The 144,179-nt window shown below is 39.0% G+C and overlaps 2 protein-coding genes and 1 pseudogene across 6 annotated transcripts; 2 read left to right on the top strand and 1 right to left on the bottom strand.

Moving 5' to 3' along the window:
- The first annotated feature begins 17,726 nt into the window (after positions 1-17,726).
- Positions 17,727-21,292, top strand: LOC132141673 (RNA exonuclease 1 homolog; annotated as a pseudogene).
- A 10,738-nt stretch (positions 21,293-32,030) lies between these two features.
- On the bottom strand, positions 32,031-106,294 carry LOC132142542 (zinc finger protein 827-like). Of its 5 annotated transcripts, none has more exons than XM_059552498.1 (14): positions 106,017-106,294; positions 83,577-84,791; positions 79,178-79,350; positions 78,277-78,772; positions 64,816-65,040; positions 50,456-50,692; positions 48,732-48,786; positions 48,545-48,645; positions 42,444-42,581; positions 39,766-40,104; positions 37,638-37,835; positions 36,499-36,676; positions 33,330-33,380; positions 32,866-32,994 (listed from the first exon to the last, which is right to left on the bottom strand). In XM_059552498.1, exons 1-13 carry the CDS (start codon positions 106,057-106,059, stop codon positions 33,332-33,334), a joined length of 3,447 nt encoding a protein of 1,148 aa, XP_059408481.1. In that variant the 5' UTR covers positions 106,060-106,294; the 3' UTR covers positions 32,866-32,994; positions 33,330-33,331. The 5 variants fall into 5 exon arrangements, with proteins under 5 accessions (XP_059408478.1, XP_059408477.1, XP_059408476.1 ...); XM_059552497.1 differs by having other exon boundaries at positions 32,887-33,024; XM_059552495.1 differs by lacking the exon at positions 33,330-33,380 and having other exon boundaries at positions 32,031-33,024; positions 79,265-79,350; positions 106,017-106,292.
- A 17,619-nt stretch (positions 106,295-123,913) lies between these two features.
- LOC132141946 (U6 snRNA-associated Sm-like protein LSm6) lies at positions 123,914-125,974 on the top strand. The gene is made up of 4 exons (XM_059551590.1): positions 123,914-124,041; positions 124,485-124,583; positions 125,574-125,687; positions 125,768-125,974. The coding sequence occupies exons 2-4, from the start codon at positions 124,490-124,492 to the stop codon at positions 125,800-125,802; spliced, it is 243 nt and encodes an 80-aa protein (XP_059407573.1). The 5' UTR covers positions 123,914-124,041; positions 124,485-124,489; the 3' UTR covers positions 125,803-125,974.
- The last annotated feature ends 18,205 nt before the right edge of the window (positions 125,975-144,179 follow it).

Below are 144,179 nucleotides of genomic sequence, written 5' to 3' on the forward strand. Positions count from 1 at the left end.
TCTCCAATATGCATTAATCCACAAATGACTTAAGCTGTTAACTTTTTATCCAATATCCCGGAGTAATTAATTTACTCAAACAGTACACTGACTGAACTGCTGTGAAGAGAGAACTGAAGATGAACATCGAGCCGAGCCAGATAACGAACAAAAGATTGACTCGTTCTTGAGTAAAGAACCGTTTCTGTCAGACGCGTCCGATTCGAGAACCGATGAACTGATGATACTGCGCATGTGTGATTTAAGGTGAAGCAGACCGACACACAGAGCGTCTGAACCGAACTGATTCTTTTGGTGATTGATTCTGAACTGATTCTGTGCTAATGTTTCGAGCCCAGGTAAACCGAAGGCTTGAATGAAGGTCAATCATCGCCAATGACGCCATTACATCGAGCGCAAATAACCGGATAACCGTTTTCTTCAACCGGTTTAATGAATCGAACTGTCCCTTGTCACTTGTGGATTAATGTGTATTGGAGACGCGAACCGTTTAAAACGATTCAGATTTGGTGAACTGGTTCAAGAAGATCCGGTTACATCGAGTGATTCGTTCGCGAACCGGATATCACTAAACTGCAGTGTTTTGAAATCTCACAAAAGACCCAGAAGAGAAGACAATGCTGAATAAAGTCGTAGTTTTTGCTATTTTTGGACCAAAATGTTTTTTCGATGCTACAAAAAATTCTAACTGACCCTCTGATGTCACATGGACTGAGAGCTCTCAGACTAAATCTAAAATATCTTAAACTGTTTTCCGAAGATAAACAGAGGTCTTACAGGTTTGGAACGACATGAGGTTGAGTTATTAATGGCAGAATTTTGATTATAGTAACCCTAACTAACCCTTTAAGATTGTATTTCGATTTCAGTTTTTATTCTTTTTAGGCAAATATTTTTCTGAAGTTGTACATTTTTTTTTTTTGTGAAAGATTTGCTGAGAGTGGATTAAACTGTATTTTGAGAAAGGGAATCTAAAGAGGAATTATTAAGATCGCTGACTTGCTGCTGGTTACAAAATCAGATGGTGAATTGGTTGTTCCAGTAGGGAGGATACAGGCAGAATACACAAGTGCCCTGAAGTTACTCCAAAAGAAGTCCAAAATCTGGAAACCAAAGCTGTGCGGCTTTATAATCAAGCTTTACATTCACCATTGCTCATAGTCTACAACAAAATAATTTTAATTATTATTATTATTATTATTTTATTTAGTGAAATATAATATGACCATAAGATCTGCAAAGGCCCATCTTGTTTAAAGGAAATGGCTATTAAATAATCTAAAACAACTGGTTTTAGCTCATTTTAGAAAATAAAGATTCAAGTAGATGTTAGAGGGGAACATTTTGGAAAGATTCACACTAGCATTCAAATGTTTGGGGTCAGTCAGACTTATATTTTTTTAAAGAAACTAATATTTTTATTCAGCATTGATCAAAAGTGACCGTGAAGTATTTTACATGGTCACAAGGGTTTTTCTTTTTCAAATAAATGCCATTCTTTTGTACTTTCTGTTCATTAAAGAATAAAAAATAAAAAAATAAATGTTTTTCCACAACAAAATTAGGCAGCACAACTATTTTCAACATATAATAAGAAATGTTTCTTGAGCAGCAAATCAGTTTATTAGAATAATCTCTGAAGGATCTGGAGTAATGATGCTGAAAATACAGCTTCACAGAAATAAATTACATTTTTAAATATATTCAAATTTAATATTTCACAATATTGGTATTTTTACTGTATTTTTATTCAAATAAATGCAGCCTTGGTGACTGCAAGGGACATCTCTCAAACACTTTTGACAAATCTTACTGTCCCCAACCTTTCAGTTGTGTATTTATAGCCTCTTCCTTATTTTAGAATGTCTCCTACCTTCCCCTTCCTCCAATGTAAGAATTGCTTCCATGTTTTATTTATGTATGTATATGTAAATGTATGTGTATATCTTCATTCTCTGTTCAAAAAAATCGTCCTGGCCAGTGGAATAGTTTGTTGTCTTTTTCCATCATGCTCTGCTCTTCATTGTCAAGTCTGTCCCCTCACCCCCAGTATTAATTTTACCCGCAGGGCACAGAGCCAGAATAGGCAGCCCTTTGAATGGCCAAATGCTGCCTCATGCATTTCACTGATTAGAGGCCACCCACATGGATGAAAATCGCTAAAGCCTTTGTCTCCTCTGAACAGCATGATTTCTGAGCTCCATCCCTGTACTGGAGAATGCGACGGTCTGATTTATTTTTTTACACCCTCCCTAAAGACTATAGTATATAGGTCTTTCATTGAAAACGAGGATGGAGTGACGTGTGTGGGCGAACATATTTCCACATTCTGGCTGCTTCCATTTCTCTCTGTTCATTTCTTGTTTTTATCTTTCTTTAGCTCTCCACATCTACACCAACACATTTTATTTGCTTTCCCTGCTTTCCACTCTTTCTCATGTGTGGACAGGTGGAATGCATATCTTCTCAGACGGGGCAGGGTGTGCCTGAGCTGTGGGATACCATGCTACAGTTTCGGGATGCAATGCTGAGCAGCGGGGAGCTCCGAGTCTGGCGACAAACTCAGCAGAAGGTGTGGTTGTGGAATCTGATCCAGGAGAACGCTCTGCACCACTTCCAGCAGCATCCAGCGTTGCGTGCCGAGCTCCCGGAGCTGGAACGAAGGGTCACGTGTGGAGATACCTCACCCGGCCCTGCTGCTGACCTTCTTCTGAAAGTTTTCTCCACCATACAGTGAAGGAATGCCGTTCCATGGGAAACTATAAGCCCAGGCTTATTGCAAAGATATAACAGAAAGATTGAGTCTTACAACATTTTATTTCTTTTTATTGTGTTTCATCTGGTTTTAAAGGATTTTAATAACTGATGACATTTGACGATTATTTTAATTGAGATAACCATTTCTGTATTATCTTGCACAGTTGGTAAAATTGTATTTAAAGAAAAGGTAATGAAATGATTAATAACTTTTACACCCTATAACCTGAAATCTGTTACTTGTACAGGACTCAAAGTATTATGTTCTGTTGGTCCACTCGGGCCACTGATTAATAAATGTGTTTATTTGTTTAGTTTTTTCTTCTTGCCTGAACGCATTTACTCTCAAAAAAAAAAAAAAATTAATTGAGAAGATTTTTTTTTACATTTAAAAAAAATAAAAATTATATATATATATATATATATATATATAATAGCTGTTGGTTACTGTTTGATTTTTACCTTCCTGTAAGCATTTTGCACTGATCCCATAAAATAAATTCAATAAAATACAATGCAATATGTTTTTTTCTTTATAAAGTAATATATATATATATATATGTATATATATATATATATATACATATATTACATTACCATATTTTTTCATTTTCTTAAAAAAATAATCATTATATTTGAAAAGCTATATGTAAACAATTTTGTGATATACACACACACACACGCACACAGATACTTTTTTTTAGTCATCTTTAGAATGTTATCCAACTAATACCTGTTCTTGGGGGAAATCTTCCATTTGAAAAATGGAAGATTTTGTTTCATGTAAATGACCTGTGACCTTTCAAACAGTAAGTTGTTTTATATTGATGTATTTTTAAATAGAAATCCTATAAACTGTACACAGATGCTTTGTAAACTACTAACTGCTATTTTAACCAGTTACTGTATACTGTTGTGATAAATGTTTCCATGTGAAAAAAAGCAATGCGCTGATGTTCACTTGTGTTTAGTCTTGGGGTGTTAGTACCAATACACCCATGACCAGAGTGATTTTTTTTTACAATTATATTCTCTGCAAGTCTGCAAATGATATTGCTGATCTTACATCAGAGCTCCATTACATGAATTTAAATGAGCTCATACAGTAGAGTGTTTCAGTAGCTGATGTTCTCTGAGGCTGACACTAGATGGACCTGTAGACCTGAAGAGATCTTTGTCCATTATGTAAATAAGCTCCTCTGCATGCCATGGCTGTTTGCCTCAGCCTACAATAGTGTGCTGTCGGGCTGCCCCTTACAGACTCAGAATCTGCTGACTGCAATTCCAGTCCTGCTCATTCCTGTCTTGATGGTGTATCACAACTGAGATTTACAAACTCTTAAGAGAACATTCCATGTTAAACATTGGCATGTTTAAACCCAGCATCGTTCTGTTTCAATAAATCCCAAGTCCACGTGACCTCGTCTCATCGCTTTTGTTCTGCAAGCTGTGTGCGTTTGCGTATGGACACGTTCTTCCTCCTGTGCACATGCTTTCTAGTCATTATGCCTTGTGCTTCTGTCTTATGACTCAGACTGGAATGCTTTGTGAATACTGATGAACTCCAAAGACCTGAGGGCCGCCCTCTCCATCAATCACGAATAAAAGCTCTTGGCCTTTCTCTGTAAACAGATACATTAGATCTGACTGAGCATCTGGACTTTTTACCATCCAGCCCAGAAGTGTTGTTTGTCTGGAGGAAACCTTCTTTAGTCTATGATATCATATTGCAGCCTAAACAGTGCTGAAACACACATTTAACTTTTTGAAAGATTAGATTTGTGTAAGAACATGCAGGACCCAAGGTCTCTTATTTTTGGGGAAGTCGTGGCCTAGTGTTTAAGATTATGGGTTCAAATCTCGGGCCGGCAGTACCATGACTGAGGTGCTCTTAAGGCACCGAACCCCCAACTGCTCCCCGGGCACTGCAGGATAAATTGCTGCCCACTGCTCCAGGTGTGTGTTCACAGTGTGTGTGTGTTCACTGCTGTGTGTGTGCACTTTGGATGGGTTAAATGCGGAGCACAAAATCTGAGTATGGGTCAACATACTTGGCTGTATGTCACTTTCAGTTTTTTTTTCACTTATTGGAGACTGGAGTGTCTTAATGTTTGGAAATCTTAATCTTCTGCACATCTCAACAAGTAAATTACGGCTGCACATCTTCATTAAAAAAAAATAGATCCAAAATAAAGTTTTAAATATGCAGTACTATGCAAAAGTTTGTGGTTTGTAAGATTTAAAGTTTTTGAATGAAGTCTCTTAAGCTCAACAATGCTTGGTTAATTTGATCAAATTTAAATTACTGTTTCTATTTGAATATATTTTAAACTGTGCTTAACTCCTGTGATGGCAAAGCAAAATTTTCAGCTGCCATTACTCATTTCATAAAGCCGCATTTTATTTCTGGGATCAGGCATTCACAGCCGTGCATGCTGAAATAATGTTAGCGTTCAAATAAAAAAGAAAGACAAACTAAACAATGACATGCTACTCTATTTAGACCCTATTTAGAAGAAATGTAGCCTTAGCCCACCTATAAAGCAATAGTTCTTTGTAGTTTCCCTGGTTAGAGGCACCCTGCTGCATTTGTGCTATTTGCCTCCCTTACATCTACACTCACATGCGCTTGTGCTCGGCTGGCTGCCACATCGTCTCTCTAGTGACTGATGAGTGTGTAAGGCATTTCCTTAAGGGTGTGAGCTCAGCTCGGCTGCTGCAAAATGATCCTATGAGTGACAAACTAATGGGACAAGCCTGGAAGTGTGTAAGGGAGTCATACGAACTCTGTTTGGCACACTTAGACCAGACCGGCAGTCCTTTCAACTGTAACTAAAGTGATTTCAGCCCTGTTATGATAAGCCTTTTGTAATCCCTGTGGCCACATCTGCAAATTACAGTATCAATAGAGTGTTATACTGTTGCAGAAAAAGCATAATATTTACAGTACCTTAAAGTGATAGTTCACCCAAAAATGTAATTAAATTAAAAAAATCCAAGGCCCGACTTTCCATTGGTCCTCATGAAACGGACAAAAAACACAGATATTTTTGTGTTCTACATACAAGGAAATGTCATATAGGTTTGGAATGACGTGCATTTTTTTTTAAATTATTATTGTTATCTCTTTATAGCTTTATTTTTTAAATGTTAAGGTATGGCACATGAAAAATATAATATTGCAGATATTATTTTGTGTGTGCAAACAGACAGCTCCCTACAAGCTACAACTCAGAACTGTTTTTGAAAAGAAAATGCTTTAGAAAATAAGAGAAGAAGAATTCAATTGACCTGTCAATTGTCCTTTGAATAACTCGGTGAAAAGCAGGCTGCTACTAGTCTTCACTTAACGAATTCCATCTGGTCTCTGTCTTAAAATCAGGGTTTGTTCGGGTCATGGTCCCATGGTTATACTATTGCCTCCACAATGGTGATGTCAAAACCAACCTCTTCTGAAACAAATGTATTTCCTGGCAGCACCAAGTGGCTTTTTTCTGCCTCCACCCTTAAGCGGTAACTCAGCATGGCTTGTGTTCTTCATGGTAATGGAGTCTCTCGTGATGGCAGGCAAACTCTCCTCAGGCCTCAGGCCTCAAAACTCAATCCTTTTTAATCCTGGGTCTAATTGCTCGCTTTGTCAGCTGAAGTGAATTCAGCTGCTGGCTGTCTGTGAGACCAGCAGTACCTTTAGAGCACAATGTAATAACATCATAGATTTACAGAAATTAAAAATGTAAACAAAAGACAGCAATGTGGATAAACGAAAAAGAGACATTAAGAGCAGCATGCCACCCATCTCCCTCACTCCTTCATTCCTCCCATCCAAGTGTGGCAAGCTGATGTCGAGAATTTAACTCAGCGCCAACTATGGCAAGAAATATAGACTACACCAGCCGGTTTATGCGGTGCAACAACAACATTCACTGTCCGGTAAATGGCAGAAGAGTAGTCGAAAGAATTAGCAGGCACAATGAAAGACAATCCGCCCCGCCCAGAAGCTCTCCGGTGCCGAGACTCAAACGCATGCAGATACTCGTATTTTCAAATAGATCACCAAAAGCCTGCTGCAACACCTCCTGGCCCCCCGTGTCACTGCAGATAATGACTCGCACTGACCCGCGCACTCACTGGCGTACGAGTTGGAGGTTTGCAGAGATAAACATTTATCCGCATATAAAATCTCTCCTCAGTCACACTGCTGGACATAAACAGGGCACCAAAAATGACGTCACATCCGAGACCCCAAATGACACGCTACCTGGATGTCAATCACATCCCCTTTTATACAGGTGGAATGTACCACTTTCCCAAAAAAATGGTTGATCACATCACTGCAATCCACCCCCCCCCCCCCATTAGTCATCGTAGTTCCAACGATGAACAACTCTGCTAATCCCAAGGTCTAAACCAGGCCACCATGGAGTTAGCCCCCAAAGTAGACGTGACAGAGATTTGATTAGCCTCACTCCCTACAGCTCGTGGTAAGCGGTAAAGGCTTGAATGCTGGCGTGCCCCTACACGTCCAGTTCGTCTTGGGGCCCGTCCAGATATATTGGGCGTCCCCAAAACAGCGGATGCGGGCTCTAGATGTAAAATTACACCACTCTCACCTATCCCTACTGCAGGCCTGCTAGCCAAACTCTCGACTCCAGAGGCAGGAGTTAATCCCACTTCGGAAGGAGCTCTACTCACTTCTGCACCCCCTTCACTGACTGGTGGCGCTTCCACCACATAGGCTACATCCCCATCCTCCAATTCATCCTCCATTATCAGGGGTGCTGATCGTTCAAACTGATTCCCAAGGGATTCCATCAGAGCCGGACTGCCACGAACACAGGGTTTTAAAGAGGTACGATGAACATGGCGGAGTTTACCCAGGTCATGTACAGGTGCTACCGTATACACGGACCCACCCTCTCGGGGTGCCCGAACTACCTGATATTTTATTGAGCTCCATAAATCCTGGATCTTATGCTGTCCAGAGAATCCATGCTCACGCAGATAGACCAATTGGCCCTCCGTCCAATTGGGCGCCTGCCCAAACATCAAATAGTAAGGGGTTTCACCCGTGGCTTGGTGGGGAGTGGTATTATAGCAGAATATCACCTGGGACAAACAAGAAGCCCAGTCCCTCTTTCTCCCAGTGGGCAACGTCCGCAATAAATTGTGCAAAGTCCGGTTAAACCGTTCGCACTGGCCATTACCGTCTGGATGGTATGCCGTGGTGCGAGACTTACCCACCTGTTAGAGGATACATAACTGCTGAATAAGATGGGATTCGAAGTTCCGGCCCTGATCAGAATGGATCCACCCCGGAACCCCAAACTTATAAAACCCCTCTTCCACCAAGACACGGGCCACGGTTTCTGCTCGTTGATCTCGAGTAGGTATTGACAATGTGAATTTACTAAAAACATCCATCATTACCAGCACATTTTCGTGCCCAGAATGGGAAGGCTCCAGGACTGTGAAGTCAAGGGCCACTATCTCGTTTGGACGGGAGGACAGTAGATGTGCCATGTAACTCAGAGCAAATGGCGCAGCCTCCTTGGCTTGCTGACACCGCTCACATCGCTGTACCCAATGTGCTACATCAGCCGACATCCCTGGCCAATAGCACCGTTGTCGCACCAACTCCAGGGTTCGTTCAGTGCCTTGATGCCCATGACACTGATGTAATTGGGTCAGTACCTCAGGCTGTAACACAGCAGGCAGCACCAGCTGTAGCACACCTCTTCACCACCATCGGGACGGCAAACCCGTCGATATAACAGGCCGTCCTGTTCCTCCAGACGGTCCCACTGCTGAAGCAGCACCAACACCATCTTGGACAATTGTCATCGCTCTTGAGACCCTGCTCTTAGGCGTTCCAGCACCATCCTTAGCCGTTGCAGATGGTGTTGCACGGATGAGGAATAGACAATGATGTCGTCAAGATACAACAAGACAGACTGGTGTCGCTGATTGCCAAAGAGGCGCGCCATCAAGCATTGGAAAGTGCCTGGTGCGTTGCACAGTCCGAAGGGCATACGGTTCCATTCGTATAGCCCAAAAGGTGTACAAAAAGCGGTTTTATAACGATCAGATTCCGCAACAGGGACTTGATTATATCCGCTGGCCAGATCTAACGTGGTAAACCAGCGAGACCCTGTTAAAGAATCTAGTGTCTCCTCAATTTGCGGCAATGGGAAGGAGTCTTTTCGAGTCTTAGCATTTAGCTGACGGTAGTCAACGCACATGCGTAGGCTACCGTCCTTCTTCTTAACCAAGACGATGGGAGAGGCATATGGACTGCACCTTTCTCGAATCACTTGCGAATCTAAAAGCTGGCTAATATGGGTCTTAACCAACTCATATTCAGATGGAGGAATTCGTCTATAGCGTTGTCGGACTGGAGTCTCGTCAATTAATGGAATTTCATGAGAGAGGAGGTCATTACCCCCGACATCTGTGGAAAACACACTCTGGAATTCCAAAAGGAGCGCCCTTACCTGTTCCTGCTCCTCGTCCGACAACCCTTGCACTTCTCCATTTTTAACATGCCCTGCTTCTGACGCAACGATCGTGTCACAGGTCGCTATCTGAGCATTAGCCAGCGATACCTCGGTCAGCCCGACAGGTGAGTAAACTAGACACACTTCCCACAACCTCCCAAGAATGGTTGTGGGATATAAAACAGCATCAAGAACACCTACATTAACAATGGGCACCAAAACTGTACCACCCTTAACATGCACTAAAGACGGGGAGGATAATAAGCCAGCTGGCAACCCAGTCTCAAGGGGCTCAAATAACACGATATTATCACGAAATACGGATGAGCACATTGCAGTTACGAACTTTAGGGTGCCACCTGGAAGACGACACACTCTACGACCCCGAACTTTTACATTACCCCCGCATGTGAGGACACCATCTACTCTTTGGCAAGTTTGGAAGGCCTGAGACAATTCCACCTCACGCGTCATTAATGGTAACTCAAACAGGGTGGATCCATACTGTCCGAGAAGCTCCCTGTAGCAGCGCCCAAGAACATTCATCCCCAGAATACCAGGGATGCTAGAGCTGCCACCTGGAGGATCACGAACCACAAGTATTCCACACTCTAATACCACGTGACCACACAGTTCAATGTCCAGTTCCATGTACCCAATGTAAGGAATTTCGAGTCCATTGGCGGCTCTGAGCTGCAACCAATGGCATGACTGTAATCGATCCTGGCACCACAGTTCAAACCAGAGCCTAAAACAGCTCTCTGTAATGGTTGATACCATGGAACCAGTATCTATCAAACAGGGTACTGAGACACCCCCCAAGATGTGGGCATGAGGAGACTAAACGAGACAAGGATACGTCATCATGTAAAACACGGGAGCCACGCATACCCCCAACTGAACTGTGACTCTGCAGCACGGTTCTAACCTAACTGGCCTTGCGTCGCTGGACGAATCAGCCTGGGAACGAGTAGGCGGGCCGGGAGAATGATGTCACCAATTACACTCACGAGCAAAATGACCGGGCTGCTCACACCATCGACAAATCACAGAAGTGGAATGTGGCGAATGACCGCGTAACTGGGGACTTTGGCAATGGGTTAGAATTTGAGTAAGCTGGTCAAGCTGCTTTTGCTGCCGATTAAGCATTTCCCGTAATTCAACCAATTCTGATGAACGATCCCCATGCTCTGAACGAACCCCAGTATCGCCTTGAACCCCACATTGAATCCCCCGCACCAGAGGAACAGATTGACTTCGCCCTCTGGCACCACCCCACATCCCCTATCGTTCCCAGCGAATGGCTTCCCCTCGCACGTCCAACAGTGTTGCAGCAGGCTGATGTCTAACTAGTTGTTTTAATTCTTGACATAACGCATTATCTAACACAACTTCAATAAATTGGTCTCTTACTACACCATCTGCGTTTGGAATGGTATGTGGGGCTTGTCGTTTAAGTCTATCAAATAGACCCAAAAACACCAGGGAGAACTCTTGCAGTGTTTCCCCCTCCAATTGTCAGCGCAAATAAAAAACCTCCTGAAGAGCAATATAGGATTCTGCGCAACCATATAACTCACGCAGTGCTGAAATAATTCTTTCTGGATCATCTTTATCAATGCTCGGTCGATATTTGATTTCATCCCGAGCCTCTCCTTCAAGATAATCAAACAAAAAGAAAGCTTGTTCAGCAATAGTCATGGTTCGCATACGCATACACGCCTGAGCTTCTTCGACCCACTCTTCAATGCCTACACCAGACCTACCATTAAATTTTGGACAGCGCCGTTCTCGGGGAATAAACACAAAACGCTCGATGGTACCGACATTTGGGTCGATGGAACTAGGAGTTACCGGCCGTGACACACTACTAGAGGCTGCGCCAGGATCAAGCAACTCAACCGGTGCCCGCTCCTGTCGCAGTCTCTCATTATCAGCCTTCAACTGGGCCACTAGTTCTCTCATTTCCTGTAATTCAGCTTCCATAGCTAAATTTTATTAGGGGTACTTACCAGACGAATCTCCACTGTATTGTCACAACTAGAAAACAAAAATATACAAATGGAACAAAAAAAAAACAACAACAAAACTATCACTGTGTCTGAATCTGTACAACAGCCACAATACCATGCCGACTATACGCCAAATGTGGCAAGCTGATGTCGAGAATTTAACTCAGCGCCAACTATGGCAAGAAATATAGACTACGCCACCCCGGAAATTGGCCGGGGACCTACAGGTACAGATACGTGGTGGCTGAGACAGATATCAGACAACAGTATAAAGGATTCAACAATTTATTCAAAATCACTATTTAATACATACAAAATTGGATATTTTCATAAGCAGTAAAAAAAAAGATAGGCATTGATCATAAAAACATGAAATGCAAACACATTTTTCCAACTTCAGAACTGGGGGATTCAAGTTACTTATCCAATGAACACAGCAACCACTCGTGCTCTCACAACACAGCACCAACACCCACATTGTGAACACTGCAAATCTACAGCCACACCACCACCACACACAGGACAGTGGCTAGGACTGGTACCCCAATTCTGAAGGGAAAGGAAACAGAACAAGATAAGAAATAAATACACGCATTCACACACACACAGTCACATATGCACGTCAAGGTATAGTTTGTCAGAAACACTTATCACTTGTTGCCTGACGGAACCAAGGACACCAGGTTACTGGCAATCCTCACTCACTGGTACTCACAGACTGCAGGCAGCATAACATCTTGTGAAGTGTTACAGTATGCATATACAAACAAAATATAATAAAATACAAACTTCAATGAAGCAGTTCAAAAGGAAATCCTTTGACAAAGAAACAACAGTCAAGCACAATGGTCGTGTCAAACACTTAGTGATTCTTCACTGTGATTACCCCACCACAAGTTTTTGGCCAATAAATATTTGAGGGCAATGCGTCGCTTCAGGCCGGGAACGCGATCGTTCCGGTCGTCAAGGTATTCCCCGTGCACTACAAGGAAGTCGGTCAATTAAATCAGAGTATGCGGTGCAACAAAAACATTCACCGTCCGGTAAATGGCAGAAGAGTAGTCAAAAGAATTAGCAGGCACAATGAAAGAAAATCCCCGCCCGGAAGCTCTCTGGTGCCGAGACTCAAACGCTTGCAGATACTCAGATATGGATGTCAATCACATCCCCTTTTATACAGGTGGGATGTACCACTTTCCCCCAAAAAATGGTTGATCACATCACTACACAAGTTATGTTTAAATAAATAGTTGGTATGAAAAGAATTAACCCATTGTACTCTCCTTCCACTTTTCCTCTTATTTATTAAACATATTATTCTAATATAACACTATATTGTCATGAGCAGATGAGGACAGTATTTGAGTCACAACACTCTTCCATTATAGTGCTTAGTTTTATTTTCCACAGAAGGATCAAAATCTAGTTTTATTTTGCTATGGTTTGTTATATGCACTTTTCATTTTATGTGCAATTTATTTTAAAGACGAAAAGTAATATGCCTAGCCTATGATTACATTTGCAAAATCCCATTTTTGATTTGATTGTTTATTAGTGCATGCAGGGATAAGTGTTTCTTTTTTATTATTATTATTTCTTCTGTGATGCTTTGCATGCCATAGTTTGCAGAGAAAACAAACTGGATTATAATTTTTTATTAGGAAATTAGAAAAAGCAGCAACTGCAGTAACTAATCAGTTCATACAGTCTAAACCTTGTCCGAGCAACTGAGGGGGGCGGGGCCGGCCAGGGCTTATTATTAGCTAATAAGTCAATTAACATTGTCCTGCTATGGATTCTCTAGAGCAGGGTTCCTCATATCTTGTTCTGGAGGGCCAATGCACTGCTGAGTTTAGCTCCAACCCTGATCAAACTCACCTACCTGTGATTTTCTAATGATCCTGAAGACACTGATTAGCATGCTCGGGTGTGTTTGATTAGGGTTAGAGCTAAACTCTGCAGGAAAGTGGATCACATGGGCTAGATTTGAGGATCCCTGCCCTAGAGTTTTGAATTTTGTTTCAAACTAAAATGGCATACAATCACAACTCAAACGTGAATTATGAGTCTTTTTAAGTTGGTTTTGACAATTCATTGAAAAGATTCTGCTCAAAAGAAGGATTCATTCACATGCTTTTTCCGTGTTCTAAATAGACTTTTGAAAAATGTTGTCAAGGCTTTTGGTTTCACAGGTGCTGAACCCTACAGGGATAGAGAAATTGCGTTATACTGGCAATCAACAGAATAACTCGGTATTTCATGTGCGGGCAGCTTATGTTTCCTTCCACAGCTCTCTTCTATGAAACTGATTGTCCCTTACTTCGATGGGGATGATGAAAGTGACCGTACTTGTTCGTACAATCACGGCAAAGACGACATGTCTGGCGAGATGACTACGACAGGTAAATAAAGTCATGATTCATTGTTGTTTTAAATTAAGGTTTGAAATCTGTGCATTTTGCAATTGCTTAATTAGTGCATTGTTGTCTCGACTCTTAGGCTATATAACTTTTAACTAATAGGCAAAAAATTAATGCCATGAAATGTGCGCGAATCAAAGTTGGGCTTCAATAATAATTATTGTTATTATTATTATTATTATTATTATTAATAATAATAATAATAATAATATGTAATTTTATATAGTGCCTTTCCCAAGCTCAAGGATGCTGAACAAGGTAGGCTACACCAAAAGCAACAAATATTGATTACAAAGAAACAATTTTATTGCCCAATTCAGTTACAAATAATGACATTGCATATAACACAGATTATGTAGTAAAGACATAGAAATAGAAAACAAAATGGACAAATACACAAGGTAAATTAGTGATAGTGTTGGTTAAACAAATAAGTTTTAAGCTGTGATTTGAATTCACTGAAAGAAGTGATCATTCTGTGTGCCAGGGGAAGTGAATTAAAAAGTTTGGGTTCAGTAACAGAAAAGGACCTGCTGCTCATTGAAGATTGGTGGAACCTAGGTACATAAAGAAGTTCAGAATTAGAAGACCGAAGTGCGCGAGAAGGTATATAAGAAGAGAGTAGGTCAGACCTTTGAGTGCCTTAAAGGTGAGCAGAAGAATTTTGTATTGCACACGAATAGATACAGGCAACAAGTGAAGATTAAATAGAATGGGGTGATGTTAGCAGAAAAAAAAAGCAGCTTTAAAGAGTTTGCTAATGTGGTCATCCAAGGTCAGTGATTGGTCTAGAATGATACCTAAGTTTCTAACAGCAGAAAAAACAAAAATGGCGTCAAGGTCAAAGCTAGAAACATAAATTTTATTTTTTATTAGAGATTGGGGACCAATTATTAAAATTTCTGTTTTACTCAAGTTCAGACCGTGAAAATTAGAATGTAGCCAAACCTTTAACTCATTGACACATGAAGATAAGGATGCCATCGACTGGTACACAATTTGGAATTGTGCAGTGAGATGGAATTAAAAAAAGAAAAAAAGTGATGTGGCATACAGCCAAGTACACTCACCTAAAGGATTATTAGGAACACCATACTAAGTGTTTGACCTGTGTTTGACCCCCTTTCGCCTTCAGAACTGCCTTAATTTTACATGGCATTGATTCAACAAGGTGCTGAAAGAAATTCTTTAGAAATGTTGGCCCATATTGATAGGATAGCATCTTGCAGTTGATGGAGATTTGTGGGATGCACATCCAGGGCACGAAGCTCCCGTTCCACCACATCCCAAAGATGCTATATTGGGTTGAGATCTGGTGACTGTGGGGGCCATTTTAGTACAGTGAACTCATTGTCATGTTCAAGAAACCAATTTGAAATGATTCGAGCTTTGTGACATGGTGCATTATCCTGCTGGAAGTAGCCATCAGAGAATGGGTACATGGTAGTCATAAAGGGATGGACATGGTCAGAAACATTGCTCAGGTAGGCCGTGGCATTTAAACGATGCCCAATTGGCACTAAGGGGTGCCAAGAAAAAATCCCCCAAACCATTACACCACCACCACCAGCCTGCACAGTGGTATCAAGGCATGATGGATCCATGTTCTCATTCTGTTTACACCAAATTCTGACTCTACCATCTGAATGTCTCCACAGAACTCATCAGACTAGGCAACATTTTTCCAGTCTTCAACTGTCCAATTTTGTTGAGCTTGTGCAAATTGTAGCCTCTTTTTCCTCTTTGTAGTGGAGACGAGTGGTACCCAGTGGGGTCTTCTGCTGTTGTAGCCCATCCGCCTCAAGGTTGTGCGTGTTGTGGCTTCACAAATGCTTTGCTGCATACCTCGGTTGTAACGAGTGGTTATTTCAGTCAAAGTTACTCTTCTATCAGCTTGAATCAGTCGGCCCATTCTCCTCTGACCTCTAGCATCAACAAGGCATTTTCGCCCACAGGACTGCCACATACTGGATGTTTTTCCAATTTCACACCATTCTTTGTAAACCCTAGAAATGGTTGTGCGTGAAAATCCCAGTAACTGAGCAGATTGTGAAATACTCAAACCGGCCCGTCTGGCACCAACAACCATTCCACGCTCAAAATTGCTTAAATCACCTTTCTTTCCCATTCTGACATTCAGTTTGGAGTTCAGGAGATTGTCTTGACCAGGACCCCACCCCTAAATGCATTGAAGCAACTGCCATGTGATTGGTTGATTAGATAATTGCAGTAATAACAAATTAACAGGTGTTCCTAATAATCCTTTAGGTGAGTGTATGGTGACTCATATTCAGAATTCGTGCTCTGCATTTAACCCATTCAAAGTGCACTCACCTGAAGTAGTGGGTTTATGCCGCAGAGCAGTTGGGGGTTCAGTGCCTTGCTCAAGGGCACCTCAGTCATGGTAATGCCAGCCCGAGACTCAAACCCACAACCTTAGGGTTAGGAGCCAAACTCTCTAACCACTAGGCCATGACTTCCCCAAGTATTGTCCATCTGTGAGATATGAGGAGAACTGATGCCAACGTCTGCAAGGCGAGAGAGCAGTATCTTATGACAAACCATATCAAAAGCTGAGCTAAGGTCACGTAATAAAAGAATTGATAAACTGCCTGAATCACCAGAAAGTACTAGATCATTGACAACCTTTACTAGGGCAGTTTCCGTACTGTGCCATGTGCGAAAACCAGACTGAAAAATATCAAAGAGATTGTTGCAAGCTAGAAATGACTGCAGCTGAGAGGTTACAGTCTTTTCCATAATTTTTGATGCATATGACAGGTTAGAGATTAGATGGTAGTTGGATAGATTTAAAGGGATCCAGATTAATTTTTTGAGAATAGGAGTAACAACAGCAGTCTTGAGTGAGATAGGAACAGTGGAAAAAATGAAAGACATGTTGATGAAGTGTGAGATTGGGGCAGAAATAACAGTGATACAGTGTTTCAGGAGAAAAGTAGGTGCAGGGTCTACTTGGCTTGAAGAGTGCAAATAGTGCTTTAGGCCTTTTTTTGCTTTAATAAAGCTGGGGATATAAGAAGAGTGGGCTGCATTCAAGGCAGTTTTGTAGATCTTGATGTAATCAGAATAAACAAGATAATGGACAGTTAAACCTGTTTTCCTAAAAAGACGTTCAAGTTGTCTGCTTCTTGCTTTAATAGTACGAATCTCTGCATTAAACCAAGTAGAAAGTGAGACATGGGAACAGACCTGGTCCTAATTGGAGCATACTCATCCAGGATGTTAGAAATAAGAGAATGGTACATATCATAAATCATTGATGGACAGGTAAAATTTAAAATTTAAAATTTGCCTTTGCAGAGACAGCAACAGAAGCAGATAATGTACTGGTATCAGCAGCATGTACATGATGATATAAAATAGTTATGTTATTAGTGCATTTGGCTGGACAGATTAATGTAAAATTATTATTAGTTTTAATAGTTGTAAATCATGTAATATGATACTTTAACACAATTGCTTCATCACGTAAAATAATTGATGAATAACTAGCCTAAAGAACCGAATCCCTGAAATCAATGAATAATAAAAGTAACTTTCTTTTTTTTTCTCTGTTCATGTTTTCCCGCTCATTAAAATGTTCTTACCTAAATATTCTACATCTCCCAATACATGCATGAAGTTGTTAGAATTATGCCATTACATAGACAAATATCTGAAAAACACATCAATTGTGCACTTCAAAGCATTTATTTGATTATTAACTTCCACCATTATTTTTTGTGGGTTTTACTTGTAAAACTTTTCCTCTGCTTCATACTTAGATCTTGGAGATCTTGAAGCCACTTCTTCCAATGGAGCCTCTCGCACCACTGAGGACAATTACACTTGCCTTGAGGAAGTGGAGAGGATCAACAAAGAAATAGAGGCAACAAAGAGTGAGGTGGAGAAGGAACAAAAAAAGACTGTCTTGGTATCAGACATCACAGTCCTTCAGGCGGATAGCGCAGGTCTTTGATCTGAGAAATATTTGAGAACCACCAAAGCTAAAGACCTGAATGGAAACCATTTGAGATACAAAAATGTATGTGGTTTATCGTGCCGTCGTTCAGCAGATTTACTATCTAGCAGCTTGGTAGACACTAAGCTAATGTCAACCGATAACGTGGATACTGAACATAGCCTGAACAATAACCAAACAGGAAAAAATGTTCAGCCTTTGTCCTCTAATTTTGATGACTCTAACGATGAAGGTACTTCGGTCATTGACATTCCACCTTCAGCAAAAGATCAGGGAAAATGTAGGACCAAACAGAAAGGCAAGAGTATACATTTACCCGAGGGGAATTGTGCAAGTAATGATCATCTTGCAACTGACCAAACAAAACCCAGACAGCACAAGGAAAATGTGGACTGATGGACTTCTGAGTTATGAAATTAAAAATGGTGTGTGTGACCAAGAGAAAGAAAGGACCTCAGTGAAAACTGTGATGATACCAAAGATCTACCAAGGATCTGTCCCCGCTGAGGATGGTAAATAGCTTAATAAAGGGCCCTTAAATAAACAGGTAATGATGGCAAAGCACTCTGTAAAAAAAAAAGAAAAAAAACAGCCTTTTCTGGAGGATCTTACAGAAGAACCTGTGGCTGAACCAGTTAACGCTACACATCTCAATATGGAAGCGAAAAAGAGGAAAGTTCACAACATGGAGAATGTCTTGGATGACATTTCTACCTGACTAGACAATCTGAAAAGTGAGAGGATCAAATACAGTCAAGATGTATATTTTTAAGATATTTTTCCTCACAATCTACTGCCATTGTTGTACAAGATGCAACTTTTGAGGCAGAGCCACAAATTAACATCTCAAGTTATACTCTGAAGTCAGAAGCTATTTCTTTTAACAAGATTTCCTGATGATTATGCTTTACCTCTGACACTGATTCCAACCACAATGTCCTGCATCCAACGGCCTCCTCAGCCTGTTCCATCTGTTCAACTTTCACAAACTTTACATCCTCCACAACCAGCCAACTTCACACCAGCTAAGGTTTAATTCGCTCTACTAGTCTGTCTGTGTTTGTTTTCTCTTGAGATCCTTTTCTACAAGCCAGGTTTCGTTTGTCACGTGAATTTTGTGATGTTCAGATAAAGATACGTATATTTTTGTGAGTTGTATAGACTATGGGTGTCAAACAAAAAGCAAAAGTATGTCATGAGGTTGGGACAAAGGTGCCATATGATGTTCGTCAACACTACATGAACCTTTGTGGAGGAGTTCCTGAAATCATCTGTGACTGTGTTTAAAAAAAAATAATGCACTTTTTAATGCCCTGATTACGTTTTTGTAACGTGTGTTTTTCCAGCGCATTTTGGCAGAAGACAAAAATGTTTATGACCGTAGTATCAATAAGCTGAAGTATCTGAGCATTGCTGTCAATGTGCTTAGGAGACTTAGAAGCCAAAAAAACTTTCCTTGCCGAAGGTTCATCTGTTATGTTCTTTTGTTCAAATTACAGACACTTTTGTTTACTGCGCTGTATACTCCTATCAGGTCACCCTCCTTATATGTACTTACAGCTCCCAGTGAGCGAGATCAGCATGTGTCTAGAGGCAATGTACCACTAAACACTCAAGCACTTCAGGGACCCGGTAAGAGCTGGCTCTCATTTCAGGGTCAAACTAGAGTGCTCACCTCTGTTGCTATAATTCTCTTTTTGGTTTAGTTTTTTAAGATGGAGTTTATTTTCATATGGTGCCGTTTATATGTAGTGCTAATTAAAAATATATATTTTTACATTGTCTTAACCCCTGCTAGGATGCCTTAGGGAGTTGCTTGCTTTATGTATGGGACTATACATGCAACACTACCAATCCAAAGTTTGTAATATTGTGAAATATAGCATTTCTTCTTATTATGAATGTAAAATGTATATATATATATATATATATATATATATATATATATATATATATATATATATATATATATATATTTGAATAACAAAACTCAAATTAAATGCAGTAAAGTGTGTTCATTACAGATTAATAATAATAATAATAATAATAATAATAATAATAATAACTTTTACTTTGTGCATGAATATAAGGGTCTTGTTTTACTGCTGCAGGTGATTTGAAGGATCATATTCTATCTAAGGACATGTTGCGAGTAAACAACTTCCCTCATAAACATAAAGATAAAGTTGATTTTGCTTTCCAGTATGGAGATACCAAGAAGGGCATTAAGTGACCGTAAGTGAAGTGGTTCATACTCAAACATTTTTGAGCTGTGGCTTTCCAGTTCAGGTCACCATAGGATATTGTTACGGTTACAATAAGTTTTATTGTAAAGCAATATCTACTTTTTAATATAGATGAAGCTTTTAGGCTTTGAAGCCTTTTAAATATTTAGGAATTCATTGGTAACAGCTTTGTAGAAAATCTGCTGTCGATGTGGAGCAATTTTTTTCTTTTGACAAAAGTGGAAAGCACACCCGCAGAGAGAAGTGTAACTACCGTTATGGAAAAGTCATAGAGAATCGAGGTAAGAAAGGATTAGAGAGTCTCTAAAAATTACATTTTTATTTCTGGTATTACCTTCTCTGTGTGTGAGGTGTTGTAAAGTTGTTGTGAGAATGCAGTTGGGTCTCCTGGATGCCAAGTGTTCAATGTATTATGATTTGTGTTGGAACTATACTCATACACTCATGCTTTGTTAGAGGGGCTGAAAACATATCACCTGGTTTGTCTGCACTCCTTTATGTCAAGATATTTCCTTGAACTGGGTTTTCAGTGGTATTGTAGCATTTTACCAAGCCATTAACCCAGTAATCCATTTTTAGTGACTTGAGTTGAAACGTTCACCGTTTACAGCTTCATATCCATAGCCTTCAGGGCTTAGTGAACAGTCTTCCTCAATCTTCAGTTGCCAAAACATGTCCAGGAGTTTTTGCCCTTGACACACAAACAGTAAGGCTTATGTTATTCATAATAAAAAAAGAACATAGAGGGACATTCATGTGATATTATATTAACTTAAATGTGTTTTGCCAGTTTTACGTGACTCAAGGTCTGGAACTATCAAGAGTGACTCTTTTGTCAAGCCTGATAATGTAGTTGACTATAATACCAGGAGGGATGTTTTAATTTAATATTTTAAATTGGCAAACCAAAGAGCGAACTGTGCTTTAAATGATGTAAATCACACCTTTTTATCCTGCTCAGGTTCTCCGGCATCAGCGAGGATGACGTGAAGGGTACCAAGTCATCATTGTGTGATGTACAAGCAGTACTTTTGAGCTTTATTAATGCAGGCACAATTCTGATTGGCCATGGCTTAAAGAGAATGACTTTACTGCTCTAAAAGTGAGTTATAGTGGAATCCTGTCTAGGTTTTCGAGCAATTTGTAGCTGGAATTCAGATGTAAACCTTTTCAACTTGGCATTGAAGTTTGTGGTTCTGATTAGCTCTTAAGGATTGCATTTTGGTCGTTCCACCATCTTCAGATTATTCACAGCACTGTGATTGACACCTCTGTGGTGTTTCCTCATCGACTGGGTCTGCCACACAAAAAAGAACTTAACAGTCTGACTGCAGAGTGTCTCTGGAGAATTATACAAGAGAGCGGCATGTTGTCATGTTAAACGAATTTGTAAGAAATTACCAAATCAGAAGCTGTAGCTTTTAGCTGGACTCTATATATATAATATTGAACTTAATAACAGAATTGTCCAGTATTGTACTGTCAGCAAATAATTATAAAAATGTTATCATAATTGTAACATACATAATAATACCACCTTTTTCCTCAACGCGAAAGTAAGCCTATGGGCGAGACTTCCATTTCATTAGCCGCTATAGATAAATAACGAGGAGAATAACAATATGCAGTAAACGGTAAAACTGTTTGCAATACCAACCAGTGTATTCTTAATTAAGATAACAGATTAAAATAATATGATAGGACACATCAATTGTCAATATCAAGCAGCAAAACAAACTGTTTTGTACAGCTAAAAATAGCTGGATGCAAATGAGACTGGAAGCTAGACCCATAGAATTTACAAATGGCGGCACCCATTTTTACGTCAGGAAAAAGGTGGATACATTACACACTGACTAAAATTCCAAAAGTGAAAAATCATAATAGGACCTTTTTAAGTCTTTGCTCCAAAGCACTCAAGATTTATGCTCAAAAACATTTAGATAATGAATGTTTTTATAACGTTTCAGATCATTTGCCATCTGTCAAAACTTTGTAGTTAACCTAATTCCTATAACCAGTGATGGTAATATTAAACCAGAAGGGCTTCTAGGTCTGGTCTTAGTCTCTATATGTTGATCACTCAGAGTCTGACCCAAAATCTGAATCCATTCTAATGGAACTGAATCCTGAAAAGAACTGAATCCGGGACAAGGCTATTGCTCTGAATTGACTTTTAAATGGCTCCTGGTGGAGTTTTACCTGCTGCTTGACTCTTTTGACAGGTGTTTGAGGACCGTGGCTGCAGTGAAAAGCCAGTGTGAGGGCTGGTGAAACAGTGGGCTGACATGCCCGGGAGCAGTGCCAGGGCGCTGTTGGTGCTGCCCGGCTGGGCTCATGCTATACAAGTTGTGTGAGCGTGGCCAAACTGGCTGCTGGGAATGCCTCAGTGACAGCCCTGGACTACTGTACTATCATCCAGACGAACACTGCTCTTGGCAAAGAGATACACAAACCAGATGCTCCCCCTTCTAGTCGGGAATGTAGGAAAGTCTGTTTACATGGGGATTGATTCGTTTTCAGAAATGTTTTAAAGGCGTACAATCAATATAATATTAGTGTGATTGTATTTTTTTATTCCATATCTGCCATACACACATGCATTATATGTACATGAAGTACAACATGAAACCTAATAGGAATTGGAACAAATATATTAACATGTATGCAATTAAATCTATATCAATACGGGGTAAAAATCAAAATGGAAGATTTTCCCCATTTTTTATTTTTTTCCATCTTAGGCCAGTATGTGTCATATATTATAATTCCTCATGGAGCTTCTAACCAAAACTACTATTTGTGTTACTTAAAAAACATACTTAAGAGCAGTTTACAGTGCACAGCAGATGATAAGACTGTAAATATGTATTTTCCCTCAATATATTTAACCAGGTCTTCCCTAAAAACAGAATAACTTGTTACCAAGTGTCTTAATTGTAAGACAAATGTCCATGTGATACTATGTCAATTAACTGAAGACATGAATTCATTTGGGCTAATTGAATGGCACAGGAAAAATCAGTCAATCTAAAGTGTGTTGTGTTCCTTAAAACTCACCAAAGGTTAATTAGTTTAACCTTAGAATCAATCAAATGAAGAAGAAAGAAAGACCAACCTTAAAACCTTTTGATTATGTTCCTATTCACAAGATGCTACTCAAAAAAGCATTTTGTATTTTTTTTGGGGTGATGTGATCCTGTGTTCGCGTTCTGCATGAGAGAACATTTCAAACCAGATATGTGCAGAATCCTTGACTGTTAACTTTCAGCACAAAGCAACAAAAAACTATTTTTTTTTTTTTTTTTATATCCAGGCCATTCGCCCCCACACCAGACACTGAAACATCAGAAAACTGGTAGCAACTTCAAAAATTACTTTTTTGCTCTGAACCCAATTGCTAGCATGCAGCCTGCTGAGTGCATAGGAGATAAACCAGCTAGTGTCTCAAAAGTTTACTATAAACTATTGGCCTGGCGTTTTCAGCTGGATGAGCACATTTATGATGGATGTCGTCTTTGGACATAATTTTGACATGGTGTGATAGTAATATAATAATATTTCTTTGATTCTCACTAGTGTAAATATGCAGATTTTTCCCCGTATTCAAATAAAGATATGTCATTTTGCATTGCATATCATTATAATGTTGAATAATTATACTCAATAATCCAAAATAAATTCAAATCATTAGTGTACATTGTCAGGATCATCAATGTTATTTTAGAAAAAAAGGTGCTGCTGCCACCTATTGTTCCATTGTTGCACCCAGTTCCATGATAATTATATTTCCTGCAAAAGAGTGCAATAATGCGTTGTAACGCCAATCACCCTACACTCCTAAATTTTAGCTCTGGATATATGGTATTGTATTGAATAGTATTGTGCTGTTTAGAGCTAGAGTAGTCAAAATAGCACTGTAAGAAATTAGGAACAAAGGGGGTAAACAACATGATCCGAAAAGGCATCTCCAAGAGGACAACTGCTCAGCATGTGCACTATCCACTTTGTCATAATGTTGTGACACTTACACATTCAAACCCTTAGGAGGCCAGTATTTATTCCAGAGATTTTGTTATGATTATTATTTTTTTATTATTATTACTTATTTAGAAGGAGTAAACTATCGGAGTTTTTGTCTGTTTCATGTCAGTTTCACTTTTCTTTTTCTTTTTATATAATAAGCATTAATGATTCATTAGTGACTCTATTTAGGTTACAAGATCACATGCCTTATAAACCAATCCAGTTATAGCCTTGATGTCATCAGATTACTTTTTGAGTTGTATATCAGTCATTCACAGTTTGCGGTTATCATAAGATGTGAATGAGCAGTAGTGCAAATAAATAAATAAATAAATAAATCCTTCCTACGGGCAAAATTGGCTGTGACCTCTCTAATAAAACAGTATTTTTATTTCATCGTAAACCCTGAAATTAATTTTTAATGGAAAACACAATAGATTAGACAGTTCATTAAGCAATAAGCTGTTTCCTCAACATACTGAAGCTATTTTCTGTACTGACATCAATTATCAAAAAAAAAATAATAATAATTTTCCAGTGTACTACTGCATTGTTGTAGTTTTTTAACCTTGAAGGGCTAAGGGCTAACCTTGGAAACTCAACCAAGGCAAATGGCTCTGTGTATACTTGGTTTCCTGACCACATGAATGACAGCATCAGTCAAAACACTGCAATCAACACACTCACATAGTTGTATATATACAGTCACATAGTTGAAGTGTAGTGCCTACTCAAACACTCCCCTGACTAAAAAAAGTGAGCGTTCCCTCTCGCGCCTCCATATTGTCAGGATTCCCACTGAGCTACACCCCTGGTCTTATCTGACACGTGGGATCATGCTAGGTGGGTGTGGCCCGTGTGGTCATCGATAGATGTAAGATTCCTGAATCCAACAAATGTAAGAAGTGTGACTTTGTGACTGAGAGCTTTTTTTTTGCAAACAATGGCTCATTCAAAAAAAATTTGCACCAGTGGTGGAATTTCTGCAAAATATAATTTTGACTCTTGCATGGTTCACGAAACTTATGAAAGTCATGTTACCAACTTCCCTAAACATAACTGATAACGTTAACATAAGCAAATGTGAGATAAATATGCAAAGCATGACATTTTAATTAGCTTCTACACATCTTTGCTCTTTTATCATGACTTGTGTTTGACTGTACTTGTACCCAAGCAATGCTGGACCAGGTGAGTTACATCAAGTTTACTAGAAAAGCCATGCATATGGAGCTGGTTATGTGATGCAAATGTGAAAATGTATTCTTTTAGAAATTATGCACTATGGTGATAGAATTTTGAGGTCATAACAGTATTGTAGAAGTAATTGTGTAAAAGTAAATCTTTATTCATTGATAATCTGTAATCATAATTTGTGTGAAAATGAACAAATGTTTAGTGTTTTACTGCTGTTTTCCAAAAATGAAAACAACAACAGCAACTTTGTTGCTTTTTTGATAGCTGATATCAATTTGATGATAATTTCTGTATCCACATTGATCTTACTGTACATGAAGATTTGCAAAGTCAACCAGTAAGTTAAGCACCCGGTGAGCAGCCCTGCCTCCATACAGTGATTCTGTGTCTTTCTGTGCCCCCCGCTCTGTTTGTTTTCTCATTCCAGACCGGAACAGGGATCTCTCTGCTTGGCTTGCTGCAGTTCCCTAATGCCCTCAGATCCAGCCATCTGACAAGGTTGAAGTGATGAAGTCTGGGAAATACTGATGTTGAGACAATTTGAAAGGAGTATGTGAAGGTAGAAGAGAGCGAGGCGATGGAATGGAGGAAAAAGGGAGGTGGAAGGGGGGTCTTCCTGTAAACAGACACTCCTAAGCAGCTTTTCCTCTGGAGGCAGGGTTGCATGAGGTCACAGAGGGATTACACTTTTGGCAAACAGGAGGGAGCTCCTCTCACTCAGGCTTTTGCAGCAGCCAAAGACTGCAACTCCCCCATGACTCGAACCCGGCTGTAATAAAGCCAAGGCCGTCTTGAACCTACAAACAAAAAAGCCAACAGCATATCGATTGCCTGCCGCCAACTTTCACTCGCCTGTGTCGAAAGGTCACCTTGGCATAGACAAGCTCCAAGCAAGGCTGAGTAAAAAAAAAAAAACTTTACTCTTTCAAACTAGACACATTTTGGGTTTAAACACTAAATTTTTAATCCCTGAACTTATTAAACACATATTCGAGAGGATTACAGTTACTCTCTTCTTTAAAAAAATGTATCAGATGCTTTTCTGTTTTCTCTCTGTAAACTCAATAGTAGAAACGGATACAGCCTTAAAATAGAATATGATTGCTGTAGTCAAGTGTCTGTATGACTAAATTAGCCGGTATCTGGCAGAGATACAGTGTGACCTCATCACCCTGGAGACCCACTTAATCAACTTTCCCTTTCCAGCAGAGGTCAAGCTAAGCAGAGGCACTTGCTGGCCTCCAGCCCTGCTTTGATGTTAATTAAGATGCGATAGAACATGGAGAGGATTCATTAAAGCCAGAGCCAATCTAGTGGCACAAAGCTCCAACATGGTGGACTTAAACCACCTCGAAGGTGACATCCTCCAGACTCGGACACACATCAAACCCCAGCTTGTTGTTCGTCTCGGTACAGTGACCCATAGTTCATTTTCGTCTAAACATGTGATTGGATGTTTGCTGTTACCTTGCAGGGGTGTTGAAAGCATAGCAGCACATGCCTCACCTCGGTCACAGTAGGTAGTAAGCGATAAGTTGGCCATTACTGTAAAACCAATTTATATATATATTTTTTTGAGTACATCAATTGGGTTCTGAAAGTAAAAATCCCAGTCATTATCTCCACAGGTAAACTGATTTTGTAACTTAACTTATAAACCTTTGAAGACAGATCTACTGTGAGCTCCAAAGTTGTTAATCAATGGTACAAGCTTTTGTTGAAGCCATCTGCATTATTTCAACCTATTTTTTTATAAAAGTGTAAACAAGCAAATTGCATCAAAAGTACGTATCTCTATATATACTGCAATATTTCTTTTATCTATTTAAAGAGGGTCTTGTCCCTTCTCATTTTTGTCCAATTTTCAAATACCCCCCCCCCCCCCCCCCCCTATATCAAGACCCTATATGTAAGACCCTATATCAACATTTTACAATTCATTATGCAGACTTCTAATCTTTGCATTTAAGATACAAATTTTTCAAATGGAATTTAGACCCTAACTGAACCTCATAACAGAATGACTCGTAATAAGTTAATCAAACCTCTGGCTGTATACATGGATGTATGGGAGGAAATCCATAGATTGCCTGCCTCCGCCGGCATTATGGAGCAAGCCTGAGAGGGAGAGATGTCGTCCAAGGTGCTTCATAGCTCTGGGGCTAACAGTGATGAATGGAGCTCTTAATGTCAGCAAACACTTTACCTCTGCTTCATCTGTTTTCATTAGGCAGGACCAACCTTTGGCTTGGACGGAAGGTGGAGAGCGCTTCACTTTTTTTAAGCACAGGCAACCTCCAAGGGTTAGAGTCATGGTCCTGTTTTAATCAGGAATTCAGGAAGGTTTTGGGATCTAAGACAAAGTCTGAGAGGTATCTGGAGATACGTACACTGATCAGCCACAACATTAAAACCACGGACAGAGGAAGTGAACAACATTGATTATATTGCTACAGTGGCACGGGCTGGGACACTGTATATTAGGCAGCAAGTGAACAGTCAGTTCTTGAATTTCATGTGTTGGACAAATGAAAAATGAGTGTGACTTATTTGTGACTTTGACAAGGGCCAAATGGTGATGCATATATGACTTGGTTAGAGCATCTGCAAAACAGTAAGTTTTGTAGGGTGTTTCCATTATGCATTGGTTAATACCTACCAACAATGGTACAGGGAAGTACAACCAGTGAACTGGTGTCAGGGTCATGGGCCCAAGGCTCATTGATGCACATGAGTAATGAAGGCAGATCACCCAGAAGATCTACTGTAGCTCAGTTGCTTTAAAACATAATTATGCTGGCCATGATAGAAAGGTGTCAGAACACAGTGTTTAGCAGTTTGCTGTGTATGGGGTTGCATAGCCACAGAAAGCCATTAAAGACCCATGTCCACCAACGTAAGTGACTACAATGGGCATGCGAGCATCAGAATTGGACCATGGAGCAATGCAAGAAGGTTGCCTGTTCTGATTAATTATTTATTTTAGATCAGGTGGATATCTGGGTTCGTGGGCATTGTTAACTGAGGAAGAGATTGCAGCAGGATGCACTATGCAGGGTTTCTGCAGGTTTTATGAAGGTACATTTAAGACTTTTTAAAAGACTCAGTAAATAAAAAAAGAAAATTCAGTATTTTTGTCAACAAGCATTTACTGGAGACTTATGAAGGGAAATGTATCAAATATCATGAACCCAGGAAGCATCACCATGAATCAATCAAGAAATGACATGCTTAAAACAAGAACACATAAATAATCCTGTTTCCTTAAAACTCATAAAATCATAATTATGAGGTATTGAAATAGTGAAATAAAAATAAAATAAACTTTAGATTTTCATGTCAAAACTATTTATCTATAATTTTGACCTTTTTGTAAAAGTTTTTTTTTTTTTTACGTGGTAGAAATTGGCTTCGATACAAATCCCAGCTTACCTGGTAGACACACCTTGGACTGATGTCACTTCCTGTGTTCTGTATTTTGTGCCATTTTAACTACTTTTATTTTGTACCTGAATAATACAAATTCAGGTTATGCAAGCTGAGGACATCAAAACACACACTGATAAAACAGACAACAAGACCTTTATGGTAATATGAGATGTAAGCTTTACTTTCAAATCCTGTTACATTTAGAACTGGCAATTTGAACATAAAGAATGCAAAACCAAGAAAATCAAAATACAAAACAAAATAAAAAGTACAAATGATCTAATTACCAGTTATTGTCACAAACAACCCTGTACAGCCTTAAGAATGAAGTAATAAAAAAGCTTTATACAGCACATAAGTTTACTGGGTGCCAAATAAGAAAGAAACAAAATGATACTTGAGCCTTATTGAGTTGTAGAGTACAGCAAGAGATAAAGCAAACAGATTGTGCAGAATAACCCGCAAAGCTAAACGCAAAACGAGTTGGTCTTTTTTTTCAGACCAAAAAAAAAAAGTAAGTGCTACAAACTAGAGATCAAGAGCAATTACATGCATCTTTTGAAGTGCTAAAAAGGTAGTCAGTCTTGTTTGATGCGCAATGATGCTAAAACAAAAAATGCTGCTCCTTGCAATTAGGCAAACAAAACGCCAAGTATTAAGTATTTATAAAAACTGGTATTGGAACAGAGAGCGATCCCTGTTGCACTCCTCTTGCCCACACAACTGAGCAAGAGAGCAGCAGCCACGTTCTTCTACATGATGAATACTTGGTGTTCCAAGGCAGATGGACAAAAGGATGTTGCCCAATGGACATTCCATTTGAATTCACTCTATCAAAATGGGTCCTGAGGATCAGTTTCACTTCCTCTCAGGCTCTCGGGCCACTCCTTGCCACCAAGTGGCACTAGAGCAAAATAGATAATGGGTTAAGCAGGAGCTTTATTAACAAGCAAAGAAGCTCCACTTAAAATACAACATACCATTAGACTGCATGCTGGGCATCTACATGAAATAAAAAATAAATGATACCATGAGAGCAAAGAATACAAGTATAAAATAAGGATACTGTGCAGGGCCAAGAAACTGTCTACCATCTTTAAATGGCTGCATTTCATTTATAAATTGGCCTTAAATACAGAATTTGTACTGGGCAATGGTTAAGTTAAAGGAGAATAAACTTAAGAAGAATTATCTCTTTGCGCTTCAAGGTTGAACTATCAAAGTAATGCTGCTACTCATTTCCTTTTAAAATGTCAGCTGCATTTGAAAACTTTTGTGTACCTGCCTCGACTGACCTTAACAGGCTACGTTTTTATCCTTGTCCCTTATCTGCTATGATGGATAACATTGAAATTATTGATCAGATCCCACTGGCTGGATAAAAACGGACTGCAGTTTTGTTCAAATGCATCTTTCGTCGAAGAATAAAGTATTTTAGGACCTCAAGTTTGAACTTTGCACATGTTTTTCATGACATGCAAAGGAGAATCTGTTTATTTAGACCAATATATTATCCAAGCTAATTAATCAACCAGTTCTTGGTCATATTGAGCTTATTGGTATCGGTTTATTGGTGTTTGGTTACTAAACCAAACACATGCTAAATTACTCTTTAAGCACCAATTAAAGTTTTCTACATTCTAAATTCGTAAAATAAATCCATCTATCCAATAACTAAGCAAAGTGCTCATCAAAAATCAATCTGTTACCGCCAATGTTACAGTTTATCTGTTTTGAACATGAATTCAACTGTATTTGGATCAAAAATAATTTTTTCAGGGCTCGCCAACATAATGGGCAGTAAAACCTATGGATGTCTTCCATTTTAGAGCATTGAATAGAATTGCGTTCTGATACTTTGTTTAGAAAAGTGCAATTTTTTACAGCACTTGTGCAAAACCGCTGTTAAAAATTTAGCCTTTATGTGTCCAGGGTGGATTTTGAACTCAGCTGTCCGTATTACACATGCCATATGATCCATCAGAACAGAGCAGTCTGCTGTTTGGCAAATACCAACAGAAAAAAGGCTTAGAATTTGTAGTGTCAACCACTGTAGCAGACAAAAAAAAAAAAAGTGACTTAAGTAGCATTGAGGTTGTTTGAGGCAGTCGAAATAATTGGCATCAAGAAAGTTTTCTATTGGGTGTAAGTGCTTTTTTTAAAACATTTCAAAATTTTAAGTGCAATTAAAATTCAAAACACTGAGAGGGGAACATAGAATTATGCTACCATGTTTGCCCACATATGGAAAGCCATGCTTCCAAAGATCAAAATAATGGCTGCCTCCACATTGCACTTGAGAGCCATTTTCTAATGGGGTTCTCATAATAGCTTGTTAGTACAGGATATATATTTTGATATATATATATATTTGTATTTTACATTTCAAAGGCTCTTTCAAATTAAAAGTAATAATAATAATAAAAAAAACAAGTAGAAGAACAAAAAATGTAAGACACAGAAGGCCGCTGAGATACCATTGTTTTTCCATGATCTCACTTACCACAATCCAGCTAGCTCTGTATCATTCTAACATTGGCCAACAAAAAGTACATTCATTCAAGTCATTTTGGAACAGGTTTTTTCTTTTCTTTTTTTTTTACACACAAAATTACAAAAGAGCTCCAAAAAGCACCATTGAATCGGCCTTTGTGACAGAATAATTGGGTCTTTTCCCAAAAACCTGTCACCTCATACATCTCGTTAAACGTACAGGTGCGTATTATATATGTTAGCTATGCACAGGGCGCTTGACTGGTCACTTATATCTCATGCCCACCTCGGTAAGCTATGGCACAATTTGTAGCGACCAAAAGTATGGTGAAGATATTGAAGGGCGGCATCATGGGTTGGCGACCACTGCAGGAGTGGTAATGATTGCTTTTGACATTAGCGTGGCTTGTATTAAGAAATGCCATCAGCTGCACCTCGCAGGTGTCGTAAAAGGCCTTATGCTTGTTGCTGAGGCAAGATTAAAATTTGCAGATAGTCTGGCCATTCAGCAAAACCAGTCAATGCTTACAGGTGTGGGGGATAAGAGAAAAGAAATACTACAAAACTATGTACAGTTTGATAAATTAACAAGTGCATGGTCTGAGGCTTTGCTTTGGAAACAAGACTCAAATGATAATAATCCGTTTCATTGGTTTTTGCCGTGCCATATACTGTATACCCCAAGATATTTCACACTGAGCCCCTAAATGACTTCAAAAAACAATTGCAACACATAGCGAACATGCTTTCGTATTCCTGACAAAATGCACAAAAAAAGCTTAGCGCTTGCAAACTTGTATGTTCCGTTTCCTTTTGCCCATCAAAATGAATACAAAACTTGTAATAGATAAAGCACTGTTATCGGATTCCGGGTCATTCACGATTTGTAGAGGAAAACGACCTCTTAAAAAAGAGCAACGATTGGATTGCGATAGAACAGAAATCAAAATTCTTTGAGTGTGAACAGCTTTTCCTCTGATAAATGGATGTTTTACTATCATTACTACACTTTAGGGCAGTATTTTAGCCTGCATGTGGAACAGTCAGTGGCTTCGGTGACTGATGATACAGGGCAACGGCCGGTGAAGGAGAAGAAGAAAGGACAAGGATGGTCAAATTGTCTTAGCTCTCTCTGTCAATCCCAGGTATGCCAGGAAGGAGTGTTTGAGTGATGACTGCGAGGACGAGTTGGACCAGAATGCCGAGAAGGGCGGTGAGGAGTTTGAGGGCGAAGAGCTGTGGAATTTGAAGCGGCGGGCCGTAAAGAGCGTGGTGAGGGGGATGAGGTGAGCCAGGTCAAAGTTCCTGTACTGTTCCAAGTAGCGGGTCGCCAGTGTGGAGAACGTGCCATTGGCCGAGAGGTAGCGTGTGGTAGGGGCGACGCCTTGCTGCTTGCTGGTGATTGACAGGGCGACGGACTGCAAGGCTTGAGAGGCGGACAGGTTCATAAACGGACTGGTGCTCCCGCTGTCCCCGCTCCCACTGCTGCTCCCTCCTCGATCCAAAAGGCCCTGGTGTGGCGTACCTGGCCGAGCCTCACCTTCCTCGGCGCTCCCCTCCCCGCCTTGGTGTTTTTTAATGTGGCGGCTGTAGACGAACGGGTGAGTGGTGGTGAATGGGCACTGGGCGCAAGCGAAGGTCTGTCTCGGTGCGTGCTTGAGCCGCTTGTGGAGATTGAGATTGTCCTTGCGTTTGCAGCTGTAGCTGCAACGGTCGCAGTGGAAAGGCCGCTCGCCGGTGTGCACACGCACATGCTCGATGAGCTTGTTGGCTGTTTTGGAGAGGTAGCCGCATTGCTCGCACTTGTAGTGGTTGCCCAGGCGGTGAGCACGCGTGTGCCTTTCCAGCTCTGCCTGATTGGCCCATACGGCTTGGCAGATGCGGCAGCGATACTCCATCTTGTAGTGCGTCTTCAGGTGGCCCTCCATGGCGGCTGGCCTGTTGGTGGAGTAGATGCATAGAGGGCACCTGGTCAAAGAGACAGGAGGAGTAGGGTGTAGGACACAGAGGTGGAAGACATTTAATGATGCACCTCCTGAGTGAGAAAACACTCTGTTCTCTTAAATGAAATGAAGAACACACAGAATGGACAAAGGGAAGGGATGAAGGAGGCATTTAGTGTGTCTTACCCTCTGTCGTGTATATAAGCTACAGTCTGTGTGTATACACTGCTACATGTGAGAGAGGGTGTGTGTATGTGTATGGCTGTGTGGTTGCGGACAGGTTGGAATGGGAATCAGATGAAGGTAAATGAATAAATGAGTGGCACTTACATTTAAATAGCACCTTTCATCTGCTCAGGGCCCCAAAGCGCTTCACAAACCCTGCAGAACAGAATGACCTCAGAAAGCACACTGTGAAGGGCTCCTCTCTACCTCAACACTGAACTAGAGCGCTGTGAATCTCTCTCTCGCCCTGACTACAAAAAAAAAAAAAAAGAAAAAAAGCTCTAAAAGTTTTTGGTCACTTCTGGGTTTTGTGCTCTACGTTTTGAATCTGTATTGTGCAATGACTCTGAAGTTTGATCCAGAAATCATTTCACAGTTTGGGAACACCTTGTTTCACCAAGCTCAACTGCATATTGAATAAATTAATAACAAACAGTATATCAGAATAGTAAAGATAAACATTAAAGCTGTATTTTTAGAAAGAGCAGACACTGCACCCAGTCTTCTTTTACAGTAAAAATATCTAAACATACCTAAAACAAAATAAGTTTCACTGAGAAGCTGTATGGCACTAAATTGTAAGATTTGTTTTCAGATATAAATACGGTTTTCAATATTCCACTGAGTTATGAAAAAGCAACCTCTGAGGAGTAACTTCAGTAAATTTATTGCTGCTTTTCTTGGTAACATCTTATATGGGATTATGTAAATAGTATAGAATTAGCAGAGCATCCCCAGAGAATATATGTCTAAAATAAGGACACTTAAGTACAGGTATTTATATACAAAAATATCGTCCAGTTCTAAACTATGACACCTTGTATGGAATATTCATAAGCAGACATTAATCCAGCTGGAGCCCTGCTGTGGGAGAAAGATCACGTGAAAAAAAAAAAAACATGCAGTGATTTGTAAGCAGTCAGCTGTTATACATTTACAGTAACATTAAAGCCGACCACACACACTTACGCCTCAGAGTCACTGAACCATTACAGATTCAAAATGTAAGAATTGTTTAAGATACTGACCAAGAAACACTCTGTGGGAATTCACATTATTGTTTGCTCTAATACTGGAAATACAAAATATTGAATGGAGGATTTTTTATTTAATTGTTTTTCCCAGTGTTTTTATATAAGAGCTAACAAATAAAAAGAGAATAATAAACCATCCCTTTCGAATAAGTTCCCATCTGATACATTTGAAAATAATAAGGCACAAAATAGAAGGCCCGCCTTTATTCACAGTCATCTTAAAATCATAATATTTAAAGGGGTGTCATCTTTTTAAACATTTAATGGCAAATTGGGAATAGAAAATTGTCAAATGACACTTCTTGTTCTGGTTTCTATCATAACTGCTAATCAGGACTCCAAGTAAAGTACTGTCTGTACTTCCAACTTAGTTAAATATTGCTACTGATCTAAGTTTATTTTCCACCTTTACCTGTGGTAATGGCTAAGCGCTCTAATGAGTGATAACTACAAACTATCAAATGTGTCTAGCATGGAAAAGCATAGCCATAAATGACAAGATGAGGCAATGAAATCTGAAATACATGACCTTAAGACATGAATTATGTATGTCAAACAACTAGACAAGTACAACAGAAAATATCAAAGACTGGACTTTGTGTTAAAAAAAAAAAAAAAAAAAAAAAAAAGCCAAACCAAAAGATCTCAACTTGGGGGTCAGTATGTCTTGTAAGTGTTTAGAAATTGGGTGTCTATTTGCCTTCAGATGAGTATTCATTGTGTTTAAATGTGTTGTTGTAACTGTGGTGGCGGTTATGACAGGCTGAGAAAGAACAGTGTGAACTGTAGCCTAATGGTCTTGGCAGTGGAGCTGCTTAACAGATGGACAAGTGCTGACTGGCTTGTTGTGATTTCTTCAGATATATTTTCACATGCGGGCCCAGACCTTTTCCAGTGATGTCTACCACAGGCTTTCTAAAGGAAGGGTCTCGTTCCTGAAAGTGCCTGTGATTTGTGTGCTCACCTGCATAGAATTAGTATCCCTGACTGACAATAACTCTTGCAAAGTAGAATTACAAATGAGACCTATGGGGAGTTCTATACTTCCACCAACACTGATGAGGAATATAGGAAAAGGATTTTATTATTCCTCTTGTAAATTAAAGTGTGATTCAGCTTATTTAAGGTTTAAACTTTTTAGCAATAGAATGTCCCAATTGTTTGCACAAAAATGCAAAAAATCATTATTTACTTACCATGCTGTTCAAAACGTGTATAACGTAACTCTTTTCCATGGAACATGAAATATCACAAAATTCTAATCATTGTAATTCCAAAGAAAAAGACTGTAAATTCTTAAAAAAAGCTTCAAAAGTATGAAAAAGAATAATAAAAGTGATCCAAGTGATTATATCAATTTATAGTCTTCTAAGGCTAAGTAAGGGACAGACCACATTTGTTATTCACACAAAATATTTTCTTCAAAAACTGCTACAACTAGATTATGAATTATTCTGATCAGCTCTGTGAAGCAGATGATTCTTTGACAATAATTAGACTTTCACTACTTCTCTTACGAACTCTCATAACAGGAAAGCTAGGACATATATCAAGGTCTCCAATTAATAATCACTTAAATTATGGTCTGTTCCTCATAAAAAGATAACGAATGTCTTCAGAAAACTAGGAATATAGTGCACACTGTATGGACAGCTTATGATACTGCATTCTTTTTAAAGTGTCCAAAAAAGGTGTCCATTCATGAGTTTCTTTGTTCTATTGAACACAAAAGAAGATATTTTGTAGAATGTTGGAAACCAATCCATCAACTGTTTACTTACTAACATTCTTCAAAACATATTATTTTGTGCTCAACAAAAGAAAGAAACTCGTACAGGTTGATGCTGAGTTAATCATGATATAATTTTTTTTTTCAGGTGAACTATCCCTTTAATTGGTGAACTGGTCCTTTAAAAATATTAGCTGTAAAGTGCAGTTATAAGTAGGAAATTCAAATCTCTGACTCTAGAGTGGTGTGCTCACATGTTCCAGGCACATTCAGGAACTCTGTCTATAACATGCTACCACTGTATGCAGCTCCACAGAGAGGTTACCCTGAAGCACTGCTCGATGAACTCATTTCTGGAACATCCTCTGTTGTGAATCCTCGACCAGTGCTCCTGGATAGACTCTGTTTAAAACCTGGGCTGTGTGCTGTCTGAGGGGGTAGGGGCTGAGGTAGGGTGGGGGCGGGTTTTGTGAGGTTGTGGGGAGGCACGTGCTTTACTTGCTTTCCTTACTTGAGCCCTCCGGCGGGGATGGTGTGGCACTTCTTGTGCTCCAGGAGCTGGTCGGGGGTCTTCATGAACTTGTGGCAGACGTCGCACTCGAACATGCGCGTGATCAGGTGGATCTGTAGGTGCCGCTCGTACATAGGGCGAGTTTTACACACAAAGTTGCAGAAGACGCATTCAAAGCCTAAGGGATGGGTCAGGAAGAGAGAGAAAAATGTTGTTATGTTGGTTATAAGGAACTGGATTGTCAACAAATTAGACGTTTAATCAATTTTACAACTAAAAAGATTTTCTTCAGGGCCAGTAATCTAGATGTTGAACCTCTGTAGACCAAGGGACCCCCAAACCCAGACAGCAAGCAGTTTCGGCCCAGAACCGGCACACATATGGCCAGCGTAAAATCCATGCCAAATGTGGGCCAGATTTGGGCCGAAACTGCTTGCTGTCTGGGAACTAGGATGTGGACAGCCATCTCAGGGAGCCTATCATTTTTTTTTTTTCAAGGCAATAACTTCTGTTAACTTTCCTGAAATACCATTATTACATTATATAATGGTTATGAGAACATTAATGTTTAATTAATATCATAATAATTCAGTTTATATTTATTAATTTTTCTAAATAGCATTTTAAAATTTGTTTTTTTTTATGTTTTTAAAATATGTATCTTATTTATTTGATCAAAAATAGTAATATCGTGAAAGTATTTACAAAACATAACAATAATATTGTGAAATATTATAAAAAATATATATATATATTATATGTGACAACATTTCGAAATGTAATTTATTCCTGTAACATAAAACTTTTCGAATTTTCGGCAGCCATTATTACTCCAGTTTTCAGTGTCAGATGATCCTTCAGAAATCCTTCAAATTTGCTGACTCACTGCTTAAGAAACATTTATTATTATTATCAATGTTGAAAACAGTTAAGCAGCTTAATATTTTTGTGTAAACTGTGATATTTTTTTCAGGATCCTTTAATGAATAAGTATAAATAATAATAATAATAATAATAATAAATATTAATTTGAAATATATATTTTAAGAATGGAAAACTTTTTGTCACCTTTGATCGATAAAAAAAAATAAAATCTTACTGACACCAAACTTTTAAAGAGTAGTATATAAAAGTCCTACCTTTCTCTGCTTTTTCCTCTGTTCCTGGGCCTGAGCTTGACTGACTGCCCACGTAAGAAGGCGGGGCCAAAAGGCTTTTTAGTTCTTCATTACCTTGGGCAACATCTCCACCTTCAGAGCTGTTGAGGGAGTCGCTGAGGGCTGAGAGAGAGGAGGAAGTGCTCTTGGTCTCACTGAGAGGGCTTCTGGAATTGAAACCTGTGTGGGATAAAATGAAAGAAAGAAAGAAAGAAAGAAAGAAAGAAAGAAAGAGATATTTGGGTCACTTCCTGAATATAAGACAAACTCCGTATTTGAATGACATGATGGTATCAAAGACTCGGCTTAGCTTAAGCCATCAGAGAATTAGGTGGGAGCATCTTTCAGAGCTCAAGGTTTGATAATGAATTCTGTAATGAGTAAAGCAAAAGGCAGAAAAATCCTCCAATTGATCGAAATCCACCCAGTGAGCCGGGTTGGAATATGTATGCCTAGAGCAATGCAGTATTAAGCCTTAAAAGTCGGGAGGCGTGCTCTCTTCCCTAAGAGGCACTCTTGCGGGTTTAGCCTGACTTCTGTATCCAAGCAGCCAGAACACTCAAGCCTGTGCTCTTATTGATCTACGCTGTGCCTGAGAGCGGCAGGGGAGGGGGGCTGCCTAGGTCAGGGCTAAGATGGCGGGAGCATCTCAGGCCACGGCTCTACCCTAGGGCTCTCAGAGCTCACGAAATGGCCGATACCAGCTCTCACGCGCACATGCTCACATGTTGAGACTGAGGTTCTTTTGAAAGTACGCATGTAGAATGCAGAGTAGGTGGTCATGTTTAATCTTTTGTCAGCTGGAATGACATCTTTGAATACAGATGCGCTGTGTGACTCGTAAGGCGTTATGAAGAGAAGGACTTCATCTCTGTGAGTGAACTTGACGGCCTCTATGAGGCTACTGTACGAGGTGGATGTTGGTCGAAATATCAGGATGAATTAACGTCCAGGTTTATCCGTACACCTGCAGTGTAAAGCAAAGCACCTCTGTGATAGCCGCTACTCTCACTAAGCAGGAGACAAAGAAGTGCAGGCTGGTAGGAGCTGACCTAAGGCCAGCAAATCTCAGGCAGGGCGCTAAATCGCAGTTGACGAACCAACTTGTTCTTTTGCTGTCACTCTTTGAGCTCAAGTAGAAGTAGACTCGAGCTCCGCAGCGTGAGGGTGAGTGTGGGAGACATGGCGGTGTCGGGCTACTTGGATGGGTAGTTGTGAGTGACTAGGGATATCGATTTTTCAGCTTTCTTGGGTCTAATAACACCAGGCCTTGCAGTTATATATAAACTCACACACCCACTCAAATGGTGAACCCTCAGCCAGTTCTACGAACAACTCAAAATGAACTCCACGCCAACCTGAAGATTGAGGTGTTTGTCTATAATAACCCTGGTGAGTTTCTGTGTCAACAACATCCACCCAGTGATTCAGACCTTAGCGGTGTAATTTCTGCATCACTAGTGCCACCAAATGGAACTTAAAAACTTTTCGAACCAGTTGACTTAGTCACCAGGTTTTATGCCTTTTCTTACCCCTTTAGTGAAAATTGTCTAGCGAAAAATCAAGCAAATCTAAATCTTTCTTGGACAGACATTATTTCGTTTCTGAGACTCAATGGTATGATGTCATATAACAACATTTAGCAAGCAGACTTTAGCTGCTTTCCATTGAAATGTTGTTGGCAACAGTAAAACAGGTTTCCCAATCACTCCTACCACTCATTTCCTTCACACCATGTTCAGTGTTCGGTTATATAGGAAGTCCTGCCTCAGCCCAACTTCTTGCAAACTGACAAACAGATTTTGAGATTATTTACGCTAAAAGGCCACAATCTTGTTAAACAGAGTAAATAGAAATACAATAAAATATCTCAAAATATAAAATGCTCCAGACACTCCAGGTCTACAGAGTAAAATCTAGTTGTGTTAGTCTAGCTGGGGAACCAGCACTGGCACAATATACCCACAAAATTTAACCAGCATAGTCTTTCTGGAAAAGCTGGTTGACCAAGATAGTCATGCTACCTCAACTAGTTAAGTGCACAAACCAGCATTTGAAACTCAAGATTTCATCGGGTAATGTGTAAATTGTAAGAACGGTGAGATCTTACCTGCGTGCCCTGCACCGATGTGAGCTTTCATCTCTGCCTCGTCCACACCCACATACTCACAGGTGCTACAGCAGAGAGAGAACATCCACTGCTCTTTGTCTACATGAAGAGACATATGACTGACAAACTGAGCATTAAACTCTGTCTGGAAGCCGCAGACGTGGCAGCTGTAGTAGTAGGGGCAGTTTTTGAGCTCTTGGCCTTCATTGGTAACAGCGGTAACAATCTGCTCGGCATCTGTGTTCACCAGTTTGACTGAGTGGATGGTGAGGTGCTGGTTGAGGTTGGCTCGGCACTTAGCCGCGTAAGGACACAAATGACACTTATACTTCCTCTCTTCTGCAGAGACAAACAAAAGAGAGCAATTAGAAAGCAAACAAACAATATACTCTTCTGTTGATAGAAGATGTTTCTAAGGTGTCCCGTCTCCTCCTGGCTATTCTGAGATCAGAAGATCTCTACTCTTGAGGCTCACAGTTTCCACAGGACTTTATATTTATTTACAACCCGAATTCCGGAAAAGTTGGGACGTTTTTTAAATTTTAATAAAATGAAAACTAAAAGACTTTCAAATCACATGAGCCAATATTTTATTCACAATAGAACATAGATAACATAGCAAATGTTTAAACTGAGAAAGTTTACAATTTTATGCACAAAATGAGCTCATTTCCATTTTGATTTCTGCTACAGGTCTCAAAATAGTTGGGACGGGGCATGTTTACCATGGTGTAGAATCTCCTTTTCTTTTCAAAACAGTTTGAAGACGTCTGGGCATTGAGGCTATGAGTTGCTGGAGTTTTGCTGTTGGAATTTGGTCCCATTCTTGCCTTATATAGATTTCCTGCTGCTGAAGAGTTCGTGGTCATCTTTGACGTATTTTTCGTTTAATGATGTGCCAAATGTTCTCTATAGGTGAAAGATCTGGACTGCAGGCAGGCCAGGTTAGCACCCGGACTCTTCTACGACGAAGCCATGCTGTTGTTATAGCTGCAGTATGTGGTTTTGCATTGTCCTGCTGAAATAAACAAGGCCTTCCCTGAAATAGACGTTGTTTGGAGGGAAGCATATGTTGCTCTAAAACCTTTATATACCTTTCAGCATTCACAGAGCCTTCCAAAACATGCAAGCTGCCCATAGCGTATGCACTTATGCACCCCCATACCATCAGAGATGCTGGCATTTGAACTGAACGCTGATAACATGCTGGAAGGTCTCCCTCCTCTTTAGCCCGGAGGACACGGCGTCCGTGATTTCCAACAAGAATGTCAAATTTGGACTCGTCTGACCATAAAACACTATTCCACTTTGAAATAGTCCATTTTAAATGAGCCTTGGCCCACAGGACACGACGGCGCTTCTGGACCATGTTCACATATGGCTTCCTTTTTGCATGATAGAGCTTTAGTTGGCATCTGCTGATGGCACGGGGGATTGTGTTTACCGACAGTGGTTTCTGAAAGTATTGCTGGGCCCATTTAGTAATGTCATTGACACAATCATGCCGATGAGTGATGCAGTGTCGCCTGAGAGCCCGAAGACCACGGGCATCCAATAAAGGTCTCCGGCCTTGTCCCTTACGCACAGAGATTTCTCCAGTTTCTCTGAATCTTTTATGATGAATGATGTTATGCACTGTAGATGATGAGATTTGCAAAGCCTTTGCAATTTGACGTTGAGGAACATTGTTTTTAAAGTTTTCCACAATTTTTTTACGCAGTCTTTCACAGATTGGAGAGCCTCTGCCCATCTTTACTTCTGAGAGACTCTGCTTCTCTAAGACAAAGCTTTTATAGCTAATCATGTTACAGACCTGATATCAATTAACTTAATTAATCACTAGATGTTCTCCCAGCTGAATCTTTTCAAAACTGCTTGCTTTTTTAGCCATTTGTTGCCCCCGTGCCAACTTTTTTGAGACCTGTAGCAGGCATTCAATTTTAAATGAGCTAATTAAGTGGATAAAAGTGTAAAATTTCTCAGTTTAAACATTTGCTACGTTATCTATGTTCTATTGTGAATAAAATATTGGCTCATGTGATTTGAAATTCCTTTAGTTTTCATTTTATTATAATTTTAAAAACGTCCCAACTTTTCCGGAATTCGGGTTGTATTTGTTTTCTAGTCCAGAGATGCATTTGAATCAGACAGCAAATCGATGGTCTTCAGAGACCTGCAGGACGCGACTGTCCAAGAATCAGACAAGGCTGGTCATGATTGTGCTGTGCTCCAGGTGAGCTTAGTGCTTGGAGAGGTTCCTTCTTTACAGTTTAGTAATTTATAAAGTACTTAGGTACTTTACCCACCAGGACTAATCAGTAGCCTAATCTGTTTAAAGGAAGGGTAATCTAGTCCAGTGAACCTTATTTACTTAAGGAATTACTTGTCCTGGACATGTACGTGCACAATTGAACATATAGCATTCAACAAAGCTTGCTTTTCAGTAACTGTTTGAACCAGCAGATGACCTTAACCTGGTCAACTGGCAAAAGCTGTTACCCAGGTAATTTAAAATTGTGATTATGGATGTATGTGTAAATGTAATACTATAGTGGTCACTTGAACAATTCTGCTGAAAACACCAACATAGAAGGCGGAGCAGAAAAATTTAGCTGGTTTAGTTCGTTAACCGGCATAGCCAAACTGGTTGAATGTTTGTTGAGAGCATGTATTCTCACCTGTGTGAAGGGAGAGATGTCTGGAGAGAGTCTGTTGGCGACCAAACACTTTGCCACATACAGGGCAGGGAAAGAGCTGTTCGTTGAGTCTCCATTGGGCCAGTCCATTCCCTGGCTCACTACTCACCTTCTCTGGATCTGGATACATCAAAAATAATAATCAGATATTGTACAACAACACTGAGAGGTTTCCCTGTTTGTACCACTCTGCTTGTCAGACCAGACTATTGCTCCAGTGACACTTCTTAAGCGATTCATTTTTTTCACATTCCAGTTTGCAATCTTGTAATATTTTAGTTAAAATATATTTTTGTGATTGCTCTAGACATCCTTGAGATTACAATAAACATACTACACCAGAACATTTACTTCCTTAGATGAATTTGTCTGAATTCTTGACATATTATACTCCTGTGACACATGGGAACTACTAATTGTATGGGATTTAAATCCTGCCATGATTCAAAACTGAAAATAAAGTTCTGAAAGGTTGAAACTAAGTGTTCGAAAACTCAGAATCTTACAAAAAAAAGTTTTGGAAGATCGAAAAATAAGATTTGCAAGCTTGCAAAATGTAAAAAAAAATATCTATATATCTCTGCAAACATTATATTGTTTTTGAGATTTCCTTCTTCAGAACTGCAAAAAAAAATTTTTTCCATGTTGCGCAAATAATTTTTCAGAGTTTCAAATTTGTCAGTGTTCTCCCACTGTATTAGATTGTTTTCCAGGTTTGAAACCTTGTAAATGGTGATCTGAAAACCATATTCATTCATTCATTTGTCATTGGCAGAGCAGTCGGTCAATCCCACCTTTCCAGTAAATACAACTTGTGATTGGACTGTACGTCAGCAGACAGCAAAGCATTGGCCAAGAGCAGAAGGCCCTCCCTCCAGGCTTTTTTTTTAGTTGCGAGGTTGCGAAGCTTCATTTTCGCTCAGTCTGAGTTTCAGAGTTTCAGAGCAGAGCTGCGTGACAACGCTGCCACAAATCATGTGAGTCACAAGCTCGCAACTGTGTGTGCGTATCTCCGCAAAGTGGGTGTTGTAAACTCTGAAAAAATAGTTTGCAATAGGAGTGCAAATGTAATGTAATGTAATAAGTTTCGCCCTTTCGAACCTCAGTTTTCAGAGTTTCAAACTTTTTTTCACCTATTCGCACACCAGTTTTCAGATCACTATTTACAAGCTTTCAAATCTTGAAAACAAACTATACACTGGGAGAACAGTGACAAATTCGAAACTCTGAAAAAATGATTGCACAACAACATAAAAAAGAGTGTTGCGCTTCTGAAGAGGGAAAACTCAAAAACAAAATTATGTTTGAAGAGATGGAATTTTTTTTACCACTTTGCAAGCCTGCAAAGCTCTGTTTTCAGAGTTTCAAAAAAAAATTTCACACATTCGCACACCAGTTTTCAGGTCACCATTTACAAGGTTTCAAACCTGGAAAACAATCTAATACTGTGGGAGAACACTGACAAATTTGAGTCTCCGAAAAATTCTTTGCGCAACGTAGCGCATCGTAATTTTTTTTTGCAGTTCTGAAGAAGGAAATCTCAAAAACAAGAATGTTTGCAGAGATATTTTTATTTTTTTACATTTTGCAAGCTTGCAAATCTTATTTTTCGATCTTGCAAAACTTTTTTTGTAAGATTTTGAGTTATCGAACACTTAGTTTCAATCTTTCAGAACTGTATTTTCAGTTTTGAGTCCTGGCAGGATTTAAATCCCATATAATTGCAGGTACAACAGAGAAACCAGGAGACATGGAGGTTGGCAAGAGGTCAGTCACTGTGTTGGATAATATGTTCATGAGTCTATACATCCAGATCAGGTAGCCAACATGGTGTTTTTTTATCTTGACATTGGACTGTGTGCTCCTTTTTCACCTTTCATTAGAAGAGCAAGAGAGGGGGAGAAAGAAAGAGAGAGAGAGAGAGAGAGAGAGAGGCAGCATGCCACACAAGTGGCATGAGGAGGAGAGTGTCTGAATTAACCTTCTGATGAAGGTGGTTGACTCGGCATCAAATTAAAATGCAGCACCACGCCTTCTCTCTCTCTCTCTCTCTCTCCGGAAGGAGGCAGAGAGAGATAAATAAATGAATAGATAAATAAATATATAAACCGAAGAGAAATTCCGTCATCATGTAACACAGCCCCTTCAAATAGATGTCTGGTGCAATATGAACGCCTGGCCATAATTCTGTATAAAACAAGAGGCAGACAGGTTGTCTAATGTTAAGCAATGTTTCCTTACAAGCCAAAATGGAACAGAAATATGTATACTTATTTTAAAAAATAAATATAAAAAGCCTGCGGTTTGCAACTGAAAGGGTTTTAATCATGTCTAGGCATTCAGAGATGCATGTTTAGGGTTTGTAGGTCATATCAATGACTTTAGTTTTTTATTTGTATTTTTTATTATGCATGTACCACAGCATTTGATCCGTTCAATAAACATTCATGGGGCTTTTTGGATATGCAGCATGTGTGCCCGTCCCTTTGGACTTGTGGTTTGCTCATAAATAGGCACATTTTTTACAAATGCTGTCATAAGTAATACAGCCTCAGGATTGATGGGGGCATGGCCAGGAAAAGGGGGGCAAGTGGTTGGGGAGAAACAGCATTTTCCTTTTTCTTTTTTGGCATATCAGAAAGAATTTAATGGTGGCAATTAAAGAGCAGATGCACTGGCCTTGGACGCAAGACCTGAAGGACATTGTCATGGGGATGCTCGCATCTTCTGCCAGAGACCAAACCCCAAATTCCTGACGGAAATAGTGTCTCAAAGTGGCCCAATGGGAGGGGTTGTCTGACTTGTCGGTACGCTTCCTCTAGAAGTCATAGGGAATGATGCTAAAAGTGCCCCTTTACTCCTCAAACTCCATCAACGGTTTTAGTTAAATCTAGTCCACAGGGCAATCTAATGTCAGGGTGTCAATTTCATTGTTATCATGCACAAAGATGCCAAGGTTTTTATTGGTCCTAGAGCAGCTGTTAAAACTAATGTAAGCAATCTATCCTGTGGTATGTTCTGAAATCCATCATTATTTTAAAAGACATAAGGATAAGTGATGTCTTGCTTCCCTGCTCGATTTTACTGCTGATGTATTACTTCTCAAAAGCGAGGCACATTACTTCGGTTTTAAGCCAACAGGGGGAAAAGTAGGGAAATTATGACCCAGAAGAAACTTTTATTGCTGTAACAACTTTTTCTCATTTGTTTCTTTTAAAAATATTTAGAAAATAGACACAAATGAGACTATTGTTGAGATACAGTTAAACTCCTCCACTAAAGTAATGTGAATAGTTTAGCTCAGATCATTTATCCTTGAAAGAATCTGATGAGAAATATTTCAGGAAAAAAAGATGACTGCTACTGCTGTCACACAGAGTCATGTTGGAGGAGAAGACAGGTGAAAGCGAGACACTCTAACCGCAACAGGAAAAAAAATAGCTTACTAACATTGGGAGGTTTTTTTTTGGATTCCATAAAAAAGCAGGATTTTAGACATCCACATTTGAAGGAAGTGCAAGAAGGCTTTTTTTCCTCTTGTTCATTTGTGATTTAAAAACTCCCTCCGCCTCCCTAAGCTGCCATTTGCGATTCATTTGCCAAAAAAGAGAAAACAAAATAAATGATAAACCACCTATATACCTTATACCACTGTACCTTTAAGCACATATTGATATCAGACTTACTATTACTGGATGATGTTTTGACCATATAGAATCTTAAAGACTCAACTTGTTTAGTAGTGCCACACTATCAGCATGAATTAGCATCGCTAAACCGCATAATTAAACAAGGGTGCCATGTGTGTGACGTCTCCCAGCCGTCCCCGACACTGGCCTGCACTGCATAAGAGCTTTAATTAAAACTACAGTGGGTGTTTTGCCCTCTGCTTCAGTCTATGTGTGAGTTTAGAACAGGCAACACACAATCAGACACAGGGTCCTGAATCAGCCTCGTCACCCTGGGGCCCACGGTTCCACTGAGTCACACCGCTCATATGAACCTGTGTGTCTGACTCACGTCCCACTAAGCGGCAGTGCGGTGTGATGTGGTGCCGACAGCTCTGGTGTGACACAGAGCCTGGGGACTGCCAGGGAAAAGATGGCACCTTCCCACAATGCCTCAGTGGGGGACATGAGTGAACAAATGCCTGTGCAGTGCTTATGACTATCCCCTAATACATTCGTTTTCTTGTTGTTGATGCACCTCTCACCTCTCCTACTGAATGGAGTTGAATCACTGGGAACCAATATAAGTTGTGCTTTCAGAACCAGGCTCCTTAACAAACCTAAAGAGATTCACTCACTCCAGGTAAAATCTGTATGACTTACTTTTTTCTGCTGAAAACAAACAACAACAACAACAACAACAAAAAAGATGTACTACTGTTTAAAATTTTGGGGTCATGGGGTCAGCAAGATTTTATTTTTATTTATTCTGAAAAATATTTCATACACATATTAGCATGATTATTGAAGGATCATGTGACACTGAAGACTGGAGTAATAGCTGCTGAAAATTCAGCTCTGCCATCACAGAAATACATGGTAAAATATCTAAAAATAGAAAACCATTATATTAAATATCTTGTGTTTTCTGTATCTTTAATCAAATAAATGCAGCCATGGTAAATATGAAAAGACTTTCAAAAAAAAAAAGAAAAACACCTTACAAACCCCATACTTTTAAATGGTAATTTTTTTTGTAAATACACACAAGTCAATTGTTTATTTGGACCCCACTGACTTTCACAGGATGGACTAAAAAGTTGTTTGAAGTATCTTCTTTTATATTCCAGGTAAGTTAATGATTATAGATTTTTGTAACTATCTAGTGTCTTGTTCAGTCAGCTGGATACAGGCTAACAATGCTACATTTGGGGTCAAAATATACAAAGTTCACGACTCTGCAATAATAAAATGAGGCACTGACACCTAATTGAGACACTAGAGCATCTACATCAATGCCTTGAAGTGGTTAATAGTTTAATTAGTGTTATTAGAGAGAGAAGAGACAACCTCCACAATGATGCTGAAGATAACCCGGGGCAAGAGGCAAGGATAGAAGAGGAGTGTTACACACACACACACCGAACACACAAAGGATGACGCAATGAACTTAAGTATTCTCATGCAATTAAGTGAAACATATAAAAATTAGATGTAAAAGCAGGCAATGCCATTCATCTGATGCAGCCAAGTACTACATAAAAGCATTTTTTTTTATACAGAAATGATTTTCGGCATAAACACATAACTATTTTAAAGCAATTCATCGTTTTTCACCCACTGATTGTGCTGTTAAAAATAAAAAATTAGAGCTCTTTGTCTTAACTAAGGAGTGGGAGTTACTACCCACACCGGGTCAGAAGGAGTTAGACACTTGGAGTAAGAGAAATAATTTGAAAGAGAAAGAGAGAGAGAAATTAAAAAAGGTAGACAAGGGTCATGGCCTCTCTCATGTGATTTTTCGTACGTCCGCTTTGTGTCTGCGGAAGAACGAACGCATGTCTGAGTGTGTAGTGAATTAACTTTCTTGCACCCTGGACACGTAAAACCCAATCATTTTTTCATTAACTGGTGTAGGGAATCGGGCCAGGCCAGCGCAAACTAATTACCCTTTGCCAGAGGGGCCAGTAGAGGGAAGCAGGGAGTGCCAGCTGCACAGTGCAGTGGTCTCAAAGCTGGGTGGGTGTGAGGGCCCTCTGTAGCCTCGCATTAAATGAGAGGGTAGACTTGTATACATAGATGTACGTAGATGTGAGCAGGGTCCAAAATGAATACCACATCCGCATAAAAATGACCTGTATTTGGACAGTACCTTTGGAAGGAACATGATATAGTGCATACATTGAACTGTATGAACTACAATCTGACCATGAGTGATGTCTGAGACAGACAAATAATTCAAGAGTTTTTTTTTCCCTCCTGAAGCGTGTCGCAATTTACATGTTTTGTTTATATTAAAAATAATGAAACACAGTAAATGGGTTAGAACAGTAAAGAATATTTATTACAGGTCTGTCTTAATGGATGCTGAATGTGAGTAAAGGATCTTGGCTGGTGAAGAGGAGATAGTCTTACCTTGCTGGGTAACCCTGCTTGAAGATCCAGCTTCAGCTGGGGAAGAGCTCTTGGAGCGCGTGCTGAAAGGTGATTGTCTAAAGCGGTCGTCTAGGAAAGGGCTGGAAAATCAAAAGCTACAATTAGATTCAATAAATGTGATTCCCTATATCCTGGCAGCATAATAAGTGCACAACAGTAAACCCACCTGTGTATACTGAACGATGCATTGTCTTTGTTGTCATTAGCTTTACTTACTTTTTCTGAAAAAGAAAAACACAATGGAATTAAGAATAGGCTTGTTTTTGTGTTGTACCTACAAAAATCATTTGCCACCTTTAGGTGTAATAAGGCAATTATTTGTTAGTAGAACTATTCATTAATAAAGCTGACCATTAATCCATCGCTGATAAAAAGACAACTGTTGCCAGTGTGCAGCATGTATTGTGTTTTGCATGGTGGTAGATTAGAATGCTGTTCTGCAAGATCCAGATTTTCCAAAATTGCTGTAAAAATGTTTCCCCCCTTTTAAAATTAATTTGCCAAACTCAATAATTCTGGTAATCCTGCTAAATGCAAGATCAGGCTTACTAAAACTACTATAAAATAGTTTTTCCCACTTTAAAGTTCGTTTCTCAAACTCATTAATCTCTAATAAATGCAATGCTTTCAACAATAATAAAACAATAAAAAAAGAAAATTATAGACATGAAATTAAATAGTTTCAGTTAATTTTGTGATTGTGCTTTTCCAGCAGCTAGACCAGCATAAACCAGCCAGAATGGAATTAATAGAATTAAATTTTTGTTTTCCAGTAAAAAATATAAACATAAAATTGGGTAAGTAATATTCAGAAAATATATACATTTTGGAATATTTTTGAAGTTTCTTTTTTCTTGCTGTCAAATAGTATGTTTTTTTGTTTTAAGTAAAAAATCTTGCAAAATTGATTGATTTTGCTCTTTGACAATGGGCTAGGAAAATGCATAATGCATTTGAATAAATATTAGAATTTAATAAATTCAATTCAAAATATATGACACACTTTTACTCAAGTAAATTTACGTTACATATTTCTACTGGAAAACCAGGACAAAAGTACTAAATAAGAAAATACTTCTGCCATGCATTCTGACTTCAGACACTCTTTTCTGCAGGGATTGCAGTGGTTAGATTTTTAAACCGTGTTTTGCCAAACTGCTTTTAGAATCTTGAAAAACAGAGGGCAAAAGAGAACAGTGTCTCATGCCTGTCTGTCTATCTGCCTGTCTTTCTCTCTTCTGGTGGTCTGGTAATGACCTTGCTCCCTGGGTGGCACTTCCTAAGTCCCCTCTCCCTGACACCCTCTCGGTTACACAGCTCACAGAGGATGGAAGGGCTCTCTGCGTTGCCATGACGATGCTGCACAGGAGCAAGAGGGGGAGAGAGAGAGAGAGAAAAGAGAGAGACAAGAGAAGTGTGTGCAACCGAGTGTGCTTGAGCCAGAATGTTTGAGAACAATCTGAGGGAGTCGAGGGTTGAGGGGTTATACATACACACTATGCAGCTACACACCACTCCCATGGGGTAGGGGGGAGGTGGGAGGATGCAAATGGTGTGCGTGTGAGGTTGGTGTACAGATATATATATATATATATGTGTGTGTGTTTGTGTGTGATAGGCTTCCGAGGTGCTAGATGGCATTTAAAGAGAGCTGTAGCTGGCAGCGAGGAGCGCTGGGGGCAGGTTTGTCTCTGTTAATCCTCAGAACACTCTTGGAAGGAAAGCTCAATCCTGCCATCGTTTAACACCACAAATATCCCTCCACTCTCTAGTGTGTCAGTGCAGCAATCAGAGAAGACGATGAAGAAGAAAACCTCAAGACTGTCGCAGCGGAGAGCTGTTTTTTTATTTAAACGGACAGTTTTTGTTTCTTCTGTCGTAGAGACTTACCAGACAGTTTGAAAAGCAGCTCAGAGGCCATTTTGACTGATATGTCCTGCGAGAAGAGGTCATTTTGGGGGCGGGGCAAAGGATCTGGGAGGACCATTGGTTCCTTCTTCTCACATGCCCCTGAAGTGCTGAAGCCCAGTCGATGAGAAGAGGGTGGGGACAATTCTAAGGGCGGGTCCACTTCCATAGGCTCCGCCTTCAATATGACGTTCTGGTGGCAAGCTTCTTTGTTATTCTCTGAAAATGCCAATTAAAGTTAATGTTAATCCATTTGTAATCAACCATTATAACACTGATTCTAATTAGCAGTGGATTCTAAGGATAGAGATTTCAACAAACTTCTAAACATAAGTGTAAAATTTCTGCTTCGGGCAAATATATTTTCACATAAGTGGCCATCGCCATGAGTATATCCGGTCACTGCCCCAATGGTTTGAACATGTCTGAATCAAGACTAGAGTAGTGTCATTTGTGTATGTGATAGTCAGAGGCAGTCCTGAGGCGAAGGTACTCAGATGCCTCCGGATGATCCTTGAAAAAGTTACTGTTTTTAGTATAGCCTATTGGCTTTTCCAAGTACTCAATTTCTTCCTAGCCTGAAAATGAATGACCTCAATATGCACAATAATATGGTACCATATTTATTATTAGTAGATTACCAGTACCATTCGATTATTATTTTATTTATTCATGTATTCATTTATACATTCATTCATTCCACTGCTTAAAAGTTTTGGGTCAGTAGGATTTAAGAAAGAAATTAGTCTCTTATTCTCACCTAGTTACATTTATTCGATCAAGAATATAGTAAAAACATTGTGAATTTTCAAATTCAAAGCTGAATTTTATTATGCCAGTCTTCAGTCACATGATCCTTCAAAAATCACTGGTGCTCCAAAAAACATTATTATTATTATCAAAGAAAGTATTTACTGTCACTTTTAATCAATTTAATGCATTGTTACTGAATAAAGGTATACATTTTTAAGTAATAAATTAATAAATAAATATATTTAAAAAAAAAAAACAATTTGACTGACTGACCCAAAAGTATGGTGAATTGTAGTGTTCACCACTTCACTTTATTAATCAGTATGTTTTTTTATGTTATGGCCCCATTTTTGTTCTGGGGCTCTCTCGAATTGGACCTGGTAGTCACCCACATTTTCTTTCTACATTGTGAAAAACCAAGAAGCACGATTTTCTAACCCATAAGCCCCCTGGCCAAAGGAAGCACAGACGTCAACTCACTGTCATGTGCAACATATTTAAATTTGAGCCTGGTTGTCCATTTTGTGACTCATTTGAGTTTTAAACTTCTACAGAGACAAGGGCATCATTGAGATAAGGCTGTTACCAAAGGCAGTTAAAGTTGAAGCAGATGTCTATAATTTGGCTTAAAAGGGGGGGGGGGGGGGGGGGGTCTGGTCAAAATGACTCAGAATGTTTTTTCTTACTCACTGCTCCAAAGGCCAAACTCAAAAAGAAAGAGTACAACAAATACCTCCTCCCAATACAATCAATTCCTAGTCCATCTTTAATAAAAAAATAAATAAAAGTGTACCAGAAGATCTCATTTGTGCCAATCAAACAAATACCAAACACAGAATAATCCAGTTATTTGGCGAGTTTACATCTGTTTTTGAATATTTGCAGTTATACAATGCTGTAGTATAAAGCAGAACATGAAAGAGAGGGTTGGACCTGACAGTAAATTTACAAACTTCCAAAGGTTTCAAGAACTTTCTATGGTTAGTCTAAAAAACATGCAAGCGCCACGACAGGACAAAAAAGACAGACAGTCAGTAAGCTCATAGGAACGCCAGAGTTCTTTTAATGAAAACCTGCTCTTGTAAACTCACTCTGCCCTTCTGATATAAAAAAGCTCCCTACGTTTAGACTGGAGAAAAAAGGAGGGTAGAAAAACTTTTAGCTTGTTCCTCTTATCAGATCGGACGTCTCACAGTATATACAGCTGAGTTGTAGATGGCATATGCTTCTCAAGGGTGACCATGCTTGATCAGACAGCTAGGGAGGGAGGCCGAGGGGGTGTAATCATATGAATTTAGCCTGGCCGGAGACGAGGGAGCAGGAGATTGTGGGTAGGCCGGGTGACCTCCACCCCTCCCATTAACAGTGAGCGTTATTGGGCAGGGTCTGTTGGAGTGTTGTTGTCTGGGTCTGACCTAGATTATATGTGAGTACAGTGTATGTTTACAGTGACTGAGTGTGTGTGTGTGTGTGTGTGTTTGGGGGGCAGGGATGGGGGTCAGTAGTGTGCCCAGGTGTCAGGAGCTGGAGGAGGCAATGGCACACGGGGACACTGACAACCACTAGCCTGTTAATCCCTTAATAAAGTGCTTGGAGCCAGATTGAGGGCTGGGGTCATTTAGGGGACAAGCAGTCTCATAACACACACACACACACACAGAGCAATGCACTCTCGCCTTGGGTTCAGTGACGTCAGTAACTGCTTTCAAATGCATTTGTACACATGTACATAAAAAAGAGTGATGTAGAGAGCGGGTCACTATTAGGAAGAGAGTGCAACCCTAATCAGCAGTGTTTTGAAAGCATCTAAAATAGCCAGTGTGTTACATATGCAAATTATCATGAGTACATAAATGAGCAAATACTAAATGGAAAATACAAACAAACACACACACACACACACACACACTGAAACTGTATGGAGGTTAAACCGAGGCTGACCAGTGGCAACTATCTGTTTAGCCATCTGCTCTATCAAAACCTCGAGTGAGCTCTTATAAACCAGTGCAGATTTATGGAAACAAATAGAAAACAGAGGCAAACCGAAGCTGTGGCTTAGTGTGTGCAACAGATAAAGATTTGGTGCTTATGTGGGAAATGCAGGTTCAAATTTGACCTGCATGATGTCATGATCCAATTTCCCTGTTTCTTACCAGTGAGCATGTTTACATGCAAACCAATATGCTGATGACTGCCAAGAATCAGCTCATGACATCGGATTACATGCCAGAAAACAGCCGTTACCCGATTTTAAAAAGAAGTGACGTCACAATATGGTCATTGCAATGTTCAAAAAAGCTTTAAAATGTTCCAAAATATCAGGAAATGTGTTCAGAACTCAAATTCTCTGATGTTTGCAGTTTCTTTGACTGTACCACTTCTTTTGTATGATATGAGAACTTATAATTTTTTGGGTCAATAAAGAGTATAATATATTTCCTCCTCTACTGCAAAATGCGTACTATGACTGGATGTGCTTAAATCCACAGTAAAGGATGCTTTCCTGTCACGTATCACACATGCATAGGATAAGGTGTTTATATGCCGGGGTTAATGGGTAAAAACATAGCTATGTCCAGCGGTTTATGCTTAGAGAAAAATAATTAATGTGTTTACATGACCACACATGCGAGCGACTTTTTAAGCAAAATTGATTTAAGAATGCACATCTAAACAACATTTCCTCTCTTTCAAAATGACAGATGTGAAAAGGACAAATGTTTCAAATGTGTCAGATCACTTGAGGGTCCCTGATCCCACCATATATATATATATATATATATATATTTTTTTTTTTTTGGAAAGGTTGATTTGAATGCACATTTATTTTAAACTTTACCTATATAAAAATCTGCTATTACACAGAGATAAAAAATAGGAACTCAAGTGTATGAACAATTGTAAAAATAATGTGCAACTTGAAAAGGAGGATCCACCTTGTCAGTCTCATCTTGTAAACACTAACAAAATTGTATGTGCATACCTGAGTGCACTCAGAACTTTCTGACAGAAAATCATTTGCAGATCACTGATAATAATTTGCTTTTTTGGGGGTAATTATTTGATATTTTAATAGATTTTTCAAGTAAACATTATTCTTTTATTGTTTTCTACAGTAATTTAATTGTTCTAATTTTATACGGTATGTCATCATCATGATAATACATAGCTCATGGTGACAATATATAAAGTCAATCAACAGAGATTTTGCTAAATTTATACTGCTTTATGTAAATATATTTGCGGTATGTGAATATATTCACACATTCACACAAGTTATTGACATTTATACTGCATTACGTAAATATATTTGTGTTATGTATTATATATTCACACATTTGCACAAGTTATTAGAAAGAAACATGAATGAGAAAATAAAGCATGGGATGTGCTTGATGTAAAAAAAGTTATGAAGAGCAATATACTTCCTAATATAGCTAGCAGCAGATATATATCTGCTGTCTGCAAAAGACAGATAAAATCACTCACTGCTCTTAGCTGAATAGCTTTTTTAGCTTTAATAAGAATCACTGTAGATAAAATTCATACAACAAAGACTATGCTTAATTTATAGATTTGATCATTCATATTCTGTAGTATTTCTTATTGCTACTGTAAGATCTAGTGTACCTGAAAAAAAGAACTGTTTTAAGTTAAGTACATTTGCATTTTTGTATGTATTTTTTTTTTCGTTTGTAATTCTCTAGCTTAACAAAGAGATTAACAAAAATAATTATATTGTGATTCACATTTTTATCATGAAATAATTTTTTTTTAAATAAAATGTGTAATATTGGCCACCCCTAAAATCATCAAAACATATTCCTTTTTTTTTTAAATCATCATCTAGATTTTAGAGTAAAAATTCAGATTATTTAACGTCACCTTTTTGCTTTCACTCTTCATTTTAAATAGTCCTCCATTGTGACAGATTAATTTTTAAAAGTATAAATATTGCATGGAGTTTCTCAATTTATTTGAGCTCAAACAAACTGTATGTATAATAAAAAGTCATCTATAAAATTAGGACAGGGAAAACTAGAAAAATGCTGCTAAAAATAGCTTCAGAAAGCATAAAGCATAAAGCATGTCACACCACACGACATGCCAGCTTGACAAAAGGATGTCATGTCAACTACCTATAATTATATTATGTGACTGCATTCACCCACCAGTATTTCTACATCAGACATCTCCGAGGGCCACATAAGAAGCTGTTGAAGGTTGGTGACAAAGACATGTACTGCAAACTTCACCCTCATTTAGACAATAAAGGCATGAATCAACCATCGTTCCCACCACATCCGTTTGGCATACTAAACAATCTGACAGCCTCAGAGCATTAGTCATTCAACACATGCAAACCCAACTTGTCACATGCACTTTGATGCACTGTACAGTAGCCTGAGAATATGAATTTGGAGGTGAGACAGTGAGGGTGAGAAAGACGCAGAAAGGGAACACAAAAGAGATGCAAATAGGGAAGAGAAGGGGGGAGCAGAAAAATGTGGAAGAGAAAATAAAGATAGAAAATTGAGATTGGTTAGAAAAGAGAACACTATTTTTGTTTCATCTTAGGTTCTTCCATATATATAAATTAATAATATATATATATATATATATATATATATATATATATATATATATATATATATATATATATATATATTGCATATATTGTATATTAATAGAAAATATTTAAATGAGACTTTAACTTTAAAAAGCAGAAAAATGTGGAAGAGAAAATAAAGATAGAAAATTGAGATTGGTTAGAAAAGAGAACACTATTTTTGTTTCATCTTAGGTTCTTCCATATATATAAATTAATAATATATATATATATATATATATATATATATATATATATATATATATATATATATATATATATATATTGCATATATTGTATATTAATAGAAAATATTTAAATGAGACTTTAACTTTAAAAAGACATGCACCTGAAGAGCAGATGCAGTGGAGGAAAAGCTAGATAGAGGTGAAGTTTTAGAGAAACAAAAAAGAGAGTGAGATGGAGGTGGAGCAGAAGGATAGAGAACGAGGTTGTCATAATGCACTACATCTCCTCTGGCCAGACGGAAAGAATGACCCGCTTAGACACGAGGTGAAGAGTTCAGCCGCTTCAAAGAGGTCCAGAGCAACCGCAGCCCGCAAAGAGACAAGGGAGAGCTGATCCCAAACCAGCAGCTGAACAGCCTCTCAATAATTCAGCACATCATGATGCAATGCTCACCTCAGCTGGAGAGAGAAAGCGAGAGAGAATCAGTGCTCCACATGCCCCTGAAGAGGCTACTGGAGGGATGTTGGGTTGTGCGTGATGCAGGAAATGGTCAAATGGCCATGCAGGCTTCACAGTGGTTTCATTTCTTGGGTATCTACACTCTAGATTGGTGAAAAGGCTGTCTTCTTGCAGTTGTAAAATACACATGGGGACAATCTGGGTGAGTATGGTCTACCAGTAGCCCAACAACAAAGTAGTCTAAGTGTGTGTGTGTGTGTGTGTGTGTGTGTGTGTGTGTTTGTTGGGTTCTTCCTTTTTTTTTTTTCAACATGCACAGTTTAAAACATTGCATTACTAACCCACCTTTATTTTTAACAGCCTCACAGCCCAATTTTTGTAATGAATCCACAATCAACAATCCAACTTCTTTCATCTATACATTTCAACATAGTTGCTGTTGATCTTGCAATGCTCCTATTACTATGCATAGTCCGTGGGTTTGTTTCTTTAGAAGGTTGAATCAAGTCTAGAGGTTCTGTTCCAAGTATCACCATTCAGGAGATCATCATCAATGATCACTCTATCACAAGATTTCAGCATTGGTCAATTAGAAATCTTTTTAAGTTTAAGCTTAAGGACTGTGAGCAACATACTTATAATCCCACATTCTGATTGATATCAATATTTCTGACAAATAATGCTGCTGCAAGAGTCTTAACCCTTGATTGGCCCTTTGCCATGCAAGAGCCCTTAAAAAACGTGTACATTCATAGGTTTTGCACTCCAATTTTAAAATACTAATACCATATAAAAAAAATTATATATTTATTAATTTAAAGCAATGCAATCTTAAAACTTCTCCCGTCTGTTCAGAAGAACTTCTGTCTGGTTTCATTAATGATACCATGGTCAAAAGAGTGCTGCATCCAGAGTTTATCAGTGAGTCGAAAACAGACCGCTCACAGCTAACAGACTTTGAGGGCAAACTCTCCTTTTGTAGACTGCCTCAGTTTTGGCTGTTTCTTAATATTGCACAGGAATAAAATAAACATATCAGTGCGGTCAGACCATCACATAATGGAAAGATGATGTACTGCTGATGTTAAAACGTTTATCAGACGCATAAATGTAAAATATACATTTTAAATGTAAAAAATAAAAAAATAAAAATCATACATTGGTAATAAAATACAGAAAAATACATTTTATATTGTGTACCATCTAAAGCAATTCCACCATCGGAGGAACACTGGACTAGTCAATAAGAAGTTTTTCATATTCCTTTTCACTATAGACATTTCTAACACTGAAAAAAAAATGGACACTGCTCTTCTATTGAAGGGCGTCCACTGTCAAACTTAAATTACTTGAGAAGTCAGTTCTAAATATCAAACAAATTCCAGCTCATTGGAGTATGATTCTGAAAGGGGACTTTTGAGGTCATGGCCACCAGCAGCCTACCGCAGCATCTCTGGCTGACATGGCTCAAGTTGTCTTAAGGCCCCGATATATTTCAAACCAAATTGAAGAACGAACTGATATGACTTCATTTTGAACAAAATCAAGTTCGAAACAGCTGACCAAAGCAAACTCTCTGGGGGAGTTTGTTTTGGCTCCTAAACACCTTTGAGCTTCCATTGGTCCGTATCGGTTATGCATGGGTGTGTAATGAATCTCCACCTTCTTTGACATGCAATGTTTTTTTTCCCGGTTTGTTTCTCATTCCACGGAGGTCAGACAGAAGAACAACATCTCCTAGTCACTAGCAAGCAACATGAACACACTGGAGTGTCGAAAAGCTGAGCTGGCACAAATATATCCGCACTTGTACGATCGTTCGGTGACAGACTTTAAAGATTCAGAGAAAGCATTTAATTACTAGAAAGAAATTGCAACAAAGCTTGGCATCGACGACCCGGAGCTATGCAAAAAGCGACATTGAGAAACATTCGAGACAAGTTTTCCAAAGCCATGAAAAGAATTAAAGGAAAGAGTAAAGATATAAGGTAGCAAGTACCAAAAACATGTTTCAAATGAATGTTACACCATACTGCTGCTGATGCTGCAGTTCTTTCAATAAGCGAATTTAATGGGTACTATACAACAAATGAAATGCCAAAACGAACATACAATAATAAACCTTTGTTTTTATCAAAAGTAAATCATGACACAACATAAAATATAAAAAGGTGTAACAATTTATCCAGTTTAATAAAATAAATGAACTCTAATAAAATAAAGTAACAAACTGACTCCAACATTTTTTTCCACATCATGCTAAAGTTGTCAGACTATGAGACATTCACACTTAAAGGACTGATTATGGAAATTGAATGGTTCTTTATATTGCAAACTTGATACTTGACTCTGAACTGCTGTTAATCATTATTCTTTTGTCTATAATATTCTGAGCATTGTGGCCCGCTCACACCTAGATTGCCTACACTTCTTCATTTCATCGTTGTGTTTAGGGGATACACGCGCGCATCCATACACATGTATGTTTACATTAATCAACACCCTGCCTCCAGCAGCGTGGGGGTGCTGGAAATTTCAGAAACAGTATACCGTCGCTCAGCCTTTTTGAACTTCTTTTTGTTCACAACCGAAGAAGGAAATGAACTCCGTTTGAAGTATATCGGGGCCTTTACTGCTGAGCTCTGTGATGATGCCTCTAATTGGCTTTGGGTATAATAGAAAAAACCAAGAACCTGGCAGAGAAGAGAAAGAGATTACCAGGTCAAGAAACAATCCCCCTTTGAAAATGCCGCAACTGGATGTATGTATGTCTGTAGGGACAAATACAGGTTGCGCTTTGGAGGATGAGAGAATGGCAGTCCTCTCTTAGGTCCTGTGTGCCCCCCAGGTGCAGCGCCACATCAGGGTCCATCTGTTGAAACCCAGGACCTGCACTGAGGGACTAACACAGCAGTGGTAATTAGCCCCAGGATGCAAACAGCTACCATCAAACAGATGTGGGGGAAGTCGACACGTTGTTAACTGGTTTGATGGGGGGTGGGGGGTGGAGGTGACCTACTTTAAATCATGTGATACAACACCTCAAAATGGGATGGCTGCTATCCATTCCACACCATGAAATAAACGAACAAAAATTGCTTACTGATGTCTTGTCAGCGCCAAATCACTACAAGCCAACCAGGGCCAGTGGTCAGGTTCATCATTTTTCGGTAACTTTCACACAATGGGACCATGAATTTGGACCCCTAATCTCCCAGAAAATCCCTCAGGAGCAACCTGGAGATAAGTGTTATGAGCAGATGCAATTGTACTTCTGTGGCAGAGAAGAACTACTGTGTTGTGAACAATCTGATCCACCTTTTGAGTTCAGTATACATAGAACACCAATGGGTAGTGGTTTTTAAAAGGTTTATCAAGCATAAAAAATAATAATAAGTATAAACACGTATAGCTAAACATTTATGTAAGGTAAGATAGCAGGCTAATCATTTGGTGGTATGCTAACTAGTACGTATGGAAGTTAGCTTGCGAAACCTAAGCTAACTTAAAAACACTCAAAGTACAAAGAATTTCACAATCAAAAAAACCATAAAGCTGTTGATCATATAAAGAGATTGTATCTTTTCACAAGACTTGAATTAAACTACATGATTCAGATGGATTTGTTTTACAGTGCCTTCTTTTTATGTTTTACAGATTCCTTTTAAGGCGCCTAAATCTTAGATTTCAACAAAAATATCTTAATTTGTGTTTTGATGATGAATGAAAGTCTTATTGGTTTGGAATGACACAAGGGTAAGTAAACAATGAAAATGTTTATTTTGGGGTAAAAATCTATAAATCAATGGCACGAGGGAATGATTGAATACAACGAGGCCATGATTTAACTAAAACATAGTAATAATAGTTATATAGTTATAATTAGTGGGAACGAGTTTAATTTGTGACCATTGTATATTGTTTCTTTTCCCCTTCAGTCATGTGCAGGATTTCTACTCAGGTACTGACTGTTATGTAACAGTAAACAGTAAACAGTACTAGTAAAAAAGTAATTAATATACATTTATTTCATACTAGGTATAGTTGAAATCTATTAACATATTTCTTGACATATCGCTTGAGACTTACTGATATAAAAAATTATAATTAAACTTTATTTGGAATACTACTTGTGCACAATGCCCATTTCTTAATATTAAGCCTGTGTGTAATGTCACTATTGATGAGGATTGTATGATTTTTGAATAATATCGGTCTTTAAATGCAAGATATTTAAAGTGTACCTAAAGTATATTTGCAATAGTTCCACTTTAGCGCTATCAGATATACTTAAGTATATCTTTAGTTGGACTTCAGCATTACTTCTGCACAATTAAAGTGCATTAAGTGTGAATTTAGTTGTTCCAATTTAGCAGACTTTAAATATACCAGTTTAGTATAGTATATTTCAGTTGATATTCTGCACTTGAAAACAACGCAATGGTGATCATGTCCAGTATAAACACTTAGTGAGCGCCATGAGTTTGCATTCACAGTCTGCGGAGGTTCACATGACAGTGCCAAAACGACACTATTAACAACCACTACAGTAACACAACCCACATTGCATGTCATGTAAAGCCATGTTAGATGGCCTTAAGAAGAACGAGGGGGTTGTCAAGACATCCTCGCTCAGCAGGGCAGTGTGCTTATGAACATATGATCCAGACGGAGTTGACCTACCCCCAAATGACCTCTCAAGACTGCACCACTGCATCACACACACAAGACCACAGACAATGTCACTGTTTCCATGGCACTGATCCCCAGCCTGTAGCTAGCAGAACACGGCTCTGCAGAACATGTTTGCATGCCGCGGTGGCCGCGCTGAGACGGATCTGCGAGGCCATGTCGTGTAAAACTGCTTCAGCTTGACAACAAACAGGCTAATTGGTCCCTGTTCCTGGTCTCTGGAGACGGAGAGAGTGAGAGGCTGAGGAAACACATCCTGGAGGTGGGGTGAGCTGGAAAAAGGCTCTTGCTTATAGTAGCACATGGAGAGTTTTGATGTGGGAAGTCACGGAGACCTCTCATTGAGCTTTCTGCACACGTATAACAATCAAAAACAATGTGAGTGAAGCTTACTAGTCCTTTTCTCACGTCTTACTACTTTCCATACTCATATACGCAAAGATTGGTTCTCTAGTTCATGCGCACACTTTCACTCACTCTCTGGGGAAACGTGACCTGGGGCTGTGCAGTCAGGAAGCACACGTGTTAAAACCAGCTCTCTCTTGGCTCAGCTGAGTCACGCTGAAGTGTAAGGAATCATGGGGAGGGAGCAGCAGCAGCTGGTGTGTGGTGCCCGTCAAATGCGCTGCTTTAGAGTGAATCACTCCCTATCATCCTCTGTAATGGACTCTAGATCTTGCTGTCTCTCCCTTTGACAAGTGCTTTTCTCACTCATTTTCTGTTCGTCTGTCTCTTTCTCCAGCTCTTTTATTACCTTGCAAACACGTCTAAAATCCCACCTCTGTGATCTCACAATTATTTTCTCAAGAACTGATGCATTAAAGACTGTAGCGTTCTACAAAAAAAGAAAAACGTAGTTATTTTATTTCACTTCCTTTAGAATGGATTATTATTATATTTTTTTATTGAATATTTAGTTTTTTTATAAAGGTTTTAGGGCTGGGAAATAAAGCTGCCAAGTTCCACAATGTTTTGCACACTGTCCACCGTTTCTGTCGGACACGTCCGATTTGAGAACCGTCATTACGTTAAGCGCAAAAGAACCAGTGAACCGTTTTCTACAACCGGTTTATTGAAGTGAACTGTCCGAAAGAACCGGTTCGCGGAGAAGAACCAAACTTCCCATCACTACTGGTGATCCGACTTCCAATGCAACCGGTTCTTGACTCGAGAACGAGTCAATCTTTCATTCGCTATCTGGCTGGGCTCAGTGTTCATCTTCAGTTCTCTCTTCACAGCAGTTCAGTCAGTGTACTGTTTGAGTAAATGAATTACTCCGGGATATTGGTTTATTTTAACTCAGAGGGAGTGTTAGCCACATTAAAAAGTTAACAGCTTAAGGCCCAATCCTAATTCTACCCCTTAGCCCTTCCCCTTTCCTAATAATTAGAAATCGCTAAACCATTTTCTCAAATATTGCCTATTCGAGAGAGAAAGAGAGAGGGAGAGAGAAAGAGAAATGGAAGTTGCATGTATTCGCGTCTGTGCGCTTATCTTTTTAGAGTGAGTTTACTTAAAAACAGCGATTGTATCCTCTTGTCGCTGGAAAATATAATGTAGCAATTCAGTATTTAAACTGTATTTAATAAAAGTCGTGGGGCAGCGTTGACAAGTTTATTTTCTCCTGGATGTGTGAGCTGCGCGATTTCTGATATGTGTGTGTATCAGTAAGCAGCTCATTAATCCAGAACGATAATTAAAGGCTCTGATGCACACCAGCATATGTGTGTAGGTAAGAGCTAGACGACGAATGATGATGTGTGACGGCATAGTAGTGGTGTCCCAATCCTTAGGGGACTATTTTCTCCACTACCCCTTGACACTCTGTTTCAAGGGACAAGGGCAAGGGATAGGCGGAGGGGAAGGGGAAGGTGTATAAAATAGAATTGGAATTGGGCCTAAGTCATTTGTGGATTAATCCTTATTGGAGATGCGAACCGTTACAAGTGATTCAGTTCGATTTGGTGAAGAAGAACCAGTTAAATCGAATGATTCGTTCATGAACCGGACATCACTACACTGCAGTGAAAGCGCTCACAACAGACCCGGAAGAGAAGATAATGCTGAATAAAGTTGTAGTTTTTGCTATTTTTGGACCAAAATGTATTTTCGATGCTTCAACAAATTCTAACTGACCCTCTGATGTCACATGGACTACTTTGAAGATGTTTTTATTACCTTTCTGGACATCCCTTACGAAAAATAACCATGGTTTTATTATAGTAAAACTGTAGTAACCCATGGTTTTTTGGCGTGTTGACTACCATTTGTATAACAACAGATTTACTACAAATACCATGGTTAAACTATGGTTAATTTAGCAAAACCATGGTTAATTTGTGGTTACCATGGATTAACTATAGTAACCATGGTTTTTTGGTTTTATTTGTAGTAAAACCATGGTTAATTTTAGTAAGGGATGGACAGTATACCGTACATTTTCAATGGATGGACTGAAAGCTCTCGGACTAAATCTAAAATATTTTAACTCTGTTCCGAAGATGAACGGAGGCCTCACGGGTTTGGAACGAAATGAGGGTGAGTCATTAATGACATAATTTTAATATTTGGGTGAACTAACCCAAACCCAAAGGTTTTTAATAGCATTGGGAATCTCACACAATTTTGATTATTAAGTCTGAATCATGGAGTCACCTAAATGATTCATGATACATATACCATTTTTGTTATTGATTATTTTGCAGTACAAAGGCAAAATAGCCAAATTAAATTCGTTTGTCGTTTTTTGTTCAGTTCAAAATCATTAATGATTTTTTTTTAAACCGATTTCTGACTAGTATGAGAAAATGAAAAAGCATTTTTTTTTGGGGGGGGGTGCTGTGGTTTTGTGTCTGACATGCGAGTTACGCAAGATCACGCCACTACCATGTTCAGCCACCTTCTCCCCATATTTTCCTACCCTATCTCTACATTCTTATCAATAAAGCATTTTTTTTCACAAATCAATTTCCATCTTTTTGGTGGTGAGTCCATTTCAGCTGCTTTTAAACACAAAAGTGTACACGAAGTGGAAGTGACAGAATACTTTTTAGACCTGAACTTTTTCAATCCCCTTATATTGTAGAGTTCAAATAAAGATTGGACCAGGGGCCCAAAACAGCAATCAATGGGTTTATTTTGGCAGAGGACTGCTCAGGATAAAAAGCACACTGACTGAGCAACATGAAAACGAATTGACCCTTTTCCTTCTGCCCAGAACACACGAGTGAGTGGAATGGACAGTAGCAGGTCAGAGAGAGAAAGAGAGTGCAAAAGAAAGAGGGAGTGAAATGGTAAAAGAAAGAAAGAAACAAAGAAAGAACAAACACAAGCAAATATAAACGGCCGCTGGATTTTATGATTACCTGACAGCATTTAACATAATTTGACATAATGTATAGACATATTTCTGATGTAAATATACAAACTTTAGCTTATTCTATAACCTTAGTAGGACTGTTGCATTAAGGGTCTTCTACATTTGACCTTAGCAATGTGTCGAGAAAAAAAGAAACAGAATGCAAAGCACACACATCTCTTTCACACACACCTACCCACTCAATCTTCTGGAATCCTGTGAATTCAAGCCTGAAAATACACACACACATATGAGTGCATGCACTAAAATACATCTGCTGACCTGAGAGCTTCATAAGCAGTTCAGAGGCCACTTTGACGTTGATGTCCTGGCTAAGTAGGCTGCTCTTGCTCAACATCGGGCTCCCCTCTCGTGGCTTGGTGGACCCTGGAGGTCCTTCTTGGCAGAAGCTATAGCTTGGTCCCCTCTGAGAGCTGAGGGGCTCTTCCGCCTCGGGCTCCTCTTTGACACAGAATGGAGCCTTTAGGGCCTCCTTCTGGTTCGCTGCTGTAGGGCAAGAAAAAGACAAGCAAGAGTTTTGAGAACTATGTCCTGAAGCCCAAGTTTTTGTTGATAGCAACACGGAATGTAAAGTTGTGACTATACTCCATGTCTTCTTAAGCAATATGGTGGCTTCGTTTGAGGAACAGACCAAAAATGTGTGTTCTGCAGAAGAAATAAAACCATATGGTTTGGAACGACTTAACTGCAAGTAGAATATGACAGAAATGTCCTTTTTAGATGAACTAACTCTTTAAAATAAGATATTTAAATATTATGGGTAGTTAGTTAGTTTAGTTAAGTCTGCATCAATACAGAAGATAATTCATTTTTGTTTTTTTATTTGCTTTTATTATTAACTATTTGTTAGCAGTCTAGCTTTGGCTCCATTTTAAAAGAAGGGAAATCTTTTGAGAAGACAAGATAAATAGATTAGGAATCAATAGGCTAAATGATGAGCCTTCTGTACTGGACCCGAAGCCCAGTGGAAACAATTTCACAAGCAGTTTTATGCAAAATATGGACTGTGTTGTTTCTGAATCATCAAACAGTGTGAACATCTAAAAGTGTGTTTATGCTGACTGTCTGTAATTGCACAGAAAATGATTGGTGATGATATATTTTGCTGAATTCATATGAGAGTAAGACACATTTCTTTTCTCACTCAATATGCTGTAAAAGTGGGCCATTTCTAATCAGGCGCCAATGAATAATTAATATTAAGGCATGGAGCCCCCTCTTATCCATGCCAGGAAATAGTTCGTTTTGATGCACACGTTTGTTTTCTGTGATAGTTATGACTTTGTTTTTATACTTACCTAATGAAATTGTATTTCCTGTAATATTATTGCTAAACCTTTTGCATTTTTTATAATTGTGGTCAGTAAGATTGTTAAATGTTATTGAAGCAGTCTCTTATGCTCACTAATGTGACATTTATTTAATCAAAAGTACAGTAAAGGCAGCAATATTGTGAATTTAATTATCAATTAAATGCTGAAGTAAGTATTGATTTCTTTCAAGTGTTTGAGCGGTAGAGTACATAAGGTCGGGTTTGGAAAAAGAAAAAAAAAAAAAAACATATCATGCAAAATAAAGGTACAATCAAACCGTCAAAGATCCAGATCAAATTAGTTTCAAATAAGTTTAAGTGAAGGGTTACAGTACAAAATGTACATACTGATAATCCAGAAAGTGTTAATGGAGCATTGAAAAAGGTGAAAGTGCACAAGGGATCAGACGGGAAGTCTTGTGTTCTTTTGAATTTGCTATCTGACTAGGTGTGCAGATTCCTTTTCGCTTCTGTTTTAGATTTTAATTAAAACATGATGTATTAAGTTCATTAAACCTTTCTCCTTGCGGATATTGTTGGCTGGTACCCACAATGCAGGTGATTTCAGGTTTTAATAACCTTTTAGAAACATTTGTTCCCCACAATGTAGGTAAAACCTATTAACTATAAACTATAAACACACCTCGCACCATACGTGCACTATAAAAGCTGGACCTTCTTCTCTTTATTTACCAGCATACCACACAATAAAATGAAAAAAAAATTAGAATTTTATTTCATTGCTCAAAAACTGATATCTGATCATTTACAAGTGGAAAGCTTTTTAATCAAAATGTCATAACTCAATCTTCCGATGAAACAACTTTTTCACCAATCATTAACAACTTTCTTACAATTGACATCAAAATCACATCCAGATCTGCCTCCCTCCAACCAACCAATCAACAAATATTTTTTTTATTTTTTCGATAATACATTTCACTCGAATATACATCACAATATGGAAGAAAAATCTCTTGCTGCTTCTGTTTCATTGCGACTTTAAAGGTCCCGTTCTTCGTGATCCCATGTTTTAAACTTTAGTTAGTGTGTAATGTTGTTGTTAGAGTATAAATAAAATCTTTAAAATTCTAAAGCTCAAATTTCAATGCCAAGCAAGATATTTTATTTATCAGAATTCGCCTACAAAAAATGACCCGTTTGGACTACATCCCTCTAGTTCCTGCAGTAATGACGTCACTAAAACAGTTTTTTGACTAACCTCCGCCCACATCAATATACAACAAAGAGGGCGTGGCCTTGTTGCGCTCTGACGGAGAAGAGGAAGAGCTGCGTTTGTGTTTGTCGCCATGTCGTCGAAACGCTGTTATTTTCATCTCGGAGTCCAATCACCTTTGTTTGGGCTTCCCAGGGACGCTGTACTTGGAGATTAATGGTTACAATTTATGTTTAACTCGGTTCCCGAAAATTATAATCCACATTTAAAACTATGTGCAGCACATTTTGCTGAGGACAGCGAGCTTCCTCAATCAGTTTAATGCCGGTGTTGTGCCCAATTTAGCACAAAGATTATTCTTGAAAGATGGAGCAGTTCCCTCTTTGTCTGGAGAAGGCGTTGTTTCGAAACAAATCCTGCCCACTTGCTTCTCAAAATTAGCCCAATCGCACATTTCCAGGAGGGCCACGTGCGCTCAGCTGGTGTCGAATCACAACACAGGAACCGCTGGCACAATCAGAACTCGTTACGTATTTCTGAAGGAGAGACTTTATAGAACAAGGAAGTCATCAGCCCGTTTTTATGACAGTGAAAACAGCGGTATACAGATAGGTGAATTGTGTGAAAAATACTGTGTTTTTTTACACGCGAAACATGAACACATGTTATATTGCACACTGTAAACTCATTCAAAGCTTCAAAAAAGCACGAAAAACGGGACCTTTAAGTAACAGAGCCTTTTCACAAAACATGATGCATTTCATTCAGTTATTAACTTTGTAAATCTAACAAGTTGGTTTGCTGTTGTCACTTTTAAACATTTCATGTACATTTTTTTAAATGTACTATATGTTTTATTACCTATTATTACCCATTCTTTTAAAGTAATAGAAATGCTGGCACTTTTTGCTTTTGCTCTTGGAGAAAATGGGAAATATGGGTAAAATAATAAAAATATGACTACTATAGAATTTTACCCACTTATGTTCTGCCTTTGAAATCCCCCAGAATTGTGAAAAGGGTCCATTTTTAAACTACTCCTTGTGGAGACTGCTAGTTGGTCCCAACAATCTAGATGATTTCAGGTTTTAGTATCATTGTCGGGACATTCACTCCAAACACCTTTTCCATGTTTTAAAACCTTTCATTAAAGCCTGGAACACACCAAGCCGACGCCGACGAACTAGCGCTGATGAAAGCCAACTGTGTTGTCGCCTCGCGTCGGGGTAAAAAGCTGCACTTGAACACACGAGAGAACTACTGCCGACTGTTAGGTAGAATGCGCGTTCTGCGCCTGCGTGTAAATGAGACAACTGTCTATTTCTGCAGATATATTCGTCCATATTTGTCATTCAAAAAGGGAAACTGACGCTGCCGGCTGAAGTTATACAAACCGTAAACAAAGCAGCGCGTGCTTACTGTTTTGAATATTAATCCTGCTAAACACTTTCTTTATTCCACTCCTCTCGTGTTAATATTGAAATATTCTCCAAGGAACAATCAGGTAAGATGACATATCATTAGAACAGCCTCTATCTGTACCGTTTTGTCATTTTGCTCGCTGTTTTGCTATTATTCTCGTCCACTGACTCGTTCACTAAGCAGAACAGCCAATCAGAGTTCCCTCTTTCACCGACGGCCCGACGCCGATTCAACATGTCGAATCGGCAGAAGAAAAGCCGACGAGGACCAATTTCAGCCGACGGTGCGGAACACACTGAGGAAACTTAGTCAGCCGACGCACAAAAACTGCCCGACGGCCGACCGTCGGCTTGGTGTGTTCCAGGCTTAACACACACTCTCTCCATTATCACCCTTCCTCTCCTGTTCAGTCAGTCTTTTCTATGCAAATGCTTGCCCATCCGCATCCATCCCTCCCTCCCTCTCTCACTGTTCCTCCTTTCATCTCTCTTACAGATCATCAGTGATCACTCACCCCTCCTGTCTCTACCACACTCCCCTCAGCACTCATCCGATCTCCTCACAGCCCCAAATCCGAGTACATGCACCACCCACAATGGCGCTGACTCTTCTCATCAATCTCCACGAGCTGACCACCGCCTCACTTTGATGACTCTGATTAATGGTGACGTGCATCCATGATAGCACCGAAGGTACAGTCAGGTTAGGGGACAGGACACGACTACGAGCTAAAGATCGTAGAGAGCCATTGGGAGAGTTTATGACCCTCACGTGAAGAGCACAGGTGGTGGTGTATGTGGTGGCACTGGCTGGAAATATCACCAGTCAGATGTCAGCGGACGGACTTAGCTTGGTCCGGTCAGCACCTGGAAGGCCATCCTCTAATTAAGAGTGTGTCGGGTCGCGTGTCCTATCAGAGGGCGTACAGCATGCGCACAAGTGACCTCTCTTTCGCAGAAATGTAGAAAAGTACAAGCTGGAGACGTGAACATGGAGATACAAAGTCACACCACTCTGGTGACCTTTCAGTTTGCAGCTAAAAATAGAGCAACATTTCCATTCGAATTCTTGTTACAGAGAGCCCTGAATAATTTATCAGCTTAATCTGCCAGCTAAATTTGTTTTTTTTTTTCTCATAAGGCATGAATGTCTCCAAAATACCAAAATTAAGCTCAATGAAAATAAGCGCTTTCTGTTTACCGACTCTTTTATTAGACTTTCATAGAAGAGTAATCCCCAAGTGCCTATCTTGATCTTTCAAATTGCGTCCTGTCATCGAATCATCTTTGGCATAATTTATTTTCTACCGTGGAGGTCTTATGTGAAAGCTACCATCTTTCTAGCTCCATTCACACAGTCAGTTTTCAGGATTGGCAAAAGCATTTTCAAACAAACAGGTGTGACACTTAAACTGTTCTGGTCATATAACAGCACACAGAAGCAGCTCAAATACTGCATGTATGGACAAATAACTGCAGTCATGCCCCTGTGAATATGCATGTAACCATAGCAACAGTGACTGAATGATGTATCAAAGATAACAACTTCCATAAACCAGAAAGTCTTACAACTGGATCCAATCAAGGAGTAAGTTCATCAGACATGTTGTTCCAAATATGTATGACTTCATTTCTTCCACGGAACAAAAAACGAGAATGTCAGTAATGGAAAAGTTTTGGTTACATAAAAAAAGAAGCAAAAATGAAACACTGAGACATTTCTCATAATATATTATTTTATGTTCCAGAAAAGAAAGTAAGCCATAGAGGTTTAGAACGTCATGAGGGTGAGTAAACAATACACATGTCAAAATTGTCGGATCTCCAAATCACACTTTCTCTACTGTTCTGTGGAGCTATTAGGGCTGGAAAATAAAATCCTGGCATTTTTAGTCTTTAGATGACATTTAATGCTCTGAAATGGTATAATATATATATATATATATATATATATATATATATAAAAACTAGCTAAATTAATAACATGTTACATGTTTTCCACATTTACCACTAAAATAGCTAATGTAAGAATATTTAAACATATTTATATCTACCAATATATCAATATTCTAGAGATGCAACAAGTTCAATTGAGCCCAGGGTTCAATTCATACCTCAATTTTTTAATCACGGTTTACGGTTCAGTTCGGCTCCAATGGCTCCAGTGATTTTTATGAATATTTTAAAACAAATTTGAGACAAAGACTCCTGTATACGTCAGCACACTGGAGAGAGACATGGATTATTACTGGAACTATATGGGCACTCAACTTTTTATTGTTGAATGCATTTGGCCAAAATGTCATGATATGAAAGATGAAGCGCAATGCTCAGGATATATAAAACTGACTCTTCTCCACTCTTCATAGATATAGTGTTTCTTAAGTAAAGAAAACACTGTACTTATTCAAACATCAGTTCTTTATTTACACTTGCATCACAAATGAGCAGTATTATTTTTCCTATTTTTACACAAAATAGGATGGATGGGCCTTTCTTTAGTGCTAAAAAAATGTAATGTCTGTTTAATTTATTCTGGAAGCCAGAGGGTGCCCTAGCGCACAAAATTAATATATACATCATAGAAGTAATAGAACCATAGACAGTAAAAGAAATGGACACAGCGACCCCATTGGAACTCAATTGAGACAAGTGAAGCCCATTTTTAGCGATTTTTAGCACTTCCATTTCTGACGCGCAGACTCAAACTAAGCTTGATGACATCAGCAACCTGTCTGACAGATGTAAATCTTCTAGTAGCTGTGCGTGCAAACTGCCATCGTTAATCTTGCAGAGACGGCGAGCTTGAGCGGGGAGTTCTTTGGCGTGAGTGAGCAGGAGTAAGTATTCTGATTAATTATTTTGTATAGTATTTTAAAATGTAATGCCAGGGCTTGTATCTATGGGCTTCTCTTTTGACGTCTCCCCGATTGCCTGCGAGCTTCTCCTCCTGTCTGTACGGTAATTTATCTACTGTGCGACAGAGAGTCGAGTGGTTATAACACAATCGTTAGCCTATTTTTACAAAAACTGTTTCTACGGAGCCATAATGTAACATAGAAGGTAATGGAGCCCTTTATACATTGTCGTGTATCTTTAGAAATAAATAATGGACAAATGGAGTCTTTAAACGGCTCAGATGTAAAGTTATTCGCTGTCAAAGTGACGCCAAAATGAATGGGAGTCAATGGGATGCTAACGCAAGTAAAGTTCTGCTACAAGATGGCGGCACGCGGCCGACTTCAACTTCAGGTCGACTTCCTTCCCGCCTGAATAGAACTCATGACATTCCAGGAAATCCCTAATATGTACAGAGACATCCAGCTATGGTTGTGAAAATCCAGGAAATTTCAGGGCTGGAAACATTCCATGGGAATTAATGGGAATATATGGGAATTCACGGGAATAAACTGGGAATTTGCAAAATTGCAGGTAAGCATAAAACAGGGAACTTAAATGTAGAAAAAAAATCTTGCAGTATAATCTTTGTTAAAACAACCAGATTTAATGCCATTTCAGTTGAATTTCTACCCTGCACATTTCTCAGTCACATGCACACACAAGACAGACGACTTTCTGCAGGGCCATTGAGACCACAGCCCCTACATGCACTGTGCTTTCCTCCAGAACATGCACAGATCATTTATTGAATCCTACACACAAAATAATGTCAAAATCTTGGCAAGTATTCACGTAAATTATATAAATATTACATACATTTATATTTAAAACTTCCTTGTGTGGTGTGTAAGCTATTGTGCTACAAAATTGACAGAATGACAGAAAACATGAATATTGTGAAATATTACTACAATTTAAAATAATGTTTTTAATATACTTTAAAATATAATGTATTTCTGTGATGCAAAGCTGAATTTTCAGCAGCCATTATTCCAGTCTTCAGTGCCACATGATCCTTCAGAAATCATTCTCATATGCTGATTTATTATCAATTTTGGAAACAGTTGTGTTTCTAAACATTTTTTTATAACCTTTGGTACTTTTTTCAGGATTCTTTAATGAAGTATCACAACCCCCCATTTTATAAACAAAAATAAAAAAGGATATTTATGTATTTGATATAGTTTCTATAAATTTCCCCAAATTTCCAATTAACTCGCATAAAGTTTCCGTCTTTAAATATTTTCAAAGTTCCCCTGGGAAGTTTCCAGAAACTTTTTCTGTCTCATTTTGTGATAAGAAGCCACATCAGTTCACAAAAGGAAGTTATTTCAGACATTTGACTGATGTCTGACTGATCACAAGAGAAAATGTTTTGGTGTGTTGTTTTCTCAAATGCATGTTATAAGTGGGAGGCGTTTCCTCAACCTAAAGTATGAACTCACGGGCACACAGACAGGTAATTTGGAAAGAAATAAAATACATGGAAAGAATTTAAATGCAATTCACAAGTGAGTATAGAACCGTGGATGTCATACCAAACGATTCAATATTATATTGAGAATTGTGGAATCCCTACGATATTAAACTAAATAAAGTGCCATACAGAGATGCAATGATGAAAAATTACTGATGATTCATTAAGATGTACAATATAAAAGAACTTAGGTCCTCAACAAACTAACTGATATTTTTATGCCCTTCAATTTCGAACAGTCATTTTCAAGACATTTTAATATTTTTTTTTCCATTCAAGTAAGTGACTCTGATTATTGAATACAGTTGTCTCTTTCATTTATATCACTAAAATGTGTGAACATAACCACATTTTGTGCTCTGAACAGCACAGACAATCATATTCAGTTTCTGTCTGAAAGCAGCCTCTCTCTCAATGTCTCTACTCTCTCTCTCTCTCTTGCTGTTACTGGAGTGAAGCCCCCGGTCAGTGTTACATCAACACTGGGGCTATCTCTGCTCTCGTCGGTGAGGCTGTCATCTGCCGTTGCTGTCACCTGCATCCTCATCTCTGTACCCTGTCACCCTGTCCAGTACCCTGTCACCTCTCACTCTGTTGCGGCTGCCCACTATTGGACCACTTCATTAGCTTTCCACCTCTGTCGTGCAGCTCTGCTCCCAGCTCTGACAATTGGTCAGCGCTCCTGCCGAAGATGCCTTAACGTGGCAGGTTAAGGGGCAACAACAGCCAACAGTCTGCTACGGTAGGAAGGCTTTGCTACATGAAGCAGCAACGGTGCAGCCACACATCACTGGACGCTGGGTGCAGCAGGGGTCCCTTATGAGTGCAAGTGTAGCATGGTGGATGACGGAAATGGCTGGCGAGGACTTCAAGGAACATATGAATGAAGAAGGGCATACAAAAACCATTCAGATGGAGAAAACAGTCCAGCGTCTGTTCGTTCTTTGGATTGGCTAATTACAACACCTCCCACAGTTGTACTAGGCAATTATTCGCCCATGACCAGAGTCACACCCAGTGTCACTTTCTCTGAGAGGAAGAGACAATGTGTGAACTGTCATTATTGAATTAGGTCCAGCAAGCATGTGCAGGAGCCTGCATTTCAAAGCATTTCCTCGGCTTTCATCTTCAAATCAAAATGTGTATTGCAACTGGATGGCTGACAGTCATGTCAGCACAGAGGAAAATCAAAGTGGATTGGTCTGAAACTCAGAGGAGAACCAGGCAGTCCTAAGAAATGATAGGCAAATTATGTCAGAGGTTGGCAAGGGTTCACCTCATGTGTGCGTGAGCATGTGTGTGTTTTGCCTGGGGAACTCTAAAAGCAGTATAGTCTACTATTTTACACTTCATTCTTTATTATCTCTAGTTCTCTAATTCCCTTCCCTTTTTTTTTTTTTTGCTTCTCTCTTTCCCTCGTGTACCCCAAGTGAGAGTATGACAACAGCAGATAACACTCAAGACACTAAATGTGGAGGATGTGCACAAATACGTTGCCATGTTCACTGGTGCAAAACAAGTTGCAGCCCTAGTCAAAAAATTAAAAATAAAAATGTTTACATTTGCAAATCCCTAATTGGTACTGTAACAGTATGATTCACAAATGTAAGATTTCTAAGCAGGGCTGTGACAAATAATTACTTAATCAATCATTTGTATAAAAAAGACACATACATACATAAACAAACAGACACACGATTTCCCAGTCCTGTACCCCACTCTCTCCTGCTTTGCTTCCTGTCAATTCTCTGTGATCTACAGTTCCAATTAGGGGAAAATGGCAATATTAAATATAAAAAAAACTTGAATTATAAATGATAAAAAAACACACACACAAGCACAAACAAAAGTGGGTGATAAAGTTTAACAGAGATCCACTTGCAGTCAAGATGGTTTTTTTTATTTTTTATTGAAATTAGGGCTGTAGCTATCGAATATTTGAGTAATCGAGTATTCTACCAAAAAATTCCATCGATTAATCGAGTAATCGGATAAAATGTGTTTTTGCAGGAGAAAATAAGACTCCCGGCCGGGTCTCTTAATATGAACAACTAAGTTGCCTTTTTTTAGAAAAAAATTATTTTTATTTTTTAAATGCATAGAATGCAATGCATACATCAAAAATAAACATTTAATTATTACTACTCATTGTTCCTCTGTCTGTACTTGTACTGTGAACAATGACAATAAAGTTGACAGATGAATTAAGTGCATTTAAGTGCCATTCAGTTGGGGTTTTAAATAAAGCATTTTCTGAGATGCACATTTAACATTAAACACATAAACATTAATTTATCCTTTAATTATTGAAAATTAAGCAAACTTAACTTTATGGTAAACAAAGGGTGTGTGATAAAGGAAGACGCGCTTCTGCTCCATTCATTAACAGAGACACGCAGAACATGCAGGATTCATATTTAAATAGACTGTTCCGGCTTAATATTTACAGATATTAGTCCATATCGTGATTTGATGTAAGTGCAATGACCTATTTTTGATTAATTAATTCAAAATGTGGCAAATTTCAAGCCATTCCGCGTTAAACTGTAAATTCCGTTTTTATGACTGGATTCCGCGATTCCCTCTGCATTTTCTGCATCGCGGAAATCATAGGGCCCTAGTTGTGGTATGCCAGCTCTATCTTGCAATGGACAAACGCCACAACGTTCTCTTTATCTTTGCACGCGCCCTCAAATCAAAACACTGCTGATTCCTTGCAGTATGCGATTTCAGACACAGCGCTTGTGTCTCCTTCCGCTTTGTGGGTGACGTAAATGCATTGTCACATTAAAAAAATCGTTGCTAAAGAACCTGACATGAGATTTAAAATAAATTAAAAGAGGCTTCGAGGCAGAGGAATTTGCCTCGATCATTTTTTGTAATCGAGTTACTCGAGGAATCGTTTCAGCCCTAATTGAAATACTTATGTGAATTTGCAACATTGGTGGATAAGAAAATAGCCATCCAGTTCAAGTTATATGCAGTGGAAAAACACCTCGCGAGTACATTAAACAGCACACTCAACTGACAGGGCAACTCACATTCCAACTAATCAATAATGACATTCAAATAGTTTTTAACTTGAGCCGTAGTCTCAAAATCATAAAGTTCATAATACAAAACACTGGGACTAAATGTGATTGTTGCTCACTGCAGCTGATTTGAAGTCCAACTTGTCTTCAAATTGAAATGTCTTAAAAGGAAGTGAACATGTTACAAAAGCACTGCTCTGATAGCTGTAAAGCACTGCTTTATAGAAGATGTCTTAAGAAACAACGTTTCCCAACCACTGTGCCATGACAGGTTGTCAGGTGTGTGTGGAAAATTATCAAAACTTTTAACTCCATTATATTTTGTCATTTTTATTATTATTATTTTTTAAATCAATGCTATGGTAATCTTTACATCCGTTTGTGGGTTTTTACAAATATTTAACCAATGTTTTTGGACATGTTTCCACCCGACAGCGACGATCTGCAAATTTGTTGTTTTATAATCACCAACACAATGCCAAAGTGTTGACTAACGCACACATTTCACATTAAATGTGAGTACTACTTTTAATATAATATCCAGTTTTACTATGCCAATTGAAGCAATGCATGTTTGTGCAATTTTGCTATATTTCAGTGCTTAGTGGTGTGCAATGGGATAAAAAAGTTGGGACTGACACTGACTTAAGAAAAGCAACTTCTCAAAGACAGTTTCAGCATCCTGACCATTTTAGCACACTAAAAAAGGTGTCACTTAGATCATCCCTGTTAAAGAACTGCTGTACAAATTATAGGTAAAGTCCAAACTCCAAAAAAAAATCTAAACAAACTAGTTGACTGAGGCCTATCCTGATCCATCTCTATCACACCGTTAGCAGTGGAGCATGGAAGTCTAGCAGGACATGGCCACTATACATTAACTCCAGCTTTGCATTGTTGAGGAGTCTATCTAGTCCTCTGGGACCTAAACCCATTTGTTTGGGAGTCCAGGAACACAGTGCCATTGGGCGACAAGGGGCCGGCAGTGCACTGAACGCAGACTCTGCACGTTCCACCAAGACGGAGATGAAGTTAACTAGGCTGGAACAGTCCCTCTGCATCCAGGCAAGAGGTCACACGATGGAGCTAAGGGCGCTAATCATTTCCAATTACGGATTCCTTTTTAATTATGAATTATGCATGAATTTTTAATTAATCTAATGTTCCAAAGGTTTTCCTTTTTTTTTCCTGTTCCGAGATCTCAATCTAATTACTCTGCATTAAGCGAGGGTGCAGCGACCCCGTTGCCGACCTTCTGGGTAACCCCTGGTCAGCCCTCTCGCATCAATCTCACTGCTGTCTCACAATTACCTATAGTTTCGGCTATAACAACACGTATTTAATGGTCTAAAGTTTGCAGCTTAAATACATTAACAAGTGAAATTGTGATTTTTGTATTTTAACAGCTAAATACCTCCCCTCCAACCCCTCAATATTAGCATAAGCATTAACTGATTATGATATTGTCTGTAACACTTTGACTCATTCAATGATATTAATAATGCTAAAAATGTCTGGATTTATTAATTAATTTTTAACAATTCAGATTGTATACATTAACATTTGAGTCTTTAGTCTTAATTTTATTATTGGCTGAATAAAAGTATGATTTTTTTTTTTTGTTAATCTTGCTGACACCAAACTTTTAAATGGCAGTTTAAATAAACACCAATTTATAATTTCATATAATAGTTAATAAAATATAAAATATTAATCTAGGATTATTAACCTAGATTAATAAATGCTGTAAAAGATTGTTCATTTTTAGATCAGATATCTACGGCATTAACAAATCTAAATGTAAAGTTTAACCATATCGTTTTCTTATAATTTCTGGAAACATATTAATTAGCAATCTTATATCACTAAACCATAATAAATATTAATCATATTATTCACCCCATTCTAGGATATAGTTTGTAAATTATTTTCAACCTAAAGCCAATTATCATCTGTGTCAAGAAAAATGGCACTGAATGTAAAGTACTTGTATAGCCTTCAACAAGGACTACAACTGAATTAATAAAAAATCACTGACTTACAGTATTTTTATGGCAGTCTTAAATATGTATTATAACCTGTTAAAAAACTGACAGACCTAAAAAAAAAAAAAAAACGGATCAGGCATCAAGATGGTAAAGTGAAGCTATAATAAACAGGCTCGCTATGGTAGAGCAGTAACTGAGGTTAAGAATTAATCAAGCAGACACAGTCCTGCAGGATCTTGGCTTTGTGTTCCCATCTAGCAAGCCGAATTCTACTGCCTTTGCCAACCCATAATTATATTAGCAATTCATTCATCCTAAATGGAAGGAATTATGGATAAATCAAGCTGGTTTACATAATCAAGCATGTAATTCCATCACAACCTTTTACGTTGTGGTTTAACTGAGATCTCTTACCTGAGAGTTTCATGAGGAGGTCCGTAGCTGTCTTGGTGGTGATATCTGGGCTGAAGAGAGAGGCAGCTGTAGGTCCAGGCCCCGGTGGACTGGATTTGAGCCCAGGCAGATCCAGAGAGCTGCTGCTGCTGGGTCGCTCCCTACACAGGGCAAAGGGAGACATCACAGACACATCCCTCTCCTGGGGTTCCTCCTTGATCTGGACGTGGTTCAAGGGTTCTGCAGGGTAGGCCAGCAAACGACCATCAGGTTGGCTCACAGTGGGAGATGTGGAAGCATCTGTGTTCATGACCTGATCACCAGCGACTCCACCATCCCCCATGAGCAAGCCCTCGCCCTCCTCCGTGTCTGTGCCGGGTTCTTCTTTGACTTTAAGGTCGGGACGGGGGAAGTGCTGATGGCAACGCATGTGCAGCTTGAGGCTAAAGTGGCGGGAGGATGTGAAGGGGCAGAGCTCACACTGGAAAGTCTCCCCTCGGTCTTGGTGCTGATGGACCTGAGAAAAGCAACAGAAGAAATATTTTGAATGGATTAATTCGGATTAAAAAAAAAAGAAAAAAAAGATGTGAATGCCCTCTCAACTGTCTCTAATCACTGTGGGCTGTGCCAACAATAAGTTTCCATTCAATGATATGTATATGAAAATAAACTATTTATTGACTTTTAAGGCCAGTTTTTATAATGTCTATTCACGATAATATCTGAATAACCTTAATTTAGAGGCTTTTCCCTGCAAATATTTATAAATGTGATTAATTGTTTTTATTTGGTATCATTTGATACTTAATTTGTTTAAAAATATGAAATGAATCATTTTGCATCATAAAAAAATATCTGCATCTAGAGACGTTATGATGTGATTTATGGCACAAGCATTTCTGCTCTCCGCGATTGAAGTCACCTTCATGTGGGACTTGAGATTGTCTTTACGAGCACAGCGAAAGGGACAGAGGGGACACTGGTGACTTTTTAAGCCCGTGTGGATCACCATATGTCTCTTCCAGTAGCTCTTTCTCTTGATGACGAGACCACACACTGGGCACTGAAAGGGCTTCCCTCCATCCTCAGGAGAACCTGCAATAAATAAACAAACAAATAAATAATTAAATACATGAATAAAATGCATGCATATAGAGTTAAATACTAAACCCGCAATTAAAAATAAAACACAATCTATTACCACCGCGCATTTTATAAGTGTTGTTTTTGTTATTATTTTTGTGTATTTGTTGCTAGTGATATATTGTTGGAAAAATGTCTAGTATTTGCATAAAACCATTAGCTGGACAATAATGCCACATTATCAGATAGCCCTTTGGCATCCAGTAACATGTAGGCTAAATATCTCTTGTCAACCTTGCATCTATTGGTGTGAATGAGATAAAAATTGTGAGCTATGATTACTCCGATCAATGCCAAAGACTCCTCACAAAGGAAGCCAAACACAAGGATGTTTTTAGTAAGCCGATTATTGTTGTTGGCTCCATATCCGGTGTCCATTAGGGCTTAATTGGTCTTATTAGAAGCTGGCATGATTGCATTACAAATTCTACGAGGGCCTGTCAGGATGGCTTCATAAGTATTCCAGTCGTGTTCCTCGAAAAACATCTGGTAATCAGTGTTTGGTGAAATTACCGCGCTCAGGCATTCATTGACCCGGGGTGTAAAACTTCGAGACTGCCTATTTGCAACAATAAACCACCATCTGTGGCTCAACCTCTCCCGGCGAGATCACTGTGGAAACTGCTCGTGAGGTAAAAAGACTGAAGGTCTTTGGTATCAAGGGAAAGGAATGAGAGCCATTAGCTGGTTTCTCAAATTTGAATGTGCATTTGATATTGTTTCATTACCAGACAAAAACTCTTTGAGTGACCATCTTATAGATCTCACATTCATAAAAACAAGCCAGGTAAAACTCAATGATTATTTTAATTGAGGCGTTCTTATTTAGTATTTAAACTTTACACTTCATAATCTGCCATATTATAGTCATTTACAACACATTTATCTCTCTTGTGATCATGACTTTGACATTATTCTCTATGTCTGCAGCTTCTTCCGGTCAACCCTGATTCCAAGCCACAGAGGTTTGAGAATTAGCAAAGGATCAGCCATATCTCAGGCGCTCAACCAGGGCCTGTGCTGAATGGAAACTCTGATGGTTGTGCCGGCTCTCGAGCCTGACCTAAATTCCGGGGGAATCTGCTGAGATGGTCTCTGACTGTTGGGGCTATGGGGAGCACACACACTGTCGGCCTCCGTTTGGCAGGCTGCACATCCGCGGGAGATGAGCTGGGTCTGGGAACGTGCCGCCAACTCCAGCAAACCCCCACTGTGCTAACAGACCTTTCCCAGATTCTCCAGCCAACCTCTTGCAGACGAAGCATGACCTTATGGCACTACTAAATCACTAATAAATCACTGTAATAATCAAAACATTTAGGTACAGGTACCTTAAAAAACATTATTACTGTAAAGAAATTATTCTTATGTAAAACACAAGGCAGGAAGTTAATGACTATCTTATTCGAAATTGTCTAGCATGACATTTTAGATTTATTTACAATTTTTTTTATAACATTTTCTTAGTAATCTGTAGCAATAGTTAACATTTGATGTAAATTAAATATAAATATATATTTATACCTTTGCAATAAGTCAATTTGTGAAAATGAATCCCTGCTAGATATTTCACAGTCAACTGTAAGTTGTATTATTGGAAGGTGAAAGCGTTTAAGAACATGGCTGAGCAGCTACATGCAATGCTTACTTCACCAAGTACATTGGCTATGGATGGAGGGGTGTAAAGCACATCGCCACTGGACTCTGAAGCAGTGGAAATGTGTTCTGTGGAGTGGTGAATCACACTTCTCTGTTTGGCAGTCTGACAGACGAGTATACCAGGTAAGAACGTTACCTGCCTGTCTACAATTTTCCAACTGTAACATTTGGTGGAGCAGGGATAATCTATGATAACTATAATGTACCCTTACTTTGAGTGAAGGGAAGTTTTAAAGCTTCAGCATACCAAAACATTTTGGGCAATGCTATGCTTCCAACTTTGTGGGACTCTTTTCTGTTCCAGCATAAGTGCAAACAGCAAGGTCCATAAAGACTTAGCTGGATAAGTCTGGTGTGGAAGAACTTGAGTGGCCTGCACAATGTACTGATTTCAACCCCATCAAACACCTTTGGGATAAACTGATGGATAAAAAGAGTTGCAAACCAGGCCTTCTCGTCCAACATCAGTGCCTGACATCATAAATGCTCTACTGAATTAATGGGCAAAAAAGTCATCCAGCAACTCCATATCAATTTCTATGCACTTACAATCCAATGTCATTAAAGTCCCTTTTGGTGTTGTTGTTAGGTGGCCCAAAATGAATAGTGTCTATGTGTGTGTAAAGACCTCTAACCCTAGCTTGCTCTATTCTTTTTTTTTATTCTATCTGTTTTCTTTTTATTTATTATATTATTTAAAAGCCCATGCTACGCTAACTGAGACTTGTTATAGCACTTATATATCATTGCTCTTTTTGTTGTTTTTGATTGCTTCCACTGTCCTCATTTGTAAGTCGCTTTGGATAAAAGCGTCTGCTAAATGAATAAATGTAAATATAAGAAGGGCTGAATGAAAATGCTAATTCATTCTCTAAAAGCATGTGGTGCTTGGTGGAAAAGTTGAAATACCCGGTTTCCCTGGTTATTCTGGGACACAAAGCACCGCACAACTGTGTGTTTCTGATACCTTCCATTACTGTGTATGCAGATGCAAGAAACTGGTCTGCATTTAATGGATTCTGGTATGTCTTATTAAGTGAGCCTGGCTGCAGGGTGGCATAAGAGGTGGTCATATATGCATCTATTTTTTTAAGCAATAATCACAGAATTTCAATTTTAGCTAGTGTCATTTCATATTTGTTTTGATATTTAATTTAAGTGTTCCTGTGGGTCAAGTAGTAGAGTATTGCGTTAGCAGTGCAAGGTTGTGGGTTCGATTCCCAGGGAACACATGTTAGGTAAAAAACGTTAGCCTGAATGCACTGTAAGTTGCTTTGGATAAAAGCGTCAGTTAAACTCATAAATAAATAAATTAATAAATTAATTAATAAAAATACAAATTTAAACCACCTGGCAATTTCCCCTCAAAAGCACAAAAAAGTAGGGCTGGGCGATATATAAAAAAAAATTATATCTCGATATTGTCAAAATTTTTACGATATTCGATATATATCTCGATATGTTTGCATTTGCATTTAAATAATAAAAAATAAAACATGATTTTCTTTTGCCCATTAAAAAAAAACAAAAAAAAACAACTATTTAGATTAAACAGCTAATTTAAGCAGTTAAAAAAACTAAACCAAGAGATCACTTACTGCTTTTTATTAAATGAATACATGTAGGCCTATATGTAACTGAAGCAGTGCAAATTAAGTAACAGTTACAGAAAGTGCATTCTGTCAACTTTTTAGTGCATGCAATTCACAATTTAAACTATGCAACTGGGATAAGTACTTTATTTTAATATTTTTAACAAGTTTTTAAGCTAAAAACACGAGTCTGTCAACTGTCTGCGGTTTTAAGAGAAGCTCTGTGGCATGAAACTATGTTCCTACTGACACTAAAAACCCTCTTAGATGGGGAGCTATTGCTGAAGCACATAGCTATTTCTTATATATAAATATATATAAATGAATACCAAAGACTTTTGCATATTATGGAAACTGGTAAACATATCAGTGAAATTCCCCAATAGTAATTCCAAATGGCCATAGAATATGTTTCTCTATTCAAACATCAACGGTCGAGTAAGTGCATTTATTTTGCGATCACAAATGCAAACAATACAGTCAAGATCTCACGACAGAACACAGACCGGCTGAACGACGCTTTCATTAGATCGCTCAATTCCAGCTTGTTAGTGTTTTCAGATTATCGTCGGAGGCACTTCCGCAATGAGGAGTGAGCACGTGCGCATGGTTGCCAGATTGCTTAAAATAAGCAAACACCGGGCAGAAAATGTATCCTTTTAAGAGTGGAGCTCTGATTCGGGGATTTAAACTCTTGTTATCTGGCAACCGCTATCATTAAAGCTCTCGTAGTAGAGGGGCGTAGAGCAGTCAGCAGTTACAGGTTCCTTTTTTGGACATTCGGCAAAAATTTGAATTTGAAATATTCGATATTCCCGATATATTCAAATTGTACATCGTCGTCAAAATTATTCCGATATTATCGCTAATATTCGATATATCGCCCAGCCCTACAAAAAAGCATGCATTTAGGGAACAAACCATTACCTGCTTGACTGCTGGGCTTGGCCCTTCCCTTGGGGATTGTTGGCAGCAGAAGATCCATGGCCTGGGTTGGGGTGGGCACCTTCTGGTTCCTGTCTAACAGGGGCTTGACATCTTCAGAGGCTCCCAGTACTAATGCCGACTCTTTCTTATCAGCTAGAAGGTTCCCCGCTGCTCGTGCGGCCACCTCCTTTAGCAGAGCTGCTGAGGAGGTCATGGAAACCAGAGAGAGAAAGGAGCCAGCTGAGGGTTGATGCTCAGATGAGCCCACCTGCTGCTGACTTCTTTCAGACACTTTCTTTGAGAGAGCAGCAAGCGTGGAGCTGGCTGACTGCGGACTGAAGGGTGAAGCGAACGGTTCAAAGCGCACCGTGTCATCAGAGCGAGTACCCAGGGCTGCCATTGAGGAGGAGTTGACTGAAGAGGATGATGAGGAGGAAGAGGAGGATGAAGATGCCGAGCTGGAGGAAGCCACTGCATTCTTGTCTTGGAGCACGGCGTTGGCAGCTGCCTTTAACTTCTGGATAGCTGAGTCTGGTGATAGGCTGCTGCCACTGCGTGCTGAGCAACTAGTTGATGGCCATTTATCTGCAACTCCTACCCATACGAAGCCAGTGTTGCCTGAGTTAGGGCCATTGCTGGGGCCATATGGGTCACAGGGCTCCTGTTTGACAGTTGCTACAGGCGCAGGTGATGCAGAGTTCGAGTTGCCGCTGTTGTTGCTGCTGCTGTTAGCCAACCTCCTCGCCAGGGCACTCAGCTGCTGTGCGTGATGTGAAGATGGAGATAGTACCAAGCTGACTGGGGGCGACTCTGGTCCTCTACCCATTACATGGCCGGTCAGGTCCCCTCCCTCCTGTGTCACTGAGCCAGCTTCCAGGAGACGCCGCAGGTTGCTGCTGAGGGGCTTGCCCAGGGCCTGGCTGGAGTCTCTGTAAAGAGAAGACACCTCAGAGGAAAGCATGTCCCTGGTCGAGAGGATCCCACTGTCCAGCCCCAGCAGCTCCATGGAAGCTCGCTGAACTGGCGTCGGGCAGCCCAGGGAGCTCTCGGCTGAGATGTCGTGGTCCGGTTGGGGAACATCGTCCGGGGAAACCCGCAGCTCATCTTGCACATCACCATAGGACGATTCAGAGGGGCTGTCGGAAGTATTCCCAAACCAGCTGTCCTCCTCTACTGAGCCAGCCTCTGGCCCTCCATCCTCTACTGTGTCCACATCTGTGAAATGGGAAAAAAACATGATTTATTCAAATGATTTTCCAGCAAGACAACTGACAATACTTTATTATCATTTGTTGTATTATATAAAACGAGCATCTTATTAACATATATATATATATAATGCTGACAGCATTGTCCTTACAGCCATTGACTGACCTTTTTCAAGTGACTTTTCTCATTAGGACTAAAATGGATAGTTTGAAAAAAAAATCTAAAATGATGAGTGATATAATACAATTGAGAGTTGCCCTGGTGAGTATCTGACACATCCCTCATAAGGCACAGTGGAATAACTTGCCTTGAATTCTTTTTTTCAACCACGTTTTTTTTTCAAGGGTCTAAAAGAGTGTAGTAAAAGGGTTACCATGGTGACAGGCCCTTCCGGGAGGCTAGACAGCAAAGATTAGGGTAATGGAGGTTACAGAACTGGATTAATATTTATGAGCTTGTCGATAGCACAAGTGAGCCAATAAGGATAGGGTTAAGGTCACCGAGGGTCATTAATATACACTTCATGTATCAATATTCATAAGCAAAACATTACAGCTTGCCAGACAAGGGCGAACAAAGAATATTCCTGATACATATTAACAATCCGTCCACAAGAGCATGTCAGAAAGCAACAAACTTAGATGAGGCAGGATGTCAAAACTTATCAAGTGAGGTTTTTTCTGTCTGTTCACTTGACCAAATTAAATCCTCACACCTCAGTGAAAGTTCAAGAGAACAAGACCTGGAGACAACAGGAAAAAAGGATGGGGACTTGTGACACTGGAATATGATCTGTAAGAAAATTCATTTGAGCATCTTTTCTTCGCCTTTTGCTCGCACACACAAAGGCTGGTCTCACCTTGCCGACCCCAACATAAGCCTGGCAAGTAAGCTCTCTGTTTACAGGGAAAAGGAAAAGCCGTTGCCTGGCAACGGTATCCCGTCGACCCGTAGGGATCATTACAGTCAACACACATCTGGCCAGCACTGCTTACTTTGGTCCAAAGGGTTGGCAACCGCCACGACCCCATGCGACCATGCACCATGATACTAACAATACAGCAGAGCATGCTTCTTAACTTGAAAAATAAAATAAAATAAAATAAGATATAAACCTGACACACACACATCCCTTGATGTGAATGCAATTATGTGCAAGCGTACCTCCGTACCTCATCATTAAAGGTTTGAGCATTTAATGCACATCACCAGTACATTTCACTGAGCGAGCTCTCAGTCACCTGAGCAAAAGACTGAAGTATGTGAGGCATGACCCATTTCCATGTGACACAAGGGAGGACGGGCAGTAATGCCCATAATGTTGTTTGTGAGAAATGGTTAGATTGCTGACCAGAGGTCTCTGAGGCATTGGTAGAAACTCAGACTGAACCCTGCTCTCGCCATGCTAGGTTAAGCTAGGCTGTGCTACGCCCCACCACTCTTGTTCCTAGCTGCACCAGAGAGGCAGACACAGGCAAGCCACTCCGTGGGCGGCCTGACATTTCCCAAGGTCACGGCTCAGGCCCCAGTTCCGCATGGCTTTGTCTGAAACAACCCCCTGCCTCTACAACGCACACACACTCGTATGTGGCTTGAAAAACGGGAACAAAACCCTGGTAGTTAGCTGAGACGGCAACAATGCTATCACGTAGCAACAAGCTTGACAGTTTGAGACAAGGGACAAGATACTGGCCGTCTGCCTTTGAGAGGTTTGTTTAATGGCATAATAGTGAGCATGACTTTGTGTGGCCAGAAAAACAGCTGCGGGAGGCACTGTGGTCCAGATCTGTTATCAGTCACTCACACTGAGACTTGGTGCTCGTATCTCTTGTGGCTAAACTGAGCTTATGATTGTGTGCTGCTGCAGACATGACCCTACAACCCTACAACCACAAGTGCTAAATGCAAATCATAACCTCAACAAAACATGAAAAGAAAGAAGAGTGTTAGATTCAAGCTCTGAAATGAACTTTTTAGCCTACCAGACAGATTTCAGCCAATTTAGTTTAAAAAAAAAACCTGCCAACAGATATTACAAATTAATAATTATTTTCTCTAAATAAAGGTTAGCATATACATGCTATACTGTAATCTGCATGATAAAAATTCAAATGCCACTATGCAACTATGTTAAACGATTTTGAAGTTGGACAAGAAATGGGATGGAGATTTTCACCCTACCCTACCTTTTTGTATGACTGAAGACAGAAAGACATGAACATCTTGGATGACATGGGGGTGAGTAAAATATCAGGGAATTTTTATTTTGGAAATTCTTTAACGGGAATGTTAAACCCATTCAAATTCGCTCTTTTGGACGGTGATATGGAGTAATATTACTGCATATATTGTACTGTAATTATACAATTATACAAATAAATGCAGGCTTGATGAGTATCTTTATTCAAAAACACAAAAATTGTACTGACTTGACCGGTAGTGTACTTCATTCGCCAAACACGATAAGCATGAGTGTCAATAAACGATGGCCAAATGTTGAGTGAACCATCCTTATGTAGAAATCAGTATTTTTACCATATTGCTCTATAGACAATTGGGCACATAATATTTGCTCTTTGTATTACAATTAGACTTGGAAAACATCTTAAAGTCCGCGTGAACCGGAAGTTGCAAACTACTTTTCTCCAGTGTTGTGACGTATTTCAGAGAGAAACGGAATACTAAATGAGGAAAAATAGTGGGCTTGGCTATATTTTCCAACTAGTACCTGATTGGATCTAGAAAAGTAGTTAATGACAGATATCTCACAAACCCCATTTCGTGCTTCGAGCACATCCGTGACCTCTGTTATCCCTTCTTCCTCGAAATGTAAAAATTTGAGCCATCTGGACTGGAATTTTAGGGAATGGGAAAAGTGTTTTGTGAGTGCCACAACCAAAAATGCACCTCCTCGCCATCTCTCCTTTCACACGCTGTCAATGCTCGCAAACACCGGCAGCCTGTCTACTGTCAGTTGGAGGAGCGTGGTTACGGATGCTAAGCAGACACCCAAACCATCAAACCTACGTCATCAGGGAAGGTCCTCCAATGCAATGCATTTTCAGATTTTGATTAAAGATTATGAAGACAAATTTTTTTTTTGTGTGTGGATTGACTTGCATGGATGAATTGTTCACCACAAAACGATCAATTTAGGCAAACAAAGTAAATATGGTCAATTTTGATTTCAGTTTGATTCCTTGATTTCAAGGACCTTGTTAATTCTGTTTTGTTCTGTTTTTGCATCAGTACATGGATATAATGAACAACAGCCATTGGCACCTATACAGTTAATGCCACAACATCTCAGCTGTTAGATGCAATAAGTCAAAAGGCCAAGGAGGAGGATGGGAGCGTTCTCTATTAGGGCCAGCAGCCACATGACTTGCATATGGTTGCTTACCAAAACACTGAGGCTATTCTGTGACTCAGTCGGGCATAAAAATCGGCCTGCCTGACCCAGAAGTCGCAGAAAGGGCACAGAAAGGCTGTGCTGGGTAGGAGGGTGGCTGCTTCAGCAGAGTGAAGGAGAGAGGGAGAGGCCATTAGTTGATTAAGGTGGGGTGGAGCCATCAATATTCCACTGATTCCATTGAAAAGACACACTCGCGCAGTCTTGCATGAGAGACTCGGGTTGAATAGCTTTAACTATATCAGAGATATTGCAGTGCCTCAGTGAGGGCATCTATCGAATGTTGCAGGCTAACTAACCAACACTTTGGCATCTATACTTTCCCAGCATTCTCTGTGGATTGTAGAAGCAAGTGCCGGTGGCATTCGGGGGGTTTGGGGCTGGGTTTTTTAAGGGGAGATAAAAAGTGGTGACAGTAATTAAGTGTCCAACTGGGCCCTGGCGGGTGTTGCCACGGCCGCAGGCGATGCTAATGAGCCTGTCCGCCCGGTCAGTGCTACCTTATTAGCCGCCGGCCGACAATATGGTGGGAAGGACGCACTGCACAGCCACCAGCCACACATCGTCACAAGTGACTAACGCAGAACCAGAGGTGGGAAGTAATTCTGTTAATTAGGGGGCTCTCAGAATGACCATTCTAAGCATTGAAGAAAATGGGCAATCAGTCAAGACAAAACTGAGACTCTGCAAATACAATCATATATCGATAAGTCACGATTTATTTTCTTGAAATATTGCAACATTCTCAAGGTTCTCATATTGATCCTAGTTCATTCATATTGTTTCCCACAGTTCAGTTAATGAAGAAGCAGGAAGTCTAAATAAGCATAAACTGGCAACCGGCGTTTCTCAGTGCCGTCTGAGACACTTCATAGTAATGGACAAAAGTGAAGGGAACTGCATGAGAGAGATTAACACTGACACCACAGATTACAACTCTCTCTCACTCAAAAACTGATTCTCTCTCTCAGTCAAAAATCAGTTATGATATAATGAAACATTACAAATGTATCAAATCATGACAAAAGTGTGCTGTAACATATACCCAACCCTAGCATCTTAACTGATCACATAAGACATGAAATCACATCCCATTAAACACATATACTGTATCTATTTGTGAGTTAGTGTAAGTGCATTTTTCAGAACCGCTTCTTAACATTATTCTTATTTTTCTAATATTAAGTGAAGTGCTCCCACTCAGCTGACACTATCATTTTCTGTCCACAAATTGCAGATTCTGTCATATTTGCTTATTCTTTAAAAATGTCAATTGTAATAGAGAGATTTTTAAGCAAATTACTCAAATTTTGACTAAATGTAAAAGTGTTACTTGCAACAGTCAAGTAAAACACAGATCAACAAGCTACAGTCTATTTTAATAGGATACTTGGTGTAATACACTGCATATACAAAATGGTTAAATTGAATGCTGAGATTTTTTGTAATTCCGATCCATTGTATCCAACACTCATATTAAACAAATCAGTCACCTACGGTATTCCACATTAGCACAGGCCTTCTTCAACATGTATTATCAAAGCATACTACATATTACCATCTGTGTGTTTTCTGCATGACCTCAGCAGTCTGTGGGCATGTTGGGCAGGGTGCCAGAGGTGAAACAGGAAGGAGATGAGTTCTTGGAAGAGATTGAGATACTGTTGGCTTACAGACCTCTGAAATTCCTCTTTGTAGATGAAGCGCCCTTTTGCACTCTTGTTTATTTCCCCAACTTCCATTTATAGAGATGGAGAGAAAGAAAAAAAAAAGACAGCGCCTGGACTAGTAATCTCAGATGTACCGTCAAAAAGTTGGCAGATCTGCATGTTCATAATCATCCGTGAGATGCTAACTAATGGGATCCACCGTACACTTCAGTGGTGTTTCTTTAAGAGCATAAAAGTGGGGCATTGAGACCAGAGCTCAAAGGCCTTGAAGATTTTACATTTACAACAACGTGAAAAATGAAACGAAAGGAAAATGGAAAAATTCTCTGTGCCCGCACACTCACAGACATAAGATAATAAGTAAGGCTCTGTGTAGATAGCACGGGGACAGGAAGCAGGGGTGGATTCAGCTAGGTGCTATGACGCTAACACCACAATATGCTGTTGCTACAGCATTACTGCCGCCTACTCAGATAGACAGCATGCACACAGGTTAGAGCTGACAGGGAAACTCTCCAACTACTGTAAATCACACTTTGTCCCAGTAGCTCAGGCGAGGGATGCAGCCAAGCTTGACTAGCCAGCCACCCAGAAAGACAGAGAGAGAGAATATGAGGGGGTGTGTGAGACAGTGGAGGAGGTATATGTGTGGCTGGGGGGGGTTGAAGAAAAGGGATGGCTTTTTTACAGTGATACTGGGTTGACAGTATCTTGGCAGTGGCGCCCACGGCACTGCCTGCTTGGATCCAAGCCTGTCACTCAAGACAAGGGCACTAATCAGGATTGGTCCCGGTTTCTTCCTGAAGAATGGGGGTGGCAGTTTTGCAGCCATTAGAGTTGGAGAGGAGAGTGGGGGATAGAGCGGTGGCACAGCAGGAGAGGCTAACCTCATTTACATGCAGGTCCTGAAAGAGAGGAAGCTGATTCCTTTTCCAATCTCCATGTTAAACGGTGGCCGGGGCAGCCGATGGTTAGCGCCGCATTGTTCGGTCCTAGTGCTCTTTGTCACGCCGATAGCCATCTCGATTTTACGAAGGTAAAGACATATGAGCGAGATAACGCTGACAGCACCCACGTATGACTGAAAACATGCCGTGTCACAGAAGTAAACGGGAATAGTTGTTCACCTCTCCCCTTTCGACGCTTCACGTCAGTGTAACCAGGTGCTTCTAATTCAACCCTACAGTATCTGGGTGACAAATGATTGCAAAAAAATATGATCACTATGACAACCATAACTGTGCCTTTGGAGAGCACATCGAGCCAACATTTTGTGCCTAACCTTAGTGCTTCGTTTAATAGTCTCTGCATAGACAACGACTAAATGACAACAAGGGTAAACTGAGGGGGACTGAGAGAGGAACAAAAACACAGTACACTGTGCATGCCAAACGGGGACATATTTATAGAGAGTAATTGGGATAGTCTATAAAACCATAATGAAGAAATGCATAAAGATCTTCAGTTGAGCAAACAGCAGAATTATAGTCTAAAAACAAACACTATGCTGTAAAATATTAGTCAATATTGGCGCATAAAATGAGGGCTTCACCAATATTGAAATTCTACTACTGTATATAAACTGCGGGCATCAGGTAGCCGTTATTAATATGTGGGGCATTGAAATTGCTTATAAACGCGCACTTGCTTTTTACTTCCACATTCGAGATTCACGATCACATGTATGGAGCAGCACTCGGCAGTACTTACCATACATTTTACAAGAACCATACATTTTACCATACATTTTGTCAGTGGTGCTCAGGATCTGCAAATCATTCGCCATCAGTCAACTCTTCTTACTCTGTTTATGTGGTAAGTGAAATGTGAAATGTATTGTAATGTAACAGGCAAATGCTAGCAAACGGCTAGACATGTCCTTTTAATTGCTCCGTAGAACATGTAATTTTATTGTTTTCCGCGCCTATCTGAACACTGATTCAGCCACACCTCTAACCCAGTCGGGGGTGTCTGTGGTCAGCACAGAGGTCTTATTTGGCATTGTCTCAAGTTACTGTAACTGTCATATGTTATGCAAGTCTTTTTTTAAGCCACACAAGTCTACAGTGTGCGTGTGAGACAATGTGTTCTTCTGTTTGGTCTATCGGCTCCAATACTGCCATTTTTGAAAGATCGGGTATCGGTCAGAGATGGCCGATCCAAATCCGAGATTGTGCATATTATTCTGTGTTACTTATGAAGCCATACAATAGCTTAATGTGAGCTACATATAAATATTTGAGTCCTTACATTAAACTTCACACAAACTTTTTTCTCCGCTGTGGCTGTCAGTCATTCGTTCAGCCTTTAAACTCGGGTCGCATTCGGTTACGACAGTCAGCTCGGTAAAGTTCTCTCCAAGATCATTTTGTGTTCCCATTATTATACTTAATTTGTAAATAAATGTCTATGATTTTGCTTTATCTTTTTACCAGAAGATTCTCTTGTCTGTGAGAAAAGTCACGGCCGTAGAAAGACTATAACTGTTAAAAGAAAGGCTCAATAACTGTTGCACAGATATAATACACTACGCATCAGTTTCTCTCCTCCTTGTGCTTTGCACTTTTTAATGCAAAGCGTTGCATGCTATAACAAGGGTTTCCTGGTTTTCACAAAAAACCCCACCCAATTAGGTTTCGAGGGGGGTTCCCCAACAAAAATCGCAATCCGGGGAGTAAAATGCAGATTTTTCGCCAGGGATCATCCAGTAAAATTTGCATTCCAGGGGCTAAATATCATGTTATTGAGGTCGCTTCAATCCGCAGACATGAAAAGCAACGCTACGCAATATCGTGTTCATTATCGCAAATGAATCGCCTTCGATAATGAATGCGATATTGCGTAGCTTGTCAGTGATCTACAGCTCTGTCAATTAAGTACCGCTCCATTTGAAAGAAGGTGATGGTGATTTAGCGCTAATCACGGAACCAGATTTACTGACTAAATTTGCATGATCATATCGTCAGATATATCGCCCAGCCCTACTTGTGTACTGCAAACACATACAAGCTTCATCACTGTGTCTGTCACGTGACTGTGTTCCCCTTTCAGGATTGAACTGATGGTAAAAATAAGGACATTATTAACTGTCTTTACATTTATTTTGAAATATGAAGCTTGTGATTATGGAAAGGGGCATGACATTTCCATAATTGACATTTGCAAGTGCTTGCAGTGTTCAGCCAGTCACAATGCACTGGGTCAGCTGGCCAATCAGAGCAGACTGCGCTTGTCGGAAGGAGGGACTTTGTAGAAAATGACACGTTTGAGAGAGGCGGGGCGTAGAGGACCTACAATAATGTACAGTATTTGAAAAATAATGTGTTTTTTAACATTAAAGCATGTCAACATGTTCTGTTACACCAAATATACAAAATAATTATCTTTGAAAAAGCATCATATGACCCCTTTAATGGAGAACAAAATCGGAATCGGTATCGGAGGCAAAATAAGGCGAATCGGAGCATCCCTAACTTGTACCAGGGGGTATGTGTAATTATTGTGAGAGATTGTAAGTTAATATTTCAAGAATTTAACAACACATTTATTTATTTTAATTTGACATGATATAATGATTTATTATATGATTTATTAATTAGCTTTACAAACCCCAGTTGGGGAAACACCTAAATGAGTGTCGCATCAAGTCTTTTTGTGTGATGGAAAAGGTTGATGTTTTGCATAAAATAAAAGATTTCATCCACAAAGATACAGAATATAAATACTATGCTGTTTACTGTTTGTTTATGGACAGGTTATGGAGGCAGCCACCATATATATTAACAATAAATCTGCACACAATAAAGTGCAGAAAAAATAAATAAATAACCCAATTTGCTGGGTAAAATAAACTTAAAATGTTTTCAGTCCTATATTTATCCAAGCTCCTTGGTTAAAAATAATCAAAAGTGGGTTGTTTTTAACCCAGTGTTTTTAGAGAGTATAAATAAAATAAAAAAGCAAATTTAAAATATTAATAAACACTATAATAGTATATAAGTAATCCTAAAATAACAGCGGATACGGTGCTGTATATATTATACATCCCTACATAACATTGCTTTGACTTAACTAACATTTTATCACCATAGTAACTATCATTTATATCTTCAGTTCTTAATTTTAGATCTTATTTTAGTTCTTTTTAGTTCTAGTTTAATCTAATGTAATTTAGTCTGTGTAGCCTAGCCCAGTTTCGTAGTCCTGTGTTGTTTTGTGTTTTATTTAGCTCTATTGTCCTGGAGGAACACTGTTTAGATTCAGTGAGTACAAGCTGTATATGGCTTTAATGACATTTTTTATTTACCTTTGAGGATACCCTTCCAGTGACAAGCTGTTGTACCCATAAAGCTCCAATTGGTTCACTTTTTTTTCCCAACAGTGTACAAACCTACAACCTTTCAGTTGCTAACCCAGATTTTTTTCCACAATGGCTGTACCGTCCATTCACTCAGAGCATTGGTATAGTGTGTGTAACTAACAAGGTTTAACAGTTAAAATACAGGCACTCCCTTAGTCCCCCGCCAACATCCAGGTAGACTCCCCAGACCAATACTAAACAGCTACCGACCTCGTCGTAACAACAAAACATGAATACTGGAGCTTTGCATCAAGGTCGGGAGTAATCAAACATACTGTGAAGTCATCTGCAAATGCGAAGGACATTTTTTACACGAGGGGCTGAGCAGGTCTCAGACACTCACCTACGTTTTAAGCCTCGTAAATCTCACCTTTGTAAAGCAGCCAAACACCTCTATACGTGACGATACGGTAGCAAAATGGAAACTTTCTATGGGAATTATGGGAATATATGGAAATTAAAGGGGATTGATTTATGGGAATAAACTAGAAATTTGCAAAATTGCAGGAACTTGGTACACTCCGAGAAAATAAAAAAAGGTGGTACCTTTTCAAAATGCACACCTGTACCTGAGTCCATATTGGTACCTTAAAGATACATATAAGCTCCTAAAGTGTACATTGTAGTACCTAAAAGTTACAAAAGTGTGATAGTGATAGCTTCTGTACATTTACTAAAAGTATTCATTTAAATGCCTTGAATATAATTTTTTTTATATATAATTTACTGTTTATAATATACTGTGCAACTACAACCCGAATTCCGGAAAAGTTGGGACGTTTTTTAAATTTTAATAAAATGAAAACTAAAGGAATTTCAAATCACATGAGCCAATATTTTATTCACAATAGAACATAGATAACGTAGCAAATGTTTAAACTGAGAAATTTTACACTTTTATCCACTTAATTAGCTCATTTAAAATTTAATGCCTGCTACAGGTCTCAAAAAAGTTGGCACGGGGGCAACAAATGGCTAAAAAAGCAAGCAGTTTTGAAAAGATTCAGTGGGAGAACATCTAGTGATTAATTAAGTTAATTGATATCAGGTCTGTAACATGATTAGCTATAAAAGCTTTGTCTTAGAGAAGCAGAGTCTCTCAGAAGTAAAGATGGGCAGAGGCTCTCCAATCTGTGAAAGACTGCGTAAAAAAATTGTGGAAAACTTTAAAAACAATGTTCCTCAACGTCAAATTGCAAAGGCTTTGCAAATCTCATCATCTACAGTGCATAACATCATCAAAAGATTCAGAGAAACTGGAGAAATCTCTGTGCGTAAGGGACAAGGCCGGAGACCTTTATTGGATGCCCGTGGTCTTCGGGCTCTCAGACGACACTGCATCACTCATCGGCATGATTGTGTCAATGACATTACTAAATGGGCCCAGGAATACTTTCAGAAACCACTGTCGGTAAACACAATCCGCCGTGCCATCAGCAGATGCCAACTAAAGCTCTATCATGCAAAAAGGAAGCCATATGTGAACATGGTCCAGAAGCGCCGTCGTGTCCTGTGGGCCAAGGCTCATTTAAAATGGACTATTTCAAAGTGGAATAGTGTTTTATGGTCAGACGAGTCCAAATTTGACATTCTTGTTGGAAATCACGGACGCCGTGTCCTCCGGGCTAAAGAGGAGGGAGACCTTCCAGCATGTTATCAGCGTTCAGTTCAAAAGCCAGCATCTCTGATGGTATGGGGGTGCATAAGTGCATACGGTATGGGCAGCTTGCATGTTTTGGAAGGCTCTGTGAATGCTGAAAGGTATATAAAGGTTTTAGAGCAACATATGCTTCCCTCCAAACAACGTCTATTTCAGGGAAGGCCTTGTTTATTTCAGCAGGACAATGCAAAACCACATACTGCAGCTATAACAACAGCATGGCTTCGTCGTAGAAGAGTCCGGGTGCTAACCTGGCCTGTCTGCAGTCCAGATCTTTCACCTATAGAGAACATTTGGCGCATCATTAAACGAAAAATACGTCAAAGACGACCACGAACTCTTCAACAGCTGGAAATCTATATAAGGCAAGAATGGGACCAAATTCCAACAGCAAAACTCCAGCAACTCATAGCCTCAATGCCCAGACGTCTTCAAACTGTTTTGAAAAGAAAAGGAGATGCTATACCATGGTAAACATGCCCCGTCCCAACTATTTTGAGACCTGTAGCAGAAATCAAAATTGAAATGAGCTTATTTTGTGCATAAAATTGTAAACTTTCTCGGTTTAAACATTTGCTATGTTATCTATGTTCTATTGTGAATAAAATATTGGCTCATGTGATTTGAAAGTCTTTTAGTTTTCATTTTATTAAAATTAAAAAAACGTCCCAACTTTTCCGGAATTCGGGTTGTAAATTAGGCTATACCATTGTAAAAACAAAAATGACTGAACAAACATTTAGGTGAGATAATAATAAAACAAAAGTCTAAAAAATGACCCTTCCCCACACACAATCCCCCTTAGTCATCTAAGAGGGGGATTCCCCTCCATTTTCTCTGAAGCCACGCTTGCTGCATTTAAGGCCAAAGACTACGGGCGAGTTCCAAACAGCTTTTTTGCACCCTTCAAGGCCATTTCGGGAAGAGGACACCATTTGTAGGGAAGGTGAGCAACTGATTCCCTCCACGAAGGGCCCTTCCAGAAGTCTGTTAGTAAAGGGACATGGCATGGTCATATCTTGCGATGCTTTTTAAAGCAAAATTGAGGTTGATTTTAACTTCACATAGAAACATAAGTAGAATAGGCTGATTAAATTTGTCTTTAATATGATACAAAAAAAAAGTTTGTCAGTAAGATGGTAGTGTAAGCAAGTTTAAGCACGTTTAGTTTGAAAAAGTTTAAAAGTAAATAAGGCACTGAAAGACAATTTGTAAATAAAATAATAATGAGAAGCAATATTTATTTGCAACAGCTGATGGAGTGCTGAATGCTGCGCGCATGTGCAGTGTTGTCAAACTAACATTTGGTCAGTCATTTGATTTGCAAGGGAGTTCCAAATGCTTATACAAGACAGTAATGCCCTACACCCTTAAAAGAACACGCTTCAAATGGCTCTGCCCTTCGAAGGGAGCAGGGCATAGGGATGCTCACTTCCATTTAGAATTTGCCCTACATCTAAGTTTTGATATTCTAAATATATTTGAGGAAGCAAAAAAAATACATTTTTTTTTTTTTTGCTTTTGAAAAGAGTTTTGCTTCTTAATATATATAAAATAGAAATACTCAATATTCAAAAGTTTGGGGGTTTAATAAATTAATACTTTTATTCAACAAGGATGTGTTAAATTAATAAAAAGTAATAGCCATGCTTTTTAAAGCAAAATTGGGGTTGATTTCAACTTCACATAGAAACATAAGTAGAATAGGCTGATTAAATTTGTCTTTAATATGATACAAAAAAAACGTTTGTCAGTAAGATGGTAGTGTAAGCAAGTTTAAGCACGTCCACCAAAAAAAAAAAAAAAATCAAAATCAAAAATGTAATTTCTTACATTTGTATTAGTTTGCATGCATGTGAGCCTATGATCAAACAAAATGTTTATATTTATGTTTGTATATGATATAGTTTTATCAAATTTCCCATTAATTCCCTTAAATTCACGTATATTCCCATAAATTCCTGTTAAGTTTCAAACTTGGGATATTTCCATAATTCCCCAGATGACTTTCCCATTCCCATTCTTTCTGGAAATTTCTGGCTCCTTTGCAACTAGGGACGTAAGAAAATATCGATACACGTGAGTATCGTGATATTTTGTTTGGTGATACTGTACAAATGATCAAAAACAGAACATCAATATAAAAAAAGAAAATTATAATAATAATTAATACAAGATTAATGTCAGTTGTTTCGTTCGTTTACATCTCGACCGCTAAATGGCAGTCTTCAACTCTGAACGACATTGAGAGTAACAGGAAATACTAGCATTAGGGCATGCCACTATTGTTAGCATTAATATCACTGCTAGTAATGGAGGATGAAAGATTTGTCCCTGTTCCTGGTGCGGTGTACAAAGCTGAAGTGTGCCGTCAATTGGGCTTTTGTAGTAACGTCTACCACGGGACCGTGGCGAGGGCTGCAGCTGTCTCTTATTTTGGGGACGTTTTGTGCAGTTGGTGCAGTGCTCACGTCACGGATTCGGCGATTCCACGCGGAACTACAAAGTGGAAATACAAACTGAAAAACCTGGTAAATCCAAGTGGAAATGTTTGAAAAATGTATTTATTTAACTGTTTTACAATTGTTTTGTTTTCTTTAGGAATCATGTAAGCACTTTTTTATTGATATTAAGCAGATTTTTTTGTTCAGATCAAAATTTTATGACGTATGTCACAATTGTAAATTTAAAGAACTTTAATTCCCAACACCCCCACCCTTCACTCGTACTGCACAAGAAGTGGTTCAATAACATGAAATGTTACAAGGACTGATTACTGCAAATGCAGATCCCACTGAGTTCTGGTTAAATCATTTTTATTTATTTATTGCTAAGGTTGGCATATGGTGGTGTGTTCTTACAACATACAGGATTACCAAATTTTGCTATAAGTTTGATTGCATCATATAATGATTGCTGTTAATAGTTTCCATCGTCTGTTTGATTACATCTTTAATTGATTTTTCCGCAAATTACTGCCATATGTACATAAACTGACAGTCACCACTGATAAGCGACTACTAAATATTGTAGAAACTTAATTCTCTGTAAAGTTGCTTTGCAACTATTTGTATTGTAAAAAGCGCTACACAAATAAACTTGATTAAATTGTTAATGACAGCTTTCATAAAAATATATCCTATTCCTAAAATAAGAAATATCCCAATATATCGCCTTGCTGACAGTATCGCAATGTATCACAACATATCATATCGGAACCTCTGTATCGTGATACGTATCGTATCGCCAGATTCTTGGCAATACACAGCCCTACTTGCAACCCTACTTGCCAATGATATACCATTTCCCTTGGAAACTGTCAATACCTCAGGTTGCCACTACTCTTCTGTCTGTTCCTTCCTGGCACTTTTAATCTTCTTAGCTATAAAACAGCCCCGTTTCCAGAAAAACCCTTGGATTACAGCTGCTAGTCTGCTAGTTAAACTCATTAACATGATTATGTTCTCTGCAAGATATCATTAAGATTATGATGCCAAAGGGAGCACCTCACGTGATCTCACGCAGCAGATCGTCACTTATTTATTTATTACATTTTTTATTTTATTTTTTATTTTATTTTTTTAGTGTGCTAGCACTTTGTGCACTCACCCGTGCATTCAAAACTGAGGCGATTTCACTCCCGTGGTTTCTTTTTCTCCTTACACTTGTGATGCGATTTCGACACATTACAGACAGTTGTGTTACTAAGAAAATTTCAAGAAACAGTTTCCTCTACCACCACTATCCAACGAAGCTCTACATCAGCTGTTTTGCGGTTTTGCTTATTGGCTGTGAAAGTACTGACGTAATCATATAGTCATTATCATACCGATTTAAATCCTAAATATCAAACATGTTTGATAATAATCGGGGCTGCCCCGATTTGTGTGCGAGCAGATCAGGAGGTGCGAGATTCGATCGGTGAACGCCTCACATTGCCAGATAATCCACACCAAAATCAGGCTAAAAATCCTGTAGTGTGAGCCAGGCTTAAGAGACGTGACATAGGTGAAGTTAGCCTTGAGCTTGGAGAATACCCAAATTTCAGACCCTTATCAAGCACAATTTCTTGGAAATGGAGGAAAATGGAATTAGTCTAAGTTTCGATTAAATATTAACACACATTTCACATTTAAGGCATACTGAGCTCAATGAAATCCCGACAAGCGTATACATATAACCGGTTCCATTCCAAGACAACATTGGTGTCCCAATGTCTCTTGATGATAATGATGACAATGATAGCAATTACCATCATTATTGTTGTATAATTACTATGATTATGACAGCTGCAAAATTGTGAGAGTAAATTGTCTAGTTGAATCAAACTTGGCATTTTGGCGCTACTTTGTTGGTGTGGAATCAGCCTTCCCAATCGCAACAAGAAAAAAACAACATCAAGTAGCCATTTTGGTAACAGAACTGATCAGGACTGGGGACAATCTAATAAATCTAAATACACTCAATAATTGTTGCCATCTGAAGTCCATTTCAAGGTGGAGAAAGAAAACAAAAAAAATCCATTTGATTTTATTAAACATCAGTTGGTTTAAAAATGAAACTGGTGTAATACGGCTTCAAGGAACTTCTAATCAAGTGGTCAAACTTTTGGCTGCAAGTGAGTCAAAATAGTCAATGTCTAAAAACAGCAAAAAGTCTGTTCATATTCTGTTTGCACTATGTGATTCAAAATGAATAAATTGCACTCTATTCTGTTTGTTCTACTGCACATGGAGCAGGCATGGGGCTGAAGCTCAGCAGCTCGCAGCATGTGTGCACTTCACACAAAGTAATGAGAAATGTATTAAAACTACTGTCAACTACACAAAATAATAACATCAGGGCTTATTGTTAAGAATGTTTCTGGGTCAGTGAAAAAATTCAGACTTAATTAATATTACAGTGTAAAATTCAGAAATGAATCAGGAATCTCCACTTCAGCAGCACTTACAATACATACACCAAAATCAAATAAGAATTTTTAACTTGTCTTTATCCAAAGTTCAGATTCATGTTTAGGAAATGTATGCAAATTAGTGCATATTTAATGCAGTTAATAAAGTAAACTGGGGATGTATAGTGACCCCATTTACCTGGATTTACTTGTCTTTATAATATAATGTAATGTAATATAATGTATTATAATATAAGTGTTTGACTATGTTCCAAAAACAAGTGTGAATGTAAAGTCTTAATGTTCCTTCAGCCCTGACATCTAAGCAGCAGCAACATATGGGAGGTTAGCCTACATATTTATCATGTTACAAATCATATTTCCCAGTATTTGATGAAACAATCTGAATAGCATTATTTGTTCGCATTATTTTTCTGTGGCTCTATAGTGATTATAGGCACATGGTATTTACCACTGAAGCAACTGGCTCCAAAAACATGCAGCCATGAACCACAATGAGCAAAAATGGCAGCAAGCAGGTCGCATACAGAAGAGTCACATGACAGATTCATATTCAGATGAATGGGAATACTAACATATAGCTAGCTTTTTCCAGGTATTATTGACCTCCCCACTTCCAAGGCCTCCTCTAAAATTTGATAATTGAAATCCAGTTTTAAAAACTGACAGTGACTTGCCTCTTCTCATTCCTTGTCAAGTGAACAGACTGCTCTTTGATTCTGCCCAGTATGCCTCATCTCATCTTAAGACAGACCCAGAGTACTGACTCATAAATCAAATCACAGTTTGGCACAGTACTGCAGCCTGGGCCTGCGTCGGACCTGTCTGTTCGATCCTTTGTCCGGTGTGGCCCAGTGTTAGCAGCCTGTTAAAGGTCTATCCTGGAGGGGATGGATGCACTTGTGTGGTACAACAACACAGGATAGTGCCTGGAGCTCTCCAGGAGCTCCCCCCACCCTTTCCCCAGCTGAACCAGCGAGCTGTTCCTTACGAACCACTGACAGCAGAATGCCTGCTATGGGCTGATTATTACTCACTGCTGGGCCGCCACTAGCCAAAGGGCTGCTCTCCGAGCTGTAGATCTCCATGTTGTGACTTGTCAACATGCGGAAAATCGTTACCCAGCTCAGGCACTTTTATTCCATACAGGCTTTGACTGAAACTTGGGTGGGTGAAACATTGGGTTCAGAATTTTTTTATTCAGAGTCTGTAGTGCTTCATTAAAACATACAAACACAAGGCATGTCCTTTAGTTAGGAGAAAACCTTAATAAATGAGCATGTTGATTAACTTACAGCCTCGGGAAGATCGATGGACAGGATCAGAGCACAACAGAAACAATAATATAACAACAGTTATTTCTGTTTATTAGATTTTTTACTTAATGTAATAAAAGTATTAATTTCTTTTTTTTTTTAAATAAATACAATAAAATAAAATAAAAACTGACCCCAAACTTTTGAATACCAGGCTAATTTGTATTCACACTTATAATTTTAAAAACAAAAGCATGTCAAATAAATATTATAGTTTAAAAAGATTTTAAAAATGTATTTAAAATTGGAATGATCTACACATTTTAATTTACTTTAATGTTAAATATTAACAGCTGACCTGTACAATAATTATACAGTTAATATGATCCCCCAAGAAACGCCAAGAATTCCTAAACACCAGTGACTGTGAAAACATTTCTGAGTGGCTTGTAATTTTAAACCCATTCACACTGACGCTACCAAGACGATTCAAATCATTCTTAGAATTTAGTCAAAACCTCATCTGTATCAAGCCAGCTAGATCATTTTAGCCAACTAACAAGTTTAAAAAGTTGACAAGCAAATTTAGCAAACAAATGGTACAGAAAAGCAAATGTTTCTCTTTGCAAGGTGTAAAATGCACATGCATGAACAAAATATGAATATAGATATAGTGCAGACTGAAAACAGAGCAAGCAGTCCTTCCCATCCTTAATGTTAAACTTTGAGCTTGGCCTCAGTGCTTTCCTAGGCTAAAGCAGGCTACTTTGTGGGTTTGTCATTTTAAAGATGCAACTTCTTTATTGAGCCGTACAAAAATTGTCTAAATTATGTCACCACAGTGCCTTTGACTGAGCACTCACAGCTAGACTACACCTGTGATGAAAGCCAGGCGATCCAGCTAGCCAAATTAATCTAAATGTTCTGGTTCAGCATGCCTGGCTGAAGCCCCTTTCTGTGTGAGCACTTGTTCAGGAGAGCATCCACCACCCCTTCCTCTGCCCTTTAATTCATTTCTGAGAGGAAAGCCTGTGTATCATTATTCGCTTGAGCTCAAATGGGCAGACACCGGTGAGAGAGCCTGATCAAGTTGGTGGGGCAGAGGAAGAGGAGGAGGGGGTGTTCTTGGCAGATTTTTTCCTACAAATCAGATGCCAAGAGCGAAATGGAAACCTCCCCTCATTTTCCTTTCCCCTTAATCCAATGTTTTCAAGCCCAAGCCCAGCCAAGGTCATTATAATCATAGATGAGTGGAAAGGAGCCAGTGACCCACCATTACGGTAAGGTGGAGAGCCACCCAGTCGCACACACTCTGCCGTCAGTCTGTAATGGAGAGCTGAAATCCGTGCAATGCTCCAATTCCTCCATTTGCAAATGCAGATAACCTTAAATATCATGTGTGTACAATGGAAACGGCTGGCTCCCATAGGGAGACATTTTAGCCGATGGCAAAGGTCAGGGTGAAAGAATGATACGGGCTATGTTCTTGCACAAAATGGATGCCTGCGAGTAAGACAAAGAACCAGCAGAAAAGGAGAAAAAGAGGTAACCTCAGTCGACCTCTCCAACTCAGAGTGTAAAACTGAGGAAAACAGCTTAACAAGACAGGAACATTTTAACCTAGGCTGCTTTTTCGCGATTAATTTACTGGAAGCTTGCTGAACTATGACCTGCAGTTTGAACAAAACGTGTTAATTCTGGAAAAAGGAGTGTGCAACAGTGTTTTGCAGGCCGTGGATTGGTAATCCCAGTGGTAAGCACTAAAGCCAAAGGTCATATTTAACTGTCAAGAAGATCATCTGACTGTGTCAGGGCCCTCTTGCACGTCTTGACCCGTGCGCATCGTGACGCAAGCACTCCTGAACTCAGATTTCTATTCTTGAGAAAAGGAAGTGAAAGATACACTTGCAAAAGGATATGCCACAGCCTTTACATGGAAACGTTCACTGAAAAAAAAACAGCAGATGCCTGGCATGTTACTTTATTGAAAGAGCACACAAACGGTCCCAGCACACGAATTCCACTGTCCCGAACTCATATTTTTAACTCTTTCAAGACAGTATATAGTAATCAAGAAGCTAAATTTAGATGAACAATTGTGCTTGTCGTCTGCCTCTCTGCTCACAGATGTTAAAGTACGATGAACACAAACAGAACGTAATGAAACGTGACATCACTCCTCCACGGCTGCGTGGAGCGCCACCAAACTTCAGACCAGCTTTTGCTGAGTGGGTGATTTTGATACGGCATTAATCAGAGGTGGGACAAATGTCTAGTTTCTAAACAACCATGACTGAAAGAAAGTTATTTAAATTATGAAAAGAAAATTTGCATTTAGTTATAACACACTTATTATAATATTAATGTTTATGTACCATACCCTGAGTTTCTGTTACTAAATAACATTTTATGTCTATTTAATAAGTTAGGTTTAATTAATACGTTTAGTTACAATGCATTATCATTATAATATAGTGGTTTATATCCTGTATTTCATTAAAAAAAAAGTTTTCTTCACTGCTGAATTTTGTGAAACATCTGAACGATTTCATAAAACTCAATAATTCATTATAACTGCCTTCTACATTTTGTTACACTGTAAAGCAATTCACTAAACCCGCCAATAAGTTTCTTTATTTTAAAATCAAATCAAAGCGGTTCCAAAGTGATAACTTTGGACTGCATTTCTGATAAAAGATAAAAAGCGAGTAGAAATGGCAGAAATGACTGTGACAAGTCCAATGGATGCAAACATAAACTTGTTTGGCATTATGAAGAAAAGTCAGCACAATGCAATGCTGCTAGAATACATGCAGAAAATTCCAGAGAGCAGTAAAAGACAGTGTCTCAGACTTTCAAAAAAAAAAAAGTCCCAAAAGGCGCCGTTTCGGTTTTGAATGGTAACACGCACAAAGATGCATTATGAGCGCTTGTTTTCGTGCACTTAAAGTGCCACCGTGCCACACTTCACCAATTCCTCTGATCGATGTTTTCCACACTCTACACGTCATGTGTCCTCTAGCGGCCGGCTCACGCTACTACAGCCGTTATTAGCGAGCTGATAAAAGCACAATGTTAACATCCAGCTACACAGGGTCAAATGAACGAATTTCGCGATTAATAATCCCAAACGCAACCCGTGCAAAGCATTGCAAGCCGTGAGATATCCGTCGCAAGAGCTTCGAAGCGAGAGATTAACGCGTTTCGCCTTTCGTACGTTATTGATCGCAGACTGTCTGCAATGAATGGCTGCATGAGGAAGGAAAAAAACCCTGAACTTCAGGTGACCGACCACGGCTTTGACACAGGCAGCCTGCAGACACGAACCCCACTGAACTGGGAGGGGTGGAAGAAAATACCTCAGCTTAAAAAAATCCCGCTCGACAAACGAAAGAAAAAAGTCGCTCGCACACACACACACACACACACACACACACACACACACGACCGCGGAAGGCGGAAAGTTGCACGAATGTATTTTAGGACGCGTTTTTAAGTTGCGGACCGCTGCTAGATAGCGCTGGAGCTAAGTAAAGGCAGGGGCACGGATAGAAGGCTGAGTCTGGCTCTCAGTCTGATCCGACTGACCCTTCATTTTATTGCGGCCAGATCCTCAGATCCTCCCCTTTCCCTTCCGCGCGTCTCTGCCTCGCTCGCACGGACACATATAAGAAAAGACGCGCGGCCATAAGCGCCAAATAAGCGGCGATAACGCGAGCTTTACTGGCCGCAACCTTTAGGCGGAACGGGACCTTTATCGATTATCTGCAATTAAAGGCACCGCTAGTTTGCTCGCTCCGCTAGCCCCCTCGTCGCCAACATGGCTGCCTAGCACAGACCTAAAAAAGGAGAAATAACCTCCGCCGTGCCTTTGTCTGTTTCACCTCTTTAACCCTAAACTACTGCGCAAAACACACGGAGACGCGCTGAAATCGCGCCGAACGAGAAAAAGACTTACGTGAAGGCAGGCGCTTGGGTTGCTCCTGTTTCCTCCTTGGCATTTTCCCCCTTTTATCACATTCTCCTTCTTGTTTAGGGATAAGAAGAAAAAAGGTCTTTTCCCATTGAAATGTCGCGAGGGAGCCTGATGGCAGGGACTTGTCGTGCACCTGGCTGTCCTCGGTTAAGTGTATTGTTGGGAACAGGGAAGAGTAGAGGAGGAGGTGCTGTTGTTGTTGCCGTGTCTTGACTATGGCTGCTCTCTGTAAGTGTGTCTCCGAGCCCCTAACTAACACTAATGCAGGGATCAAAGGGCAGCAACAGCAGAGCGCACACACACGCACGCACACACACTCACTCGCGCGCGCGCGCGCGCGCACACACACACACACACACACTCGCTCACTCACTCACTGGCTCTCAGAAAGAGGAGCTCGCCCGACAGAGCAACGAGAAAGAGACAAGGTGCCCCCAAGCTTTCAGGGTGTACACTTGACTGACCACGAAGGATTTTCTTTTATATATATTTATATAGAAAATAGATTCTGACTAATAAATATTCAAATGGATTGGGGGGGGGGGGGTCTTTTTGAACATAATGTGATGATATAAAATGACAATCGGTTTAAAATGATGAAATCGTGATTTTTTTTTTTCTTTCATAAACGATTTTTAGAAATGTTTAAATCTGAGTTGATAGAAACCCCTAAATCACTGCAATTAATTTTAAGGTCGATGTAATGATATAAATGTAAAATGGGATTTAAAATGAATAAACATATTTAAAATGTATCTATTTATTTATTTATTTATTTAAATGCTTTTCATAAATTTTTGGTTGAATCAAATCGGTACAATAAACTTTAATTGATGTAATGCTACAAATTAAAAAAATATAATTTACAGTAACGCTTTACAATAAGGTCTGTTTGTAAACATTAGTATTGATTAACATGAAACATTGAAAAATACTTTGAAAGCATTTATCAATATTAGTAAGCCTTTTATTAGTTTCAGTATTTACTAAAATGATTATTCAAATCAAAAGTTGTACCATGTAAAGTTGTTAATGTTATTTAATCAGCCTTAGCTACCATTAAAAATTAAGAGTTGTATTTTTATTTTAACTAACATTAATGATTAATAAATACTGTAACAAATGTATTGCTCATTGTTAGTAAAAATAACTAACATTAACTAATTGAACTTTATTTTTAAAATGTTATGGAATTTACAATCACCTGTTATCTCATTTTAAGATATTATTATCATTATTATTACCATTACAACTTCTATAATTGTATTTATTAATGTTTAATGTCCTGGCTAGTAATTGAATTATATTGATTCTGAGTTTCCGTACAATTGATATTGTAATACACACATATAGGTTATTCTGTAACACTTTACAATAATGCTTCATTAACATTAGTTAACAAGAAAAAAACGATGGAAATCATTATTAATGTTAATTTCAGCATAACACACAGTTGTATCTGTTAATATTATTATTAGGCTAGCTAGCTAACATGAACTAACAATTAACAGTTGTTGAATCATTATTAACATTAAAAAAGATTAATAAACACGGTAACTAATGTATTGCCCATTGTTATTTAATGATAGATAATGCACTAATTAATTTGAACTAATAGGACCTTATATTCATACAGGTTATTCATACAGGAATGTTTTTTATTCTATCAAATAAAAATAAGTTTCTTTTTTATTATTATTACATTTTATTGCATGGTAACAACCATAATGTGACTTTAAATGATAATTTGATTAGAAGATCCTCCTCCACCCCCCACACGAAAGCACACACACACACAGTATTCTGTTCTATGCATAGCACTGAAGCAGCCGGCTGTTCCCCACTCAGGGCTGGACTCCAGCAGGCAGCATGTTGTTGGACAAGTTCGTTCTTTCACACCTCTTTGGTGTTAGGAGGACTGTATCCTCCCTCATGCCATGCTGCCATCCTCCTCGCAACCATCCACAAGTGCAGCTCGTTACCGTGGCAATTAGCACAGGCTCAAATTAGCCCACTTTGCCTCTGCACAGGTAACTGACACACACTTTGTAGCTCGCTCATTAGAATACGGCTGCCTCACCATTCCTCTCTCTCTCCCTCTCTCTCTCTCTCTCTCTCTCTCTCTCATTGTCACCCCTTCAAATCCACAGAGAGGCTGTTTGAACTGTATACTACTGGACATTTGTCATAGCATTTACATATGTACTATACTAAAAAATAAAATCAATTCTATTCATAGGAGTCCAGTATTATGTTTTCCTTATTGAATTCTTTGTGTATACGGAAAACAATATTTATATCCTTATATCTTGAGGTATACATTTGATGCACGATATTAGGAAACACTATTTATGGTAATCTCACAAAATCTCCCCCTGCATGTGTGTGCGCTGCTTGTTATTGTTTAAGATTAGTTTAGTCTCCATGGCGAGGTCACGGTCTGTTCTGTAACCCTGCCGATGCCAGGCAGCTGAGGTAATGCGTGCGAGCAGACAATCTGCTGATAGTAGTCATGGCAACAGCAGCATGACCTCACACTTGGTAGCAACCTAAAGGTCACCTAACAGACATCATCTTTTGATGGGCACTGTATCAACCGAACCTGACAGTGACAAACATCTGCGAAAGAAAGGAGACCGTTTCCATTGACATATCTGTTTCCATTTGATACTTTACACTTTCATTCACACTGCAGCGTTGCTTTACAAATTACTCACAGAACTCAATGTAATCCACAAGTATTTAATATAATTTCATCCACATTTTAGAGCAACATAAATCCTAATTGTATAGTATTTTCTATACATGCTTTGAAATAATAAGGATTGTGAATGAAACTGAATTGAATTGAATGTAACAGCTTCATTTATATGCCAAGCTCTCATATGCTCTCCTTTTTACATTCAGCTGCAATGCAGTTTATAGCATATTAATAATATTTTTCTATTAAATATGCACAATTACTTACAAAAAAAATAGTTAGCCCCAGACTGTCCATCTCATTACATTTCTTGTGCGATATTGATAAGCATGATTGTTTTGCTGGTCATTGAAAGCAACTCGCTTTGTCTGTTGGCATTATTACTACTTATTAAAATGGCTCCCCTGCAGCAGTGCAGGCTGTTAGCGAGCTAAATGAATTTCAGGTGCTTCAGTAGCGGATAAAGGAAGTTGGATAAAGAGGTATATCTCTCCCTGAGGCCAAGCATAGTGGTGTGGGTTACCTCTTTTTCAACTCGTTGCAGCCTCTTCCTCTTTGTTAGGATGTTGCAAGATTGTGTTAAGAACACTGAGTGGAGCAGGTCATTAGAGGACTAGTGACATGACAGGATTGTGTGACGGCTGAGAGAGGAAGCTTGAATAACAGAGCTCGAAGTTTCTCTTTGCCCTCTGCACTGCATATTCATACACTTATGATGCCATGAAATATGTGTTGCTTTAAACATTTCAGCTTAATGTAATCACTGTATATTTTTGGATGTAACGACCTGTGCTTTACTGTATCGGGGACATTTTTGCACCATTAGAAGGTGTTCATTTAAACCTTGAAACCCTTGATTCATTTAAAGATTGTCATAATGAAACAATTTAGGATTTGAATGGCCATTCCTTAATGCTTTCAAACCCAAAACAGTATGAAAAACTCAGTGGCCCGTGGGACAGAATTTCAAATGAATTAAGAAACCCAGTAACAACCATTTTGTTGTATAGAAAAGAGCATTTGATAATATTTTGATCATTTATAATAGTTAACAGAATTTTTAATGCAAATGATCTGTGTAAAGCTGCGGGATCAAAGGGTCCATTGTCTATTGTCAGTAGTGTAGCAATATATAAAGCACAGCTCACACAAAAGTCAAAATCCAGCAATTTTATTGAGGTCAGCGAGGTGAATTTGCGTGAAACCAGTGCAAATCCTTCACCCTCACAGTATCTTATCATTTTTTTTATTCATTCATTAAATGTTCTGGCTAGCAATTGAGTTACTGAATTTGAGTTTCTGTTCGTTTTGTATGACAGACAAATTGGTTAATCATATAGGAATGTCAAAAATGCAATTTTTGCACAAAATTCCTGATCCTGGATATCTTCTGGTTCGTACTGAAATGAAAATTTGTAGAACAACAGTAAGTGTGACTGAACCTTTCTTTCTTTCATGCCTTTATTGCGCTTAAACTGTCAAACACACAGAAGTTTGTTAAAAACACGAGTTGCAAAAAGTTGTGAAGGTAAATAGTTGGGAGTAAAATCTGACGTGCTCATTTTTTAGAGGCTTGCAGAAAAAGGCTTACCATAACAAAGCTGCATGGGTTCATCTTTTTCACGTTTCCTGGGTTGGTAGATGCACCTGGGACCCATTTTTAGAAGATAAACACAGAAAAAGTCACCTATAAGGCACGCCATATTTAGACATGTAAATGTGATTTCTGTGTGCTTTAAACAATCATGCTTTACTTAACATTTAACATTTAATCATTTAGCAGACGCTTTTATCCAAAGCGAATTACAAATGAGAACAATAGAAGCAGTCAGGTCAACAATAGAACAACAACAACAGTATACAAGTGCCATGACAAGTCTCAGTTAGTCTAGTATAGAACGTATAGCCAGGTTTTTTTTTTAATAAATGGAAAGACAAGAAAAGGAAAAGTGCTAGTATTAGTTGATTAAGTGCTGTTGAAAAAGATGAGTCTTTAGATGTTTCTTGAAAATTAGTAAAGAATCGAATTGAGATTGGGAGGTCATTCCACCAGCTGGGCACAGTCCAGGAAAAGGTCCGTGAGAGTGATTTTGAACTTCTTTGGGATGGCACCACAAGGCCATCTTAATCGTGAAACCTAATTATCACAGATAATTTTTTTCATGTTTTGCAAGGTTGCATTCAGAATTGACTCTAAAATCTGAGAGGGCATGTGCTTTTGTTTACCTATTATTGCCACATGGGACATGGGGCCTTTCACACGCACACACCTATCTAACAATTGTTCTGACTCAAACTGCTTTTGAAAAAAAGAGATGGAAAGCTGGTGCCAGTGTCATCCCGGGTATGCCACCTGTCCCCTTCCCCTCTCTTCTCACTCCCTCTTTCCAGCTGTGTGACAGAAGCAGGTGGTTGCCCATGCACTTGCTCTCTGACCTTTTGCACGGGAAGAGATACCTCACAAAAAAGGCTACTTTTCCTCATCCTGCAGGCCCTATTCAAGATCGCTGACTAGTTTTGACTCAACTTGCAACAATCTGGGGTACGTTTAAAGAGTAACTTCACACCCAGAAAATTACAATTACTTATCCTCTTGTTGTCCCAAACCTACTTGATTTTCATTTATCTTTGGAACACGAAGATATTTTTCTTTATATTCTTGCTTCATATTTCTCCCTCCAAGTCTATGCAACCAAAATACTCAAGCTTCAAAAAGCTGAAAGACTTCTGAAGAACCATGATTACTTTATATGATAAAAAGATTTAATAGAGTTAATTGAGGTGCTCTATGTATGTGTTGATCTATGTGAATAAAACGTGAATAAAAGCTTATTTAAATTTGTTGGACTAAACCACTTGATTCATATGGATTGCTTTTAGGATGTCTTTATGAGCTTCTTGGAGCTTGGGAAAAAATGCTGGCTTGTGTGGACTTTCAATGGATGGTCAAATATGCTGGAGAATATTATAAATATCTTTATTTGTGTTCTGAAGATAAACATGCTTATGGGTTTGGAACAACCCCATGACAATTTTAGTTTCTGGGTGTGCTATAATTTGAAGTACTTGATAGCTGATGACCCCAAAGAATGACACGAGTCTTCAAGAACAGAGCTCCTCTTCCCCCTTCTCTCCTCAAAAGTATGACAGAGTCAGCTCCTTTTCTTGGCCTCTAGCATATTACATGCTGGTGCTAAGAGTCAAAAATGATGACCTTTTATATACATGTTGACAGGCTGACAGAGCATTTAGAGCAAGACAGGGTCATTTTATATCTTTAAATCGCTGAACCTACAAGATCAAAAATGAGAGATAGCCTATATGGACAAGGTTTCTGAAAAATATTTATTTATTAATAGATGTATTCAATTTCACTGTGGATTCACCAGCACCTGTAGAGATGTTATTAAGTTATTATCCCAGTACTGTCCATCTCAGAAAGACCTTTTAATTTAGTCTAAGGCCTTCTGCTGACCTATACCTGTTGCTCTTTAAAGCTCTGTGATAATTTTATAACAGACAATTAGTTTGAAGTCATTTATTCTACCTTGGAGTTTGTGACCCTTGAATGCTTTAATTGCTTTAATTATTTGATTACTGTGCCACATTTCATGCTTCTTTTGTCTTGAAAGCCTTTTTCAGGTTGCCAGCCCGATCTTTCCTCAGCCCAAAAATCACTTGATTGCATGCTGCAAACATTTTATGTTTAGTGTATAGATCAGGTGGTAGGTTTAATTTAATTCAAATGATTACACTTAGGTTTTCATTATGTATGAATCATTATTTTTTTTATAGTATATGTGCATTTAGGAATATTTGAAAATATCTAAGAGAATGAATGTGGGAATTTTTAAATTGTGTGGTGACCTCATCCAAAATGTAAAGTTGTTTCTGCGGTGTAGCCAGTTATTTTTCTGAATGATAATAAAGTCAGACCTTTTATAATAGCATTCACTAATTCATTGTTCACAATAAGACCATTATTGTATTTTATGTGGAATTTTAGTTTAAGCGTTCGGTTCTCACTTCAGTTCCTGTTATTTCAGTCATTACAAAATTTCTGTTTCTATCAATTTCAATCAATCTTGTTATTTTCATACATTCTGAATGCATACTGGATGCTGGAAAATGTCTCAGCTGTAGATCCACATCTATGATTAAGAAGCAGGGAAAAATCTCAGCTCATAAAACACACAGAACTGACATTTAGCAGTTGAATGCAGGCTCTCTACAGATTATAATTATTTTAGCACTTGCTATCCTTGCATCCCTTTGGCTTTACAGGGAGTGTACTGCTGAAATGACATAAAATTAATAGTATTTACAAAATAAGGCTGGATTCTATCAAACAACCCAATGTGCAGCGTTTTAGTAATGCATTGCAGTGCTATCAATGCTGTATTTGAATTTTTTTCAACACTTTTATATATGTACAGTAGGCGACAGTTCTTGTTTTGCATATGGGAAATACAGGGGAGTCTATGGTAATTACAGTTCTCTTTTGATCCACACACTGTAACACGAGTCCTCTGCGCTTTTGTGTGGCCATGGCTTTGTCTCTGATGGGATTTCTGCCCTCTCTCCATTTCCCTTTGTTTCTTTCCTTTTCTCTCCCTCTCTTCTAGGCTCCTCCTCCTCTTCACAGGGCCCACCAATGAGAGACACTTCAGGTGCTGACCTTATCAGGTGGAGGTCAATGCCAGGTCAGTGATCTGTTGCTAGGCTACCATCAGATAAGTGGAGGGAAGACTGAGTGCTGGGTTGCGCTGTCATTCAGTGCTTGTCATGTAATCTCATTAATTTGCTGACAATTGCCTGAACGTCACAGAAGGTTATCGAGCCTATCCTGTCTTAATTAAACACATTAAAATATTAAACCAACAAAACCAAGTGCTGGCAGCTCCTCTTGGCTTATGTGGCATCAAAGATGGCCAGCTGAACAGCATAAACATGAAGTTCTTAATTTAGATTTGGTTGTGCTGGATTTGAAATGAATACCATCTGAACCATGAAAATGAGCTAGGCATGAAAACCAACCAGAAAACAAGAGGGAACTACACATGATATTCCTCTGAGCAGGACAAATATCGCATCAGCAGATGGACTCATTTTACAATAGATAACAAATAGTTTAAATCAAGATTTAAAGGAGTAGTTCACACCAAAAATGAATATGACATTAACTTTCAAATCATTTTGGCATTCGATTTTCTGTGGAATGTGAAAGGAGAAAGTTTGAAGAGTTGCTCTGGTTGAACATTTCCATTAGAATAACTACAACCAATGAGAACTGAGACTTTCAAGCTTCGAAAAAAGGACACAAAGTCATGTTAAAGTATCATTAAGGTTCATGTAACTTTGTAAATTCATCAGTCTAATTTATGAATGAATCATTCAAACTAAATCAACCAATTAATTTAAAAATGATTCCCCTTCACATCAAACTGTGGCTATTCATAATTTACAATGAGAGTAATCGCAAATGTTTATATCAGTTAAAAGCGATCAATCTGTTCAAAAGCGATTAGTATAGATTTGTTTTTCACACAAAATAATTCCCACTGCTTCAGAAGATCTGAAATGTACAGTTCACTTTTATGACTTCATGGTGTTATTTATTTATTTGTTTACCTTTTAAAAGTAGGCTATTAACTGTATTTTCTCAGTTTTTGTGAACAGGAAACAGAAAAAAGACCAGGTTTGATGTGACACAAGGATGTACTGTAAAATAAATAATGACAGAACTACTCCAGAAATGTCATGTTCAGTGTTATCAAAACAAATGTTCGTATATGGGATGTGGTATCGTAGGGACATTTGTTCACATCTAACCTCATGTAAATGATGATGCAGCATGCAGCATCATATCATCCCTGTGGTCTCTCTGTAGGTCTTCACCATGACAGACTCTTCTGTCACTGTCACTCTGAGTCCGGCGGGTTAACGGCAGGTCAGAGGATTTGGTGATCAGTGGTTCAGTGAGCCATGAGCCCTGCTGGACAAGCGCTTTGATAAGAGGACTGCTGCTTCTGTGCTTGCACACTTCTGAAGCTTGGGTGAGACTGGCACGTTCTGAAAGGCTAATTCTCAATTCCTGGGCACTTGCCAACTGACATTCCACTGAGACAAGCTAAGGGACAGAGAGAGGGAGAGACTGGGGCAGATTTATTGAGGCATCAGACTTGCCTCAGGAATGTCCTGTATAATGCCATTTCTGTGAAGAGAATAAAGAAATTACTGCCAGACATTGTGCTGAGCTGTTTTCCTCTGTTACTTCCTGAAGCATTACTCTTCAATAAACATGTCACCTTGTTGGATACATCGCTATATGACATAATTCACGATCAAGCACAACATGTCTTCCCATTGCGATGAATATTCAGCTAGCAAAGACCACTGTTTGCCTGCCTCTGAGTCAAAACTCCTCTGTGGTAGGGAACACTAGTGGTCAAAAGGCAGAGTGGGAGTTCGTGTATGTGTGTGTGGTTGTGTTTATATGAGAAGGAGAGATAGAGAGAAGAGATCCTCACCCGAGGAGAGAGTGTAGGATTTGAAAGCCTAGCTTCCTGGCAGCCGGGAGTTTTATCTCTTTTTTAGAACAACCACTGAGGTGTTTAGAAAGGAGAAACTGGCATACCATGGCTCTGTTAGACTCACGGCTATAAAAGCAGAGATTTGTCTTTCTTCTCAGAGCCTAATGCTAGTAATAATGGTTTAAAAAATGTCATGAGAAGCAAGCATTCACATATCACTATCATAATTCAATCTCTTAAAGGGATAATTCACCCAGAAATGAAAATTGTCAGCCTAGTGTCATTTTAAACCTGTACTACCTTCTTTTTTCCTGTGACACACAAAAGAAGATATTTTAAAGAAATTCTGAACTGTTTCTGCCCATACAGCAAAGTCACTGGGGTTCAAAATACTGGACTTTCTTTGCATCATGGGTATATATAATGTTTGTATGTATTTGTGTGTGTGTGTGTATATGTATATATATATATATATATATATATATATATATATATATATATATATATATACACAAACATTATATAAACCCAATTATTATTATTTTTCTTCAAAACATCTCCCTTTGGCTTCCACTGAATCAATAAAACTATATAGTGTTATTTTTTTATCAATAATATACTATTATGGTTCAGCTTTTATTTTTATATTTTTAGTTATTTTATTTTAATTTTGGTTAATTTTTATAAGTATGTTTTGTGCTTGTATAGTTTGTATTAATCTTATTATTATTTAACTTTAATTCAGTTTGAGTTTTTTATTTCCATTTTTTTATTTAAGTGCACTTCTAATTTTTTATTTAGTTTAACTTCATCTTAAATATACATTTGATTTTATTCAAACATTATTTGTATTAACAAAAATGTTAAAACAGTTAACAGTTAAAACAGTTTTAGTTACCAATATTAACCCTGTTTTGGAATGACATGAGGGTTAATAGATCCTGACTAAATTATGAGTTTTAATTTTAAGGTGAACTATTCCTATAAATAAACCAACTCATTGTTCTCTGCTTCCCAAATTAGGCAATCCTTCTTCTTTGAAGTAAAGTACCTTTAAGAAAGAGCTCCCATCTGTTTTTAAATCTGGTGAACTGGCAAGTGAAACTGTATGGGCAATATGTTACAGGATGCTAGCTGAACTCATCATGAAAGTAGAATGAGGGGTCTTTGTTCCAAATGTCACGATGCATATTTATGGATGTGAAGTGCTCCTTTTGTATATGCTCATCTTCCCTGTCCTTTAGTCGCAAACATTTCTCTGTACATCACTGTAATGATACGTGCAATCAAACCTAAGATACACTCACAAACTGACCTACCCTAGCGTGGCCTTTTAGAAAAAGACCTCAAGCAACAGGGAACCTGGTCCAAAAAAAAAAAGCTGGTGGACACCACTGGGTGAGTATGACATGTGTCATTTAACATAACAAAGACAATAAAAAACATCAAGTACATGGATAATTTAAATGAGATGTCAAGCACCAGGCACTGCTCAGTTTTATATCCAGTGTGTTTGTGTTTATTACCTTGCCTGGGATATCCTAGATGAGTTACCTGGATTTGGTCCTACTCTCCTAATGGAGCCATGTCTTTTGGGTGGGTTGTGAAGAGTTAGTTCTATGGTCGGTTGAGGAGTTGGGTGCTGAAGGTGGGCGTATGTAGTGGTCTGAATGTGTTAGACCACTCGGCATCAGTCTCAAACATGTAAAGACTTTCTCTCCCTCTTCCTTTAAACATGCACACAGATGAATACACACTGCCCACACAGAAAGTTCAGTAGGAGTTTAGAGGTAATGGGTTATCATTTCATAGCCTAGATATATAGTCTCTTTGTATAGGTGTTATGGATCACTCGGGAGGCTGAGGAGTAACAGACAGAATGGTTTATTGAACAGACACAAGCAGACGAGCAGGTAGTGTAGGGTGGAGTGAGGGATGGTTCCGTGCAGGCTGGGTGAAGACGTCAGAGGAGGAAGGTGAACCACACACACGCACACTGGGGATCTGGATCTTCGGAGAATCGCTGGAGAGAGGTAAGTAGAAGAAGAGTTAGTCCTTAGAGATAGCATACAGGTAAAACCTTGTCGCGAACGAGACCGGACATCGATTGAGTGCGTGTGTGTGGTTTTTATGGTGCTGAGGTGATTGGGTGGTGATGAGGGTCAGGTGGATGTGCTTAGTATTCCGGTGAGGGCGTGCATAGTGATTACGTGGAGGTGGAACCTGGCGTGTTTGTAACAGTACCCCCCTCCCCACAGCCCGCTCCTGAGGGCCGAGGACCCCAACGACGTGGTGGATGTCTTCTTCCCCTGGGAGCTGGTCGGTTCAGGATGATTGGAGTGGAAGGTGTCGAGTAAGTTAGGATCCAGGATGTCGTTGCGTGGGACCCAGGAACGTTCCTCTGGACCGTATCCTTCCCAGTCCACTAGATATTCCAGTTGTCCACCACGCTGCCGGGAGTACAGGATGTCACTCACTGCATAGGCTGCGCCGTCGTCTAGGAGGAGTGGAGGGGGGGCTTCCGTTTCGCCAGGTTCTGTGGAGGGAGAGACAAAAGGATAGTGAGGTTTAAGGAGAGACACATGGAATGTGGGGTGAATCTGGTATTCAGAGGGTAACTGGAGTTTGTACGTGACCGGATTGATCTGCTGGATGATGGTGAATGGGCCTGGGTGGTACCCGGGAGGTACCCGGAGGACAGGCTGATGGCCACACCTAGGAGTGAGTGGAAAGCCTTCCATACCCGGGAGATGAACTGGGCGCCTCGGTCCGAGACGATATCCTCTGGGATGCTGAAGTACCTGAAGACATAACAATTCAGCCGTTTCCATGGCCGTGGGCAGACCCTTCAAAGGAAAAAGACGACAGGATTTAGAAAATCTATCCACTATGAAAAGAATGCAGGTTTTTATTATCTGAAGGAGGAAGATCGGTTATGAAGTCCACCCCTAGGTGTGACCATGGGCAATTGGGAATGCGCAAGGATGAAGCTTGCCTGATGGAAGATGGCGAGGGCTTTTGGATATGGTGCAGCTTGTACATCCATTCACGTACCTCCTGACATCCGAGGCCATGTTGGGCCACCAGAAGCGTTCCTTCAGCAACGAGAGGGTTTCATTGACCCCAGGGTGACCAGTGCCAAGCGATGTGTGAGCGGAGTGTATGAGTGGAGTGCGCCGTGTCCTGGGAATATACTGAAGTTCCGGTGGGCAACCCGGCAGGGTGTTGGTGGTAGGCTCGGTAGGAGGAAGGGTCTCAGCGGAACAGGTAATAGGAGAGACTCTTTCTGGAAGAATGGTTTCCGGAGTTTTGGGATTCTCTTCGGGGGCGTAACACCTGGAGAGGGCGTCAGCCTTCACATTTTTCACCCCTGGGCGATATGAGATGGTGAAATGGAAGCTGGTGAAGAATAACGCCCAGCGGGCTTGTCTCGGATTTAATCTTTTGGCCACTTGAAGATACTCTAAGTTCTTATGATCTGTTAGGACCAGAAAGGAGGAGTTCCCGGTTGCCGATATCATAGTTGACCTCCGCCGGGTTGAGTTTACGGGAGAAGAAGGCGCATGGGTGGAGGCGACTGGGATTCCCCTGCTGCTGAGAAAGGACCACTCCCAATCCGGTGGTCGAGGCTTCGACTTCCACGACGAAGGGTCGGTCGGGATCGGGATGGACCTGGAGTGGGGCGGTCGTAAAGTCCTCCTTAAGGATGTGGAAGGCCTCTGTGGCGGCAGGAGTCCAGGAGAGAGATTTGGGTTTGTTACGGAGGAGACTGGTGATGATACTGAGGTTTTGTATAAACCGTCTATAGAAGTTGGCAAAGCCAAGGAACCGCTGTAACTCCTTGATGGTGGTTGGAGTGGGCCAATCTCTGACGGCGTTTACCTTCCCCTCGTCCATCCGGATGCCACTGCTGCTGATGTTGTATCCAAGGAATTGCACTGAGGGCTGATGGAAAGAGCACTTTTCGGCCTTGAGATACAGTTGGTAGGCCCTCAGGCATTGCAGGACCTCCGCAACGTGGCGTTGATGTTCTGCTAGGCTCCCGGAGTAGATGAGGATATCATCAATGTAGACTAGGACGAACTTGTGGATGAACTCCCGGAGCACCTCGTGGATGAAGTCCTGGAATACTGAGGGGGCGTTAACAAGTCCAAACGGCATCACGCAGTATTCATAGTGGCCTGTAGGGGTTATGAAGGCGGTCTTTCACTCGTCCCCCTCTCGTATCCGGATGAGGTTGTAGGCGCTGCGGAGGTCCAACTTGGTGAACACAGTGGCATCACGGAGATGTTCCAAGGCAGCTGGGACGAGGGGAAGTGGGTACCTGAACTTCACTGTTATATTGTTGAGAGCCCGATAATCAATGCATGGTCTTAACCCTTCGTACTTTTTCTCCACAAACAAGAAATTCGAAGCAGGTCGATGGACGAATATAACCCTGAGCCAGCGCCTCCTTGATGTACTCCTCCATGGCCTTCTCCTCAGGAATGTATAAGGGGTATATCCTTCCTTTAGGCACTGGTTCACCCGGCAGCAGATCGATTGCACAGTCCCACGGCCGGTGTGGAAGCAGCTTGGAGGCCCGTTTGAGGCAGAAGACGTCACTGAAGGGGGCTTAGCAGTGAGGGATGGCGATGGATTGGTTTTTCACTGGGCTCTCTATTGATGTGGAACAGACTGGAAGAGGTTCAGGGGAAGGTGTGGCTGGAACTGGACAACCTGAGATGCAGCTCTTGAAACAGGCGTCGCCCCACTTCAGGACTTCGCCCGTCTTCCAGGAGATTACGGGGTTGTGCTGCTCTAACCACAGGCGCCCTAGAATCACGTCAGCGGTGGATTCCTCCAGAACCAGCAGATGGATTTCCTCGTGATGGAGTAGTCCAGTTTGGAGGGATATGGGACCCACATTATGACGCACGCATCTCCTGCTTAACGGCTTGCCGGTGATAGTGTGGACTTGGTAGGCTGACGGCGTTGCCGTAGTAGCGAGCTTGAGCTGACGGCAGAGGGCGCTGGAGATGAAGTTGCCGGCTGACCCAGAATCGAGGAGGGTGGAAACTGGAAGAGATATGTCAGCGGTAGTAAGTGTCACAACAGTGGTAAGTGGTTTCATTTGGTATCTTGAAGGGAGAATGGCACTCACCATGGGACGAGGAGGACGGACGGGGCATACATCGATGGCATGCCCTGGGGGCTGCACAGTAGAGGCACAGATTCTGGGCCAGCCGTCTTTGTCGTTCAGCCATAGAGAGATGATAGGAGTCTAGTAGCATGGGTTCACTGGCTGGTTCTGGGGAGCTGACGGCCTCTGGTCGGCAGAGTGGCGTAGAGGAATACGCCTGGCCCTGGTGCTCTTGCAGTTGAGAAATTACAAAGGCTACCTTAGATCTCTCAGTGGGGTACAAGTGCGGTTGAATCTCCAGGACCAGTGAGCATTGTAGGAGGAAACCGCTGCATTCCTCCGCCGCACCAGAGTAGGGCACTGGCCGGGCCATGGGACTGGAGTGAACGGAAGGTGAGGAAGTGCTGGCATCGTTGACGGAAGTGCTCGCTGGTGTTGGGGATGCAGTTGTAGCCGTGAGTGTCCTTCGGAGTGCATTAATCAGATCTTGAAAGGGGTCCGTGAGGCTCATGATTGTGCCTGGCGGTGTTGGTCCGGTCTTCTGTTACGGATCACTCGGGAGGCTGAGGAGTAACAGACAGAATGGTTTATTGAACAGACACAAGCAAAGGAGCAGGTAGTGTAGGGTGGAGTGAGGGATGGTTCCGTGCAGGCTGGGTGAAGACATCAGAGGAGGAAGGTGAACCACACACACGCACACTGGGGATCTGGATCTTCGGAGAATCGCTGGAGAGAGGTAAGTAGAAGAAGAGTTAGTCCTTAGAGTTAGCATACAGGTAAAACCTTGTCGCGAACGAGACCAGACATCGATTGAGTGGGTGTGTGTGGTTTTTATGGTGCTGAGGTGATTGGGTGGTGATGAGGGTCAGGTGGATGTATTCCGGTGAGGGCGTGCGTAGTGATTGCGTGGAGGTGGAACCAGGCGTGTTTGTAACAATAGGATTACATAGAAATATAAATAGCACAACAAAATTAAGCTTCAAATATGAATCTGGTTTTTAATTAAAACTAAAACCAAAAAATAAATTTACTGTTTGTCACCTTGCAAAATTTACCAGAGCCACATTTTGCAATATAGACAGTAAAAATGTTATTGCATTATTTATTAGGCTGTGAAGGACAGCTACGGAATTTATAGCGTAAAACAAAAATGCATAAATTATGAAAGGCATAGAGATATCCAAAATAGCCAATGTTCCAGTATAGATTTGGCTGGTTTAATTATCCAAAAGCTACAAACCATACAAATTTTTACATAACTAAAAATAATAAAAATAATAATTGAGTAAAGGTGTACGTGCCATCTATATAAAAGTAATATTCAATCCAAAAATTATCTCATCAATTATTCCCAGCTGTATACATGGCTTTCTTTCTTCTATGGAAAACAAACAGAGATCTTTAGAAAAAGTCGCCTAATCAATATTTTAAGAGTGAACTCTTTAACCTGTGTTTGACAGTTGGCCAGAAGCCATGGTTTATAATTTCAAATGTTTAAAATATTTGTATTTTTTTTTTCTCACACACCTACCATTTCACTTCAGAAGACAATTACTCATAACCTGGGGTTGTGTTGATTACTATTATGTTCATTTTGCGTGGTTTTTGAAGTGGTACATTTTGAGGGACCCATCCACATTGCATTATATGGACTCACGGAGATGGATTATTTTTATGGGTGTTAGAAAAGGTGAGCAAGGTTCCACTGCTCATTTTTGATCAAGGTGACGCACCCCCCATCATTTCCACACTATTACCCCCATGCAGTGCAGGGATTAGGAAGCGGGAAGGGGAGGAGAAAAACTACATGCCGACAGCCAATCTGGATTTCATTTGAAAACTCCCTTGAGGTTTTTCCATTATCCCCCCTCCATATCCAACTTGACCCCGTAGAGAAAGCCCTGACCCACAAAGGTCAGCCTAGTCTAGACTCTCCTCTCAACCGAGGGATCCCACCTCCCCTCGCATCTGACAACCCTCAGCCTGACCCCCCCCCCCCCCAACCCTGTTGAAGCTGGCTCTGTAATCTTTTCATTTTTCTTCTACTCCCTCTCAGGTCTTTGGGGGGCTTAGAAAGGTGAGGCAGGTTGTACCAGCAAATCAACTGTGCCACTGTCCATCTGAGCTCACCAGCGTCTTGAAGGCAGGGTGAAAACAGTCCCATCTGGCATCACTGGGCAGCTATTACCAACATGTTACTAGTTTGGGAGTAGCTGAGGCTCGTGGTGAGAGTAGATTGTCTGCACTGAGGAAACCTGAAAGCTTTTTTATTTTGTCCCTAGCCAGTCGGCGCTATACATTTAATGCACATTCACGTCAACATACAAAATATTTAGACAAAAGCTTCTGAAGGACAGGTCGTTAAGGTTAAAATGTCTTCTTTTGTGATATAGAGTTTGTCAGATGCACTATTCTTCCTTTGCCCAGCAACAGGCGAAACTGTGAAGAAAAAAAAAAGCTAATGAAATTCTTTCTTATCTGTACTGCTTCATTGTGTTTTTATTCAGTATCACTTAACAAGCCAAGCCATTCACGCTTTTCTGGTAAAGTCAAGAATGTGCCAAAGTGTGTGTGTGTGTGTGTGTTAACTCTTTGTCACATCGCTCAAAACATGCTTTATTTATTTACCACAGAACATGCCGGTAGTGTGTGCCACTACTGAGATATCTGTTAACTTGTTCGATTTATGTATTTTTTTTCTTAAATGAATGATCGCTTTGATAGAAAAACACATTAGAACACATTTTTTCCCTCTTAACCCTCTTTTCGGACGTGAACTCAGGCAACAAGGAAAAAATACTCATTGAATATTCATTAACTTGTGCCTAGGTGTGTACACGGCTCTTAACCACACTTGTTTATGACTTAAGGACTTGTAGCGCTGACCTCAGTTTAACACGGCACCAGATACCAAATTAACCTCTAGCCTCCTCAGGGCTACCAATGCCCTGCTAACAAGCAAACTGTCTGTATGCGCCAGAAGTGCTTTAAGATTCTGTCTCTCAGGTGCATGCCCTCCTCTGCCTGTGAACAAAAGACAGTTTTTTTTTTCTTCCCCATCTCTCTTTTTGAATAAGATATTTCTCCTGGTGTCTTTAGTCACACCTCTCTACACAATGTATATATAGACATACATATAATATTTTACAGTACAAAATTGTTTTTACTCCTCATTTTTACAGTCTCTCTATCTATCTATCTATCTATCTATCTATCTATCTATCTATCTGTCTGTCTGTCTGTCTGTCTGTCTGTCTGTCTGTCTGTCTGTCTGTCTGTCTGTCTGTCTATCTATCTATCTATCTATCTATCTATCTATCTATCTATCTATCTATCTATCTATCTATCTATCTATCATCATTAGCTCACTCATCCATCCTTATATCTGTATATCATTCTGATTTCATAATAAAACAAAAAGAGAGAAGCTTTTCCTTTTTCACTACCTTTGTCTTTCTGGTTCATATTCCTTCTCCGCATTCTTTATCAAAGTACATAATGGCACCTTTGCGGCTTCCGTACGCTAGGTTGTTATCGACGCATCTGATTGGCTGTGCGGTGTAAACAGCATGGAAGTAGACTAAGCGCTTCAGTTCATTGGTCAACAGGCGCTCAGTCGAAACGTGCGGCAAACGTTGCAATACGAGAGAGGCGAGTGACTGTTTTATTTTCTTTAAATGAACGAGTGCATTTGACGTTATCGAAGGGTTACATTAATTGTAGTACGGTATCCTGAGACGTGTGTAATGAATGGATTGTGCTTTACGTTTACATGTAATGCTAACAGGCTAAATTAGCAGCTCATGCTACATGTACACCGGTTCTGTCCAAACAAAACCGCTTATAACGTCAACGTCACTGCTGCAGAGGATACACATAGACGGACTGTTGCAATTTGTAAAAAAAAAAGTGTTTAGTGTAAAGTTAGTCTGTGAGCGATAAACAAATCTTACGGCGCTGCTCTCCCTACAGTAACACTGCTTTTACGCTTTTACCTATAACGATGCAGCCAGTGTACAGTTTCTTATATCTGCGTTTCGTAAGTTATTCATAGCCTTCATTTAGTTAGTTATTTCTGATCTCTGTATTTTCAGTAATAATGAGTCTCCGGAAGCAGACACCAAGTGATTTCCTGAAGCAGATCATTGGGAGACCAGTGGTGGTGAAGCTGAACTCTGGTGTTGATTACAGAGGTAAAAGAAGAAGAGCAGCTTAAATGAGATTTATAGTCCTTAAACAACAAGGATGTAGGTTTGGTTTAAAGATGGTCGGCGACATCATGCAAAAGGCAAGATTAATTCAAACCAAAAGTCCGTGAGCATATTCCAATCTTTGAAGTTAGGAAAACACACACACACACACACACACACACATATACAATTTGACTGTTTATTTACACATTTTATACCTGTTAAAATATTTTGAGTGCAACTACAACAATTAGTATAATATATAGTTATAAGGTTGTTTTAATTTACATGATATTTACATTTATTCATTTAGCAGATGCTTTTATCCAAAGCGACTTACAGATGAGGACAGTGGAAGCAATCAAAAACAACAAAAAGAGCAATGCTATATAAGTGCTATAACAAGTCTCAGTTAGGTTAACACAGTACACGTAGCATGGGATTTTAAATAATATAATAAATAAAAAGAAAACGGATAGAATAAAAAAAGAATAGAGCAAGCTAGTGTTAGAGATCTTTACACATATACACACACACACATACAATTGCAAAATAAATGAAAAGAAAATAGAATACAAAAAGATTAGAAAGGTAGTTAGATTTTTTTTTTAAGAATAAAATAAAAAATATTTAAAGATCTAAAAATCACACTTTAAAAACTGGGCTTCCTCATATATGCAGTAAGACAACAGGTTCTTCAGAGGGAGGAAAAAAGTTGAAGGGTGAACTGAATTTTCATTTTTTTTTAATATCTATTTTCAATGCTTGTTTTGTTATTACTGTTTTAATGTACAATAGTGCAATTTTTTTATTGTACAAATATTTATTTTTATGCGTACAAATAAAATATCACTACATGAGAATGCAATACAGTTACATTTTCTAAAAGGTGCACTACCTCCAAGTTCTGCCTGTGCCCCTGATCTTTGGCAAAAAAAAAGTTTTGAAAAGGCGTATAAGTTACATGATGTCTAACATGTGTCTTGCTCTCAGGAGTCCTGGCCTGCCTTGATGGCTACATGAATATCGCCGTGGAACAGACAGAGGAATATGTCAATGGCCAGCTGAAGAACAAGTATGGCGATGCATTTCTCAGAGGAAACAACGGTGTGTAATGTTTTTTTTTTTTTACATTTTCTGCATGTTTTGCATATACTAAAGTTCATTTTGTTTTCTTTGTCCTCTAGTGTTATACATCAGCACCCAGAAGAGGAAGATGTGAAGCCATTTTACTAGTTTCTTTTTTCATTATTAGTTAAGTAAATTGTTTACTGTCGATATGCATAATCCTTTGTTAGTTGACTATAATGTTCAATAACTTTGTTTCATGTTTTGTAACACAACACAATTTGGTGTTCAGCAGAATGATGCAGTAAATTTGTTTTTCGACAATAGATTTTGCGTTTGTGTTTTCATGATTTATCTGTACCTGAGAGGCTTCTATGAATATTTAAATGGCGATAATTCACTGATTAGCACTTTCAAGTCTGGAGGTTGTTCAGGGCTCCTTTATCTACATATTCACTGCTTAAATGTACCTGCTGACTGTTTAACATTATTTGGTCTACTATAGCCCTCTATTACATAATAATATTGTTGTATGTTTTCAAATGAATCAATAGGTAGACCCCAACTGTACCCTGATCTGTTTGTGCTGGTGTTGTCTGCCCATTTTTATCCTTTCTGCCTACATTAGGAAGCTCTAATAAATTTACAAACGATCATGGCAGGGTGATACATCATTAGGCAAAGGAAAATGATAATAAACATGATTTATTAGCTTCTAAATGAGCTGATTAGATACACTAGTGTTTTATTTTCACATGGGATCAATGATTGGACCCTTTTTTTTTCTGTGTATCCACATATATGCTCTTTGCCCTCGTTTAGGAGACAAAAGGCTGCCAAGGTCGGCCCTGAATGCAGGATGAAGGACACAATATTGATTAAACCTTGTCCGTAACCGGAGTGAGCAGGGCTTTATAGCAGGAGCTTGATATCATTATGGTGACCGCAGCAAATGCTTTCTTATTGTAATCAAAAACCAGAGCCCCTCTGACGATGCTGCTCTGCGCTCCGAGATTAATTAGCGCTATTCACAGTAATGACCCAATGACTAAATAGTCTCTGTCTTGTGAGGGCTGCTCTAATGACCTAAAGAGCAAGAGACCGCAACATCATAACTGGCAACAAATACTGGCTTCAAAATCTGTGTACAGTTTATCATCATTATTTTGCATTTATTGTATGATATGCAATATTAATTACAGAATCATAGATGTTGGGTCATAATGGGAGCTCAGATGTTAGTGGTTGTCACTCCATGCCCTTGCACATAAGGCAATTTTGGCTGTGAAAGAATATGGCACTGTGACGAGTGGGGCGGGGCCGAGGGACGTGGGAACGAGGAGTGAGGCCGGTGGAGTGATTGGAGATGAGTTACACCTGCAACCCACCACCGGTCTCGAGTCCCACGCAGGAGATGGAATGATATAAAACTGGAGCGACGACAGTGAAGGACTGGGCGATGGGCGAGCTCGCTGCCGGCTGCCCACGATATGGAGGGGCGGCTGGCGTCCGTAAGGGAGCGGAGGAGTCGGCGCCATTCGCCAGAGAGCCGGAGCCTGCTGCCGTCCACCTGAACGGGGAGGAGCAGGGAACGGGGGACTCCTGCCGGCTGCCCAAAACCGGAGGAGCCGTCCACCGGGCGGCGGAGGAGTGTCGTGCCGTCCGCCGAGGGCCGTCCAGTGCCACCGCCAGGCACCGCGGAGGAGATCGCCCAGCCGGTGGAGGGCCGAGCAGCAGTGCGTCTGGGAACCGTAATTTATTTTTTTTTCCTCTCTCCCATCTCTCGTCTCTGTCGCTCCTCCTTCCATCTCCTTTTCTCTCGCCTCGTCTGTCCTACCCCCAGGTTCCTGCAGGTCCCCATGAGCGGTCCCCCCCCCGGGGGGAGGGGGGGAGTGTAGAGCGCAGTCTCGAGGGTACCCCCCGGCCTGCGAGGTGCGATGGGGGTATGTGACGAGTGGGGCGGGGCCGAGGGACGTGGGAACGAGGAGTGAGGCCGGTGGAGTGATTGGAGATGAGTTACACCTGCGACCCACCACCGGTCTCGAGTCCCACGGAGGAGATGGAAGGATATAAAACTGGAGCGACGACACTGAAGGACGAGAGAGGACCAGGCCTGGGCTTTAGTTTGTTTGCTTTTTATTTCTGCGCATCAGTCGTCCGTGAGGGGCTGATGCGCTGTTTTGTGTTTGTTGATTATTAAAGTTTCATTTTGATTGTCCGCCGGTTCCCGCCTCCTTCTTCCCAATGTTTATGAAGGTTTTTACTATTACAGGCACGTTTGAACTTTGCACTTTCAGGCTTTAGCCTTTATTAGACTGGATTGTTGCATTCATGTTTGTCTAGTGAGTTTAATGTCTGCAGCTCCACCAGCAGCTGGACCCTGACATTGCAACAGATCTGAGATTTGCCTCAATTCCTAAATACTGTAAAGTACAGTAAAACATGTACTGTCTGCAACACCTTGTTGAAAAGAAAATGACAAACTGTATTGTGATGCTGGTATTCATAGTTCATTACAGAATGATTGTACACTACCCTTCAAATATTTGGGGTCAGTAAGAAAATATATATATATCAAAACTAACAGTAGAGATTTAGATATTTTACAAAAAAGAAAATTTCAAATAAAGGCTGTTCTTTTGAATATTCTATTCATTCAAAAAAAAAAGTTTCAGCAGCACAACATTGCTAAAATTCTGCGATCAGAATTGAGGGGAAGAATTATGTGTTAAACCAAGAATTAAACCATCAGGAAACTCTTTAAGAAAAAAAATATATATATTATTATTATTATTATTTAGGTTTAATGGACCTGAATAATGAGTTTATTATGTTGAGCCCTTGTTAACTATTATATACCACTTATAAAAGCTTTTTATACACAATTCATAGAAGTTATTATGATTGATATGGTTAAGAATTGGGATAATGAACTTAGAATACACACACGCACACACATCTACATTTGAAGTGGATCAAAAAAGTTGATCAAAGTTGTCCTAAGACAAGAATGGGAAATAGGTTTGGTTTTAGGACTACTTTGATGAAAGGTTGTGATCCACTTCAAGTGTTGACTAATATATATATATATTTATAATATATATATATATATATATATATATATATTTACATTTAGTCATTTAGCAGATGATTTTATCCAAAGCGACTTACAAATGAGGACAAGGAAGCAATCAAAAACAACAAAAAGACCAATGATATATAAGTGCTATAACAAGTCTCAGTTAGCTTAACACAGTACACGTAGCAAGGGCTTTTAAATAATATAATAAATAAAAAGAAAACTAAAAGAATAGAGCAGGGTAGTGTTAGAGGTCTTTTTTTTATATATAATTGTATAAGAAATGAGAAGAAAATAGAATACAAAAAAAAGATTAGAAAGGTAGTTAGAATTTTTTTTTTAAGAATAGAATTAGAATAGTGAGTGGTAAAGTTAGAGGATCATATAAAGATGGAAGAGATTGGTTTTAAGATATATATATATATATATATATATATATATATATATATATATATATATATATATATATGATCAGAATTTCGACTTGCCATGTTATTATGCACGCACTTTAGACGTATATTGTTATAGAATGTTACAATGATTTCTGAAGGATCACGTGACACTGAAGACTGGAGTAATGGCTGCATGTTTTTTTTTTTGTTTTGTTTAGTTTTTTTTACACGAACATGCAGACATATACGCTATTGTGGCTTTGAGTATTTTGTCTGGTGAACAAAGGTACACCTGAACTGTAGCATGAGGGGTTGCATCTGAGCAGGAATAAAATGTTTCTCTTTGACCCCTAGAACTAGAAATAATACATTTCCAGTATTTACACAGCAAAGCCAGCAGAATGCACTTGTAAAGCAATGCCATGCATCACAGTGTGTGAACCTGATCTGAAGAGACTCTTCTCTGCCAGAGAAGATAGAAATGAAGGGATCAGTTTTCAGTCAATTCTTGCACACCATTTTAGACAGCATACTGGTGGAGATGTGTTACATAGGTTGCCATTGTATGCAGTTTATTATTATTATTATTATTATTAATTAAATGTCTCTATGATTTTTTTTTTCTTGACTTCATTTCAGAAACCTATGCATATGATATAGACTTGTGGATATTTAAATGTTTATTTAAATTTAAATATTAGATGTATATTAATCATTTTTGTCTTCCCTTTAAGGTTAAAATAATAGCAAATGTGAATGGCTTTAGCCATGTACTATCTGAATGAATACGCGAGCCATTTAAACTCATACATTGGCTGTTGTTGTCAACACTGTCAACCTTGACCTGGAATGTGCTCCCTGACCTTATTATCTGAAAGGAACTGTTGTGGATGTTTGCAAGAGGGGGTTGAATGATTTATCCGGACTAACCTACAAATGGCAACGTGAAGCTGCTTGGCTGGAAGAAGTGGCATTCATTTTGGGGAAAAATAAGCCCCTGGGGGGTATGTTGGCCTTGACAGCAGCGCTTGCTAGTGTGTATATCGACCTCTTGTGGTTGTAAATTATACCTCTCTGATGAAAACTGATTACTTCCAACTTGTGGTATAAAGTGTGTTGGAGCAATGCTAGTCTGTTCATTGATTCGGAAAAGGTATACATTACAGTCCGTCCAGGATTTTGCGGCTTAAAATGACTGATATTGCTGCAGCTTTTCTCAAAATTTGCACTGATATTTATTTAATTCTTATTGTTTTGCAGTGCAAATGTACTACAGACAACATTTATCTAATATTCTTATGACATTTCTGACTTTGAGAACCACTGTAGGGCTCCAGACTAACATTTGAGGACACCACTGCTATTACGTCCTACAGAAGGTGGCACCAACATCTGACAGTAAAGCACTCACCCTAATCACACATGTACAGTACAGACCAAAAGTTTGGACACACCTTCTCATTCAAAGAGTTTTCTTTATTTTCATGACTATGAAAATTGTAGAGTCACACTGAAGGCATCAAGGGCTATTTGACCAAGAAGGAGAGTGATGGGGTGCTGCGCCAGATGACCTGGCCTCCACAGTCACCGGACCTGAACCCAATCGAGATGGTTTAGGGGTGAGCTGGACCGTAGACAGAAGGCAAAAGGGCCAACAAGTGCTAAGCATCTCTCGGGGAACTCCTTCAAGACTGTTGGAAGACCATTTCAGGTGACTACCTCTTGAAGCTCATCAAGAGAATGCCAAGAGTGTGCAAAGCAGTAATCAAAGCAAAAGGTGGCTACTTTGAAGAACCTAGAATATGACATATTTTCAGTTGTTTCACACTTTTTTTGTTATGTATATAATTCCATATATAATTCCACATGTGTTAATTCATAGTTTTGATGCCTTCAGTGTGAATCTACAATTTTCATAGTCATGAAAATAAAGAAAACTCTTTGAATGAGAAGGTGTGTCCAAACTTTTGGTCTGTACTGTACATCTCAGAGATATCTATTTGATGTCTGCATTTTTTTTTAGAGTGTTTGCTCATCTGCAATATATCTCCTGTCAGATGTCAAATAGACATTTATTAGAATGCTTGTGAAACTTCTTCTGAGACGTTTATCAGACTACACAGCAGAAGATTCCCAGATCTTTAACGTCTTATATGTTTTTAAGTGCATTATATCCTGAGTTTGAGTCGTGGGTGAACATTTTTTTAATAAATAGCCAATATGCTTTAATTTACACCGTAGCCAGGAACACAGTTTGCTATTTCTAGTCAGAATTGTGTCAATAACAAAACGAGTGTACATTTTTTTAATGTTTACATCTGTTAATGATGGATTTTTATATGAAAATACTAGCATATCCATTTATTAGTAACTTTAGGGTGATAATAATTAAAAAGTTGTTTGAACAATAGCGTGCAGGCATTGTACAACAATCAACCAATCCGTGTTAGAGAGGGAATAATGTAAAAAAAAAAAAAAACAGACATTTTAGGCAATTTACAAATCCCAGTCAGCCCAGGAAAAAGATGATGTATGGTCACCCTAGTACTTGAATATATAAGGCTTTGTGTGTCATCCAGTTGTTTTAGTGAAAAAAAGAGTCTGTTATGCTGCTTAATATTGCAATCTGGCATTTGATCTATTATCATAATTAGCACAAATAGTTTTCAGTTTAGTCTATTTTATTAGGCATTTACATTTAGCAGCTAATAAATTTGGAAGTCTTGCACATTCACAGAAAAAAATCTTAAAGTACTTCTGCATTGAAAAACAAGGTGGATAGATGATCCAAATGTAATCAAATTCTGATTTCACTGGGTCTTTAAGCTTTTGGCTCATTAGCAAAAAACTTTCTCCTTCACAAAATGTCAGATCGCAACAGCTGAGGTGTTCAAGTTCATCACCGCATCTTAGGACACGTCCGACAGTTGGGTCAGCCCATCTCCCTGTGCATTTTGAGTCTCACATGAAATACAGGCTAACCCTGCACTCAAGCAATTAGCCCCCTTCACAACACCATTTTGACTGCCAATTTGTCTACCATGGAACATAATGCAGAGAGTAGCTGGCAAGCGCCCAGCATGCTAATGGAATTGCCAGAGTGTTTTGTTTCTCTGCGAGTAACCACGGTGGCTTTGTGCTGTCAAGTCGCGGAGATAGCCAATGGTAATTGAGTGTGTCCTGTAGCTTCCACGTTTAGAAATCACTGAGCACCTTTGGCCTTGCCATGGTACGACATCAAGGGTGCAACTGGGATTCAGAATAGGAGATTGTGTGCAGATGGAATGGACAGAGAGAAAGAATAGTAGATTAAAATCATCTTTAACAGCTGGCATTTTCCTTAATCTCTGGCTGATCTGAAGGGCTTCACTGGAATGAATTGTGACTTGAACAGAGGAGCCGAGGATGGCTCCCTTAATTTCTCTGCAAATCTGTGCACTTTTATTTTATTTGTCCTCAAGTTAATTAGAGTCAGAGGGTACTCAAATTGCTATAATAGTTCAGTCTGAGGCTGCCGCCACAAATATGTGCAAATGCCAAGTTGCATGCACTCTCGCTGCTGTCAATTATGGTCTCATAAATGTTTGGCTGACATTTTATATTCAAGCTCTTGTGCAGCACTACTTAGCCACTGTATGTTCGTAGTTACTTAAGAGATACTTTATTGATCCCCTAGAGTGAATCTAGTCAATATCAGCAGCAGCATCTAAAGGTGCACATTTACTGTTACTTTGTGAAATTTTGTGTGTGAAATCCAGTCATTCCAACCCATATGCAAATGCAATATATAAACTCATAAATTACATTTCCATAGATAAAATATATTGTCATGTGAAGCAAAAACATATATAAAACCTATTTCTATGTTTAGGTTCAGTCATTTTACTTTAGTGGTAATGTATAGGTCATTTTCTATGCGACTAAAGTGAAATAATTGAACATAAATATAGGAGCCTGATAAAAATGTTCACTTTAGATGAAAATCTCAGACAGCACTTAGAGTCTTTTGCATCTGAACTCTTCATATGGAGCTAGCACACACAAATATAGGTTTATGTATGTGTAATACATTTTTGGACATGTACTTGGAAATCCTTCCTAAAACCCATCAATGCATGTTGATTGATTGATTTAAGTAAATCTAAAAGATAGACATGAATTTAAAACATTTATTACAAAACATATACAGATTTTGTTGTATAAGTGTATATATATATATATATATATATATATATATATATACATATATACACACACACACACTCACTACTGTTCAAAAGTTTGGGATCAGAATGATTTTTTTATGTACAGGAGTTAATTATGCTCATCAAAGCTGCATTTATTTGATCAAAATACAGGAATATTTTAATATTCTAAAACATTATTATGATGTAAAAGAAAGTTTTTCTATTTTAATAGTACAATTTTCAGCATCATTACTCCAGTCTTCAGTGTCATGTGATCCTTCAGCAATCATTTTAAGATGCGGATTTATTATCAGTGCTGGAAATTGTTGTGCTGCTTAATATTTTTTTCAGTATTATTTGATGAATAATAAGCTAAAAAGAAGAGCATTTATTTAAAATATGAATATTTTCTAACAATATACACTACCGTTCAAAAGTTTGGGGTCTGAAAAAAATATTTCTTCTTCTTTTTTTTTTTAAGAAATTAAAACTTTATTCATAAAGGATGTGTTAAATTGATAAGAAGTGATTGCAGTTGAAAAAGGTATTGCAGTTTCAAAAAAGTAAAAAAATAAATAAAATTGCCAACATTGATGATTCTAATAATAAATCAGCATATTATATATATATTTTTTTCTGAAGGATCATGTAACACTTTAGACAGGAGTAATGGCTGATGGAAATTCAGCTTTGGATCAAAAATAAAATAAATTATATTTTAAAGTATATTAAAATAGAAACCATTATTGTATTTTGCTATAACATTTTGCAAGATTACTATTTTTGTTGTTGTTGTTGTCGTTTTGTCAAATAAATGCAGCCTTGATGAGCATAAGAAAGATTACAAGTCTTACTGATCCCAAATTTTTAACCGGTAGCGTGTACCATGTGTGAGTTGTGCGTGATATGACGACAGACAATGAACTTTTTTTCTTTTTTTCACTCACAAAATTTCGCAGTTTTGCTAATGAGACTTTAACAGTGAAATACACTCCATGCACTAAATACCTTGCAAAGTTGTCAGATTGCTGTTATTTTGACACTACAAAACTTTGTCGCTGCCAATGTCCATCGGAGTCAAAACACATTTCACACCGCAGGACTTGGATCACAGATTGATCTAGATATTTAACCTGCTAAATATCTCGCGGGCTGTAGTGACTCATTAGCACTTCTCTCAGATTGTGGCTTTGAAAATTCACACATTGTGATTGTCACTCATGTGAATGAGCTCTGATTTAACCTCGATTTCATGCTTTTTTCTGCGTTAACTGTCAACTGAATCATGTATTGTGTGGGGAACTTTCGGCGCTATAACTTAAAAAAAAAACAATACCTCAGGGGTCTCTAATCCCACTCCTATAGGGCAAACATCGTGCATATTTTAGCTTCAGCCAGCTCCAGCACATTTGCTTCAATATTTATAATGAGTCTGAAAAACTTGATTAGCTCTTTCAGGAGTGTTTAATTAGGATTCTGACACCCCATTTGACCTCTTTCTTTCTTTCTTTCTTTCTTTCTTTCTTTCTTTCTTTCTTTCTTTCTCTTTCTTTCTTTCTTTCTTTCTTTTTTTTAAATGTCAAAAATTCTCACCATATTACTGGTAAAATATCATTTACACATTTAGTAGCATTTTGTTTAATAGCATTTTGTGATGGAAATGATAGTGGTAGAAATTACAATTTTGAAATCAAATAGCCAATTCTCTAATTTTGTAGCTAGCATTTTCACATCTGACATAAATTGACAAAATTACAGCATGACTGGAATGACGTGGTATTTACCTCATTTCTTATTTTTCATCTCAGGCTCTTCACTGGAACTCACTGGTAATCAAGTACAGAATTAAACTTAAATGAGTCAGAATTGTTTGGTGTGTGTAGTAGAAATGTCACCACAGCTGTGGGACAGCCCTCATTTTTGAAAAATGTAAATAATTTTCACATCATGAATACTGAATTTGTTTAATTCACTATTTTTTTTATAGATGATCATAGTTTTAAATACCATAGGCATGTAGTGAGTAGTGAAGTCAGAGAGCAGATTTATGACTGGGGAGTGTCTCACACAGTCTCAATCTTGCCATCTAATAGGACCAGCTAGGATATATTCATGTTGCTTGGGCACTTTCCCACTGAAAGGACAACACATTACTTTTTTTGCATTCTTTAGATCAGTTGAGGGCCCTGTGTCTCACACCTAGTTGTCCATTGACAGCAACATTGCCCAGCAAAGTTGCTCAAAAGGTTGCACCGGGTATCATCATCTTTATGAGCTGTTAGACTCAAAGATAATTTTATTGACTGGGATGTCAGAGGAGAAGATAGCCACTCACTCTTACTAAAGTGGATGCTGCTGGTCAACTACCAAAACTATGTCACCATGGCATATACACTTGGCAGTTAAGGACACTGATAATTAGTTAATAGATAAATATTGATAGGCCTGTTTTGAATTATCCCTTACTTTATTAGTGTTGTTCAGTTGCTTTGACGCAATGTATTTTGTTTAAAGCGCTATATAAATAAAGGTGACTTGACTTGACTAGTGACCTAAAGGTTTGTAAGACTGTATAATATATCAGGATTAATGGTGACTTAACACATGTATGCTTGCAGTTAAAGTGTTGTCAAATGTATAAGTAGAGCTTTAGATCTGAGGAAAGATCAGTGGCGGGTTGGATGCAGTCCTCATGATTCACTGCAGTGATTTCCACCAGTGACTTCTCATATTGTTCTAGGAATAGCAAGCTGAAATACAGTAGCTCGTCATAAGGTCTCTGCCATCAAGAGGTCAAACTGCACCATGCACAATATGGCATAATTCAGACTCCATGCAATAATTATTATGGATATGGATTTTATTATTATTATTATTTTAAATAAATTATGTTGGTTTTCTATACAACAGTCAGTCACGATCCTCAAATCTGTGTCGTAAATTGCTGCTGTAATTATTATGACATTCTCAGTTTTGTCATTATGATATTTTTGACTGAACGCACATTATGGTCCATCATTATATCACTCAGCTTATCTGGGTTTACTTGTTCCAGGTAAACTGACAGCTACAAGTGTCTTTATGAGTGAGTGAATGATTAAAATGACTCACTTAAACACTGATTCATTTAAGTATGAAATGTCACTAATAAGTGTATCTCAGAAAAGGAAATATATATATCCACTTTTTTAGAACTCATTTAATTTGGCAGAAAGATAATAAATATTAGCCTCTTATATTTAAATGTTTTTTTTTCTTATCAGGGTCACACTCAAAATCGAGCTGTTTCTCCCTTTTTGTCAGCAATGTTTATTTATTTATTTAATTAAATTTTTATCTATATTAAGCACAAGTGTGGTGTGCAAATAGACAGAATCTGAAGGAACCTTTGACCTTATAATATGTTAGTGGGCTTTGAAAAGCTGGCGTCTGTTTATTTAAGTATATTCTAATTGTTTCTAAACCTCATGAATAGGTAAATGACAGGCCACAAGCTTAAGAATATCCACTGGCTGAAGCATGAAATCTATTTCCAACACCTATCTGTTTCTTTCAATCCAAATGATGTGTTTCAATTATCCATATGTTGCATTCTCCATCTGACACATCTGTTGATTCCCTGATAACTGTTGACAATGTAAAATGTGGCTGCTTTTCTGTATTGAGCTCTAGAAAGAGTGTTTTTTTTTTTGAAAGAGAGTCACTGGATTACTGAGCCTATGGACTTTCCAAACCAATCATCCAGACAATCCTTCTGAATTCAATCTGAGCTCTGGCTGAATCATTCTGCTCTGTTTTATTCAAGCCAGGTTTTACTGTGTACTTTGAGCTGCTGGAAAAGGAATCTTCGACCTAAACACAGGTTTCTGGCTGACTGAAACAGGTTCTCCTTGAGGATTTGCCTGTATTGAGCTTTATGCCAGAAACGTTCCTGTTCCTCCTGCTGAATAGCAAAGCAAGATGCTTCTTCCACAATACTTGATGGAAAGAATAGATGCTATCTGGGTGTTCGACTGTATTTAGTTTCCCGTTTTGCTACATGCCTTCAGCAAATTCTTTTCTTAACAATGTATTTCTTAGTTCTACCCACTCTTCCAAAAAAATCCACGAGTCTAAGAAGTGCTGAAGACATTGATGTCTGGACAGTTTCTCCTATTTCAGTCAAAGAAGCTCTGTCAGTGTTGTAGCTTGCCAATTGGTCACATCACTTACAATTGGTCCTGTTGCCTTGTAGCTCAATTTTGTAGGACAGCCTGATCTTAGCAGTGTCTGGATTGTGCCATGTGTTTTTCAACTTATTAAAATGGACATTAGAGATCTTAGAGAGGTTCAAAGCTTTGCCAACCTTTTTTTTTTATCATTGGTCAGCTTATTTATTTATTTATTTATTTATTTATTTATTTATTTATTTATTATTCCTAGTTTATTGTGAAGCCCTCCAAATAGCTCTTTGGTCTTCATGGCAACAAAAATTATCTGCTATAAAGTAAGCAATGTTTATGATGCAATCAAGGAAATGAGGACAGCTGCATTGAAAAGGGAAATGAACTTAAACTGATGACATAATTATTGAACTGCTCAATATTCCATATTTCAGGACGATATACAAACTTGAATAACTTTCAGGTTTTTATTTTACTTTTTTCCGCTCTAAATACATCTCAATACTTCGAGCATGGCATATTATACACAATTATGACCGATCTTGTTAGAGTGATTTATCAATTTATTTTTCACAGTAAAAACTATTTTTCAGAGCTGTAAATAAAACCAAGATTACTGAAGTAAATTTTTACATGAAAATCCATTTCAGTCTTTATATTGAACATTCTTGCATGTAAATAATTTCAACATTAGTTCAGTGTTTAATTAAAGTGTAAAGTAATTGTGAAATGTCTGAGTGAAAATAATTTATTTGTTTATTTAATTTATTGTACCTAACTGACCTTACTAATATAGCAAAGAAAAAGCATAAAGTCTGGCCATTGAAATCAAAGGCATAGGCCTATGTATAAAATCATCTTTTGCTGCCACCTTTTGGTTGACAACAGCTATTACATTCAAATGACACGAAACGTCTCTGATGAGAAACGCTGTCCACAATTCACGATGAATTTGTTCTCTGGCAATCAGATCCTTTTTTTTTTTTTGACAGTTTAATGTTGCAGTATGCTTGCTTTTGGTGTTAACAATCCTTAATATGAAAGGGTTAACACATTCATCACTACTTCTTGACGGAAATACGTGGCCTTCATCCAACAGTTTTCTAAATGTTCTGCCTGAGCAGGAGGCTTCTTATTCAAACGGGACTGTTCACCCTCAGTGACACCGGGCTTTGGGGCCTGTAAGAATTATCCCCAGAACCCCATGACCTAGATGTGTTTGCTCTACTCAACCCACATTTGAGTGACAGTGAGGCCCTCAGGCTTAAATGGGGTGAACTGAACAAGGAAGGACTGCAATATGCTAAGGGCCAGAGAGTTTGTGGAGGTGGGGGGAGAGGGTCGGATCACCCTGACTGCCTAAGGCATGGCTGTAGGACCGGGGAAAGGTCAGTTATCAAATGGTGAACATTAGGGGGACATGCCAGTGTTTATTTGCTTGATTGTGCATTACATTGAAAGCAAAAGAAGTGGTTGCGGTAGACTTGGTAGACAGTAGACATAGACTTTAAGCTCGGTCTGTCTGATAAAGTGGCTGCAAATATTTCAGTCTGCTATTAATTTTACATATACTTAAAAGATCCTATACATCTTTTATCTATTTCATTATCTTTTCTGTCTCTTATTTAGTATAATCTAATTTTATTCCAGATCCATCCAGTGGTCAAGTAGACACCATATTAGTCAGAAAAAAAAGAAAAAAAAATCAGCGTTCTATCTTATTTCTGTCTTTGTCATTGTCTGTATTCTCTAACTGGAAAAGCGAGGAAAATGAGCTACCAATGACTTTTTCTATTTAAATACCTCTAATGCATGATCACAGATGAAGTGTAAGCCAATTATCAATAATTGTAAATAACAGTAATTGCACAGTAATTTTAAACAGTATTTATTTTTGTTTTTTGGAAAAAATTTAAACTTTTATTCAAGGATGCATTCAATTGATCAAGATTTTTACATTGTTACAAAAATAAGAATTCCATTTCAAATAAACTTTACATTTATCAAAGGAACCTGAAAAAAAGTATCATGGCTTTCACACAAAAAAACTAAACAAAACAAAAAAATCCTTTAGAATGGTAGAGTATAGATTATTTAAATGGGGAATTATAATAATACTTATCATATAAATAATTATAATATATCCTTTATGAAAATAAACCAATAAACCAATCCCTATTCTAAATTTGCACGCACACACACACACACACACACACGCACGCACGCACAAACACACACACACACACACACACACACACACACACACACACACACACACACACACACACACACACACACACACACACACACACACACACACACTTCACAAAATATCACTAGATGGCAGGGCTGCACAGTATATCACACATTTCATTGCCTTTAAAGCATCCAAAAAAAAAAAGAGAAATAATAATAATAATTAAAAATTCCTAACTTGTAGCTTTGTATAAACACGTTTGGTCACATAAAAGTTTTTAAATCACTCTAATATTCAAATATTAAATTCAGGTGAGCGCAATAGCCATGTACAGCTATATAGAATATAGCTATATGCTATATTCCTGAAGCAGTCAGTCTGTATACTGATTGAGACAGCTAATTCAGTCAGCAAGATGATCTTTGTCAATAAGTAGTGTTTGATGGATAGATAAAGGTGCATGAAGTTGTATTCTCAGCAGAGCTCATCATTTGGTCTCCAAGTTCTGTTCTCTGAGCCCATGTTGGGTAGTTGATGATCTATCAGTAAAAAGCTTTTGTTGCCTAAAGCTAGAATCATACGATACACTCTAGAGACACTGAATTAAGCAGGTTGTGCAGAGCAAAGCACCCTGAGGTTATAAAAATAGATGATTATTATGAGCTCGACTGCAAAAATACCTTTTGGATTATGTGAAATACCTTTTAATTAGTAGATCAGGCTATCAAAAATGAAAAAGGCTTTTTTAAAGCAGTTCACAACTAAATTTGACAGATATGATTCAAATATAAATTGTTCATTTCTAAATGTATTAAATTATAAAACAACAACATTAACAGCAACAACAACAGAAAAAAGCTAGTGTAAAAAGTATTTGTAGTAACTGTTTTTTGTTCTTTTTAATGCAGCCCATATAGAAAAACTCATGTAAGAAGAAACAAAAATGTTGTTCTTTTTAATGTTCCATAAATTATACTTTTTACAAATTTCACAGTGAACAAAATATACATGTAGACACACACGCACACAGTTATCCACACACACACAGTTATAACATTAACAGTTATCCAACCAACAGATTTAATTTAATTTTAGCATTTCTGTGTTGTTTTTATTATTTATTAACATCTTGCGTATTTCATATATTCGAATAACGGATTTCAACAAATGTTTCAAAGAAGAGAAGATCATAACAAGTTGCAACATGACCACAGAGTACTTTGTATGCCATAACATATAGTTCTTTAAAATGTTTTTCTATACACGCAATCAAACAGTAAATCAATGTAATATGTTTTCTTGGAGCATCCTTGATTAAACTGAGAGTTTCTGACATGGAACAGGATATGCATTTTTCACGATCTTCTGTAGTGTTTTAATACATGTTCCTATGTACATAAGTGCCAGTGTAAATATGCCTGTATTCTTGTGTTATTTAACAATCGTTCCAGCGCAGTCTTACTCTAATAAACACTGCACTGGCTGCCGTATCCTGCTGAGCTTTCATGTGTGTGTATGAGCAATGCTCCTGGGCAGTGTGTGTTCATGGTGCTACTTTAGTGAGGCCGCCCGGGGGTGTGAGGCAAGCAGAGTGCTAATGCAAAGCACCATGGGACTTTCAGGAACACAGTGGTAACATTAACAAGCTGTCAAGCACCGTCATGTTGCTCTCTCAGAGTGTTTAAAAACAAAAAGTAGGATCACCTCAGGTAGCACACACATCCTCTCTCATATCTCACACGCACACCTTTCTCTCGCTCCATCCCTCCCTCCCCCTCTATTCTTTTTCTCTCTCTGCTGCACACGTTGCACTAATAGAGCATGGTGTTCTTGCTTAATGGAACCTGAACTAAAGAGAGTTTTCTGTTAAGGTATGAAGGGCCCTCAAGGCAAGAAGGCATTAGTCTATTTTGAGAAGGTGAATTCTAAATGATGTTATTAGGGATGAGTCTCTCCACCTTTTGCTCTCTTGCTCAGGGGAGTGAACCACCCTTTTGGTTAGATGGGTTTGTAAGGCATTTCTTTGAAAAGGGCTACATAATGGCAACAAGGCCAATTTAGCACATAGACCATCAGCACATTTTCGCGTTGTTTGAGTTAACAAGTTTTGCCCTGATCTCGCAGCAACATTGCAATTGGAAAGGTGTACATTAGACCGGCTTTTGACCCTTTAACATTACAGACATTATATGTGAAACCTGAATTAAATTCAGTTTTTGCTCTGTTAAAATAATGAGCTCTTTTGGTTCAATCCAAAGCTCAGCCAAAAACATTTGTGGCGTAGTGTTGATTACCAATATGTATTTATGTATCTGTGTGTGCATAGTGTTTACATTTCCTAAATAAAGATGCTTCATTGCCATCCTTCCATGAAGAACCTTCGAAGGAAGGAAGAAGAGTGCTTTAGGTTCAACTGTTCAAACGCATCACTGTTAAACCCCCCTTATGGGACCTTTATTTTTAAGAGCGTATTTACATTTAATGTGTTAAATGAGGGACCAGTTGAAATTATTTTTGTGGTAATCAACATAATGCTGTAATGCTTTCGATTGGGCTTTACCTGGCATATTCTTTAAAATCTCTCTCATCTGAATGAACTGTTTCTCCTTTGTGCATAATTTTTTTTTTATATTGTGAATTAGTCACGAATGCCCATCGAAGTCGCTTCACTTGATTTTGTTTCTGAGGTCATGCCAAAAGGTTACAGACAACCTTTAATTCTAATAAAGATTCAACTTCACAAAGTTTATGTGCCTTGCAGTGACGCGTATCGCTTGACATTATACCTAATTTTAGTGCTGTGAGTTTCACAAATCCATAAATCCTTCCTCTTCTCAATAATTCAGGATGCAGAATTATTTATATAATATGTATTTATTATTCATATTTAAACAAGGAGGTCGTCTTTTGGGACCAGGTCTCATTTTCAGTCTCTTATTTTGTAAACAGACAGCCACAAAAGCGACGGTTCTGCTGATTTAAAGAGACAAGCATCTGTTTGCGAGTTTGAGGTCTACCTTCAGTTGAAATGGAGTGAGATCAATATTTAATACAAGACATCATTTGCATCAACTCCCTTCAGAATCTGTACCCCACCCCCCCACGTCAAAACACCCCCAAAAATGGACAATGGTGTGCGCTTAAATGCTGGAAGTGAGAAAAGCAGCAAGCAAATGCAGAAAATGCTGTATGAGAATGAGTGGAAACCCAGGTGAAAAGACGATGAAACATTTAGAGAGGGCTTTCACCAGGTGTTTCAGAAATGTTTCACTGTATTTTTGGTTTGTCCCTCATATGGATTAAATTTGGATAATTTATCAGCCTGTCAGCGGCATTTGTGTACTTGAGAGCAGCTGTAAATTAAAGACAATGTTCCACACCAACAGTGCACATGAGAACCCATGTACAGGCAAATGTAGTGAGCCCATAGTACACAAAAGAATGATGACTTGAATTAAAACAATACTGCCATGAAGAATTCAAAAGTGAACCCCTCTTTGGGACCAGAACTATGTGTGTTTGTACGCTTTAGTTTCATGTTTCATGAGAGAAAGTGCTTTTTGTTGCTTCAAAGAATTGAAACAATGTAACTAAAACTTTTTCTTTCATTGTAGATATTAATGGTGTTGAAATCAAGTGTCAAATAGAATCAAAGGCAAGTTGCTAGTAGTTACTGCATTGTTCTGGTTGCTGCACGCTGGCTTTGTTGCAGACAGATTTTGGCAGGGGATAGATTGGAACAGGATGTGGCATGTATGTGTGAGGTAAGCTGTGTCTCGGCGTGCGCCCGTGCCCTCTTGTCACTTATCTCTCAGTATCCTTAATGCACGAACAGAAGTGCGTTTCAAAGAGAATAATGCGGAGGAACGTCATGTCAACCTTTGATATATTTATATATTTCTTTTGCTCGGATTAAATTTGAAGCTGCATTCTTAAAGAGGACGTCAAAGAAAGGAAAACTGTGTTCCGACTGAAAGCGGGGAAAACAGACAGACAAAAGTTATGCAAATGAAACAAACGCGGAGAATCACAGTGAAGAATTGATGAGGACATGTAATTGACTCTGAATCTGACGGCTGAACGAGCCGGTGGACACATGTCGCGGTGCATTTTGGGGTGGGTCGGTTGGAGGGAGGAGGTGGGGGGCTTGCCGTCGTGATGCGCTGCAGCTGTGTGTGTGACTTCTCGATGAATTTTAATGCCCCACTCAGCGGGTTCCGTGTCACTCTCCCCTCAGTCTGAAGACCCATTGAGATAACATCTGAACAGGCACTCACTACAGCGCGGGGAACTCAGAGAAGCCTCGGTGCTGGAGAAAGTGTTTATGAAAGATTCATCACAGATGTCACTCTAATCTGCCATGCATTGTCAGGGAGCTGCTCCGAAGCACACATTCTAAATGGATTCTTCCTCTGACTTAAGTCATCTCTGGCTAAGAGTTGTAGATGGGATGGAGATTGTTTGAGAGTGGGGGTAGATTGTGGAGGAGAGGTAGGGAGATAGACAAGTACAT

This window comes from Carassius carassius, chromosome 6, assembly GCF_963082965.1.
Source record: "Carassius carassius chromosome 6, fCarCar2.1, whole genome shotgun sequence".
Classification (NCBI taxonomy): domain Eukaryota; kingdom Metazoa; phylum Chordata; class Actinopteri; order Cypriniformes; family Cyprinidae; genus Carassius; species Carassius carassius.

What these genes read in the sequence shown, in the direction of transcription:
- LOC132142542 (XM_059552493.1), bottom strand. Translation starts at nt 106,059, where the DNA reads ATGCCAAGGAGGAAACAGGAGCAACCCAAGCGCCTGCCTTCAC. An exon ending in CAAGCCCAGCAGTCAAGCAG is followed by an intron (nt 79,351 to 83,576) that starts GTAATGGTTTGT and finishes TATTTATTGCAG; the next exon opens with GTTCTCCTGAGGATGGAGGG. An exon ending in AGAGGAAAAAGCAGAGAAAG is followed by an intron (nt 36,677 to 37,637) that starts GTAGGACTTTTA and finishes CCCATCCCTTAG; the next exon opens with GCTTTGAATGCGTCTTCTGC.
- LOC132141946 (XM_059551590.1), top strand. Translation starts at nt 124,490, where the DNA reads ATGAGTCTCCGGAAGCAGACACCAAGTGATTTCCTGAAGCAGATCATT. An exon ending in CTCTGGTGTTGATTACAGAG is followed by an intron (nt 124,584 to 125,573) that starts GTAAAAGAAGAA and finishes TCTTGCTCTCAG; the next exon opens with GAGTCCTGGCCTGCCTTGAT. An exon ending in ATTTCTCAGAGGAAACAACG is followed by an intron (nt 125,688 to 125,767) that starts GTGTGTAATGTT and finishes TTTGTCCTCTAG; the next exon opens with TGTTATACATCAGCACCCAG.